This window comes from Catharus ustulatus, chromosome 27, assembly GCF_009819885.2.
Source record: "Catharus ustulatus isolate bCatUst1 chromosome 27, bCatUst1.pri.v2, whole genome shotgun sequence".
NCBI classification, from domain to species: Eukaryota; Metazoa; Chordata; class Aves; order Passeriformes; family Turdidae; genus Catharus; species Catharus ustulatus.
In genome coordinates, this window is record NC_046247.1 from 1,000,602 (window position 1) to 1,143,972 (window position 143,371).

Here is a 143,371-nt window from a genome sequence, read left to right on the forward strand (position 1 = left end):
GAGCAACAAAAAAACCAAAAAAAAATAAAGATGGAGCCTCGATAGGCTGAAGAAAATTCTGGGTGTGTTGTAAACCCAGCCTGAGTTTGCACAGCCCGCTCAGGATGCTTGGAGCTGCCTGGGCAGTTCCTCCCCAGAAATCCTGCTCGTGGTTTAACTGGAGAGGTTTGGGGGTTCTGTCCAACTGGGCAGGATTCCCTCAGGATAGGAAAACATCAGAGGGAAACACACCCCTGAGCTGGAACTGCAGGAAATGTTTGCAGTTCTCGGTTGTAAACCCAAAAAACTGGATGGGCACAGCGGGGAAAAAAAGCAGAGAGTGAAAAACGAAAAAAAATCCTTTCCTAAAGAGTGAGATCCTATAAACTGGGCTGATCCCTGCCCTGGGAGGATGAGGGGAGCAGAAATCCCAGCAGGAATTGGGGACTGAAGCAGAGCAGAGCAGAACTGGGTGAAGCTCTGAGCGCTGGGACTTTGGGGAGCCTCCTGATAGCATAGGGTTAAAATGTTGAAATGTTAAAATGTTAAAATCATGGGAATTGTACACAACGGATTCAGGAAAGAAAGGTTGGAAAGGGAACCAGGCCTGGGAATGAATGCTGAGCTTTGTCTTTATTGGATCATGTGAAACTGCACCTGAGTAATCATCAGATGATAAATAATGTGATTGTTAAATGTAATAATTGTTTGATAATTAAATATAATATTGTGGAGCCAGATTTGGGTTTGTGCCCCTGATTCCAGAGCTCTGCAGTAAAATCCCCTGCACTGGGACAATCCCAATTTTTGGGATATTGGGGCTCAGAGGCCCCCATGCTGTGCCCCACCAGGGCATTGGGAAAATTCCAATTTTTGGGATTTTGGGGCTCAGAGCCCCCCGTGCTGTGCTGTGCCCCCCAGGACATTGGGACAATTTGAATTTTTGGGATATTGGGGCTCAGAGCCCCCCGTGCTGTGCTGTGCATCACCAGGACATTGGGACAATCCAAATTTTTGGGATATTGGGGCTGAGACAATCCAAATTTTTGGGATATTGGGGCTGAGACAATCCAAATTTTTGGGATGTTGGGGCTGGGACAATCCCAATTTTTGGAATATTTGGGCTGGGACAATCCCAATTTTTGGGATATTGGGGCTGAGACAATCCAAATTTTTGGGATGTTGGGGCTGGGACAATCCCAATTTTTGGGATATTGGGGCTGGGACAATCCCAATTTTTGGGATGTTGGGGCTCAGAGCCCCCGTGCTGCCGTCCCACGGGGTCTGTGCCCAGCCCAGGCCCTGCTGTGCCACAGCCCCCTCACCTCTCTGCAGAGCTGTGATTGAGGCTGGCACGTTACCATGGCAACCCCTGCAATTAATTAAAGTGCCTGGGCATGGCAAGTTTATGGATGCAGAAAACATTTTCATATATAAATAGTGCAATCTGTTTGTGCTCCCAGGATTTGCCCCTTCCCTGCTTCTCCTCTAATCTCAGCTCAAAAATTGGGCTTTTAATTTTTTTCCTTTTTTCCCCTTTTTCCTGTTTTTTTTTCCCCTCTGGGGATTGATAAATGACTGAGTTACTGCCCATAAAGTGGTAAATAAAGTCCCTGCAGGTTGTGTCCACCTGCTGAACAACAAGTGGGCAGAACAGGATGGGGGTGAGACCTCCCAGTGCCCATCCCAGTGCCCATCCCCGAATTAAAATTAAAATTAGAATTAAAATTGAAATTAAAATTAGAATTAAAATTAAAATTAAAATTAAAATTAAATATTAAAATTGAAATTTAATTTAAAATTGGAATTTAAATTAGAATTAAAATGTAAATTGAATTTAATACTAGAATTAGAATTAAAATTAGACTTTAAATTAGAATTAAAAATAAAAATAAAATTAGACTTAGAATAAAATTAAAATTAAAATTAAAATTAAAATTAAAATTAAAATTAAAATTAAAATTAAAATTAAAATTAAAATTAAGCTGCTGCCACGCCAGGGACAATTCTGGTGTGACCTCCTGCCCTTCCCTGCATTCCCACCCTGGCAAGGCTCAGATTTCACTCCCCACCTTTATTCCCTTCCTTCCCATTATTCCATCACTTTATCCTCATGTACTCCAACGCCCTGGGGATTTTAAATGGTGTGTAAAGAGAACATCTGCCGCTGGCAGGGTGGCACATCTGGATCCATTAATTTTTCATTATTTCCCCGTGTTGGAGGTCAGATGTTCACTGAGAGATTCCACTGGTGGCGTTAATGTCTCTGAAGCAGATAATTCTATTTACAGGAGTGTTTTAAACCCCAAACCATGAGAGCTAACTGCCAGAAAGGTTCCATTTTCTAATGACGTGTTTTTGAAATCAAGAATGCTGCAGAACCTGTGCAAACACCAACCCATTTCTGACTCACAGCAGTTTGGAAAGTGAATTTTCCCCCTCTCTGGCGTTTCCTGGTGCTCCACACTCGTGTCCTTTTTCCCTCTTTCAAGCAGGAGGAATCCCTCACTGGCACCAGTTTGGGAGCACAATAAATGGAGGTTAAACACATTAAATATATAAAGCTGACAGGCTCGGAGGTAACTCTTTCTAGGCCCATTGTCATTTTTATTTGGTGCCCCCAGGGAGGTCCCAGGGGCTCTGCAGCTCTCCTGGGGATAAATCCTGCTGGTGTGGCAAAAAAAATAAATCAGTGAAACTCAGAGTTCTGCCTGGGCTGGGCTTGGGGTTGGGATTTCTGTCCCCTTTGTCCTGAGCTGGGATTTCTGTCCCCTCCCTGCTCAGAGCTGGGATTTCTGTCCCCTCCTTGTCCTGAGCTGGGATTTCTGTCCCCTCTGTCCAGAGCTGGGATTTCTGTCCCCTCTGTCCTGGGATTTCTGTCCCCTCTGTCCTGGACTGGGATTTCTGTCTCCTCCTTGTCCTGAGCTGGGATTTCTGTCCCCTCTGTCCTGGGCTGGGATTTCTGTCCCCTCTGTCCTGGGCTGGGATTTCTGTCCCCTCTGTCCAGGGCTGGGATTTCTGTCCCCTCTGTCCAGGGCTGGGATTTCTGTCCCCTCCCTGCTCAGAGCTGGGATTTCTGTCCCCTCTGTCCTGGGCTGGGATTTCTGTTCCCTCTGTCCTGGGATTTCTGTCCCCTCTGTCCTGGGATTTCTGTCCCCTCTGTCCTGAGCTGGGATTTCTGTTCCCTCCCTGCTCAGAGCTGGGATTTCTGTCCCCTCTGTCCTGGACTGGGATTTCTGTCCCCTCCCTGCCCAGAGCTGGGATTTCTGTCCCCTCCTTGTCCTGAGCTGGGATTTCTGTCCCCTCCTGGTGCTCCCAGCAAAGCAAATGTCACCCAAAGGTCACCCAGCAGCACAAAGCTCTGCTGGAGTTGTTGCTGAATTTCAATGGGGAGAGAGAAAAAAAAAAATAAATGAAAGAGGAAAGGAAGAAAGTTTTAATTTTCTTGGCATTTGCTGCGTGCGGAGCAGCATCGCCTCGGGCCGGGCTGGGAACAGCAGCACCAAAAAAAAAAAAAAAAAAAAAAAATCTGCAAAGCTCAGGCTCTTCACTCTCACCTGGAAGGACAAACTCAAGGGCAGGGAAGGGACAAAGATGGGAGGGACAAGGATGGGAGGGACAAGGATGGAAGGGACTCTGCAGGGCAAGGTTTTCCCTGGATTCCACCCCAAAATCCTCAGTGTTCACTGCCAGCTGCCTTTGGCCCAATCCACCCGGAATTTCAGAGGCTGAGACAGATTTGTTTCCCCCCAGCTGCTAACCCAGCACTTGACATTTAGCGCCAAGCTTGGTCCTGTGCTGGAAAAATGAATTTATTGCCTCTCCTTGGCAGCTTCCCCCTCTCCTCTGCATCCCCCCTGCCAGATGCCAGCCTGGAGCAGCAGTGGCAGCCCCTGGGGACACGGGGAGTGACAAATGTTTGCAGGAGCAGGAGAGGAGTTTTCCTGAGCTGGGTTAAAGCAGGAGCTGCTCTGGCTTAAAGCAGAGCCTGCTTCTGGCTCCAGGGATTTTCTGTCCCCTGGCACTTGGGACATTACAGGAGCAGCTCTCCCTGCCCCAGCAGTGGGTGATTTTCTGATTTTCTGATTTTCTGATTTTCTGATTTTCTGAGTTTCGAATTTTCAGATTTTCTGAGTTTCTGAGTTTCGGGTTTTCGGATTTTCTGATTTTTGGATTTTTGGATTTTTCGATTTTTGGATTTTTGGATTTTTCGATTTTTCGATTTTCAGATTTTCAGAGTTTCTTATTTTCTGATTTTCTGATTTTCTGAGTTTCAGATTTTGTGAGTTTTAGATTTTCTGATTTTCTGATTTTCTGAGTGACTGTAGGGGCAGAATTTGGGCCAGGAGGCAGCACAGGAGCAGGGCTTGGTCCTGCTGCAGCCACTCAGGAACTCCAGGAGCTCAGGTCTCAGCTCTGAGCTGACTTTGGGCAGTCAGTGACCCAAAGCATTTCCATCTCTGCTGCATTCACTGCTCTGCAAAACGCTGAGCTGGCCCCGGGCTCCCAGCGGCTCCAGGCTGAGGGGATGCTGCTCTGTTTGTCCTTGGGGTGTGCAGAGCTTTTCTGGGCACAGGGAAATGGAAATGTCCTGGCAGGGCAGGGCAGAGCAGATCCCAGCATTCACCCAAGTGCTGTTTGAGGAGATCTGGGCTGTGCTGTCAGGGCTTTGGGCACAGCCTGGCCTGGGACACCCTGGGCTCACAGCAGCCCCTCCTTGCCCCTTTTTTCCTTCCCCTCTTTCTCTCTTCACCTTTTTTCCCTTCCTCTTTTCTCTCCTTGTCCTTTTCCCTTCCCCTCTTTCTCTCCTCACTCTTTTTTCCTTCCCCTCTGTCTCTCCTCACCCTTTTCCCTTCTCCTTTTCTCTCCTTGCCCTTTTCCCTTCCCCTCTTTCTCTCCTCACCCTTTTCCCTTCCCCTCTTTCTCTCCTTGCCCTTTTTCCTTCCCCCTTTTCTCTCCTCACCCTTTTTCCCTTCCCCTTTTCTCTCTTTGCCCTTTTCCCTTCCTCTCTTTCTCTCCTTGCCTTTTTCCTTCCCCTCTGTCTCTCCTCACCCTTTTCCCTTCCCCTCTTTCTCTCTTCACCCTTTTTCCCTTCCCCTTTTCTTTCCCTGCTCCTTTTCCCTTCCCCTCTTTCTCTCCTCACCCTTTTTCCTTTCCCTTTTCTCTCCTCACCCTTTTCCCTTCCCCTCTTTCTCTCCTTGACTTTTTCCTTCCCCTCTGTCTCTCCTTGCCCTTTTTTCCTTCCCCTCTTTCTCTCCTTGCCTTTTTCCTTCCCCTTTTCTCTCCTTGCCCTTTTCCCTTCCCCTCTTTCCCTCTGCAGTCAGTTTATCTCTGGGAAGAGTTTCCCCCTCTCCCAGGCCAGGCTGCAGCTCCAGGAACGCTGCAGGGCCAGGGAAGGGCAGGAGCCGCTGCTGGGAGTCAGACCTGGAGGGGATGGAGGGGATGGAAATGATGAAGAGGATGGGGAGGATGGGGAGGATGGAGGGGATGGGGAGGATGGAGGGGATGGGGAGGATGGGGAGAATTTAGAGGATGGAGGGGATGGAAATGATGGGGAGGATGGGGAGGATGGGGAGAATTTAGAGGATGGGGAGGATGGAGGGGATGAGGAGGATTTAGAGGATGGGGAATGGAAATGATGGAAATGATGGGGAGGATGGGGAGGATGCACCCGCAGTGCCCCAGCTCCTCCCGCAGTGCCCCGGGTGCCCCCGAGGCAGGGATGGATTTATTTTGGCACTGAGGATGCTCTGGCAGAGCCTCAGGCAGGGCTGATGGCTCAGGGGAGCCCAAAGCCCTCCCAAAATCTTCCAAAGCACATTTTGGACAGCCCTCGAGCTGCCTGGTGGGATGAAACGGCCTTAAAGGCACCAAGTGTAGCTCTGGCTGTGAGAATTACTCTGAGTGCATTTAATTCCTGCATGGCCTTTAATTAATTCCTACATTGCATTTAAAAATTTCTGCATGGCCTTTAATTAATTCCTGCATTACCTTTAATTAATTCCTGCATTGCATTTAAAAATTTCTGCATGGCCTTTAATTAATTCCTGCATTGCCTTTAATTCCTGCATTGCCTTTAATTAATTCTTGCATTGCATTTAATAATTCCTGCATTGCTTTTAATTCCTGAACTACCTTTAATTACTGCATTGCTTTTAATTAATTCCTGCATTGCATTTAATTCCTGCATAGCCTTTTATAATTCCTGCATTGCCTTTAATTCCTGAACTACCTTTAATTCCTGCATTGCTTTTAATTAATTCCTGCATTGTTTTTAATTGATTCCTGCATAGCCTTTAATAATTCCTGCATTTCCTCTCACTCCTGCCCTGCTGTCTCTGCCATCCCATGGGTTTGGGATATCCACAATTAATGTTGGGATTTCCAGGGTGGGTTTGGAATATCCACAATTAACTCTGGGATTTCCAGGGTGGGTTTGGGATATCCACAATTAATGTTGGGATTTCCAGGGTGGGTTTGGGATAGCCACAATTAACTCTGGGATTTCCAGGGTGGGTTTGGGATATCCACAATTAATGTTGGGATTTCCAGGGTGGGTTTGGGATATCCACAATTAATGTTGGGATTTCCAGGGTGGGTTTGGGATAGCCACAATTAACTCTGGGATTTCCAGGGTGGGTTTGGGATATCCACAATTAATGTTGGGATTTCCAGGGTGGGTTTGGGATATCCACAATTAATGTTGGGATTTCCAGGGCTCTAAACTGCTCCGTGGAACCTCCCAGAACATTCCCAAGGCTATTAGGAATATTGATGGAGATAATGAGGTGATTTCCCTGGTGGGAAATAACAAAAATTCCCAAAAGTGCTGGGAGGGATGGATGGAGCTGTGAAATTCCTCTCGCCAGGAGCGCAGGGAAGGTTTTTATTCTGCCCAGGTCCCCCCTTCCCCTTTTACTCCTGTCACAGGACGTTTCCAGCCCTGCAGGGCACAGGCAGCATTTCCCAGCCAGGCTCGTTATTAATTCAGCCCCAAAATTTCAATTCCAGGCAGCCCGAGGTGAGGCTGCCCTGATAACAACCTGTGCTCCCTCATTTCCATTTTGTACCTGGAACAGCACCAGGTTCAGGGCTAAAACAGAGGGAAACCAGGCTCTGCTGGCCCGGGATATTTCCTAAAGGAGATGGTTGGGAAAATGAGCCAGGGTGTAACTCATCCTTCAAGGAGAACCAGAGGAAAATGCACTTTTTAAAGAGCAGCATCCTTTTTTTGGTGCAAACATTTCTCTGTAATCTCTGAACTCTTCCATGAGCCCCGTGTTTGCAGAGAGCTCGGGGAATTAAACAGAAATCATCGGAAGGAACCCACAGCACCTTTCCCTGAGCCTGAATTTTAATTGACTCTCCACGAGGCCAAACTGTGAATTTCTCTCCCCACGAAGAGGTTTGAGCCCTGTCACAGCCCCTCACATCGCTCTGATGGTGACAAATCCTTTCAGGAACGCCCGTCACAAGTTTGGAAATGCAGCAGGAGCTTAAGGTGCTTTTCCTCCCTTTGCATTTTAATATTTTCGTGTTTCCACCGCCCAGGATCTGCGCTCCCTGTTCCCTGCTCGGCTCCCCGAGTGTGACAGGAGCCCAAAATAATGAGCAGTAAATAATTGCTGCCCTGGGCAATGTCTGGTTCAGGTAATGAGGGGCAGAATTGATCCCATGGGGTGATGCTCTCGGAGGGTTTGGCACCCACCAGGGGCTGGCATTCCCCACAATCAGGTGCTGATAATCAGCACCTCCAAAAAGCAGAATTTTCAGCCCAAGGAGGGACAGCAGGAGGCTCAGGGGTTTGGGAAGGGCTCTGGGGTCACTTTGTGCTGCAGGTGCAGCTTCAGGAGCTCGAGCATCAAACAAAGGGGAAATGCTTGGGTGGGGAAGGCACAAAATCTATTTTTCTTCTTTTATTTTATTATTTAAAAAAAAAAAAATTTCCTCCCTGGTGTTGATTTAGGGCTCTGCGCTGGGAACTTGCAATCAGCACGGAGCTCTTTGCTCCAGGTTTGATGGGAATATTTGATTTTATTCCACTCAAAGCTGAATTAGCTGCAAAGCTTCTCCTGTCCCCACTCCAGAGCTGAGCTCAGCTTGGAGGGCACAGAGGGATTTTTTATTTATTTATTTTATTTATTTTATTTATTTTTGCTGTGGGAATTTTGTCCCGGCCCTGCTGCTCTCCCCACGTTCCTGGATTTTATAAGTGCACAACAAATTGTTAAACCCTGCAGCTGGCACAACAATTATCAACACTCACCAGCTACAAAAGGCCAGGACCACCACCCAAATTAAAAAATAATAAAAGAAATTAAAACCACAAACCAAAAACCATGCATGCTCTAAAAAAGCAAACCCAAAAAGTAACTATGCTAAATAATTCCCAAAAATTTTTTACAAACCAAAAAACCTATAAATATGCAACAAGTTAATGTATTATAAAATGTATTTTTTAAAAATGTTCCCAAAGCAACTGTGTGCTCTTAACAACTTAGCAAGCACCCAGCTGTTTTAACCCTTTTTGTCTTTTTATTAAACCTTTTAATTTTTTACCAAAACAATCAAACATATATTTTTCCCGCTGTAAAATCCTGAATAACCAAGCAGGTCATTCATGCTCGCTGCTGTGATTTATTGCCCCCCGACCCCAGCTCTGCTGAATGTAAATGAGCTCAAAGCCCATCAGCCTGGCTCTCTTTATGACCTTATTAACTCTCCCACTTTGCTCTCATGTGGTGACAATTACGGCAGGACAGGCCAGGGCTGTGCCACCAGCGCTGGCAGCGCCAGGGCCGCGAGATTTACGGCCCTGAACGGTCCTGAGAGACGTTTTTACACTCCTGACAGGATTATATAACAAGAGGAAAGGCCATTAACAAACACAAAGGAATGAGAGGCAGGCAGAGGGCAGGGGAGCGATGGGGCCCTAAATCTGAGCGCTGGCAGCCCGGGATAAAATCACCTTGCAGGGAGATGGAATGAGATTTAATCCCTGCTCGGGAGGGGCAGCTCAGCCCGGGGCTGGGGGGGTCTGGGCACAGCCTGGGCCTGCCTGGGCGGGGTCGTGCCTTGGGGATGTCCTGGGGTGTTCTGGAATGTCCTGGGATGTTCTGGGGTGTCCTGGAGTGTCCTGGGGTGTCCTGGAATGTCTTGGGATGTTCTGGGATGTCCTGAGATGTCATTGAATGTCATGGAATGTTCTGGAATGTCCTGAGATGTCCTGGGATACACTGGGATGTTCTGGAATGTTCTGGGATGTCCTGGGATGTCCTGGGGTGTCCTGGAATGTCCTGGGATGTTCTGGGATACACTGGGATGTTCTGGAATGTTCTGGAATGTCCTGGGATGTTCTGAAATGTCCTGGGACATCCTAGAATGTCCTGGGATGTCCTTGAATGTTCTGCAATGTTCTGGGATGTCCTGGGATATCCTAGAATGCCCTGGAATGTTCTGGGATGTCCTGGGGTGTCATTGAATGTCATGGAATGTTCTGGAATGTCCTGAAATGTCCTGGGATGTCATGGGATACACTGGGATGTTCTGGAATGTCCTGGGATGTTCTGGAATGTTCTGGAATGTTCTGGAATGTTCTGGAATGTCCTGGGATGTTCTGAAATGTCCTGGGACATCCTAGAATGTTCTGGGATGTCCTGGGATGTTCTGCGATGTTCTGGGATGTCCTGGGGTGTCATTGAATGTCATGGAATGTTCTGGAATGTCCTGAAATGTCCTGGGATGTCATGGGATACACTGGGATGTTCTGCAATGTCCTGGGACATCCTAGAATGTCCTGGGATGTAATGGAATGTTCTGAAATGTTCTGGGATGTCCTGGGATATACTGGGATGTTCGGGGATGTTCTGGAATGTCCTGGGATGTTCTGGGGTGTCCCCAGGTATGGGCTCTCCCTCCCCGCAGGAGTATTTTTATTTTGTAATTTCTCAGCTCTCTCCCTGATTTCAGTGGCTGCTCTTCATCTCCCTTCTCCCAAATTCTGTAAGAAAATCCCCCTTGGAGCAGAGCTGGGCAGAGACCCCAGACAAAACTGGGGATTTTCAGCCCAGCTCTTTGAAGGACCTGCCTTAGAGCTGGCTTTGAACTCTGAATGCATTTCTGAGAGCCTGTGATTTACTTGTGTGCTTTCCTAACAAAGCTTTCCCTAGGACTTTGGGCATTGAGTTAAAGTTTCAATCTGTTGGGATTTAGTGAATTAAGGGGAAAAAAGAGGAAAACAAAACAAGGGAAGACAGCCTTGAAGTGGTAGCAAATATCGGAATAAAATAAATAAAATAATAAATAAATAAATAAAATCCAACCAATATCTCAGGAGCAGAAGAGAGGAGGAAAAAAAAGCAAAAGAGCAAAACTTTCTAGTTTGATGTTCAAAGACTCATTTAAGAGGAGTTTGACTATTGGTGGTGTGTTCAGGCTTGAAGCAGACAAATTTAAATATTTAAATGGATGTTTCCCCTGCTGTGAGAGGGTTAATGACACATTTTGTTGTGAGGGTGAGGCTGGGATCTCGCTGCCACCCCTGGGCTTTGTCCCTCCCTCCTCTGGCATGGCTCAGGAAGGGTTTGGGCGCTGTTTTTGAGCAGGGAAATCATGAAATGAATGATTGAAACCAGAAATCCACCCCCAAAGAGTGCCCCACTCTGAAAGGACAGCGGGCTCAGGGCTCAGTAAAAGACTCTTTATTCATAAATAGCTGATCTCCAGAATTCCCATCTGTACATCTCTGCCCAAAGGCCGGGCCCACACAGCTCTGAAAGTCGACAGAAAACATCCAAAGTGTCACTGGGGCTTCTCCAGGACAATAAACACAGCTGGGAGGCATTACCAAATATATAGATATGTATAGATATTTATATATGTACATGTGCTGAAAAAAAGAAGCCAGTGCAGCCTTTTCCAAGGAGTCTTTCCCAAGTATTTTCACTGTACAACATTCAGAATTTACATCGATAGAACAAGGCACAGAAAGTGTGGTATGAAGCCAAGGCCATGCTTTAGGTTCCGTGTTCTGTCTCCCTTCCCCACTGCTTCAGCTCCATCCTGAAGGGTCAGAGCTCTGCCCTGCTCACCCCAAACACGCCCAGCCCGGGCCAGAGCAGCCAGGAACCGACATTTCCCAACCCATCCACTGCAAAAAGAAAGGAGCAGAAGAGAAAAGAGGTCTCTCCAGAGCAATACTTGTGTTTTGTTTTGTGTTTTTAGGAATTATTTATAATTATTTATATTTTGTGTTGGATTGGGTTGAAGTTCCTCCTCCTGTTTTCACCCAAGAGCTGGTCCAAAGTTCTGGAGGTTGAAAATGCAATAATGGGGATTTTGTGATCTCCTGTGTGACACTGCTCAGCAGCACATTTCACCTGCCCCAAACCCACACAAGGGGCACAATCCACGTTTTTGTAGCCATTTATCAGCTGGGATGGTCCCAGTGCGAGGAACTGGGCTGGGAACTGGGTGGGAGCAGCACCAGGTGAGCTGATGGCAGAGGGCTGTCCCCAAATCTGGGTCTGTGTGTGCCCAGGTGAGCTGATGGCAGAGGGCTGTCCCCAAATCTGGGTCTGTGTGTGCCCAGGTGAGCTGATGGCACACTGCTGTCCCCAAATCTGGGTCTGTGTGTGCCCAGGTGAGCTGATGGCACACTGCTGTCCCCAAATCTGGGTCTGTGTGTGCCCAGATGAGCTGATGGCACACTGCTGTCCCCAGATCTGGGTCTGTGTGTGCCCTGCCTGGCTGATGGCACACTGCTGTCCCCAAATCTGGGTCTGTGTGTGCCCAGGTGAGCTGATGGCACACTGCTGTCCCCAAATCTGGGTCTGTGTGTGCCCTGCCCAGCTGATGGCACACTGCTGTCCCCAGATCTGGGTCTGTGTGTGCCCTGCCTGGCTGATGGCACACTGCTGTCCCCAAATCTGGGTCTGTGTGTGCCCTGCCCAGCTGATGGCACACTGCTGTCCCCAAATCTGGGTCTGTGTGTGCCCTGCCTGGCTGATGGCACACTGCTGTCCCCAAATCTGGGTCTGTGTGTGCCCTGCCTGGCTGATGGCACACTGCTGTCCCCAAATCTGGGTCTGTGTGTGCCCAGGTGAGCTGATGGCACACTGCTGTCCCCAAATCTGGGTCTGTGTGTGCCCTGCCCAGCTGATGGCACACTGCTGTCCCCAAATCTGGGTCTGTGTGTGCCCTGCCTGGCTGATGGCACACTGCTGTCCCCAAATCTGGGTCTGTGTGTGCCCTGCCTGGCTGATGGCACACTGCTGTCCCCAAATCTGGGTCTGTGTGTGCCCTGCCTGGCTGATGGCACACTGCTGTCCCCAGATCTGGGTCTGTGTGGCTGCAGGAGCTGGCTGGGGTCACTCACTGCACTTGCTCAGGAATGCTGTAAATGATTTAATCACCAAGGAAGGACAGATTTGTGTTTCTGTGCTGCCACAGAAATCCCCCAGCCCCTGCTGAAGCAGCAGCAGTGTCCAGGGAGGAATTTCACCAAGGCTCAGGTGGAAAATTCCCCCTTGCCCAGCAGGGTGGCAGGGACAGGCTCAGGTGAGGGATGTGCATCCTCTCCTCCCAAATCAGGCCAGAGAGGCAACCTGGACATCATCCATGCTTGTCAAGGACTTCAAATCTCATTTCCTGTTTTCCACTCAGTTAATTAGCAGCCAAGAACTAACACAGCTCTTTGCTGCAATCTGTGTTTTACAGGCAGAACCAAAAAAAAAAAAGAAGATTGAGGTGGTGCCCAGAGGCTCAGCCCAGTCCCTGCCCTGTTAAACTCACCCTGGACCTGAGCTGCGCCTTCCTTTTGTGGGAAATGTTCTCTGGAATTATTGAATGCTTTAGAACTCACCCAGCTCTGCCTTGCAGGTGGAAAAGAAGAATGGATTGCAGAGTGATGTGAATATCCCCGACCCTGCAAGATCCCTTTTTGGTGATTTGTGCTGAATAAGATTCTCTGAAAGGCAGCAGAGCCCAGGCCAGGCAGGGCAGAGCAGCTGCAGCCAGAGATAAAAACAAGGACAGGAGCAGCTCCCTGGATTTCAAGAGGATCGTGTTGGTATCTTTTCATCTATTACAAAAATCCCAATAAAATTTCTGTGGGAGTGCAGGGCGGTTCGGAATGGAAATGAGCTTGATGGTGCTGGCGGAGCTGGGAGTCATTTTTAAAATGCAGCCATTAGTCTGCAATGACTCATGGCACAGAAATACCTGGGCAAAGTGCTCAGGAAGATGAAAATCTATTAAAGCAGATTCTTTGGTGATGTAAAAGCAGAATGGCTCCTTCCCCACGTGGAATCTACAGGAGGGGAAATCACATTTCTTTTAGTTTCTGCTAAAAGCTGTTTTTCAAATATCATAATTTATACAACAGAAGAGAGGAATGAATTTTTAATTTCTGGCCTCTAATCCTTTCCCAGGTGCTCCTCCACATCTGTGTTTTGGGTCAAATCACAGAAATACATGCACAGATTTCCAAAATGTCTTTTTAAGAGATAGGAAATAAATATTTGGGGTGTTTCTGGTTCATTTGACGAACACAAGAGCATCAAAACAGTCAGGAATGGGAAGGAAAACTGGAGAGTTGTTGATTCAGGTTCTCAAAGTGACATCAGCAAAGGATGGGATGGAGCTCTGGGAATGGCTGCAGGATGGGATGGAGCTCTGGGAATGGCCCTGCAGGACAGGATGGAGCTCTGGGAATGGATGCAGGATGGGATGGAGCTCTGGGAATGGCTCAGGATGGGATGGAGCTCTAGGAATGGATACAGGACAGGATGGAGCTCTGGGAATGGATACAGGATGGGATGGAGCTCTGGGAATGGCTCAGGATGGGATGGAGCTCTGGGAATGGCCCTGCAGGATTGGATGGAGCTCTGGGAATGGATGCAGGATGGGATGGAGCTCTGGGAATGGATACAGGACAGGATGGAGCTCTGGGAATGGATGCAGGATGGGATGGAGCTCTGGGAATGGATGCAGGATGGGATGGAGCTCTGGGAATGGATACAGGACAGGATGGAGCTCTGGGAATGGATACAGGACAGGATGGAGCTCTGGGAATGGATGCAGGATGGGATGGAGCTCTGGGAATGGATACAGGACAGGATGGAGCTCGGGAATGGATGCGGGATGGGATGGAGCTCTGGGAATGGATACAGGACAGGATGGAGCTCTGGGAATGGATGCAGGACAGGATGGAGCTCTGGGAATGGATACAGGACAGGATGGAGCTCTGGGAATGGATACAGGACAGGATGGAGCTCTGGGTATGGATGCAGGATGGGATGGAGCTCTGGGAATGGATGCAGGATGGGATGGAGCTCTGGGAATGGATGCAGGATCGGATGGAGCTCTGGGAATGGATACAGGACAGGATGGAGCTCTGGGAATGGATACAGGACAGGATGGAGCTCTGGGAATGGATACAGGACAGGATGGAGCTCTGGGAATGGCTCAGGATGGGATGGAGCTCTGGGAATGGATACAGAATGGGATGGAGCTCTGGGAATGGATACAGGATGGGATGGAGCTCTGGGAATGGCCCTGCAGCCCTGGGATGGAGCTCTGGGAATGGCCCTGCAGGATGGGATGGAGCTCTGGGAATGGCCCTGCAGGACAGGATGGAGCTCTGGGAATGGATACAGGATGGGATGGAGCTCTGGGAATGGATACAGGACAGGATGGAGCTCTGGGAATGGCCCTGCAGCCCTGGGCAGGCCTGAGGGACACCAGCCCAGGCTGCTGGATCTTTTCAAGGCTCTCAGCACAAATTCCCTGCTGCACACACCGGGCTGGTTTCCCCGACAACGGCAGCTCCGCTTTCCCTGGCTGCCATCCCCTGTTTTGTTTTTTCTGACGCCTGACATTCTGCCCAACGCAGAGCAGGTTTCTGAGGAGGAGGGCTGGCAGCCACTGGAGACACAATGCCAGCCCCACGAGGAGCATGTGCTGCTGGAGGCAGTGACAGCTTGCAGCCGGCGTTTCTGTCTGCCCCAAACCTGCCAGGCTGCAGGAGCTGCTGAGCTGCAGGAAATGTTGGCAGCTCGCAGGATTTCCAAGGCTCAGCCTGCTCCTGAGCTGGGCAGGCGGTGACTTTGGTGATTTCAGAGCAGCAGGAGCAAGGACAGAGCTGTTGCTGCTGTTGTTATTCAGATTTTCACACTGCAGTCCTGGTGAAGGAATAATTCCAGACTGGACCTGCCCTGGGGGTTGTCCTGCTGCTCGCAGCCAAATACGAGGCTGAACCAGCCCCCAAATCCTCGTTCTGCATTTTAAAGCTCCCAAAGCCTCATTTCTGTTCCTGTTTCTCCTGCCTCAGCCAGGACTGAGGAGCACCTCAGCTGTGGTAAGGGATGGGAGTGAAAAGAATGGACAAAATAATGGTGACAAAATAATGGTGACAAAACAATGGTGACAGTGCCAGCCCCACCAGGTCTCACCCACAGTGACAGCTCTTCTTGGTTTGGTTGAGGTCATAAATCATATTTGGATGGAATGGATAAAAAACGAGGCGAATTCTCCAGTTGGATTCTGATTTTGGGGTGAATACAATTTGTAACTAAAGCAAGGGAACACAGCCAGCTCTGGATTCTCTGAAATTCCTCTGAAATTCCCAAATTGTGCAACGAAATCCAGGCCAGTGCTGGCAGTGCCGTGGGGGGTTTGTGGTTCCAGTCTGAAACCAAACCCAAATGAAGCTGTGCTGGTTGCCTCCACCTTCAGCTCAGCCACAGAGCATGAAGTAATAAAAATAAATATCTCAGCTTGCTAAAACAGGGCTGGCAATTTCCCGTGTGTTATTTGGTTATTTAAATCCACCCCCAAAGACAGGTTTTGACTAAGAAAGTTTGCAGACGTAGAAAATTAGAAAATTCCTCTTGCGTGTGCACACCCCCCTGCCTCAGAGAGAAGGGGTTTGTTCTGGAATTTTGGTAACAGAGCAGGCAGCAAAGCTCTGCAGCAAATGTACATTCATTAAGGGGCTGAATTTTTTAAAACAAATTATTTGGAACACGCACGATATGAAATAATGATGAGATCTTCTAATTCCTCCAACATCTGAACAGGATAAGGCCAAATTTTCAGTTTTCCTGCAGCAGACATAAAGTGACAACGTGATGGGGATTTTAAACCACTCTTAACCAGGACCAACCCCCGGTGGCTCGAAATATCCAACACTACTGGTTGATTTTCACTAGGCATCACACGGACACGACTGCTCCTAAACACACGACGACATTTACCTGCCGTGGCTCTGTGTCCGTGTCCCTGCTGCCCAGGGGACTGACACAGTGCAGGCTGGTCTGGGCCACCACCAGCTGGGTTTGAAGTGAGCCAGAAGCTTTTCCTCATCTCCAGAGGGTTTTTAGCAGGGCTGCTTCTGCTCCTCGCTGATGGGGTGAGTTCCATGCCCAAGGGCACAGACCCTCCTGTCCCTGTCCTGTCCTGTCCCTGTGCCCAGCTCGGGGCTGGGCTGGCCGCGTGTCCTGCTGGCACAGAGGCACTAAAGCCCGTTCCTGCTGCAGGGCTCCTCGAGCTCGGGCTCTGCCACGTCGGGGAGCTGGCAGTGTGTCCTTCCAATCTCCTCCAGGGCGCAGGCCAGCGAGTCCAGGTCCCCGTCGTGCTGGTGCCGCGCCTCCCACAGGTCCAGGATGACGGCGGAGGGGCTGCTCTGCGCGGCGAAGAACGACAGGTTCCTGCAGAGGAGGGCAAGGATGAGCAACTGCGGCTGTGCCACGGGCTGGGCAAGAAAAACGATCCAGGAGAGCTGGGGGGGTGAGCTGAGGTGACACAGGGGGTGGTTCCTCATGTGGCACCTGCCCAGGGACAGTGACCATGACCCCAAGGTGTGGCACGTGCCCAGGGACAGTGACCACATATCCAGAATGTCCCCAGGCCCAGCACAGGACAGTGACCACGAGCCCAAGGTGTCCCCAGCCCAGCACAGGACAGTGACCACGAGCCCAAGGTGTCCCCAGCCCAGCACAGGACAGTGACCACGAGCCCAAGGTGTCCCCAGGCCAGCACAGGACAGTGACCACGAGCCCAAGGTGTCCCCAGGCCCAGCACAGGCACAGTGACCACGAGCCCAAGGTGTCCCCAGGACAGTGACCATGACCTCAAGGTGTCCCCAGGCCCATCCCAGCACAGGACAGTGACCACCAGTCTGGAATGTCCCCAGACCAGCACAGGGACAGTGACCACGTGCTCAGGGTGTCCCCAGGCCCAGTACAGGACAGTGACCAAGAGCCCAGGATGTCCCCAGGACAGTGACCATGACCTCAAGGTGTCCCCAGGCCCAGCACAGGACAGGGACAGTGACCACAAGCCCGGGGTTGTCCCCAGGCCCAGCACAGGGACAGTGACCATGACCCCAAGGTGTCCCCAGGCCCAGCACAGGACAGTGGCCATCAGCTCAGGGTGTCCCCAGGCCCAGTTTAGCTCAGGGACAGTGACCACGAGCCCAGGGTTGTCCCCAGACCCAGCACAGGACAGTGACCACGAGCCCAGGGTGTCCCCAGTCCAGCAGTTCTGCTCAAATCCCTTCTGGAAATTCAGCAAGGATTTGCCAGGGAGAGGAACTGACAGCACTTGGTGCTCGTGGTTGTGCAAAGACACAACAGCTTTTATCTGTGATTTTCTATTTGGGGAATGTGCCATTTTTAGGACCCTGCAGGGGTGATTTGCAAAGAATTTGGTGAAACAAAGTGTTTATTCCAAACTCTTTTTCCTTTCAGATGTGGTTTATTGAGATTCCCACGCAAAGCAAGGAGCCAATGGAAAGTTACTTTGCTTGATTTAAGTATTCCTCTGCTCTCCTGGGAACGCATTTATAGAGTTTGTGACAATCAGAAAATATTTTTGTGAGGGAGCTGCCTCCGCCAATTTAATTTAGCCAAGCAGAAAAAGCAAAGTAAGAAGTAAATTGGTTTTTACAGCATCTTTCAGTTTTAATAATCATAATATTATTACTCCCAACAGTAGAGCATGACTGTCTCTTTTAAAGAAGTCTTTCCCTTAAAAAAGAAAAATCTGCAGGATTCATTTTGGAATAGGAAATGCACCCATGAGAGCCAAGGGGATTTGTCTGGGGGAATGTTCCAGCAGCCAGAGCCCCAGGGCACTGCTGGAGAGGTGCCTGGAGCAGGGCCTGGGCAGAGGGAAAGAATAAAATGGGATTTATTAAAAGGTTTTCAAAGGATTCACCTTGGGCAGCACAAGAGCCCAAGATACACCCCAGGATTTTTCACACTTATATAAATTTTGTTCTATTTATATATTAGGGTTCACTGTCCAATTCCAGCTCCAGGTTCTGCAGTCCCACCCTCAATTGCTCAACTCAATTCTCTGTGTTCTGCACTTTTTGGGGCTGGAGCTGCAGCATGTCCTTGGTTGTAGGGCTGGAATTTTTTTCTGTGTGCCTGAGCTGGGAGGAGAACTCACTGAGTTCAGAGTTAAACACCCAAGCAGAACAGAATCTGGAAAACATAAAAGCTCAGACTTAAGCACCATCACCTGCTGATGCTGTTTTTCTGGGCCAGCATCTGCCAGTCCTTGCCCTTGGCGCCGGGCGAGTCGAAGGTGGCGCAGATGCGCTGCCGGATGGAGCGCGGGATCTTGAACGCCTTGGGGCCCAGCTGGGCGGGGAAGGCGCTGTCCTCGTGGGCAAAGAAGGTGATGTTTTCTCTCTCAGCCTGCAGGGAACGGGAAAGCAGAGCAGGTGAAAAGCAGAGCAGGTGAAAAGCAGAGCAGGTGAAGGGAGAATCAAACCTGCCTCAAATCCCTCCCTTCACTTCAACAGACACCAGGAAATGACTGAGCCAAGAGATGCTTTTGTGATTTGTGAGAGAACACTTAGAACATCACAAGGACCTGTGCCTAAAACCCTTTGAAATGTTATTTTCCCTCCACGAGTTTTCTTTCTTGGTTATTTTTGTGTTGCAGAGCAGTGCTGGGTTTCTAAATCTTTGATTGCTCAAACCTGAAACGTGGACGCACAAATTTGTGTTTGTTTCTCTCTTTCTTTGGGTTTTTTTTAAACACCTGAATTCCATAAGCACCTCAGCCTGTCTGGAATCCAGGTCCTTTGTGAATCTAGCCCCTCTTTTCCCATGAAATCCCACCAGCCTTGCATAACCGAGCCAAATTCCAGTGCATTACTCATCGGCGAGTGACACAGCAGCAATATCAACCAGCAGCGGTGGTGCAGCCTCCGTGCAGCATTTGTGACACATCCCTGGGGCCAGGCAGGCTCAGCCCTGGGCCCTGCTCAGGATGCAGAGCAGGAGATGCTCCTGCCCTGCACGTGTGAGATAAGCTCGGCGACCCGGCCGCTCCGGGGATTGTCACGCACGGAGCAGCTCCGGGGGGGACTTGTCACTTATAGATTTATTCTGCAGCCAAATTATCCTCCCTCTTCAATCACTGCTGGAGATAGGCATGAGAAAGCCTTCCACAGCAGGAAATCTGCTTGGAGCAGAACTGGAAGATGCTCTGGGGACTTGTGTACAGACAGGGCCCTCAAAAACACAGCAGAGAGGGAGAACAAGGCAGCAGCAACAGGGGCTGGAGGCACAGAGACAGCGACAGAGGGGTTTTATGAAATAACAATACAGTAGAGAAAACACTCAGAGGAGTTTTTACACAGGATGATGTTCGTGCTGCTCTTGTCCAGCTGCTGCATGCCCTGCTCGGAGCATTTTTGGGTGTAGAGCTCTAATCCAGAAGCATTAATCTGGATTAACCAGCAAAGACGCTCAATAATCTACAAAAATGCAGCTGCTGAAGTTCTCGTGGGACAGATCAGCAGCTTGCCCAGCTGTAGCCATGATTTCTTTTAGCCATGAGCAGTCCCTGGGCACAGTTTGCAGCCCTGTCCCCAACCCTGAGCACTCTGCAAGAGCTTCTTGCCCAACTAAACCAAACTCAACACAACTAAACCCAAACCACCCCAACCCAACTAAACCCAATTCAACCCAACTAAACCCAACTCAACTCAACCCAACACAGCTCAACCCAACCCAACTAAACCCAACCCAACCCAACTAAACCCAACTCAACTCAACCCAACTAAACTCAACCCAATTCAACCCAACTAAACCCAACTCAACTCAACCCAACCCAACCCAACCAACCCAACAAAACACAACTCAACACAACTCAACACAACTCAAACCAACCCAACTAAACCCAACTCAACGCAACCCAACCCAACCAAACTAAACTGAACCAACCCACCCCACCCCAGGGTTCTGTTCCATGGCCAAGGTTTTACCTCTAGGACGGAGGTCTGGACGTGCAGCAGCTGCTCGTGGCCCTGCAGCTGCCGGACACTCACGGTGCAGCACAGCTGGGTGGTGGCCGGGCTGAAGCGCTCCAGGGAGAAGGCGCCGAGCAGGGGCCGGGGGCTGCCGCGCCACACGCGGGAGAACGGCACCTCCTGTGGGACAGGGACACCTCAGGGACAGGGGACAGGCCAGAGGGGGAACAGCCACGTCCTGCTCTGCTGGGGCCAGCTCAGGGACATCCCCTCCAGCTCTGAGCCAAAAAATGGGGATTGCATTGATGAACACTGAGGTGTCGCAGTGACCGAGAGCCTGGGGTTCATCCAGGGGAACAAGGAATGGGAGACTTAAAAAAGGTGCTTAAAGACACTGAAAAATATGCACTGCACTTCCTCCTGCTTGCCAGGATCAGGATTCCTGTCTGGATCTCCTTGGAATCTTGTAACCAGAATCCAAGGAAAGGAAATTCCCACTGGGAGCTGCCCTGGCCCTGCCACCTCTCCCTTTTCCATCCCAAAGGGAATTCCCACAGGGAGCTGCCCTCACCCTGACACCTTTCCCTTTTCCATCCCAAAAGAACCAAGAACTGTCCTGGCCCTGCCACCTTTCCCTTTTCCATCCCAAAGGAAATTCCCACAGGGAGCTGCCCTCACCCTGACACCTTTCCCTTTTCCATCCCAAAGGAAATTCCCACCTGGAGCTGCCCTGGCCCTGCCACCCTCCCCTGGTGTCCCCCAGCCCCCTGCCTGTGCCCAGCCCAGCCTGGATCCTGAGCTGGGAGCCTCAGCAGTTGTGAGATGCTCACAGTGATAAAGGAAACATTAGCAAAATGTTAGAAGTGGAGCAGCTGTAATTAGATTTTTTTCAGGGTGATCATCTCTGCTTTCACTCGGAGTGGAAGAATCACTCAGCTGAAAGGAGCTGAGTGAAACAATGAGCAGGAGGAGTGCTGGCACAGTGAGTGGTTGGAGTATTCCAGAGATGATTTCAGCTCCATTCTGCATTTGTAATTAAGCTCCTCGCAGACAGAGGGGCTGTAAATCATCTCAGGGCCTCGGGCAGAGCTGGATCCTGCAGGAGGTGAGGGATGGGAGCAAACAGCTGCTCTGAGCACCCAGAGGTGCCTGCCCAGCCCCTGCCCTGCCCAGCCGTGCTCTGCCCAGCCCTGCTCTGCTCAGCCCTGCTCTGCTCCGGATCCAGGGATGCTGGCTGGGCTGGGAGCCAAGCCCTGCACAAACACAGCTCTGAGCAGAGTCTGGTGCCACCTGCCCTCAGCTGCCTCCCAGCAGCTCCTCAGCGTGATTTATTCACTGCCCCGGCCCTGCAGCAGCGCTGCTGCTCGTCTGAGACATCATTTCCATAAATCTTGCCTCCCCACACTGCCCGGGGAGGTTCTGGTGCTGGACCAGAGACATTCCTGGAACAGGCTGTGCTCAGTTGTTCCTGCCAGGCAGCACAAGCAGCTGCTCTCACAGGGTGGGACGTAGGAGAGGAACCCAGGGAACACTGGAAGAAACTCCACGTGCAAAAATAGATTCCTTTCTCTATAAAGAGGCTGGAAGCAGACCAGAGCTGTCACCAGACTTTTCACGGCGAGGGAAGCACGGAGCCAGGCGAGGTTCTGCAGCTCTCCCAGGAGCTGTGCTCGTGTTCCCGAGCTGTCCAAGCCATCCCAACCACACTCAGCTAGAAAATGTAAATATTCCTTCGGGGCAGGGCAGCCCTGGCTCAGCAGGGGTTTGGCACAGGTTTTTTTCCAGCTGAGCCCCTGCTCTGGTCAGGCTCGAAGTGGCACTCGGAGTTGAATTCCAGACATTTATTCTCCGTGTTTGGACAAGGGATTAGGAGACAATAAATTAATCAGAGTATGGAGCTCCATAATCTGCTGAGGGCAGAAGTGAATTTGTTGCATTAAGAGGAAACTCCTCTGGTTTGGTTTTCTTTTGGGCACACGCTGGCAGTCTCTGCTGAGAGCTGGGACATCCTAACCCTTGGTTTGGCTCTTAGAACACAGGTGAGTGAGAACAAACAGAACACCGAGAAGCTCTTCTCCCTCAGAAGCTGAAAAGGAATAATTTATTTCATTTCTGAAGCTGCAGCCCAAATTATCCCCACGTTGTTAACGAGGAGAGGCTTCCTCTGGCTCGGGTCTGTGTTTATAACTTCCAGAGCCCATTACCCTCATGTTTTAGGGAATGTGGCAACACATTTAAAACAGAGTTTTTTTGCCAAAATCCTGGAGGATGAATAACTGCATCTCTGCTTCTGGGAGAAGGGAGATTGTACATTCTAATTGAGTGCTGTGTTTTAAAACCAGCCCACTCCATGTGCCAGCACATTCCTTAGGATTTCCAGTCATCAGAATCCTTGGAAATCCTTCTTTTGTTTTGATTTTTCCTTTGCGGTTTTCAACAGCCTCCTTAATTAATGGAGAAGAGAAAAACCAATTTGCTGCTCTTCAGCTCTAATGCCTGGTCTCTGTGTGCTGTGATTTGAACTCATGGTTACATTTAAATGTCATTTGTAGCCACATTTCCATAGTTATATCAAAACTGCAGTGACAGATATTAGAAAACATCTTGAGGAGTGGTTAAGTTTGAGCAGGAATATTTGCCTTCTGTTGGAGGCAACTGAAACGAGGGAAAAGCACAAGCATTTCTGTAAAATGACAAATTCACAGCACCCTGGTATAAACGAAATCTGTGTTTGTCAGAACCAAAAGGCAACATGTTTTTGTTAAATGTTTTTTTTTTTTTTGCTGGGGAGGTTTGAAGCTGTTGGAATGAGAGGAGCTTTGGTTCATTGGGGCAGAGGGAGGTGCAGGTACCTGGCAGGCAGTGAAGGGTTTGATCCTCCACAGGAACGGGGGCACGTCCAGCACTGAGATCTGCAGGCTGCACGTGTTGCCTTTGAAATGCAAAAGTTTGGGTTCCTCCAGCAATTGCCCCCCTTGGAGTCTTTCATCTGAAACCACTTCCTGCAAGGGAGGAGGAGAGAACATTTCAGCATCAGGAAGAGACCCCAGACCCAGAGCAAAGCCCTCTCTGTGCAGGTGCCAGGTGTTATTGGTCATTGCCAAGGCTGGGGTTGGGCACTGCCAGCCCCATTTCTGCTGGCTGGACACGGAATTTTTGGCTGTGTCCCCTCTCCAGCACCCCCAGCACAGCTGGACTCAGGAGCAGCTCGGCTGGAATTTCTCTCAGGGCTGTTCAGAGCCCTCCAACACCTCAGGTGAAATCATTCATTTCCATTTCCCAGCCCTGGGGCGCTTTCAGAGCCACTGGCCACGACCCTGAGCAGTGTGAAGGGCAGGCTCTGGGCAGGGGGTTGCACTACAGCCCTCCAGGGCTCTGTTCCAAGGGAAATTTCTATGTAATTCTGTGAATTTAAAACATAATGGCTAAAAAAAAATCACCCCTGCCTGCACTTAAGCAATGTTTATTCCTGTGCTGTTGCAGTAAAAACACCAGTGGGGGAGGAAAGGTTGCAGAAGTCTTTAAAAATCAGCAGGCAAGCAGTGCTTCCAAATTACCTTTCTTAATCCACATAAATTATATCAAATCTGTGTCATTGGAGGGGTTCAGTGCTTGTCAGCACCAAGGTTGTCATTAGAGGAGCTCCTGGAATCGCTGTGACCTTCTGAAAATTCAATGCTTGAGCTCTCTGAAACTGCACTAATGGATCTGTATTGCAAACCAATTTTTACAGGCATTTAGGCTGGTTTAACCCCTGGTGGCTGGGTTCATGTGGAGGAAGGAATTGGGAAACTTCAGTGTTTGGTTTCCAGCCACAAAGGGAGCAGATTATTTCTTATCCATTCTCAAACTTCCTCAGGCACGTTGGGTGTTTTTGCTGCTCTGCCTTCAGTGACAGACGTGGGACCCATCCAGCAGAATTTGGGCAAAAAATTTGGGCAAAAGGACCTGGGTGTCTTCAATTTTGAGAGCCAGGAGTTTCCCAGCACACTCAGAATTTCACCAAGGCCCAGCTCAGCTGCTGGAGGAGCAAGAAGAGTTTCCACACAGGGGAAAAAATCAAACCCAAGGGAATTGTGTCTCCTACACAAAGCTGCACTGTGCACGATGAACTGTCAAACACAATTGGCAACCCCAGCTCTGACATTTTACCCCAAAACCTCTGGAATTCCCCGTGTTCCCCACTGACTCTGCCCTGCTTTTTGGGGCTGCATCACTCCACAGCTGCTTGTCTCGCTGCCTGCAAAGCCCTGCTCCCGCTCCCGGGAGCGCACAGAACTGCTAATTATTCTTCTGATCATTTCCTCCAGACTCATCAGGAAGACACCGGTACCCACTAATTGTCTAAGTGTTATAAAGAGGATAATTACAAAGCCATTGTGAGCCTCTAACAATCCTTTATTAGAAGCACAGAGCCAGCAGCGTGTGCTTCGCTCAGAGCCGTGTTTCCATTCCGCAGCAAAAGGAAGGGAAAAATTCATCTCACAACTGTTTGCATTTCAGGTCCCCAAAGAACAGCGTTTTGTGAAAGCTCCTGGGTTTACCAAGAGCCAGAGAATGTCATTGTTCTGTCCTGGAACACGGTGCAGGAAAATCATTCTCATCTCAATTGCCACGTGGGGATTGGGCGTTTTTTTTTAGAAAAAAGGAAATGCAGGATAATTGAATTTTTGTAAATCAGGGCTGGGTGAGTTTGGGTAGTTGAGAACGTGGCAAAAAATGAGAGCGCCAACAACAGAGTTTGGAAACCCAGAACTGCAGGTAAATTAAGGGATTTATTCTGATGGAGCAGCTTAAAAAATCCACTATCCTCACTGTGATAAGCTTGGGGCTGCCCAGGGAGTAAAAATCAGCATTTTATGGGAAAACAAAGCAAGCCCAGAGGAGCAAAGCGAAGCCATTTACCTGGAATGCACAAGGGGTGTTATCCACACAATAAACCCTCAGATTGTAATCCAGAGAATTGCAAGACAGGCAGCCAAAAACGGCGACTTTCAGCTGTCGAACGGCGCAGTCAGAGAGGGGTTCCCCAATTAGGGCATAAGTTCCAAAGCTGTTTAAGAGAATGTGACAGGCATAAGGATCCAACAGGCAGTAGCAAGAAGTAGTTTCCTCTTCCACAGACATCACTTCCTGCAAAATGAAATTCAGGTTTAAAAAGAATAAAGCGAAGTCGAATCAATAGGCCTCGACAATAGGAGTCATGGCATTAATTCTTTATTTTTATTCAAATGCAGAGCGTTGCTGGGAGCCAGAGAGGGGAGAGGGGGAACTGCTTCCCTGGGTGAATATTCCCAATTTAGCCCTGAGTCAGCAGGAGGATTTATGGCCATGCCCTGTGCAGAGCTCGCTGTGTACATACAATCATAATGATGATGCCTAAGCAATTTTAGCAGCTTTTTTTTCAAGTGCTCTTGACTTTCTGGCTAATTTTTCCCCCCAATGTCAAGTTAAAAAATTACCTTGGAGGTTAAAGTCAATAAGCAAACCTTGAACAATGGCTGGGGTTTGACTTCCTTCCAGAACACCAATTACAGCCACGTTTGCCTTCCTCAAAATCGGCCTCTGCTCTGCCTCTGCTGCTCAGTCCTGCCCTGTGTCCCCATGAACCTGTGCCCTTATGTCCCTGTGTCCCTGTGTCCCTGTGCCCCTGTGTCCCCATGTCCCTGTGTCCCTGTGTCCCTGTGTCCCTGTGTCCCTGTGTCCCTGTGCCCTTATGTCCCTGTGTCCCTGTGTCCCTGTGTCACTCTGTCCCTCTGTCCCTGTGTCCTTATGTCCCTGTGTCCCTGTGTCCCTGGGCACAGGACAAATTCCATTTCCCTTCTGGGCACAGGGCTAATCCCATTTTTTCTGGGCACAGGATTAATTTCATTTTGCTAGCACAGGGTTAATTCCATTTCTCTGCTGGGCACAGGATTAATTCCATTTTGCTGGGCACAGGGTAAATCCCATTTCTCTGCTGGGCATGGGGTAAATCCCATTTTGCTGGGCACAGGGCTAATTCCATTTCTCTGCTGGGCACAGGGTAAATCCCATTTTGCTAGCACAGGGCTAATTCCATTTCCCTGCTGGGCACAGGGCAAATCCCATTTTGCTGGGCACAGGATTAATTTCATTTTGCTAGCACAGGGTAAATCCCATTTCCTTTCTGGGCATGGGGTAAATTCCATTTTTCTGGGCACAGGGTAAATCCCATTTCCCTGGGGTTGGGCACAGGACAAATTCCATTTCCCTGCTGGGCACAGGGCTGATCCCATTTTTCTGGGCACAGGGTAAATCCCATTTTGCTGGGCATGGGGTAAATTCCATTTCTCTGCTGGGCACAGGGCAAATCGCATTTTTCTGGGCACAGGATTAATTCCATTTTGCTGGACACAGGGCTAATTCCATTTTGCTGGGCACAGGGTAAATCCCATTTCCTTTCTGGGCACAGGGTAAATTCCATTTTTCTGGGCACAGGATTAAATCCATTTTTCTGGGCACAGGGCTAAATTTTGCTGGGCACAGGATTAATTCCATTTTACTGGGCACAGTGCTAACCCCATCTCCCTGGGGCTGGGCTCACCTCCCACTTGCCCTGCTGTGTCCTCCTCTTGAGGTGGATGCTCCAGTGCTGGGGGTCGGCGTGGGCGCAGTGCGGGATGCTCAGGGCGCACGGCGAGCTCGGCGCCAGCTCGGGGGGCCCGCAGCTCACCTCGGGCCCCAGCAGCACCTCGGGGCCCTCGGGCTCCAGGCTTGGGGCAGCAAAGACAAGAGTGGCTGTCAGGAGTGACAATTCCCTGAAAATATTTTCAGCTCAAATCCAAGCACCTCCCTCCTCTGCTCCTTTCTGCTCGTTCCGCGTGGAAGCAGCAGCTGGAGACGAAACAAACCCATCAGACCCCATCTAGCTCCAATCAGCGCCTGGTCAGTTTAGGACTCTGGTATTTAAAATCTATTTCGATTTGTTTAACCCAAATGCAGCCCTGCAATGGCTGTGTGCCAGCCAGCCCTGCTTGGAGCAGCAGCTGCTCCCGTCCCCACCGTGCTCTGCCTTCCAACGCTGCCATCAACAATATTTTCACGGGAGAGAAGATAAAACAAATTATGGTTTAAAAAACACAGGCTCATAAATTTTCCCAGATTGAGTGTGATCTCCCTGCTTTGAAAGCCCATTTGTATTCTGCAGGAGGAAGGAGCTCGGTGACTTTTCCAGGTTTGGGGCTGAGCCAGGTGGAGCCGCGGCTCTGGGACGGGCAGGGGAGATCCCACCAGCACAGCCCAGCTCCAGGGACTCACCTGCCCTCAATTCCTGCTGCTCCCTCTGCCTGCTGACTCCCAGACATGTGTAATCTGCTTTTCTTCTCTCCCACTCCAACAAACTGAACCCACCCCCACATCCACGTGTTTTCTGTCCCTTTTGGGATAAAAATCCCTGGGCTGGAGCAGTGCCAGGGTGGAGGAGACTCCCCTGGACACTGAACCAGCAATGAAACCTCTTGTCCTGCTGCTTTTGTTGCTGTTTGCTCGTGTTTTAATTCATTGGGGTTGTGAGATCCCCATGATTGGCTTCTAAATTACTGGGCAGCAGCTCCCTGTTCAAATGAAAGCAAATGGTGTTTCCAAGATAAAAAATGAGAGGAGGAACCTCAAGGAAGATGGGAATTAGGGAAAGGGCCTCAAACAAGATAAAAATAAAAAAATACAGCAATGAAACCAGGGTATAAAAAGGGGAAAAGCCCAAGCTGGCTTGGACACCCTGTTCCAGTGGCTGTGCTGACACCCTGGCGTGGAGCTGCTGCTGGGGGAGCTCAGAAAATTCATTTTCCAAACCCCATTCCTGCTAAAGAGAGGCTGCAACGTTCCAGCCCTCCCCTCAGTCTGTGTGTGCAAGTCTTGGTGAGAGGGAGACTCCAGGGGAATGAAAAAACACACAACAGGGTAACAAAAAAAGGCCAGCTTCTTTTTTTCCTTCCTCAAGTGCCACAATAATAAATTCTGCTGAAGCCTCGGTGCTCCCAAGTGTCTGTAGGATTCTCAGGTTAGAAAAAATAAATCAAAGCACCCCCAGAGCCCCAGGTGCAGCTGCTGAGCTCCTCCTGAGCAGGGAGAGGAAAAAGGAGCAGCAGGCATGAGAATTCCAAGGGTTTCACAGGAGCAGCACTCCCAGAACATTTCTGTGTCCCTTTCAGGGAAGCAGCTGTGACTCCTGCACCTTCCACCCCAAACCCCTCAGGAGCAGCTCCTGAGCCTGGATCTCTCACCTGGACTCCTTCTGGGTGATGGCCAGGTAGATCTCCCAGGAGCTCTCCTCTGGAATGGCTCCGTGTGGAATCAACAGACTGACCCCTGGAAAAGAGCAGGGGCAGGACTGAGCCTCGGGAAGGGCAGGGATGGCAGGGATGGGACAGGAATGGGACAGGAATGGGATGGGATGGGATGGGATGGGATGGGATGGGATGGGATGGGATGGGATGGGATGGGATGGGATGGGATGGGATGGGATGGGATGGGATGGGATGGGATGGGATGGGATGGGATGGGATGGGATGGGATGGGATGGAAGGACAGGGATGGGATGGGATCCATGGGATGGGATCCATGGGATGGGATGGGATGGGATGGGATGGGTGGGGATGGGATGGGATGGGATGGGATGGGATGGGATGGGATGGGATCAATGGGATGGGATGGGATCAATGGGCTGGGCTGGGATGAAAGGACAGGGATGGGATGGGATGGGATGGGATGAAAGGACAGGGATGGGATGGGATGGCAGGGACAGGGACGGGATAGAAGGACAGGGACAGGATGGCAGGACAGCAGCACACCCCGAGGGAGCAGCCCCAGGGAATGCTCCTCTCAATTCCTGCTTTCATGGCACCGCCATCAGACGAAAGGAACAGAAATTATCAAAGGATTTAAAGCTGTTACTTTTCCACTCTAGGAAAAGGCATTTCCCAAAAAGCTTCCTGAAAGCTCTTTCCTTTTTGAAATCCACAGGGGATGTCCCCAGGAGAGAGAGCTGCAGGGCAGCCACCCCAGCTCCTGGATCCAGCTGATCCCCCTCCTTCCACACCACCAGGGTGGGTCAGAGCTCCCCAAGGGACCTTTCACTGGGAACCACTGGAATTAAACTTGCTCTCACTCTCAGGAGAGGGGGAGTGGGTTTGGCTTTGCATCAGTGGCACGATGCTGAGGCTGACTCGATCACACTGGGATTCACAACTGCTCAGCACAGCTGATCTTACATAAAGGCTGCAAGAATTACATAAATTTCAAGTGGACCAAATACATATTTTAATAATCTAATTGATGGGGCTATCATTACATAAAGTAGCTAAATATACAGCATGAGGGAATTCTTAATTCATGCCTAAACTCAGTGCCTCTGCAATGTTCCTTCCTCAGCACAGAAATGCAAGCACTGCACACGTTGTGCATGCCTGGGATGTCACTGTTATCAGCCTCTCCAAACACAAGCCACGTTTTTGATGGCAACCTTTAAAGCACCCGTTTTGTGGGACATGAAGGATAAAGCTCTAAATCACCCAGTTCAACCAGAGAGCAGCAGATAATCCTGGAGCCACTGGCCAAACGGAAACAGAGCTGAATTTAAAGTGAATAAATACTGCTGGAGCTGAAGGATGATAACCCCTGGCTGGCAATGGGGGATCTGGATTTTGGTGCTGACTTTTGGGGAGAGAAGGTGCCCAGGGCAAGGACTGGGGTTTGGGGTGATGCAAACACAGCCTGATCTCATTTCCCAAACAATCCTGCAGCTCTGAAACACATCCCAGAGCCCCCCGAGGTCACAAAACTCCTGGGGAAAGCAGAGGGAGCAGAGGGAACATCCCAACACCCAACCTGGGCAATCTGGGGAGATTTTGGCCCCCAGAAAGGGGAGGACAGGCAGGTAGGAGGGGGCAGGAGCCTGGAGGGCAGTGGGGCTGTCCCCAGGCCTGGCTGTTGTCCCCCTGTCCCCCCAGATCCCTTCCATAAATCCAGCACCCACCCTCTCCTCTGGAGCAGCATCCAAGCAAGGCACAGCTTTGATTAATGCGACTTTCATGCTGAAGACATCAAGAGAGGCAGTAATTTAGAGCAGTTCAAACAGTAATAATGCCTCTTCAGTGCTCAGCCCAGGCTTCCCTCTGCTCGCTCGTGTCCTGTGTGGGCAACGTGCCCTACTTCCCAAAATTTGCATTAACGGGGCCCTGCTCCTTCTTTCCTGGCATTTTTAAAAAGTTTGGTTATAAAACACTACCCCAGGCAGCTGAATCTCAAAGTCTTTGATGAGAAAGGAGCCCCCACCTGTGGATGACACAATTCCCCCAAAACCATCTGCCCCCTGGCATGTGGATAAGGTTACCTGGATACCAAGGCTGAGCTGAATTCCTTAAGAATTTGGTCACTGTCTAATACCTTGGAAGATAATTGGTTAGAAATTAATTTGTGTAATTGGCCAGTTTGCCTTTAGAACTTTTGACTTAGAGTGGATGCTGTTCTTTGTATAAACTTTGTACAACTTTGTATAACCTTGAACATATAAATGTGACTGTCTCTCCTTTGTCTCTGGGGATCCTACTTCACATAAAATAAAAATTCTTGTGGAATGCATGGTGTAAGGGCCTCTGGTCGTTCTCTGCTGGCTGCTGTGAGCTGCTGAGAGTTTTCTGACACCCCCAGGGTGAAGCTGGGAGCTCACACCCACCTGTGTTTGGGATGACCAGGCGGCCGCCCAGGTGCCCGAACAGCGCCGTGCTCCTCAGCTGGCTGCTGCTGGAGATGGAGGCCAGGCTCTGGATGAACAGGGCTTTGCTCCTGCCCTGCATGCTCCCAAAGGGCCTGGGGGTGCCCTGGGGGAAGCTGCCGGGGGCCTTGCCCTGGAACTCGCCCAGGGACACCATGAAGGAGCTCTGCACCTTGACCTTGATGTCGGCCAGGGGGTTGAACAGGGACGATTCCGTCATCAGCTCCTTGTCCAGCGGGTCCTGCAGGCAGATGGGGCCGCTGTAGGTCCTGCTGACCGTCAGCTCGGGCTGCAGGGACGAGTTCAGCAGCAGCGAGTTACCTGTGGGGACAGCAGCAGGGCCTGCTGGGGGGGGACACGGCTCTGCAACCACAGACCCCAAACCACAAACTCCAAACCCCAAACCCTTCTGGGATGGAGGGGATGTCTCAGCAACCCCAAACCCCAAACCCCAAACCCTTCTGGGATGGAGGGGATGCCTCAGCAACCCCAAACCCCAAACCCTGAACCCTTCTGGGATGGAGGGCACATGTCTGCAACCCCAGACCCCAAACCCCAAAACCTTCTGGGATGGAGGGGATGCCTCAGCAATCCAAACCCCAAACCCCAAACCCTTCTGGGATGGAGGGCACATGTCTGCAACCCCAAACCCCAAACCCCAAACTCTCCCCTGTCCCTTCTGGGATGGAGGGGATGCCTCTGCAACCCCAAACCCCAAACCGCAAAACCTTCTGGGATGGAGGGGATGTCTCAGCAATCCCAAACTCCAAACCTCAAACTTCAAACCCCAAACCCTTCCCTGTCCCCTGTGGGATTTGGTGTGGATGGAGGGGATGCCTCAGTAATTCCTTCCCAAACCCCACACCCTTCCCTGTCCCCTCTGGGATGGAGGGGATGTCTCAGCAATCCCAAACTCCAAACCCCAAATCCTCTCCTGTCTCCTCTGGAGTTTGGTGTGGATGTTGGGGATGCCTCAGCAATCCCAAACCCTAAACCCCAAACCCTTCTGGGATAGAGGGGATGGCTCAGCAACCCCAAACTTCAAACCTCAAAACCTTCCCTTTCCCCTCTGGGATGGAGAGGATGCCTCAGCAATCCCAAACTCCAAACCCCAAACTCCAAACCCCCGAACCCTTCCCTGTCACTTCTGGGATGGAGGTAATGCCTCAGCAACCCCAGACCCCAAACCCTTCCCTGTCCCCTCTGGGACCCTCCCTGAGCTCTGAGAGCCCCAAATCCCACCCAAATCCCACCAGGCCCGTTGGAGATCAGAGGAATGCTGCACATCTCGTGTCTGTCGCTCCTCAGGCAGCTCCTGAGCTCAGGGCCCGAGGAGGAGCCTCCTTTGTTTGGGATTCACGTTTGTGTGTTTGCCCTCTCTCCTCTCCTATTGTTTTCCTTCCTTACATTAAACCCCACTGGGTGACAACATCCTCCTGCAGACCTTTTACACAAACCCACAACTTCATGCCTGAGGGAAGCTGGGCTGAAAGGGAAGTGGGACATGAGCGAGACACGGGAAGGCACCACAGTTATTCATTTTGAGGTGTTTTACCTCAGAAAACACTCTGAAAAATCAGGAGTGGTTGGATTTACAGCCTGGATCCTCTGGCTGTTGGGTTTTGGGGTCTTTTTCTTTGGTTGCTTAGTTGGGCATTTTCACAGCATCCAGAATGAAAGGTTTTAGGCATTGAGCCAAGCAAACAATTCCCCAGAGTCAAAACAAGATTCAAACTGAACCACAAAGGAAAATGTTCCTGTTTGAGACAGTCATTGAGATTTACACAGCCCTAATTAAAGGTTTGGGTTTAGAAATGGATGAATGAACCTCCTTCTAACGTCCTTGCCTGCCAAGCCCTTTTCCCAATTTCTTGCAAGTCATGCCTGGTGAGGAACGTCTCCAGGAAATAAAGAAACTGTAAAAACAACACCACAAAACCCCCCAAACAAACCCTGCAACATATTTCCCTTTTCTGAAGAGAGAACAGAGACATGGGGACGCTTTCACACCCCACCCACGCTCCCACCCACCCACAATCAGGCAGGTCTGAGGTAGAACGGCAGCACGGAATCAATAAACATTCTGCTTTCATCCCTGCTCCTCTGCCTCCCCACCCTCCTGTTCAAAGGCAACAACATTCCTGAAAACCTGAGCGCTGCTCTTAGTAAATGCTTGTCCATATTTTATGGCCCTGGTGTTTTTCCTGGGGCTTCAGGGGTCCAGTCTTGCACACATTTATTTCCCACCTCAGTGCTGCTGTGTTACAGCAGGTTACAAAACACTTCCAGCTGGGGTCTGAGATTATCAGCAGAAGAACAATCCCTTTTATTGGCGTGAGGGAAAGCTCTGCAGCTGTGAACAGGAGGAACTACAGCTGTGGTGCCTGGGCTTGTGCTGATTTGGCTGCTTTGCTTTAAGGAGCTGGGCACAGCATTTCTAAAGCACCTGGAGCATGGCCAAGGAGGATTCTGTGTTTGTGGGACAGAGCAGAGCCAATCCCAGGCTCCCTGTCCCTGTCCCTGTCCCTGTCACCCCAAACCCCCCCACCCCAAAATCCAGGCGTGCGCCTGAGCCGTGGCAGCTCTGCAGAGAAGGAAAGGAAATCGCCGCACTAACCTTGTCTGACTGTTTTAAAATTAAAAGTCTGGAAGCCTCCCGTGAGTGCAGAGGAATCAATGACATCCACGCCGTACTCACTCTGACTGCGCCGGTACAGGGTCACCCCCAGCGCCAGCACGGCCACCGCCAGCACCGCCGCCGCCAGCCCCGAGTACAGCGCGATGTCCCCGCCACGCTCCACGTCTGCCGGGAGAAAGGAAAAAAACACAAACTTTGTGTGGAAATGTCACCGTGGAAACGAGGTTCACGCTCATGGTGTGCTGTTACAATGTAAAGATGTGCCCAAAAGTGTGGATTCTGTCACCAGCTGTTAAAAACCAGGTGGGTCGGTGTTCTTTATCCCTTCCAGGACCCATCCTCTGAGCAGGGAGATCTCTCCTGTTCATGGCCATATTTTATAAACCAGAGGGGCAGTGATCTTTATCTCCTCACAACCCATCCTCACTCCAGGAGATCTCTCCTGTTAATGACCATATTTTATAAACCAGAGGGGCAGTGTTCTTTATCTTTTCACAGCCCATCTTCCCTCCAGGAGATCTCTCCTGTTCATGGGCCATGTGTTAAAAACCAGGTGGGGCAGTGATCCTGATTTCTGTGGGAAATATTTTGTTAATGGGTCATCCATTGAAACCAGGTAGGGCAGTGTTCTTTATCTTTCCACAGCCCATCCTCCCTCCAGATCTCTCCTGTTCATGGGACAATATTTTATAAACCAGCTGTGGCAGTGATCCTGATCTCTGTGGGATATCTCCTGTTCATGGCCAGCTGTTAAACCAGCTGGGGCAGTGTTCTTTATCTTCCCACAGCCCATCCTCCCTCCAGGAGATCTCTCCTGTTCATGGCCACTGAGTCCCAGTGCATGGCTGATAAAATTCCATCATCCCATGGGGAGATGCTCCAGCCAGGGGAGGAGCCAAGCATTTCCTACCCTGATCAAATCTGAGATTTGGAACATCAGAGCAGCCTTTCCCACTGGATCCCAGAGAACAAGAGCTACCAGACCTTTCTACAGGATCACTACAAAAAAACCACTTCAGATTTGACTCCATTTTGGTCTCTTTTAGCTGGTAGTTAGAAATATTACAGAACTCTCTGTACTTTAGACAAGATTTAATAAACAACCAAATCCAAACACGAGAAATTAGTCTCCTTCATGTTTTTAATCCTAAGTAAACACAGAAAAAAAATAAAAACAAGCCACTAATTAAGTGGTACAGTTAACCCATTTACAATCTGCCTTCTGTGGCAGGTCAGGAAACCACACTGAGCAGACTGGTGAGGTGACAAAATCCAACTTCCAAAACAATTCCACTGCCACATGGTTCTACCAAATCAATCACTAAAATATAAGCTTTCTTTTTAGTTTATTTGTTGTTTTCTGAAGCCTTTTTCTTTTTCTTTTTTTTTTTTTTTCCATGAGATCCCCCCTTGAAAAATGCTGTAAAGAGAATTTTAAGGGATTTAGGCTGAGTTAGGGATTGCAGGGAGTGAGATGCTGGCTGACAATATAACAATGGGAGAGGCCAGACAGAAAGAGCAAATGCAAAGCCTTGGGGTCACCAGGGCAAATTGGAAATGTCTCAGACCAGAGCAGAACAACACAAACCCCAGTCCAAACCTCCACTGCCACAGCTCTGGTTTGTTCCCCAGCACCAGGTGCAGAAAGGGAAGCACAGACAATAATTACATTTCTATTTCTTCCAATTTCCTATTCCCAAGTTGCTTTGTTGTTACAGGGAATTAATTATGAAACGCTATTGTTGACTTAATTTCTGTGGGTAATTAGAGCAGTGAACGAGGCAGGAGGAGGGAGGGGATGGATCTCCAGAAACTCAGGAACAATTTGGGGTCTTTCCCTGCCCAGGGAGCCATCGAGAGCTCGTGGTTATTGCACCACAAAGCATCTCCAGCTCTTCCCTTTGCATCATTGCTTTAAAAAAGAAAGGTGCTGGAAATGTGAATTACGCCTCCTGCCTTGCTGGGATGATAAATTATCAAGTCTGAGAGATGCAGAAATATCCTGGCAGGAAAAGCTTCCAGCCCCCAGGACAGCAGTGGGGGAGAATCCCAGAGCTGATCTCCTGCCCTCCAAAGCAGAGCATGAGCCACTCCCCAGGTGCTCACTGGAGCTGAAATTTCTGTCTCTGAATCTCCTCAAGTGCTTCAGCATCTCCTTTTCCATTCATTCCCAGGTCAGGCAATTCCACTTTCCCACTTTTATGTTGTTGTACACGGGTTAAAGATGAGAGGGAGAGCACGGAATCAAAAATAAAAAATGGGAGAGGTTTGACTCAAGCAAAATCTTTCTTTTCATTGACTCTGAAGTACCTCCAGAGTCTGAATTGGACACTGGTCTATAAATCTGATGATTAAAACCTCTCACAGGAATTCTTCCTGAAGTTCCTTCCCTGGAACAAATTGCTCCTTGCTCTGTTCCATGGAACACCTGCCAGAGTCACCCAGGTGACCCCAGAAGTGCCAGGAAAAGCCGCCCCAAACCTCAGGGGAGCCCAGAGCTCGCAGGCAGAGCAGCCTTTCCAGGATTTAGTGGGGTTTTAAACAGCTTTATGCTAAAAGGGCAAACCCAGCGTGATTCAGTTTGAGTGATTCCCATGGAGCACAGCTCCATGAGAAAGAGACTTCTTTTTGGTTTAGGATTTTTGGTGTTTCTTCAGAAACAACCACTGCTTGTTTGTTTGTTTAAAAGTGATTTTTACCTCTTCACCTTCTGATCTTTTCTTTTGGAGAATTCTTTCCAAGGGAGATTAGAAATTAAGGGAAGGAGGAAGGCGTGGGAAATTTGGGGGAGCACGATGAGGTTCTGCTTTGTTCCCAGAAGGGAACAAAGTGGAAACCGAACAAACAAAGTAGAAAAGCAAACATTTATAGTCCACCAATTATTCCTTAATGAGCTGCATCCTCCCAGCCCAGGGGTGGGAGGGACCCTGGCAGGCACCACAATTTTTCTCCCTTTCTGCTCCAGGATCCATGTTTGTGCTAATTGCAGCCCATTTTTCACGCCACCTCCTGCCTCTGCTACACAACATTTATTGAAAGCACATTTGATGGTAATGAAGTTTCTATTAACTATGATTAAGTTTCATAAAGCACCTGAAGATAATTTAAGATGTGCGGGAGCAGAAAATGAAACATTTGGTTTAGTGCATTAGGAGACATAATTGATTAAATTATCTCATTTACAAGGAGTGCTGTGCAGGGGCTGGGCAGGACCCACCTCCCCAGCCCCAGCAGGGAGGGGAGACCTGGGATCTGGGATCTGGGATCAGGATCTGGGATCAGTGACCAGGAATCAGGGACCTGGGATCAGAATCTGGAAACTAGGATCAGGGATCAGGGATCAGGTATTTGGGATCAGGGATCTGGGATCAGAGATTTGGAATATGGGATCTGGGATCAGGATCAGGGATCAGGGATCAGGGATTAGGGATCATGGATCCGGGATCAGGATCTGGGATCTGGGATCAAGTATCTGGAATCAGGGATCAGGGACCTGGGATCAGGGATCTGGGACCTGGGATCTGGGACCTGAGATCAGGGATCTGAGATAAGGGATCGGGGATCTGAGATCAGAGACCTGGGACCTGGGATCTGGGATTTGGGATCTGGGACCTGGGATCTGGGACCTGAGATCAGGGATTTGGGACCGGAGATCAGGGATCAGGATCTGGGATCTGGGACCTGGGATCAGGGATTTGGGAACCTCAGAGGTTCCCCCAGCTCCCCTCCCTGAGCTCCCATCAGTGCCTCAAAGTTCTGCTGGGCTTGGAGAGATCACAAGTCAGGGGCTGGGGGAAGAGATCATTCAGTGAACAGTCTGTCCCTCAATTATCTCCGTAATTGGCTTTGATTTTTGTGATGAGTCAGGAAGTCCTGGAGCAGCTCTGGGGGTGGCAGGAGCTGAGCTCGGTGTCCCTGCCCCAGGGTGGAACTGAGCCCTTTCCAGCCTCTCAGAGCCCAAACCTGCCTCACCTCCACAGAAAATCTCAATTTCTCATGAAATGGAACTGCACAGACAAGGAAGTGAATGGAACTGCACTGCTGAGCCCAGCCTGGCAGAGCTGGGGGAGCCAGCAGGGATATCCTGGGGACCCCCAGACAAACCCAACAGGAGGGTTCAAGGCACCCTCAGCTCCCTGAACTGATTTTGGGTATCCTGAGAAAAAACTAAGAACCAGAAATGTAAGATCACAGAACTAGGAAAGTAAAACCCAGAATCAGAAATGTAAGATCACAGAACCAGGAATGTAAAATACAGAACTAGGAATGTAAAATACAGAACCAGGTATGTAAAATCACAGAACCAGAAATGTAAGATCACAGAACCAGGAATGTAAAATACAGAACTAGGAATGTAAAATACAGAACCAGGCATGTAAACTCACAGAACCAGGAATGTAAAATACTGAACTAGGAATGTAAAATCACAGAATCTGGAATGTAAAATGCAGAACCAGGAATGTAAAATACAGAACCAGGAAAGGAAAATACAGAACCAGGAATGTAAAATACAGAACCAGGCATGTAAACTCACAGAACCAGGAATGTAAAATACTGAACTAGGAATGTAAAAACACAGAACCAGGAATGCAAAATACAGAACCAGGAATGGAAAATACAGAACTAGGAATGTAAAATACAGAACCAGGAAAGTAAAATCACAGAACTAAGAATGTAAAATACAGAACCAGGAATGTAAAATCACAGAACCAGAAATGTAAGATCACAGAACCAGGAAAGTAAAATACAGAACCAGGAATGTAAAATGCAGAACCAGGAATGGAAAATACAAAACCAGGACTGTAAAATCAGAGAACCAGGAATGTAAAATCACAGAACCAGGAATGTAAAATACAGAACCAGGAATTAATTCCTTTTCTCCTAATTCCAGGTGCTCCAGGGGCCCACCCCAAGCCTGGAGCCAGGGCTCCCTGTCAGACAGAAACTGCTGAGCATTCCCACTGAGCCTGGAACCACAGAACTGCTCCCAGGATGCTTCCAGCAGCTGCTAAAGCCTCTCATAAAACCTCAGCTCCTACTTAGCTCCTAAACAAATAACCCAAATGGCAGAGAAGATGAGGAAAATCATATTTACAAGAGAAAAAAAAAAAAGAACTTACTCTGGGATTTTATTTCATGAAGAGGTTTTTTATCTGAGAGGAAGAGAGAGAGAGAGAAAGAGAGAAAGTTGCACTTAATAAATTTACATGGAGCATATCTATTTCCTATATTGCTTCTGTCTCACTCTATAAATGAAACATTTTCTCCTCGTTTGCTGACAATATGAATATTTTATGTTGTCCATGTTTTTCTCTTCATCTTCTTTTTTTTTTCTTTTTTTTTTTTCTCCCTAAATCCCTTTCAGGAAGTTCCTTGGCAGCAATTTCTCACTTGGTTAATTCAGGTTATTTGTTGGCTCTATTGGATGCTGTTGTTTATTTACACCTCAGCAAGAAGGAAGTTCAATACCTCGCAGTGGATCATTGGCAAAGAGACTCAGGTCAGGATTAATGATCCCTTCGTGTGTTTGATATATGGAAAGGCTGGTGATGGGCACTTGAATTAGTTACAAGATTTAAAAATGCCCACTTAATTCACATTTTTGTACCTATACACCTCCAATTACAGCACCTCTCTGATGAACACACATCCAAGTGCCCCCAACAGATGGAAATATGGGATAAATATGGGATAAATATGGGATAAATATGGGATAAATATGGGATAAATATGGGATAAATATGGGATAAATATGGGATAAAAGGGGTTTTCTATGGGACTGCAGCATTCAAAAATGATCCTTCTCTGCCTCCCTCATGCCAGGCACTCAAGTCACCATTTCTACCCAAAACCTGCCAAAGTAATCCCTAAACTGGGAGACTCAGGTGGATTATGAGGCTCCTTTTCTTCATTTTAACATTTGTGATGATGCTCAGTTTAGAAATACTTGACCCAGAAGATTGTTGGGATTTTGGCTTTGCCAAAAACCTGCTGGCATGGATTTTTTTTTTTTTTTTTCCCTGCCCAAGGTTGGTGTTGGTTTTGCAGGAAAACGAGGCACAAAAACAGCCAGAGAGGAGAGCCAGGCTGGAGTCTGGAGCAAACCCTTCCCTGCTGCTGGCAGGGAAAAGCTGCAAAGGAAAAAACATTTCCCCTGAAAATGGAGATTCCTGGTCCAGGAGCCTCCTGGCAACAGCAGCAGTGCTGCTTGGAAGATGGAAAATGAAATGATTTGTGATTGCTCTGTGATTATTCCGGGTGCATTAGTAAAAACATGTTTGCAGGTCAGTCCTTGTGGCCCTGCTTGTTTGTTTTGGTTTTGGGCGCTGGGGGAAGGAATCAATAGGTTTTGAAGTCAGGAAAAATAACTTTAAAGCAAACAGATAAAAGTAAAACAAAAAGCTCTCCAAACCCCCCTCTCTTTTATTGAGCAAAGAGAAAGCTTTCACCTCTGCAGGAGAGAGAGACAAATCCACCCTGGCCAAGCATCCAACTGGGAGCACTGGGAGGAATAAACTCTGGGAAACAAATGTGCAGGAAACCAGTGAGGAACTGGGACTGACTGGGGTCCGAGTGACCTTTGCATCGCTGTGACAGCCCTGGAAACCCTTCCTCTCCCCCAAACCCCACACAAATCCTCCTCCTGCATCTGTTTGCTTCTGCACAAGGGTTACAAGTCTCAGGAGAAACTCCCTGAAGGAAAAGCTCTTCCAATTTCTCTCCAGTAAGGACTGGGCAGTCAGGATCCACCCAGGGAATCCAAAGGGAGCACTGGGATGTTCCTGTGTGGTCCTTGGGGTTATTCCCAAGTCCAGGACTGAGTAAAGAACCTCAGAACTGATCAGTTGTATCCCTGCTTCATTCACCTCCAGATGGGAACGCTCGTCCCAAGGTTCAGGATTTTTCCTCTATTCCCATCCTCCCCTTCAGCTCAGCCCTTATTTGTTAACCAAAGGAATGTTTCTATTTTTGCCTCACAGAAGGAGCAAAGTTAACGAGTTGTGCCTGATAAAAAACCTCCCAGAGATTGGTTTGCTGTGGCTCAGGGCTGCATTTCCTCCCCAATTCCCCACGGGATGAAAAGCGGAGCAGCAAAGGCACAGACTGGAAGACGAGCAGGAGAAAAGAGATTTTTAAAAAATAGGCTAATTGCATCAATTCCTAGCTGGGAAAGCAATTACAGCCCTAAAAACAACGTGGCACAAGGACATGGGGACAGCTGGAGCCACGGGGGAGGGACAGATCACACCTGGAGATGGAAGGAGCTGCAAAATCCCAGTGCAGCTGCACCCAGACGGGGATGGGCAGGGCTTGGAGCCACCTGGGACGGGGCAAGGTGCCCATGGAAGGTGTGTCCATGGAGGAGAGGGGACTGGGGGCTTTTTTTTGTCACCCAAACCACTCCAGGATTCTCCTGCCCAGCCCAAGAGGAGGAGGGAGGGATCCTGTGTGACCCCAAAGCCCTGCAGGGCAGAGCTGGCCCCGCTGTCCCTGTGCCCCAGGCTCCCTGGCACAGTCCTGGGATTAAAACCAGAAAACTCCACATGGAAAACCAGAAAACTCCAAATTCCACACGAAAAACCAGAAAACCCCAAACTCCATGTAGAAAATCAGAAAACTCCAAACTCCACATGGAAAACCAGAAAACTCCACACAGAAAACCCCAAACTCCATATGGAAAACCAGAAAACTCCAAATTCCACACGGAAAACCAGAAAACTCCAAACTCCACTTGGAAACCCAGAAAACTCCACTTGGAAACCCAGAAAACTCCAAACTCCATGCAGAAAGCCGGAAACTTTCAAACTCCACATGGAAAACCAGAAAACCCCACACAGAAAACCCCAAGCTTCACATGGAAAACCAGAAAGCTCCAAACTCCACACAGAAGACCAGAAAACTCCAAATTCCACATGGAAAACCAGAAACTTCCAAATTCCACATGGAAAACCAGAAAACTGCACACAGAAAACCAGAAAACTCCAAATTCCACACGGAAAACTGGAAACCTTCAAACTCCACACGGAAAACCAGAAAACTCCAAACTCCACACGGAAAACCAGAAACTTCCAAACTCCACATGGAAAACCAGAAAACTCCACACAGAAAACCCCAAATTCCACATGGAAAACCAGAAAGCTCCAAACTCCACACAGAAGACCAAAAAACTCCAAATTCCACACGGAAAACCAGAAACTTCCAAACTCCACATGGAAAACCAGAAAACTCCACATGGAAAACCAGAAAACTCCACACAGAAAACCAGAGAACTCCAAATTCCACATGGAAAACCAGAAAACTCCAAACTCCACACAGAAAACCAGAAAACCCCAAACTCCACTTGGAAACCCAGAAAACTCCAAATTCCGTGTGGAAAACCACAAACCTTCAAACTTCACACGGAAAACCAGACAACCCCAACCTCCACGCGGAAAACCAGAAAACCCCAAACCCCGCGCGGAACACCAGCTCCCTCCTGACGGGACCAGCCCAGCTCAGGCCTCCCACCCGCCGTGGTTCCCCAGCCCTGGCGGCTCACCTTGGATGCAGAGCCCCTCGGTGCAGTTCTCGGACTCCTGGCCCAGCCCCTCGCAGTGCTTGCCGCCGTTGCGGGGCGCGGGGGCCGCGCACTGCCGCACGCGCAGGTGCTCGCACTCGGGGCTGCACACTGACCACTCGCTCCACGCCTCCCAGCTGCCGTCCACTGCGGGGACAGGGAACAGTCAGCCCTGCTGGCCCTGCAGCAGCGCTCCTTTTGTGTCTCCCCACTGTAATTCCGCGTCTGGTGCGCTCCAGAGCAGACTTTGGCAGGATAAATGATGCTGTTCTCTTCATGGTGGTGTTAACATCAGCTCCCCCCTCTAAACTAAGCCCAGACCCCCACCCAGGTCTTGATTTCCCCTCCTGAGCCAGTGATGGTCCCCAGTTTCTCTCCCCAAGCCAGTGGCTGTCCCTGATTTCTCCTCTGAGCCAGTGGCTGTCCCTGATTTCTCTCCCCAAGCCAGTGGTTGTCCCTGATTTCTTCCCTGAGCCAGTGGCTGTCCCTGATTTCTCCTCTGAGTCAGTGATGGTCCCCAGTTTCTCTCCCTGAGCCAGTGCCTGTCCTGGCAGGGTTTTGGTGCTGCCTGGCAGGGTTTTGGTGATGCCAGCTAAGCTCCAGCCTGGCCACAAGCGCCTGGCACTGCGCTCACACCCGCACTAGGCTCGGCCTAAACCCGACCGCATTTCCCATTCCCTCCCAGCTCCCTTCCTGCTGCTCCCACCCAAAGCTGTCCCTGCCTGGGGGCACTCACCGGGGCAGAGGGACGTGCAGGTGACTTTCTGCACAGACATGCCCTCGCAGAAGGCTCCCCCGTTGAGGGGCGCGGGGTTGGTGCAGGTGCGCGAGCGTTTCTGCCAGCCCCGCCCGCAGCGCGTGTTGCAGCTCGACCACTCCGTCCACGAGGACCAGCCCCCGTTCACTGCAAAACACCAAAATGTGGGGTCTGGGGGGGTTGTGCCAGAGCCCCCCAGTGCCAAACCCCGACCCAAAGCTGTGCCAGCAGGAAGGGCTTGGCTGGGGGATGCTGTGGGTGCCAGGTTTGAATTGGCACAGCAAGAACAGCACAGATCAAAGCAGGGCAGCGAGGCAGGCACAGCCACCTCTGCCACCAGCCCCTGTCACTGGCCACAGACCACCACAGTGGCCAACAGGCTCCTCTTCTTAGCCCCCAGCCCCTGCCACTCACTACAGCCCATCATGGTGGCTAACAGCTTCCTCCTCTTGGCTCCCAACTCCTCTCACTGACCATAGATCACCACAGTGGCTAACAGCCTCCTTCTCTTGGCCCCCAACCCCTCTCACTGGCCATGGTGGCCAACAGACCCCTCCTCTTAGCCCCCAACTCCTCTCACTGGCCATAGACCACCACAGTGGCCAACAGACCCCTCCTCTTGGCCCCCAGCCCCTCTCACTGGCCACAGACCACCATGGTGGCCGACAGCCTCCTCCTTTTGGCTCCCAACTCTTCTCACTGACCACAGACCATCACAATGGCTAACAGTCTCCTCCTCTTGGCCCCCAGCCCCTCTCACTGGCCATGGTGGCTGACAGCCTCCTCCTCCTCTTAGCCCCCAGCCCCTGTCACTGACCATAGACCACCACAGTGGCAAACAGACCCCTCCTCTTAGCCCCCAACTCCTCTCACTGGCCATAGACCACCACAGTGGCCAACAGACCCCTCCTCTTAGCCCCCAGCCCCTCTCATTGGCCACAGCCCATCACAGTGGCCAACAGCCTCCTCCTCTTGGCTCCCAACTCCTTTCACTGGCCACAGACCACCATGGTGGCCACAGCCCATCACGGTGGCCAACAGACCTCTCCTCTCAGCCCCCAGCCCCTCTCACTGACCATAGACCACCACGGTGGCCGACAGGCTCCTCCTCTTGGCCACGATGTTGGCAGCCATGCAGGTGTAGTTGCCCGAGTCGGACAGGCGCGCCTGGCGGATGATGAGGTTGTGGTCGGCCCTGGTGTCGATGTTCTCATCCAGGTTGGAGTCGATGGGCTCCTCGTTCTTCAGCCACTCCACCTGGCAGGGAGGAGCACAGGAAAACGTGGAGCAGGCCAAAGGCATCTCATAGCCTCCTTAAATGGATGGGGAAATGCTTCCTTTGGCTGGTAACTGAGAAAAGCTGATTTTTCCTCAAGGAACATGGAATAAAATCTCAGCTGAGAGAGAACAGGAAATATTTTTACACATTGCTCCTGCTGCATCATACACTGGATGTTCGAACACCTGGACAACTACCAGCTCTATAAAACAGACAATAAGTGTTATTAATTCCACTTTTTTTGCGAAGGAACAGGAAGATGGAATCTCCTGACACGGCACACGGAGGAAGAGCCGAGTCATCACAGCAGATTCCCAGCTGACACAAACACCCTGAGAACAGAGGCCATTAGTGTTTGCTCCACGCTCCATAAAGCCCCTGAAATGCTGTGTGCCACGAGCTCCAATCCATCTTCCCCAGTTCACAGCCAACGTCTCCAGCACACCCAGCACCACCCGCCAGGCGCCTTTCCACTCCAAACATTAACAGAAAATAGTTAAGGCATGGCAAGCTGCTGTCACAGGAGAGCAAAATTAAAAATAGAAATAAAATCAACGGATTCTATTAAAAGAGCAAAGAACAGGGCGGGGGGCGGTTGTTTTAACAGCTTTTCCAGATCTGGAGGAGCTCTGGCTGTGCCCTGCAGTCAAACTCCCTTCTCCACTCCCTTCAGATGAATAACCTTGTTTAGCAACTTGTGGAAGGACTTGGAACTTTGTGGTAATGAGCTTATGGCTGTGGTAGCTGCAGGCATTCATTAGCACTCAGCTCTGCGCAGATGGGCTGCAATTTGTACATTTTCCAGTTCCTAAACAAATCTGCAAACGCTGACCATCAAAGCCAATTACGTTTGGTGCCAGGCAGCAGATTCCCTCCACAGCAGCACTCCCGGATTTGCTGGGACGGATCCAGCCCTGCACATCCCGGCCAAGGGCTGCAAACTCACCTGGAAAAGGCTCCAGCTCCAGGCACCTCATCCTGCACATGGAATTAAATCGTGGTTTAATGGACACCCTGTGCAGATGGGAGCGACCTGGGGGCGAGGTCCAACATCACTCCTTTCACTCTGAACGTGGGGAAAAGATTCCAGCTCTGGGATCCCTCTGCCACCTCTCTGTGCTCCTGCATCCAACCCTCCTTCCCAGCCAGGGGACACTTCCAGGAGCTTGGGCACGGCTCAGGAGCAGGGACCAGGCAGCCGTGCTAAATCCAGTCAAATATCCCTGGACAGTATCCCTGGGAGTGTGCTCCAACCATGCCAAATATCCCTGGACTCTGTTCCAACCATGCCAAACCTTTCCCTGGACAATATCCCTGGATTTTGTTCCAACCATGCCAAACATTTCCCTGGACAATATCCCTGGACTCTGTTCCAGCCATGCCAGACCCTTCCCTGGACAATATCCCTGGATTTTGTTCTGACCATGCCAGACCCTTCCCGGGACAATATCCTCTGGATTTTATTCCAGCCATGCCAGACCCTTCCCTGGACAATATCCCTGGATTTTGTTCCAACCATGCCAAACATTTCCCTGGACAATATCCCTGGACTCTGTTCCAGCCATGCCAAACCTTTTCCAACCATGCCAGACCCTTCCCTGGACAATATCCCTGGATTTTGTTCCAGCCATGCCAAACCTTTCCCTGGACAATATCCCTGATTTTGTTCCAGCCATGCCAGACTCTTCCCTGGACAATATCCCTGGACTCTGTTCCCTATTCCTGTGGTCTAAGACACACAATAACCAACTAATCCACTATTCAGTTCCCCTTCTGCAGTTAACCTTAACAGTAATTATCCGAGGGGGTTTCAGCAAAGAAATTAGGAATTCAATTTAAATTATGGAGCAGCCTCCCGGGCATAAATCAAGTGACAGGAGTTCGATGGTGAACACACTTTCTGTGCAGTGAAATGGGCAGAGAAATGACAAGCACAGCCAGCATTCCCTGAGTCCATGATTTCACAAATGTGTTTATAAATTTTGGCTCTCCTCAGGCCAGGGGATTTTTGGGGAGGTGAGAGGGGTTCGTGTCACCCTCACCCTTGGAGGGAGCACACACTGATCCTGTGCTTGCTGAGCCTGGGAGAGTGGGCTCTGGTGAGCAGAAAACATTGAAACATTTACATGGAAGCAGAGCTTTTTAAAAAAAAGCATTTAAAAGAATGATGATCCCAGCGAAGGGAGAACATTAAACAGACGGAGCAGAAACACCGAAGTGTTGGGACGTGAAATCAAACCCTGGTGTGTCAGGGAGGGTGGCACTGCCCCTGCTCCCCTCATCCCAGCCCCCTCCCTGAAGAAAACCAGGTTTATCCAAGGCCACCCCCTGCTCTCCCTCAGCAGATGGAGAGCCAAGGGATGGATTTATGGGATAAAAATACATTGAAGGGAGTCGTGATGACAAAAGATGTTTGTCACTGGCAGGGACGCAACCTTTGGGAAACTTCAGCCCCCACAAACATTCACAAAGCAATCAGGGAAAATAAAAGCAGCCAAGAACCTAAAACATCTCCCCCCTGGGATGAGCTGTGGGGTCTGGACTGCAGTGCCTGAAAACAAACTCAAAACTCCTCCGAGTCTCATTTCCCTCACCGTGGAGGTCGCACAATTGCTTGGAACAGAATTAAATCCTTTTCCTTTTAAGCGTTAGTCTGGAACCAGACTTTGAACCTGCTATAAACTGATGCAGGTTTGTAGAAAAAGATCTGTTTTTTCTCCTCTGGAATTCAACCTGCTCAGAATTAACCCCCCCTCCCGCAGTTTCCATCAGCACCTGCAGCTTGGGCAGGCAGGGGTTAACCCAGCCCCTCCCTGGGTGGCAGCAGCACAATTAGCATCATCAGAAACTCGGCCCAATTACAGAAAGCAATTATCACAGACCAGCTTATGGCATTATCAGAGACAAATCAGCTCAACGCCCCAGAGCCTGGGCAGATTATGGGAGCAAGAGAATTCTTCTCCCTGAAAAACAAAGTTTATCCTCTGAGAGCTCCTCACCGGCCACTCCGGGGATATTCAAACATCCCAGGAGCTGGGGCTGGATTTCTGGCTGTTCTTGGTGACCTTGTTTGGGATTCCAAGCAAGTTCAACCCCCCAAGGCAGCTCCCAGCCCTGGTGGGCAGGGTGATGGTTTGGGGTCAGCAGGCAAGGGGCTCCTGTCCCTCCCCATGGTCAGTCCCAGACACATCCACACCTCAGACAGTGCCAGCTGCTCCTCAGGGACACCAGGGCTTCCTAATCCAGATCAGGAACTCCAAATCTAAATCCAGATCCGAGGTCTGAGATGGGGAGGGTGGCTCAGCACAGCACCAGGGTTTGCAGCACAGTCCATGGTTTTACCTCTCAGGTGGAAAAGCAGCAAAAACCTCCTCACCTTCCACCCCCATGGAACTCCTGCTCCTAAAAACCCGAGCTGGAGGAATGTTCTCCCTGTTCCAGCTGGAATTGGGATGGGCAGGGCAGGTGCTCCTGTTCCTTTGTCACTTTTATCTCCCTTCCCACCCTGAGACTCAGAGCACAAACCTCAGGGGGGTTTAACACAAACCCAAGGGCTGCACACACTCCTTCTGCCCTTATTATCACTGTTTTATCAACACCATCACAAACCATTCATCCTGCAGCAGAGCCCTCAGAACCCTGGAGCAGGTCAGCTGTACCTGCTGCGTTTTTGTTTTAAATTAATCCACGGAGGGAACTCTGCTCTGGACTCATTCAATCACAGCACTGTCACACCGGGCTGGTGAGCATCTTTTAAGCATATTTTCCCTTCATTAGATTGAATGGATAATCTCATTGCAGGGACCTGACACGCTGCCTAACCCATAAATCAGCTGGGCAAGCTGCAGGGCTCAGGGATGCTCTGGGTGGCCACAGGGATCAGCTGAGACCTGCAGTGCTGCTCCTGCCCGTTCCTGTGCCTTGGGCTGCTCAAACCTCCACCAGCAAGGGGACAAACCCTGTTCTGGCCACAGCTCTGAGCTCCCCTGAGATCCCAACCAAACCTCCACTGATGGAGGATCCAGAGGAGGGAGTGCAGGCCAGCATGGGAGGGAGGGGGTGAGTCAAAATGCAATTAAAATATGATTTGGAATGGGTGTAAAGGGAGAGGTGACAGCCTGGACGTGTGCATCAATTTATAGAGCTAGAGGTGGGCAAGGAGCTGACTCAGCCAGGCTATTTTGGGTCCCTGGGAGAAGGAGCCATTGCTGAAAATGCCACTGCTAATGGTACCTTGTCTGCTCGGTAAAGACATCATCAGATCCCAAATCAGTTTATCTTTACTCCTATTTTTGTAGTGTCTGCCATTAAGGGGAGCACTGTTTGTTATCTCCACACATGGATGATGAACAAATCAGCATTAATTACCCCAAAGGTCATTAGGGATGGGAGTTTCCCACTGGGACAGGGTGCACACCTCAGTTATTTGGTGGTGAGCAGAGACAAACGATCCTGCAGCTCAAATCCCGTCCCTGCCAACAGCAGAGCAGGTGAGCAGCTCCACTTTTGGTTTGCTGAATAGCTCCCAGCTGAAGGATGCAGAGGAATCCAGGAATGGGGATGGATCTCATCCCAATGCAGATGTTTGGGCAGGAATTGAAGTGCTGCTGACACAGAACCCCTCTGCAGACAAGGCTGCTGCTGGTGATGTTTGCAGGGTTCTGCCAGCCTGGTGTCCTGATAGGCAGGATCCCATTTCTGTAGGAAATGCTTGGAGATAAGGGAATCGTGGCAGGAAGCTGTCAGTAATTGAAACCAAAGCTTTCCAAGGCTGTAATTTCACCGTTCCCTCGGTTCTGGGGGATCATCAATGCCTGATGTTCCTTTCTTCACAGAATAAATTAAAGAATGTGAGATCTCACAGGAGCCACAGAATGACCTGGGCTGGGAGGGACCTGAGAGATCACTGAACACCCTGGGACTGGTTGAAGAATCATTTTTATGCACACACTGAAGCAGCATTTACCCCAAACTCTGCAGAAATACAATTTTTAGTTAAATGTGTGAGTACTAAATGCAACAGGCACCAGAATCAAACTCCCTGCTCCTCTCCTAATGCTGTTTACAACTGAAAAAGGTGCTGACCTCTGTGCCTGCAGGCAGAACATTCCCCCAACCATTAAACATTTCAGTGTCACCACTGCTGGGGTCTCCAGTCCCAACCATTAAACATTTCAGTGTCACCACTGGTGGGGTCTCCAGTCCCCACCTCCATCCCTGTGAGCTCCCCAGATCCCTGCAGGGCTCGCTCACACAATCATCCCATCATTACAAACACAATGCTGAAGTCTCACAACTTATCCTTTCATGTTCAAGCATTCAAAATTAAAAACATTTCTGGCAACAGAGCCCGAGAAAACAGACACCGCTGCAAAGCTGCACATCAAACCCAGCGAGGCCCCAGAGCACATGTCTGCATAAAAAGGAATTATCTATTCAGGGGAACTACAAAGTTATCTCCCTTCTTTTTTCTTTCCAGTTTAGCAATCTAATTCAGAAGTGCTTTGCTCCAGCGTTTCTATTCCATGACCTCGCTACCTCCTGGCTCTATTGATTTATTCACAAACCTCAGAAGGAAAACAAACATTTTTCCTGCTGGAGGAAAAGCACAGCTCCCCTGTCTGCCAGGCAGCACAGCCCCTCATCCCAGGGCTGTGTCCCAGAAAGGGACTGAAGAGCCCCCGGGGGCTGCAAAATGGACAAAATCAGCAGGGGAAGCAGCTGGGGATGCTGCTGGGGCAGGGCTGGGAGTGCCACTGTGCAGGGACAGGGGGACAGGTGGGGATGGGTTTGACAATTGGGGACAAGTGGGAATGGGTTTGACAACTGGGGACAATTGGGGTGATGGATTTGACAATTGGGGACAATTGGGGTGATGGATTTGACAATTGGGGACAAGTGGGGATGGGTTTGAAAATTGGGGACAAGTGGGATGGTGGATTTATAACTGGGGACAAGTGGGGATGGGTTTAAGAGGGGACAAGTGGGGTGATGGATTAAACAAGAGGGGACAAGTGGGGATGGATTTGACAATTGGGGACAAGTGGGGTGATGGATTTATAACTGGGGACAAGTGGGGATGGTTTAACAAGAGGGGACAAGTGGGATGATGGATTTAAGAGGGGACAAGTGGGGTGATGGATTTAACAATTGGGGACAAGTGAGGTGATGGATTTAAGAGGGGACAAGTGGGGTGATGAATTTGACAATGAAGGACAAGTGTGGATGGATTTGACACATTGAGGGCAGTGGAGGAGCCCAGAGTGTCCTGCAGAGCCTCGGAGCAAACCCAGGGCTGGAGAAGCTCCAGGCTGGAGCAGCAGCTCTGCCCTCCAGCCCAGGCAGTCCTGAGCACTCCTGGAGCTCCAACCAGCCCAAACTCCCCCGCTGCCAGAAGAAATCACAGAGTGGGATCGCCTGGAGCAGCGGGGGAGGACGGGAAAAGCGTGGCTGAAGGTGCAACAGCATCAAACAAATGGAATTTGGAGATGGAGCTGCTTTTGTGCTGTCCACAGCAAACACCTCACACCAAACAGCTTCAGCTGAAGTTTGCTAGAACAAGAAGGCTGAAACATCACCAGACCCCTCGTTCTAAAATCAGTCCTGAACGAGCCATGACAGATATCAACTTTTGCTGGGTGGGAAACAATAAAAATTATTAATTTGCTCTTAAAAGCAGCTAAAAACCTCAGTGTAAACATCACCTCAGTCACAAATGAGACACTGCACACACCCTGAGTGAAATACCTGCGGTGACAAACAGAACACGTTTATGGGACTGGTAACTGAAAATCCCCTGAAAGCAAAGCAAACATTGCTGCTGCAAACATTGCTGCTGCAAATATTGGTGATGCAGATATTGCTGCTGCAAACATTGCTGCTGCAGATATTGGTGCTGCAAACATTGCTGCTGCAAATATTGGTGCTGCAAATATTGGTGCTGCAAACATTGCTGCTGCAGATATTGGTGATGCAGATATTGGTGCTGCAAACATTGCTGCTGCAAATATTGCTGCTGCAAATATTGGTGCTGCAAACATTGCTGCTGCAGATATTGCTGCTGCAAATATTGCTGCTTCAAATATTGGTGCTGCAAATATTGGTGCTGCAAATATTGCTGCTGCAGATATTGGTGCTGCAAATATTGCTGCTGCAAATATTGGTGCTGCAGATATTGGTGCTGCAAACATTGCTGCTGCAGATATTGGTGCTGCAGATATTGGTGCTGCAGATATTGCTGCTGCAAATATTGGTGCTGCAAATATTGCTGCTGCAGATATTGGTGCTGCAGGTATTGGTGCTGCAGATATTGGTGCTGCAGATATTGGTGCTGCAGATCCACGAGCAGCTGGACAAATGCAGGAATCCAGGATTCACCCAGGACTCACCAGGCTGCAGCTCTCTGCTGCTCTGCTGGGATGTTTTACTGCAGCCCCATTATCCTCAGCCCCATAAATACCCAAACCTATGGAAAACAGGCTCTGGCTGCTGCTGGAGCCCTCACAGCTTCTGAATTTTATGTGGGTTTCATGTTGTGTTGATGTGCTCGCCGTGCAATGTGTGCTGCCCAGAAGAGAAATGATTTTACATTTCCATTAAAAGCCCTGGCGGTAAATAAACCCTTGGAGCCCAGGCAGATATTCCTGGGAACATCTACAGCACTCCATTAAAATGTCAGAATCTGTGTTAAACGTTTGAAAAAGCAGCAGTGGATACAACACATTTAAATCTTAAATATATGCATATATTATGTGATAAAGATATTTTAAAGCGTTTCAAAAACCTCTGCAGAGCACTCAACAGCAATAGTTCAGTAACAGCAAACTATCAGTAATCGTTTAGCACAACAGCTGCCCTTTTATTACAAAAGAAACCCAAACCCAAAACAGAAGCAAAGCAAACAAAAAGAACCCAAAACTCCCGAGAACTCCTCCACAGGCAGAGCAGGCAGGGAGAGCTCAGATGTTGGGATTGGTCTGAAATCTCAATCCGTAACAAAGGGATTTGGGGGAATTTTAGGGCTCAGGTTTGCACCTTGTGCCTCACTATGGGCTTGGCTGCTGCTCCATCTCCATCCCAAGATTTCCAGGTGGGAATTTCCTGATTCCAAGATTTCCAGGTGGGAATTTCCTGATCCTGTTCTCCTTCCATCCCAAGATTTCCCAGTGGGAATTTCCTGATCCTGTTCTCCTTCCATCCCAAGATTTCCCAGTGGGAATTTCCTGATCCTGCTCCCTCTCCACCCCAAGATTTCCAGGTGGGAATTTCCTGACCTTGCTCCCTCTCCATCTCAAGATTTCCAGGTGGAAATTTCCTGATTCCAAGATTTCCAGGTAGAAATTTTCTGATCCTGCTCCCTCTCCATCCCAAGATTTCCCAGTGGGAACTTCCTGAAATGTTGTATGTATAATGTTAAAATAATATTTCTGTATGAATATAATTTTTTTCCTTTTCTTCTAATAGCAAAAGTCAAACATAAGTTTAATCCTGGGGTGTATCTTGGGCTCTGGCACGGCCCAAGTGAATCCTTTAAAATCCTTTTTAAAATCCCATTTTATCCTTTCCCTGTGCCCAGCCCCTGCTCCAGGCCCCTCCCCAGAGCCCAGAGCTGGCTCCTGCTCCACAGCAGAGGAAGAAAAGCTCAGGTCCCACCGAGCCCCTGCCAGCAGAGACTCTCCAGAGCTGAATCAACATTTGCCTCAGCGGGGGATTTTCAGCTGCTCCATTTAAATGCTGAATTTTCCTTTTCATTTCGATGCTTAACTCACAAAAACTGAATTTATTTGGGTTGGGTGCTGATGCCTGCAAGCACAGCTGCTCACCAGCTCTCTCTGCCTGCTATGTAAATGCATGAGGAGAGGATTTGAAAGCCTTTTCCAGCCTGCCCAGCACTGGGATTTGGGTTTTCTTCCCCTCTCCCTGCTGTGCTGGTGCACCCAGGGTGCCCCAAAGCACCCCCCAAAGCAGAGCTGAGTGAAAAGGAATCGTTCCCTGCTGTGTAGAGAACTGTGGAGATGGAAACCTGCTCCCAAAGAGTGCAGGGGCAGAAATAAATCCAGGGTGGGATCAAGTTCTACACTGGAACAACCAAACTGAGGAAGTTCATGAAGTTCTGCTCTTGGAATAACCAAACTCTGACAACATTCCTGAAGTTCTGCACTTGGAATAACCAAACTAAAAATGATTCTGAAGTTCTGCATGTGGAATAACCAAACTAAAAACGCTCCTGAAGTTCTCTACTCGGAATAACCAAACTAAAAACGCTCCTGAAGTTCTGCAATTGGAACAACCAAATTCTCACAGGATTCCTGAAGTTCTGCACGTTGAATAACCAGATTAACAACATTCCTGAAGTTCTGCAATTGCAACAACCAAATTAACAATGTTCCTGATGTTCTGCTCTTGGAATAACCAAACTCTCACAGCATTCCTGAAGTTCTCTACTTGAAATAACCAAACTAAAAACGTTCCTGAAGTTCTGCATGTGGAATTACCAAACTAAAAACCGTTCTGAAGTTCTCTACTCAGAATAACCAAACTCTGACAACGTTCCTGAAGTTCTGCACTTGGAATTACCAAACTAAAAATGTTCCTGAAGTTCTGCACGTGGAATAACCAAATTAACAATGTTCCTGAAGTTCTGCAATTGGAATAACCAAACTAAAAACATTCCTGACGTTCTGCAATTGGAATAACCAAGTTAACAATGTTCCTGACGTTCTGCAGTGGAATTCCCAAACCTCCTGCTCAGCACCCAGGAGCTCCTGTGGCTCAGGAATGCCCAGCTCACCAGGGCAGGCTGTGCTTTAACTGAAATAAAGCTGAGTTTATCCCCCAGCCCTGCTTTAACAGGTTTAACCCACTTTCTAAAGACCCTGAATTATTTCCAGCAGACTCTTTGTCCTGATGAGCTCAGAATTAGCCCGAGCCTTTATGGGATGTTTTATTGGCCAAAGCAAATCTGACCTGGTGAGATTTGCCAGCTTTATTAGCAGCAATAACAATTTTACTGTCAACAGCAGTAAATCAGGGTTCATTGGGAACTCCACCACTTTTATCTGGAACAGGCAATTAAAATGTCAGGTTTTCATTGGACATAATTCCTGCCTTCCACAGGAGACAGACTCCCTGTTTAAGTGGGGAATGTAAAGCTGCCAGCTCAGAGAAATCCAAAATTCTCAGCAAAAATTCAGCCAGACCAGGGATGTCTGGGGAACCACACCTGTGGAGTTTGTTTTGTCTCCAAACCCTTTTCTAGAGCACACATCCAGCAATTCCCTGCAGTGCATCATTCATTTTCCTGGTGAGGAGTGACAGCAGAGCTGAGGAGGTTGGAGAAGAGTTTGGAATATCCTGGACACAAACCCAGCCTCTCATGAGCCCATCCCTGCCTCGTTTTCCTCTCCTTCAGCACTTCTGCCTCGCTCTGCATCTCTCCTCTTTATTCCCAGGCACCTCTGCTCCAAAAAAACCCAACATCACACACTTCTCTGGGTTTATTTTCCTTTTCTCCCCTCGGGATAAGGAGCAAAACCAACCCCTGATCCAACTGCTCTCATTGCCCAGGAGGAGCTGGAGGGAACTGCAGGGTGCAATTAAAAATTCAACATTTCCCTGGGTTTTTAAAGCCTGGACCCACTTGGAACCTCTCCCTCCAAGAGCAGCCTGGTCATTGCCATCTTAAGGCATCCCCGTGGTTTTCCTGTTAAGATCCAGCTCTCATCACAAAAAGCCTGTTTAGAGCACAGCCAAACCCCACCAAATTATTACTTGCAGCAGATTTTCTCTCCCCAGCAACCATTTATCATAATATTTTTAGGCTGGCTTTTTACTTTGTCTTGTTTTTCGAGGAGAAAAGTAATTCTGGGGAAAATGTGCAACAATCTGCTCTCAGTTCAGGAGCAGAGGGCTCGAAAATTGCCTGAAAGCCAGGATTCCTCAGCAAACAGTGCAGAATTTGGATTAAAAGCCACACTTTTGTAAACCTAGTGAATCAAAAAAGGACATTTGGGGGAGAAGAGCACCGGGAGCAACACTGCAGCACACACAGGAGCTGAGCCCTTGGCTTCCCCCATCCCAAAGCTTTTCCTTGTGCCCTGTGCTCATCCCAAAGCTTCTCCTTGTGCCCATCCAAAGCTTTTCTCTGTGTCCATCCCAAAGCTATTCCCTGTGCCCATCCCAAAGCTTTTCCCTGTGCCCATCCAAAGCTTTTCCCTGTGCCCATCCCGAAGCTTTTCCTTGTGCCCACCCCAAAGCCTTTCCCTGTGCCCATCCCAAAGCTTTTCCCTGTGCCCATCCCAAAACTCTTCCTTGTGCCCCTGTGCCCATTCCAAAGCTTTTCCTTGTGTTCCTGTGCCCATCCCAAAGCTTTTCCTTGTGCCCCTGTGTCCCTGTGCCCACCCCAGGCTTTTCCCTGTGCCCATCCTAAAGCTTTTCCCTGTGCCCTGTGCCCATCCCAAAGCTTTTCCCTGTGCCCTGTGCCCATCCCAAAGCTTTTCCCTGTGCCCCTGTGTCCATCCCAAAGCTTTTCCTTGTGCTCATCCCAAAGCTTTTCCCTGTGCCCATCCCAAAGCTTTTCCTTGTGTCCCTGTGCCCATCCCAAAGCTTTTCCCTGTGTCCCTGTGCCCACCCCAGGCTTTTCCCTGTGCCCACTCCAAAGCCTTTCCCTGTGCCTATCCCAAAGCTTTTCTTTGTACCCCTGTGCCCATCCCAAAGCTTTTCCTTGTGTCCCTGTGCCCATCCCAGACTTTCCCTGTGCCCACCCAAGGATTTCCCTGTGCCCACCCCAAGGATTTCCCCGTGCCCACCCCAGGGATTTCCCTGTGCCCACCCCAAGCTTTTCCCTGTGCCCACCCCAGACTTTCCCTGTGCCCACCCCAAGGATTTCCCTGTGCCCACCCCAGGCTTTCCCTGTGCCCACCCCAGCTCACCTCGGCGGCGGGGACGCCCTCGGGGGGCCGGCAGTGCAGGACAATCATCCCCTCGATGGGAACCTCCTTGCCCTGGGGGTCCTGCTCGAAGTTCTTCCGGAGATCTGCAGGGTTGGGTGCGAGAATTAATCACAACTGGCATTCCTTGGATGTGAGAATTAATTACAACTGGCATTCCTTGGATTGGAGAATTAATTACAACTGGCATTCCTTGGGTGCAAGAATTAATTACAATTGGCATTCCTTGGATTGGAGAATTCATCCCAATTGGTATTCCTGCCCCAAAGGGGGCTGCAGGGTGAGTGACCCTGGCACTCCCAGTGTGACCCTGACACTCCCAGTGTGGTCCTGGCACTCCCAGTGTGACCCTGGCACTCCCAGTGGCACTCCCAGTGTGACCCTGGCACTCCCAGTGTGACCCTGGCACTCCCAGTGACACTCCCAGTGTGACTCTGGCACTCCCAGTGGCACTCCCAGTGTGACCCTGGCACTCCCAGTGTGACTCTGGCACTCCCAGTGACACTCCCAGTGTGACCCTGGCACTCCCAGTGTGACCCTGGCACTCCCAGTGTGACTCTGGCACTCCCAGTGACACTCCCAGTGTGACCCTGGCACTCCCAGTGTGACCCTGGCACTCCCAGTGACACTCCCAGTGTGGCCCTGGCACTCCCAGTGGCACTCCGAGTGTGGCCCTGGCCCTCCCAGTGACACTCCCAGTGTGGCCCTGGCCCTCCCAGTGACACTCCCAGTGTGACTCTGGCACTCCCAGTGGCACTCCCAGTGTGACTCTGGCACTCCCAGTGGCACTCCCAGTGTGACCCTGACACTCCCAGTGTGACCCTGGCACTCCCAGTGTCACTCCCAGTGTGGCCCTGGCACTCCCAGTGTGACCCTGGCACTCCCAGTGACACTCCCAGTGTGACCCTGGCACTCCCAGTGTGACCCTGGCACTCCCAGTGTGACTCTGGCACTCCCAGTGTCACTCCCAGTGTGGCCCTGGCACTCCCAGTGTGACCCTGGCACTCCCAGTGTGACCCTGGCACTCCCAGTGTCACTCCCAGTGTGGCCCTGGCACTCCCAGTGTGACCCTGGCACTCCCAGTGGCACTCCCAGTGTGACCCTGGCACTCCCAGTGTGACCCTGGCACTCCCAGTGACACTCCCAGTGTGACCCTGGCACTCCCAGTGTGACTCCCAGTGTGGCCCTGGCACTCCCAGTGTCACTCCCAGTGTGACCCTTGCACTCCCAGTGGCCCTGGGCACCCAAGGTCCACCACACCCCTGTCCCTGGCTCCCATCCTCTCCAGCTCCTCTCCCATTTCTCCATCCCCAAACCCCTCGTGTTGGACACGAGCAGTGCCAGGATCCCCAGCCCCAGGTTCCATCCCAATTCCAGAACCTTCCACAGCTGCAGAGCTCAGGGCAGGAGCCACGAGGAGCCCCCAGGGTGTCAGAAGTGTGTGACACAGTGTTGGCTTTTCGCAACTATTAATATAAATAATGTTTACAACCAATAGAAAGTTACTCAAAGAACAGCATCCAATCTAAAGCAAAAGTTCTAAAGGTGAACTGACCAATTACACAAACTAATTTCTAGCCAATTATCTTCCAAAGTGACAGGAGAGTGACCAAATTCTTAAGGAATTCGGCTCAGCCTTGGTATCCAGGACACCTTATCTACATGCCAGGGGCAGATGGTTTTGGGGAATTGTGTCATCCACACACCAGCACTGATCTGAGCCAGCTGCTGCTGCAGGGAGATGCTCACAGTGCACCACAGTGCTCGCTCCTTTCCATGATTCTTTGTTAATGTCGGTTTTCCCCTCCAGATAACGAATTTCTTTTCCATTCATTAACAGCCGGGCTGTGCTCGTGCCTACAAATGCCTTTATTAGGGTGAAAAATGGAGCAGGATCCCCTTGCTCTGCCTTCCCCACGAAAAGAAATACTCACCTGCTACTCTGGAGAAATATGAAGTGCTGCAGCACTGTGGGCTTGACTCACAATTCAGAAACTTGGGGATTTTAGTGCAAAAACAAAAAAAAAAGGATGAAATAAAGCTGCTGGTTCTTCAGTGCCACACCAGAGAACGTTCTGGGTTCTGTCTGAGCTGCAGGCTCTCATCCCTGATCCTCCAGGGTGTAAATCCCACCCCAGGGTGTCCCTGAGGAGCCTCTGCACTTCCAAAATTGCTGATTTTTCCCATCAAAACAGCCCAGGAAGGGGCAGAGAGGAGCTCAGCTCTCAGGCAGAACCCCCAGAACCCCCCAGAACCCCCCAGAACCCCCCAGAACACCCCAGAGCCTCTCCAGGGCACGCTGGGGTTAATGGGGAACAGGAGCTGCTCCCACAGGGAGGGTTGGAAAGCCCCAGCTCGAGGCTCCTGTTGCTCCTGCTCACGCTGAGCCTGGCTCCAATTGCCATTTTGTGGGGCTGGGAAATCGCAGCACAGAGAAAAGTCAATAAAAATTCAATTCAGATAAAGGTCCTTTCAGCACGGCAGTGCAGGGGAATTATTGGCTCAGTGTTATGGCAGTTAATGCAGTGAAATAAAAAATTGAATTTACACGTATTTAGACATTCAGACTGAATCAGCCAACAAAAAAAAAATAAAAATCTGCTGTTAATGAAATGAAGGTTTTCTTACACCATCCTTTTACTTCTGACAAATGTTTGTTTTAGCCTGTTAAATGTTTATCCTGGTAAAAGACACCTTTTGTGTTGTCAGGAGCTGCTGGAACACTCCCTGCAGGTTCTCCCTCTGCTGTGCCCTCCTCTCCCAGCTTTTCACAGCCTGCACCTCCTTTCCTGGAGGGGAAAGATCTGAGCTGGGGTTCAAAGGGAAAGGGGTCCCCACAGGCTGGGGGGAGCAATCCCTGAATCCTGAATTCTCCCTGAATCCCTGAATCCTGAATTCTCCCTGAATCATTCCTGAATTCTCCCTGAATCCCTGAATCCTGAATTCTCCCTGAATCCCTGAATCCTGAATTCTCCCTGAATCATTCCTGAATTCTCCCTGAATCCCTGAATCCTGAATTCTCCCTGAATCCCTGAATCCTGAATTCTCCCTGAATTCTCCCTGAATCCTGAATTCTCCCTGAATCCTGAATTCTCGAACCCTCCCTGAATTCTCCCTGAATTCTCCATGTCAGGGGCAGTGTCAGGCTCTGGGTCTGCCAGGAAAACATCCCAGGCCTGAATCCAAGAGTGGGATGAGGCTTGGAGCAGCTCCTGGTGGCAGTTCTGTATTTGGGGCTGTGTCCCTCTGGCTTTGGGGATTTGGAACATTTTCCTTTTTGCATTTCCCAGTGACAGTTCTGGGTTTGGGGTTATGTCCCTGCTGTCCATCTGGGGATTTGGAGCATTTCCCTTCTTGCAGCTAGTGGTGGCAGTTCTGTATTTGGGGTTATGTCCCTCTGGCTTTGGGGATTTAGAACATTTCCCTTTTTGCAGCTCCTGGTGACAGTTCTGTATTTGGGATTATATCCCTGCTGTCCCTCTGGCTGTGAATCTTTAGAACATTCCTGTTTTTGCAGTTCCCGGTGACAGTTCTGTGTTTGGGGCTGTGTCCCTCTGGCTGTGGGGATTTGTAACATTTCCCCTTTTTGCATTTCCCAGTGACAGTTCTGTGTTTGGGGTGTGTCCCTCTGGCTGTGAATCTTTAGAACATTTCCCTTTTTCAGTTCCCAGTAACAATTCTGCGTTTACTCACAGGCGATGCGCACGGACGCCTTCCTGCTCTTGGAGGTGCCCAGGTGGCTCCAGGCCACGCACTGGCACCAGTAATCCTCGGGGCCGTGGAAATCCTCCACCTGCTGCCTCGTCACGTTGATGGAGACCTCACGCACCTTCAGCCCTGGGGGGAGAGCACAGGGTCAGCAGGGGTGGGAGAGGGGAGAGACCCAAACCTGGGGTCAGCAGCGCGGTTTGCAGTCAGGGCAGAGCCCTCATTGCTTGCACGGTGATGTAGTGGCACTAATTAAATCCTGTAATTAAATCCTGTGATTAAATCCTGAGCAGGTCACACTGCACCGAGTTCCAGGAATTGCCCCCAGCATGATCCTTGCAATTCCTCATCTCTGGTGCCTCCTTCACCAGGGTGTTTGGCTGGGATTCAGTCATGGACAATAAAAATGTCGTTCAGTGACATCTCCAAGCCTTGCAAACCTCTCTGGAGCACAGGGGGAGCTGAGCACCCGCAGACCAGGAGATTTTCCCCAGCCAGAGCCTGAAGGAAAATTCCAGAACCCTCCAGAATCCTCCCACACCTTTTGTGTGGCACCCCAGACCTGCAGCCACCTTGGCATGGCAGCCTTGGGAGAGGAAATCCAATCCAGTCCAATCCAATTCAATCCAACTCAACCCAATCCAATCCAACCCAACCCAATCCAATCCAACTCAAACCAACTCAACCCAATCCAATCCAATCCAATCCAGTCCAACCCAACCCAACCCAACCCAATCCAATCCAATCCAATCCAATCCAATCCAATCCAATCCAATCCAATCCAACTCAAACCAACTCAACCCAATCCAGTCCAATCCAACCCAATCCAATCCAACTCAAACCAACTCAACCCAATCCAGTACAATCCAATCCAATCCAATCCAATCCAATCCAATCCAATCCAATCCAATCCAACTCAAACCAACTCAACCCAATCCAGTCCAATCCAATCCAATCCAATCCAATCCAATCCAATCCAATCCAATCCAACTCAAACCAACTCAACCCAATCCAATCCAGTCCAATCCAATCCAATCCAATCCAACCCAACACAATCCAATCCAACTCAAACCAACTCAACCCAATCCAATCCAATCCAATCCAGTCCAACCCAACCCAACCCAATCCAATCCAATCCAATCCAATCCAATCCAATCCAACTCAACCCAACCCAATCCAATCCAATCCAATCCAATCCAATCCAATCCAATCCAATCCAATCCAATCCAATCCAATCTAATCCAATCCAACTCAACCCAATCCAATCCAGTCCAATCCAATCCAATCCAACCCAACCCAACCCAACCCAATCCAATCCATCCCAACCCAACCCAATCCAATCCAATCCAATCCAATCCAATCCAATCCAATCCAATCCAATCCAATCCAATCCAATCCAATCCACTCCAATCCAATCCAATCAAATCCAATCCAGTCCAACCCAATCCAATCCAACCCAACCCAACCCAACTCAATCCAATCCAATCCAACCCAACCCAAACCTGGCACTGGGAAATATTTGAAAGAGTCAGAAAAACATTAAACAAAAATGGAAAACATCCAGGCCTCGTTCTTGCTGCTGTCTCCTCCTGCAGTCCCAGGCTGTTATTTCCCCTCCACTGGAAATGGAGGCAAACCCAATCTCGTCGTATTTCATGCCAGTGGAGTTTATAAAGCAGCAAGAATTCTAAAGCTGAACTCCATAAAAATTGGCTTCCACTTAATCTCAGGCATCATTAACAGCTGGGTTCCTGAAAGGCACGGGGAAGTCGCTGTGCTCCTCTGGCAAAGGAGGGATGGGGTTCACTGGGGATGCTCCAAAAGGGAAGCTCAGACAAGCTCTAAATCCTGCACAAAAATACCGAATATTTCACACTTTCCCAGCAACAGGAAAAGGGGATTTATACTTCTTTTCATTAAGCCTGGCTTACAATGAAACCCAAAGACAGGGACAAACCCTTGACAGCTCCACAAGTTGTCACAAGAATCCCTTCAGCCCCTCAAATATTTATTCCCCCTGCCACAGACGAGCACAGGTTTCCTGGCTGCTTTTATTTGCATTTTGTTTTTCCCCATGTTGATGCTGTTTGGAACAAAACTGTTTACAAAGCCTCCCTTTAGTTCTGACACGGTGACAACAAACCCTGAGGAACAAAGGCTCTGCCAGAGACCCTGCCAGGAAAATGCACCCCTGAGCGGAGCCATCCCTGCTCTGCCAGCCAGAAATCCTCGGCTCCTGGCATTAAAATGTTTTGCAGAGAGATCTGCGCAGGTTTAAGGTAAGAGAAGCTCCAGTGAGCTCCCTCAGAGTGCTGGGACAGAGCAGGGCTGCCCTGGATGAGGGTTTGGGATCCCATTCCCAAAATTCCCAAAATTCCCATTCCCACCAGGAGCAGCTCCCAGGGATAAAAACCATCCTTGGTTTATCCGGGTCCCTTCAGCTGCTTGGGGATTTTGGGAAGCAGCAAGGACAGACAGAGGTGTGGGAGCTGCCCCTGCTCACAACGATGGATTTTGATACCAAACAAAAAAAAAGTCATCACTCAATGATGAATTTTGGAGAAGTTGGAGCCATTTCTTGGCTCCTGGGTGCTGCAAATTTCTGAGCAGGCGTCAGTGAATCCAGGCATTTACAGCTCCAGATTTATTAAGGAGGAATATTCTCCAGCCCAGCTCTTCCTTTCATTGACACGGCGTTTAATTAATCTATAAATCAGCCCGTACTTAATGTGGCAAACAAAGAGCACGGTTTGGGGAAGCTGAGAATGGGCCAGGCAGGACCTCCCAAAGGTCTCCCAGGTCACCCATAGACAAAATAAACGCGTCCAAAAGTGCAGAATTTGGGAATTTGGGGCTGGATGGGACCTGGGGAGGGCACGGCACCTTTTGGGGAATGAGGCTTTGTTTATGGGGAAAGGACAGCTCCTTCCATTTGTTACAGAACAACGCCAGCCAGCAAAGCTGCTGGGAGCAGAGGAACATTCTCCATCCATCACCCCGCTATTCCAGCAGCAAACACACCCAGCACCTCGGGAAACGCCAGGAAAATCCTTCCTGGAAGAAAAACCCATCCCGATCCAAGCAGGCACCTCATAAACCACAGCACATCCTACCTGCACCTCCAGCAACTCCAATCAGCACCGCCAGCCCAGCCCTTTAAATTATTGTGCAAATTAGAACCATCATCTTTTGTTTTACAGTAGAGCCGTGCAGAATATCAAGTGCTGGCTGTGGCACTGAAATGCTAATGGGCTCTGCTGGATGCTGGCAGCAGATGAATAATTGCTCTCCGTGTACTAAACACAACGGAGCTGCAGAGAACTTCGGCATTTGTCAGCTTTATTTGTTTAAATGAGAAAAACACTGACAGCAGTTATTGCTGTAATCCTTCCAGTTATCAGACAAGGAAACTCTGAGAGCAGAGCCGGGCTCTGCTCAGCCCCAACCCCAGACGGGTTCTGGAGTGTGCAGGAAATGCAGCAGAGGGGAATTAATCAGCCCCTAATTACCACACGGTGATCACAGCAGCATCCACCACCAGAACAAAGTCCCTGCTCTGCCACGCTCGGGAACAACCAGGAAAAGCAGAGGGAGAGCAGCAGAACCTCCCCAGGGACATCCCCAGCAAAACCCTCCCTGTGCTGCTGCTGACACTCCTGGGATACTCACAGGTTTTTAATCCTCTCCTGCAGAAGCAAAATCATGGAAAACTGGGCTGGGCGTCCAGCAGGTGACAGAGATCAACCATGGGGGTCCCTTGGGACACCCCGGGTTCAGCCCCAGGCACTTTCCCTGCCTCCAGCACCAAATCCCTCCTGGCTCTGCTCTTCACCTCTTCTCCACCTTCCACTTCTCCACATTCCACCCTTTCTCCACCTTCCTCCACTTTTCCACTTTTCACTTCTCCACTTTTCCACCCCTTCCCCACATCCTCTCAGCCTCTCACCCCAGATGGGTGGAGAGGGTCAGACCCTTTCAGTGCAGAATCCCCTTTAACCAAAATCCCCATTTTTGGCCCAAATCCCAATTTCCCAGCTGGAGCCCCCAGGGCAGCAGAGCCTGGGCTGTGACTCCAGAAATGAGGGCACTGCACATTCTCTGCAAAAAAACCCCAAACCAGCAGCTGCTGCTCCCTGAAGGCTGAGGAAGAGTTCCAAAGGAATTCCTGGCTCTGGACATGGATGGTGGTGACAGAATTCCCTTCAGGGCTGCCCCTCTCTGCAGTTTGGGGCCCTGAGGACAATTCTGGCGCTGTGGGCACTGCCCTGCCTGCACCACCCGGGTTTTGGGTGAGGATTTTTGGGGCATCCCCACCCCTGCAGCGTTTCTGCAGGGGAGCTGGAACCAGACAAATTTTCTCCCAAGTCAAACCATTCCATGATCCCAACCCAAACAATTCCATGATCCCAACCCAAACAATTCCATGATCCCAAACCATTCCATGATCTCAAACCATTCCATGATCCCAAACAATTCCATGATCCCAACCCAAACATTTCCATGATCCCAACCATTCCATGATCCCAAACCATTCCACAATCCCAAACCATTCCATGATCCCAAACCAAACATTTCCATGATCCCAACCTAAACCATTCCATGATCTCAACCCAAACCTTTCCATGATCCCAAACCATTCCATGATCCCAAACCATTCCATGATCCCAACCCATTCCATGATCCCAACCCAAACCTTTCCATGATCCCAAACCATTCCATGATCCCAAACCATTCCATGATCCCAACCCAAACCTTTCCATGATCCCAAACCATTCCATGATCCCAAACCATTCAATGACCTCAACCCAAACCATTCCATGATCCCAGTCCAAACCATTCCATGATCCCAAACCATTCCATGATCCCAAACCATTCTATGATCCCAAACCTTTCCATGATCCCAAACCATTCCATGATCCCAAACCATTCCATGATCCCAAACCATTCTGTGATCCCAAACCTTTCCATGATCCCAACCCTGCTGCTCCGTGTCTCCAACCTCGACGTTTCCGCTGTTGTTCAATCCCCACCTCGTGTTACCCATCTTGGTTTGTTCTGTTATTAACCCAGAGCTTAGAAAACATAATTGCAGCACTCACAGAGAGATTTTCTGCAACCATATGGAAGGAAAGCTTTTAAGGACGACATTTCTCCCATATTGATTCAGCAGTGCCTTTGGAAGTAAAGGTTATGCCTATTAAATTATTTCTGAAAAGGTAACCGCAAAAATTAAAATTCATTCAGATTAGCATTTACCAAAAAAAAATCCCTCTAATACGAAATTTCTTCAGAATGTGTCACTTCAGAAGAATGCCAAGCACTACTTTAGGAGGCGCAACTTCTTTTTAAATGGCATTTTTGCCTCTAAAAAAGGAATTTTTGTGTTGCTGGAGAAGGTGTTGTACACAGAGCGCTGCTGCCAAGGCTGGGGGTTGCCTAGCAATGCTGGGAGGGGAGAGGGGAGAAGGCAAGAGCAGCCAGAGCTGGAGCTCAGTGGGGCTGGGAGCGGCTCCAGGCTCTGCTCGGGGCTCCTCAGATCCCTGAGCGCTCCCACAGCTCTCCCTTCTCCTCTCCCATCCACAGGACGCTGTGGGTTGCTCCTGCTTGGGTTATTGCCAAAAAAAATGGGGCTGGGGGCAAACCCCAGTGTCCAGCTCAACAAAAATCCTATAAAAACTGGGGCAGGGGACAAACCCCAGTGTCCAACCCAACAAAAATCCCATAAAAATGGGCTGGGGACAAACCCCAGTGTCCAACCCAACAAAAATCCTATAAAACCAGGAGTTTCCTTATTTCCAGCCCCTGCTACAAACGTACTCAGAGGAGCCCCAGCTCCCTGCAGAGCTCCCAGGTGGGGTCAGCACTGGAATTCCCAGTGGGATCTGTGCAGGACCAGCTCCTGTGGGGTCAGCACTGGGATTATCACTGAGATCTGCCCAGCACCAGTTCCTCTGGGGTCAGCACTGGAATTCCCAGTGGGATCTGTGCAGAACCAGTTCCTGTGGGGTCAGCACTGGGAATTCCCAGTGGAATCTGTCCAGAACCAGTTCCTGTGGGGTCAGCACTGGAATTATCACTGGGATCTGCCCAGGACCAGTTCCGATGGGATTCCCACCGGGCTCTGCCCAGCACCAGTTCCTATGGGATCAGCACTGGGATTCCCAGTGGGATCTGCGCAGAACCAGTTCCTGATGGGATCAGCACTGGGATTCCCACCGGGATCTGCCCAGGACCAGTTCCGATGGGATTCCCACCGGGCTCTGCCCAGCACCAGTTCCTATGGGATCAGCACTGGGATTCCCAGTGGGATCTGCGCAGAACCAGTTCCTGATGGGATTATCACTGGGATTATCACTGGGATCTGTGCAGAACCAGTTCCTGATGGGATTATCACTGGGATCTGCCCAGGACCAGTTCCTGATGGGATCAGCACTGGGATTATCACTGGGATCTGCCCAGAACCAGTTCCTGATGGGATTATCACTGGGATCTGTGCAGAACCAGTTCCTGTGGGGTCAGCACCGGGATTCCCACTGGGATCTGCGCAGAATCAGTTCCTGATGGGATCAGCACTGGGATTCCCAGTGGAATCTGCCCAGAACCAGTTCCTGATGGGATTCCCACCGGGCTCTGCCCAGCACCAGCCCCTGGCTCACCTGTGGCCTCGTCCAGACTCTCGTGGGACACGTGCTCGTTCTGGTGCACCCACTCCCCGTTGCACTTGAAGAAGATCTGCATGGCGGGCACGGCCCTGCAGCGCAGCACGATGGGGTTGCTCTTGATGATGTAGGAATCGTCCGGCTCCTGCAGGAAATGGGGCAGCGTCCCCGGGGCCGAGGGCATGGACTCGGGCAGGGCCTCGCTGTTCTCATTTCCTGCAAGGCAACCAAAGCACAAAAAGCGTTTTTCACCTTTCTTCTCCCGTCTGCTTTTATTGCTGGAGAGAAAAATCAGCTTTGGGGTTTTGTTTAGGGTGGGTTTTACTCTGGGAGTGCCTGCCAGGTTGGGACACACGCACAGAGAAAAAAAATTCAAATAATTGAAGTGTAAGGACTGTCAAACTGGCACAAAACATCAGAACCAGCAGAAAACTGACCCAGCATGAGGAACTGAGGATGGGAATGGAGAAGTTTCCACCACAGTGGGGACCCCAGCTGCCATGGGGGTCCAAGGACATTCCTGCACCAGAGGATGGCTCAGGAGCCTCCATTCCTGAATTCCAGAGCCCTGGAGCAGAATTTTAGAACAATTCCCACCCAGCCAAGCCATAATTCCTGAATTTCAGAGCCCTGGAGCAGAATTTTAGAACAATTCCCACCCAGCCAAACCATAATTCCTGAATTCCAGAGCCCTGGAGCCGAGCTTTAGAACAATTCCCACCCAGCCAAACCATAATCCTGAATTCCAGAGCCCTGGAGCAGAATTTTAGAATGCAATTCCCACCCAGCCAAAGCCTCATTCCTGAATTCCAGAGCCCTGGAGCAGAACTTTGCCTTTAGAGCAAATCCCACCCAGCCAAACCATAATTCCTGAATTCCAGAGCCCTAGAACTTTGCCTTTAGAACAATTCCCACCCAGCCAAACCATAATTCCTGAATTCCAGAGCCCTGGAGCAGAATTTTTCCCACCCAGCCAAGTCCTCGTGGCCGCTGTCAAACCCAGGAAATTCCCATCGATCTCCAGCAAGGCTGGAATTTATTTCAGTTTATTTCAGTTTATTTCTGGTCGGTTTTTGGCGAAAATTCAGAGGGAGATGACAGATGTGGGTGAGAAGGGATTGATTTGTGCAGGGAGCACCGCCAGGGATGCGAGGATGGAGGGAGCAGGGGGGAGGGGGATGAACCCAAAGCAGAAATTCAGGCAGATGGGAGGGAAGTTGTGATGCTGAGAGGGAAAAGCAAAGCCCTGCAGGGTCTGGGAGGTGACAGAACCACGAGAATTGTTTTATTTCTGTCAAAATTGTTTTATTTCTGTGTGTGCTGGGAAATCACAACCACCTTCAGCCCCTTCTCAGGGTGCTTTGTGAAATATTATCACAACTTTTACTCCTGAGCGCTGCTGCCAGTTCCCACCCTGTCAATCCTCAGCAGCGCTGCATCCCTGTGGGCTTGGTTAAATCCCAGTTTTATAGAAAATAACCAAAAAAATGTCACAAGATTTTGGAGAGGCTGGGAAATGCCAGGCTCCCACCAAGGAGCAGCAGCTGAGCCCGTGGGGATCACCCAGCTGGAGAAGTCCCAGAGTTATTCCAATGAATTTGTTATTTAGGGCAGGGCACAGAGGAGGAAGTGCCAGCCCTGCCAAAATCCAGGCAGGATTTCTCCTGGCACTGCCTGCATTGTGAGCTCTGGATTTTTTTGGGGTGTCAGGGCGGTTTTGGGGCTGGGAGGGATGAAAACCTCTCCCATGACCCGGTAAACCTGTGTGAAATTTTACCATGTTTTGGTAAAACGTAAAAGGTTTAATAAAAGGATAATAGGAGATAAATATAAAGGGTTAAAACGGTGCTTAGTAAGTTGTTAAGAGTATGTGGTTGTTTTGGGAACTTTTTTAAAAATACACTTTATAATACATTAGCTTGTTGTATATTTATAGTTTTTGTATGTATAGTTAAAAGTTTTTGGGAACTGTTTACATGGTTACTCCTTGGGTTTGCTTTTTTAGAGCATGCGTGTTTTTTGGCTTGTGGTTTTAATTTTTTTATTATCATTTTTTAATTTGGGTGGTGGTTTTGGTTTTTTGCAGCTGGTGAGTGTTGATAATTGTTGTGTGAGCTGCAGGGTTTTTATTACACGTTTATGGGTTGTTATTTTAACTAAGTGGGTATTTTAAGCATATTATTTTAAAAAATTAACTCCAATTCCCATTGCCCCAGGAGCTGCTGGAACTTTCCCAGGGGCTGACTGCAAATCCCTGAGGTTTTCCACATCAGTTTTTGGGATTCTGGCCCTTCAGAGCTACACTAAAAAAAAAAAAAAAAAAAAAAAAAAAAAACACGAGGGTTTTATTTTCCCCCCTCAGTTTTTGGGATTCTGGCCCTTCAGAGCTACACACAAAAATCTGTTTTGTAGCAGCAGCAAATGACAGAAGAGCAAAGCCTGACACACAATTCTTGTGCTTTTCATTCCTGGAAAATTACCTTTCAGGAAGGGTTTTGTGTTTTACGCTCTGCACGCGAGGCCAAAAGGGACTTTAAATCTTTTTATGACAAAAACAGAAATGAAAAAGAAAGGATGGAGGGGGGAAAAAAAAAAAAGTTAGGAACAAACATTTCACCCAGGCTGAGGGAGAAACCAGGCTCCAAAAACGGAGCTGAGAGCTGGAGACCACAGCAATAATAAATGATGAAATTACAATTTAGGGACGCTCAGTGAGACATCACAGAGCAACTCTCAACAGCAGAGCCAAAAATCCCTGATGAGCTCATTAAAACCGAGGAGCTGCAGCTCCTTCTCTCCTTCAGGTGACTCAACTGCTGAGAAAATTGGGCCCTTTAAGTATTAATAGACGTAATTCCAACACGCAGTGCCCAATTTCAACAGGAGTTTAGAGGAGAAAAGTTGGAACCCAGATTTCCCAGCTCCTGTAAAATCCTGTACTTGGCTGCATTTGCAGGAATTTCCAGTCCTCGTTGCACTTTGCACAAATTGAATTTAATGATGGAGCTCTGTATTTTGAATTTTTTATTTCATTCTAGATGGGGAAACAAACTTTGTGTGCAGTTAAACAATAAAGTTTGGGATGTAAAATTTTAGAATGCTTTTTCCTTACAAAACAGATTTGGGATTTCTGTCCAGTTTTTGAAGTGTCCAAAACCATCCCCCAGGCAATTGGATGGAGTTTTTTTTCCCCATTCCCATTCCCATTATTCCCCATTCCCATTATTCCCCATTCCCATTCCCATTATTTCCCATTCCCATTCCCATTATTTCCCATTCCCATTATTTCCCATTCCCATTATTTCCCATTCCCATTATTTCCCATCATTTCCCATTCCCCATTCCCATTTCCCATTCCCAATTTCCCATTCCCATTCCCATTTCCCATTCCCATTCCCATTCCCATTCCCATTTCCCATTCCCATTTCCCATTCCCATTCCCATTCCCATTATTCCCCATTATTCCCCACTATTTCCCATTCCCAATTTCCCATTCCTAATTTCCCATTCCCATTCCCGTTCCCATTCCCATTATTCCCCATGCCCATCATTTCCCATTCTCATTATTCCCCATTATTCCCCATTATTTCCCATTCCCATTATTCCCCATTCCCATTCCCATTATTTCCCATGCCCATCATTTCCCATTCCCATTCCCATTATTCCCCATTCCCATTATTCCCCATTCCCATTCCCATTCCCATTATTTCCCATTCCCATTCCCATTTCCCATTCCCATTATTCCCCATTATTCCCCATTCCCATTCATTATTTCCCATTCCCATTATTTCCCATGCCCATCATTTCCCATTCCCATTCCCATTATTCCCCATTCCCATTCCCATTCCCATTATTCCCCATTCCCAATTTCCCATTCCCATTATTCCCCATTCCCATCCCCATCTCCCCTGCAGTCACTCACATCCCGTGCCGTTCACGCTCCCGTCTCTGCTGTCACCACCTCCCCTCCCCTCCCTGTCCCCACCAGCAGCTCCAGCTCCTGTTTACTCAGCCCCGTGTGGGGGCAGGAACAAAAGAATCCCCCCAAAAAAACAAAGGGAGAGAGAAAAACAACCCCAAAAAAATCCCCGTTTGGAAACGCTCCCGCAGGAACCGCCCACGCCCGCCGCCCCTGCAGCTGACGGTTTTGTGCGGCACAAGGATTAATAATTCCCAAAACCTGACATTTTCCATCTGAATCACAAGCCACTTTGTGAGAAATCTTTTCCACATCCTGCTCCGTGCTGCTTCTCACGCAGAACGGGAATTTCAGGCTTTTGTCATGGTAAAGACCCGGCGGGTTTCCAGCTGGAGGAGCCGACGCCAGAGGAGTCCAGAGGAGTCCAGAGGGTTCCAGAGGAGTCCAGAGGATTCCAGAGGATTACAAAAGTATTCCAGAGGATTCCAAAGGGTTCCAGAGGATTCCAGAGGGTTCCAGAGGATTCCAAAAGTATTCCAGAGGATGCCACAGGATTCCAAAGGATTCCAAAAGGATTCCAGAGGATTCCAAAAGGATTCCAGAGGATTCCAAAGGATTCCAGAAGATTCCAGAGGATGTCAAAAGGATTCAAAGGATTCCAAAGGATTCCAGATGATTCCAGAGCATGCCAAAAGTATTCCAGAGGATTCCAGAGGATTCCAGAGGATTCCAAAGGATTCCAGATGATTCCAGAGCATTCCAAGAGTATTCCAGAGGATTCCAAAGGATTCCAGATGATTCCAGAGCATGCCAAAAGTATTCCAGAGGATTCCAGAGGATTCCAAAGGATTCCAGAGGATTCCAGAGGATGCAAAAAGGATTCCAGTGGATTCCAGAGGATTCCAGAGGATCCTCATTCTCTCTGAAACCCTCAGGCTGCCCCACTCACACCTTGGAGACCCCAATCCCCCCCTCCCCTCCAAGCTGTCCCCACTCCCCCTCCCCATTTGCAGTCTGCTTTCCAGCAATATTGCACTTCCTGATCCTTTACTGAATCTCTACAAGACTTTTGCAATAAAGTTTTTTACAGATTTTACAGAATTCTACGGAATTTTCCAGATCTCCACAAAGGGGCCTGCAGGTGACACCAGCTCTGGGATCTCCAGCATTTGCTGGTGGGATCAGGAATTTTTCCCACCCCTTTTGCTTCAGCATTCCAGGAAGGCCCAGAACGCCTCCTTTATCCCCTCAGACTGGAGGAAACTCAGATTTTTGAGTTGATTTCTAAAGGAATTTTTTTTCTTTTTCCTTTTTTTTTTTTTTGACCTCCATGAAATCAGAATTTCCCCTGCCATTGCTCAGTTAACAACCCCAATTCCTTTTTCTGCGTGGGAGAGGGAACACCACGAGCCCAGCAGCTTTTCCAGCAGATGAAAGGCTCTGGGGAGGGAGGGGCAGATTTTCCTCAGGTCCTGCTCAGGACTGAACTCCTGGCAGAGAACAAAGCCGATCCCAATTCACACTTCAATTTCCCTGAACCTTGTAATACAAGTCATTACATCCTCCATGGCTTATCCTCAAATTGCTGGTAATTTTTATGTTGAACAAGCCCCCATTTGCAGCGTTTGGTGCCATTAGGAGGGGGAATATTCCAATTTGGAAGTGGAGGCTGATGGTCGCTCCCAGCAATGCAACCCACGGGCTCAGAAATGCAGACACAGACCTTGGGACTCAGTGCTGGGGTTTTTATAACACCCAGAGCTGGAAACCTGATGAAAATCTGCTTTTTTTTTGCCCCTAACAGGGCAGGGCACCTCTGCACTCAGCAGCCACTCTCAGAACAAAAAGCAGCAATAACATCTCACAGCACTCACTTTATTTTTTTCTTTTTTTTCCCCCCAGCTTGTCAAAAATTATGGAGTATGACATTAAAATCTGTCTCCTTCCAGCTCCCTGAACATGATATTTGAGTTGCTCGGTGTTGGGCCACGTGGGGTTTATTAGGTGCAATAAATGTCAGCCCTGTGATGGGTGAGGATCCAGCTCCTGCAGCCCAGCTCTGGCTCTCAGGATGGAGAGCAGGATGTTGTTACAAGTGCATGACATATTGTTGGCTTTTTGCAACTATTGAAATCAATAAAATATATACAAGATGTAAAAATAACTTTTCTGTATAAATATAAGGAGGTTTTTTCTTTTCTTCTAATAACAAAAATTAAACATAAGTTTTTAAAAAATGATCTACTTAAACTACCCACCTAGTTAAAATAACAACTTGCAAACATATAATAAAAACCCTGCAGCTAACACAATTATCAACACTCACCAACTACAAAAAGCCAAAACTACCATCCAATTTAAAAAGTAATAAAAAAATTAAAACCACAAGCCAAAAAACACACATACTCTAAAAAAACAAACCCAAAAAGTAACCACACTAAATAATTCCCAAAAATTTTAACTATACATAAAAAACTATAAATATACAAAAAAATTAATATATTATAAAATATATTTAAAGGAACATTCCCAAAACAACCATATACTCTTAACAACTTACCCAACACCCAACCATTTTAACCCTTTACCTTATGTGTATCTCCTATTATCTTTTTATTAAGCCTTTAAAATTTTACAAAAAAAATAAAACGTGTTTTTCACCATCCCTCCCCACGTGGATGTTTGGGGTGTCTGAGCCCCAGCCCTGGCAGGATCCTGAGCTGCTCCTGCTGCTGTCTGTGGAGCTGAGAGAGCAAGGCAGAGAAATTCCTCTTCATTACAATAAAAATCCTCTCTGCAAACCGGATCAAATCATTCAGGAATCCTTCCCCGAAATCATTCCCAGAAATCATTCCTAGGAATCATTAACAGGAATCATTCCCAGGAATCAATTCCAGGAACCATTCCCAGGAACCATTCCCAGGAACCATTCCCAGGAATCCTTCCCAAGAATCAATCCCAGGAATCAATCCCAGGAATCCTTAACAGGAATCCCCTGAGCCCAGCACTCCCTGGAACTCTCCAGGAATCATTCCCAGGAACCAATCCCGGGAATCAATCTCAGAAATCAATCCAGAAGTCATTCCCAGCAATCAATCCTAGCAATCAATTCCAGGAATCAATCCCAGGAATCATTCCCAGGAATCATTCCCAGGAATCAATTCCAGGAACCATTCCCAGGAACCATTCCCAGGAATCCTTCCCAAGAATCAATCCCAGGAATCAATCCCAGGAATCCTTAACAGGAATCCCCTGAGCCCTGCACTCCCTGGAACTCTCCAGGAATCAATCCCAGGAACCATTCCCAGGAATCAATCCCAGGAATCAATCCCATTAATCAATCTCAGGAATCATTCCCATGAACCATTCCCAGGAATCAATCCCAGAAATCAAGCTCTGGAATACCCAGCACCCAAGGGAGAGCTGGCACCTCACCCTCCCTGTGCCTGCCCTGGGAGCAGCTCTGGTGGAACAGGCTCCTTCCCTGTGTCCCTGCTGGAAAACTCCTGGCAGGAGCAGAGGGGGAACAGCAAAGCTCAGAGCTGGGAGCTGCAGCGAGGGCAGGACACCAACAGCTCCAGCCAAGGGGGCAGATCTGCTCTGGCTGCAGGATTGTCACTCTGCTCTGGACTGCAGGATTGTCACTGCTCTGGCTGCAGGATTGTCACTCTCTGCTCTGGCTGCAGGATTGTCACTCTGCTCTGGGCTGCAGGATTGTCACTCTGCTCTGGGCTGCAGGTTTGTCACTCTGCTCTGGGCTGCAGGTTTGTCACTCTGCTCTGGGCTGCAGGTTTGTCACTCTGCTCTGGGCTGCAGGTTTGTCACTCTGCTCTGGGCTGCAGGTTTGTCACTCTGCTCTGGGCTGCAGGATTGTCACTCTGCTCTGGGCTGCAGGTTTGTCACTCTTTGGGTGAGCAGCCCTGCCAGAGCAGCACACGCTCCCCGTTTGATGTTGGGAGAGGAGAACAGAACGGAGCGAGGCTGTGACAATTTGTTATTAATAATGAACAAAGCTCTCCCTCGTCAGCCCAGACGGCTGCCACAGACAAAGGCAGCTCTGCTGCGAGCAGAACAAAGTGGAGAGGGTTTCATCTCACTCTAAATTATCCAAGTGATCCTAAAGAGCCTTGGGAATGCTGCTGGGGACAGGGACAGAGCTGAGCAGGAACCAGCCCAGAGACACCCCCTGAGTGTCCCAGGAGCCAACACCAGGAATCCATCGAGGTGTTCCCGTCCATCCATCCATCCATCATCCATCATCCATCCATCCATCATCCATCATTGACCCCATCCCAGAAACTGCCCCCAGATGGAAACTGATCCTAAAGAGCCTTGGGAATGCTGCTGAGCAGGAACCAGTCCAGAGACACCCCCTGAGTGTCCCAGGAGCCAACTCTGAGAACTCATCCCAATGAACTGTTCCCATTGATCCATCATCCATCCATCCATCCATCCATCCATCATTTACCCCATCCCAGAAACTGCCCCCAGATGGAAACTGATCCTAAAGAGCCTTGGGAATGCTGCTGAGCAGGAATCCTCACCAGACACCCCCTGAGCTCAGTCCCAGGAGCCAACACCAAGAACTTGTCCGAATCCATCCCAACAAGCTGCTCCCATCCATCCATCCATCCATCCATCCATCCATCCGTCCATCCATCCATCCATCCATCCATCCATCCATCCATCATCCATCCATCCATCCATCCATCCATCATCCATCCATCATCCATCATCCATCCATCATCCATCATCCATCCATCCATCCATCCATCCATCCATCCATCCATCATCCATCCCTCATCCATCCCTCATTCTCCCATCCCAGAACTGCCCCCAGATGGAAACCTGCCCCCTCCACCTCACTCTGCTCCTCTGAGCCGATTCCAGCTCTGGGGGGGGAGCAGCAGCGCCTCAGGGATGTGCTCAGACCCTGGCTGGGCTCTGCCCCTGCACTCTGCTCAGCACAGGAGAAGCTCTGGGAAGAAGTTGGAATTATTCACGAGCTGCTCCAGTGCCCTGTGAACAATATCCTCTCCATATCTGCGGTGATAAAATCACTGTTACCTCCCTGCCACTGAGTCATCTCTCGCAGCGTTATTAACCCCGTGCTCACAGCCTGCTCGGGGACTCGGAGCCCTTTTGTTCCAGGACCTGGAGATTTATTTGTCAAGTCTGACAGCTCTGATCTCCTCTTGCGGTGCCTGAACAGGAATTTATGAAATCATGAGCTGCAGGAAATAGCTGAAATCACCGCAAGGGTTGGTTTGGAAACGAGGAGGAGATAAACAACATGGGGATAAAAATCTGCATTTCCATAAAAGCCAGCTCTGCCTGGGTCTGGGTCCAAAGCTCTGCCTGGGTCTGGATCCAAAGCTCTGCCTGGTTCTGGGTCTAAAGCCAGCTCTGCCTGGGTCTGGGTCCAAAGCTGTGCCTGGTTCTGGGTCCAAAGCTGTGCCTGGTTCTGGGTCTAAAGCTGTGCCTGGTTCTGGGTCTAAAGCTGTGCCTGGTTCTGGGTCTAAAGCTGTGCCTGGTTCTGGGTCTAAAGCTGTGCCTGGTTCTGGGTCTAAAGCTTTGCCTGGTTCTGGGTCCAAAGCTGTGCCTGGTTCTGGTTCCAAAGCTCTGCCTGGTTCTGGGTCTAAAGCTCTGCCTGGTTCTGGGTCTAAAGCTCTACCCGGTTCTGGGTCTAAAGCTCTGCCTGGTTCTGGGTCTAAAGCTCTGCCTGGTTCTGGTCCAAAGCTGTGCCTGGTTCTGGGTCTAAAGCTGTGCCTGGTTCTGGGTCCAAAGCTCTACCTGGTTCTGGTCCAAAGCACTGCCTGGTTCTGGTCTAAAGCTCTGCCTGGTTCTGGTTCCAAAGCTCTGCCTGGTTCTGGGTCTAAAGCTCTGCCTGGTTCTGGTCCAAAGCTCTGCCTGGTTCTGGTCCAAAGCACTGCCTGGTTCTGGGCTGCTGGCAGAGCCCAGCCATAAACTGAAGTTTGTGGAGGCTTCAGGGGCACTTTCCATCCCCTGGTGCTCCCCTGCCACGCTCAGCAGAGCACGGCACCGGGGAAGGGATGAAAGGAGCAGCGGGGAAGTGGCCAAATGAGGGAAAAACCTGTTCAGCAACCCTTAATGAGGCCCTGCTGATGTCTGTGGAGCTGAGAGAGCAAGGCAGAGAAATTCCTCTTCATTACAATAAAAATCCCCTATGCAAACCGGATCACATCTGGGTTTCAAGGTAACAATGCTTTTTTCTTTATTATTTTTAAAGGTAGCTGCTCCTTCTGTGAGTGGCTGTGATGTCAAAGAGTGGCTGAGTAACAAATCTCCTCTTTCTCATTTTCATCCTGTTTCAATTCCAAACTCTGGATTTAAAATCAGTTTTGTTTGGAATGGATGTGGTTTTACTCTTGTCCGCTCTTTCTCTGGCTCAAGAAAGGGAATTTCCACCTGAGCACGGTGCTCTGACTTGTCTGGGGAGTGAGAAAAATGCTTTTTGAAGGGGAAAAAACACAAAAAAGAGGCTAAAGAGGAGCCTGGTGATGGCTCCTGCTGTGCCTGGATAACCCTAAAGCTCTGCCATTTCCCTAAAATTCTGTAATTCCCCTAAAACTCTGTAATTCCCCCAAAACTCTGTAATTCCCCCAAAACTCTGCCATTCCCCAAAACTCTGCCATTCCCCTAAAATTCTGCATTCCCCAAAAACTCTGTAATTTCCCCCAAACTGCCATTCCCCTTTTCCCAGTCCCTGCACAGCACTCACACCCCCAGCACTTTTTATCTTCTGTTAAAAACAAAATAAAAATTTTATCTCTTTCTCTGTAGCGACACAAACAGGAAAGGCAAACACGGCCGCCCTGGGGAGGATTTGGATGGCCTGGCCCTGACTGTTCCTAAAACTCCTCTTTTATGGCCCCTGCACTGTCCCTGTGAAATAAATAAATACCTGAGCTGCTGCAGTAAATCCCTGCTGCTCTGGGACAGGGCAGGATGACACCTGAATTAAATATTCTACAAGAAAGCTCTCTAATAAAAAATAGCACCTGAGTAAAATATCTTGCAATTATTTTCTCTAATGCAAAAATGGCACCTGAATTAAATATTTTGCAAGAATTTTATCTAATGCAAAAGTGGCACCTGAATTAAATATCTTACAATTGTTTTCTCTAATGCAAAAGTGGCACCTGAATTTTACAATTAATTTCTCTAATGCAAAAGTGGCACTTGAATTAAATACCTTACAAGAATTTTCTATAATCAAAAATGGCACCTGAATTAAATATCTTGCAATTATTTTCTCTTAATGCAAAAATGGCACTGAATTAAATATCTTACAAGAAATTTCTCTAATGCAAAAGTGACACTGAATTAAATATCTTACAATTATTATCTCTATTGCAAAAATGGCACCTGAATTTTACAAGAAATTTCTCTAATGCAAAAGTGGCACCTGAATTAAATATCTTGCAATTATTTTCTCTAATCCAAAAAGGCACCTGAATTTTACAAGAAATTTCTCTAATGAAAAAATGGCATCTGAGTTAAATATCTTGCAAATATTTTCTCTAATGCAAAAGTGGCACCTGAATTAAATATCTTACAAGAAAATTCTCTAATCAAAAATGGCACCTGAATTTTACAAGAAATTTCTCTAATCAAAAATGGCACCTGAGTTAAATATCTTACAAGAATTTTCTCTAATGCAGAAGTGTTTGTTCTTGTCTTCATGGCTTCATTTATTTCAGTGAGAAAACTTTCAGCTTTTCAGTGCCAATTGCCAAACGAGCTGGGAGAAAATTCCTGGATTTGGCACCACAGTCGAAGATGAAATTTAGCTTACAGTGAAATGATGTGAAAAATGCAGACAAAAAGTGAAATAAAACCATCAGGAAAACAACAAGCACGGGATTTTTTAGTTTATAATATCACAGGCATGGTGAACTTCACAGCTGTCAAGATTAAAACCCTTCCTTTGTGAAGAAATAGAAATGGAAATCAGTGAACTCGGGGAATTGAGCTGCATTTTGCTGCCTTCAATATTCATTAGTGCCAAAGGGAGGCACATCAAGGTGGGTTTGGGTGGAAAAATCCAAATTGTTCCTGGGAAATCCCAAATCTGGCTGCAGAGGGCTTGGGGTGGGGCAAAGGCTGCAGGTCCAGCACGGGAGAATCCCAGGAAAATGAGCAGCAAAGGTGGGGCTGGCAGGGGAGTGCAGAAATGATAAATACGGGAATAAAAAATCCTGTAAAAAATGGGGGATGCAGGGACAGGGAGCTGCTGAGCCTGCTCAAACCAGTACAGCTCCAGTTTAACCAGTACAGCAGCTCCAGTTTAACCAGTACAGCTCCATTTTGGGGGTCCAAAGGGACAAAATTTCCATTTTGGGGGATCCAAAGGGACACAATACCCAATTTGGGGGATCCAAAGGGACACAATTCCCATTTTGGGTTCCCAGCAGGGACACAATTCCCATTTTGGGGACCCAAAGGGACAAAATTCCCATTTTGGGAGATCCAAAAGGACACAATTCCCATTTTAGGAGATCCAAAAGGACAAAAATCCCAATTTGGGGATCCCTGCAGGGACACAATTCCCATTTTGGAGATCCAAAGGGACACATTTCCCATTTGGGGGATCCAAAGGGACAAAAATCCCATTTTTGGAGAGCCAAAAGGACAAAAATCCCAATTTGGGGAATCCTGCAGGGACAGGTTTTTTGGGGGGGTTTATTTTGGTTTTTGGGGGTTTTTTGGGGCTTCGTTTTTTTCTTTTTTGGTGGAGGGGCCTTACAAGGGAGCTGCTCTCCTGGCCCAATTTATTTCAATTCCCAGGAATCATTCAGGAATCAATCCCAGGAATCCTCTGAGCCCTGCACTCCCTGGAACTCTCCAGGAATCCTTCCCAGGAATCAATCCTAGCAATCAATCCCAGGAATCCTTCCAAGGAATCATTCACTAATTCTTCCCAGTAATCCTTCCCAGAAATCAATCCCTGGAACCATTCCCAGAAATCATTCCCAGGAATCCTTCCCAGGAACCCCCTGAGCCCTAGAACTCCCTGGAATTCTCCAGAAATCATTCCCAGGAATCAATCCCAGGGATCAATCCCAGCAATCAATCCCATGAACCATTCCCAGTAATCAATCCCAGGAATCAATCCATGGAGTCCCCAAATCCCTGGAACCCCCAAATCCATAATATTGCTGCTAATTTCCATGAATCCACAACAATTAAAGTTCATTTTGAGTCCCTGAAGTTTCTGTGACACCCTCCAATGAACCTGTGCTGGATTCCCTGTGCTGAGATGTCATAAATAAAAATAACAAATAATGAATAAAGATGCAATAAATAAAAAATAATAAGTAATAAAGATGCCATCGATAGAAATAAATTGGGTGGGGAGCCCCTTGCTTTGCTGGGGTTCTCTGTTATTTATTGCTAATAATTTCCATAAATCCACAAAATTAAAGTTAATTTGGAGTCCCTGAAGTTTCTGTGACACCCTCCAATGAAACTGTGCTGCATTCCCTGTGATTTACCCTCAAAATGTGAAATTTCCCATCCTTTAACACCAAAAAATCTCCTGTTCCCAGCCAGTATTTACCCCCAAATTGTGAATTTTCCAGCACTAACAACGCTCCCAGGAAATTCCTGCTTGTCCAGCAGGGTCCAGGCAGGAAATGCAGCCCTGGAAGGGAATTTCAGGAATTTCAGGAATTTCAGGAAGAATTCTTGTTGTCCACCCTCAGTGTCACCTCCACCACAGAAATCATCAGCTCCGTGATTTTTTGGAAACATTTTACTATTAAAGCCTGAAATAGATCCCGAGCACCAAACGACACCTCCACTAAATGTGCTTTTCCAGCCTCCAGCCAAGTTTAAAAATAAACTTTGCATCTGTTAGCGTTCTATTTCCGAATAAAAGGAGAGCAGAACAAATCCTGGTAATTTTAAAGATAAAATACTCCACTGAAGATAATGCCACTGCTGGAGAACTTCAGAGCAGCCTCAGACTCCGAGTTGTAAACCCTTTTATGAGGCTTTGGTGCTTGGAAATGGAATTGGAAATGGGGAAGCGCAGATTGCTTTGATTTAGGAAATTGTTGCCGTTAAAGAGTTTACAAAGAACCCGGTGCTGTCCCCGAGGTGCTGCGGGAAGAGCTCCCAACTCCTCAGAAAAATCATTGATATTCCAAGGCTGCTGCAGGAAAAAATCCTGGTGACCCAGGAGAGGTAGGCAGAGAGGTTTCAGTTCCAGTCCAATTAAAGAGAAATAAAATGGAATAAAGCTTTGGTTGGGGTGCTGGGTGAAGCAGTGGGTGAAGCAGGCTCACCACAGCCCCCTGTACATGGAATTTTCCTTCTCAGTTTGGAATTTGGGCAGCTGGCAGAGGGACAAGGCAGGGACAGGCACTCAGAAATGTGTGAGAATTCATAAAAGATTTGTGTTAATCATAAAAGTATAAAAACCAGAATACAAAGGTCTGAAGTGACACTTGATGGAGGAAAAATGTGATTAAATCATTCTGTTTAAATCCCCTGTTATGAATATTGTGTTCCTAAACAATTTGTATCTACTAATAATGTGTAAAATCAGACTTTCCAATAATCCCATAAATTTTGCAAACTCAGACTTCCTGCCTTTCCTCTACCAAAAGAGCAGAACTTCCCAATTTCTGCCGGTTTTATCTGCCCAGACCAGGTGGTGTCTGTGGCACTGACTCCTTCACTGATGTTTGTTCACCCCCACTGCTTGCCTGGCAAAATTCTGACACCAAAAAACCAAAAATGATTGATTAGCACGAGGAACCACAGTGTCAAAAAACAATGGGATGGATTTCACTGATTGATGAATGGAAAAAATAAAAAATATATATTGGCTTTGCTAACAAAGTGTGGGTTTGCTGAGAAACGAAATTGGGTATTGAAAGATGAAAGAAATATAAAAATTTCATGGGAAATCATGAATTCTGTAAGAATCAAAAATGAAAAGGGAAGGTTGGACATTGGAGGGAATCTCAGGGATCAGGGTTTGGGAAGTCTGAGCCTCTCCAGCACCTCAGCAATGGGGACAGAGAGAGGGAAATTGGGATAAAAAGGAAGCTGAGCCTCCAAAAATCTTAGAGATCCCAGGAAAACACCCCCAGGCCTCTCCCTTTATTCCCATAAAGTTCCAGGGCTCCTCTGGCTCATTTTTGGGCACAAATCTCTGATTTTTTGGGTTCATTTCCCTGACAGTCTTTACAAAACACTGTGGGTCTGCTGAGAAATCAAATTGGATATTGGGAGATGAAAGAAGCAAAGGGAGGAACCAAAAACCTGAGAGAGCCCAGGGGATGCCCCAGGGCCTCTGCCTTTATTCCAATAAAATTCTGGGATCCTCTGGCTCCTTTCTGGACACCAAGCTCTGATTTTTGGGTTCATTTCCCTGACACACCTGAGCCCACCCTGGGCTGCACCAGGGAGAATCTCCAGCGAAATCCTGGCTGAGAAACACAAACCCTCCCTTTTTATCAGCAAATTCCTTCCCACCCACTCTGCCATCCCTGCCTCTCTTGATCCTTCACTATCAAAGCTCCTTTTGTGCCTCAAAGGTGGGAAATCAAGGACTTTGTTCCTTCTGGCAAAGCCTCCCTGCCAGAGCTGTGTCCCAGGAGGGAATTTCAGCGCTTCAGGAGGTTGTTATTTTATTTTTTTTTAATATCACCATCCATTAGCAGAGCTCTGAGACTTAAATATTGATTGACTTTTGACACATTATTGATGAAACCGCTGCTTCATGCCATTCATTCCCACGGGCATTATTCAACTTTAAATTAAGGTCAATGATCATTTCAATGATTTAAAATGGAATTATTAGTTAAATTACCGGCAGCGGCGATTTCAATTGTTATGAATAAATAACAATTTCAGGGGTCAACAAGTGTTTTAATTGGTTTTAATTTGAGAGTGCCAAATATCCTCTCAGAGTAATGAGAAGAAAATGGATCCAGATGCAGAGGGGAATTTTCAGAGTTACCAGGGCAGCTTTTCATTGTTCTGATGCTGCCCAGACCCAATTTCATCAGGAATTCAATAATTAAATTCTGGGATTCAATGATTGGCTCCTGGTGCAGATAACAGGGGCCTGCACAGGCACTCGAGTTCCCTTTTTATCTCCTGCAAGGACAAGAATGAGCTCTGCATTCAGAGCTGGGTGCATCCCCCTCGATCCTCCCACAGCATCCCTGCTCTGGGTGGGGAGAGAAAAAACCACAACAGCACCAGGAGTTCATGGCCAGAGCAGAGGCAGGAAATCTGAATTATTTCTGAGCTCCAGGGCTTTATTTTGGATAATTCTGAATTATTCCTGAGTTCCAGAGCTTTATTTTTCATAATTCTGAATGATTTCTGAGCTCCAGAGCTTTATTTTTCATAATTCTGAATGATTTCTGAGCTCCAGAGCTTTATTTTTAATAATTCTGGATGATTTCTGAGATCCAGACCTTTATTTTGGATAATTCTGGATTATTTATGAGCTCCAGACCTTTATTTTGGATAATTCTGGATTATTTCTGAGCTCCAGAGCTTTGTTTTCAATAATTCTGAATTATTTCTGAGCTCCAGAGATTTATTTTGAATATTCTGGATTATTTATTAGTTCCAGAACTTTATTTTGGATAATCCCAGATGATTGCTGAGTTCCAGAGCTTTATTTAGGATAATTCTGAATTATTTCTGAGCTCCAGAGCTTTGAGTAATTCTGAATGATTTCTGAGCTCCAGATCTTAATTTTGAATATTCTGGATTGTTTCTGAGCTCCAGAGCTTTATTTTGGATAATCCTGGATTAATTCTGAGTTCCAGAGTTTTATTTTGGATAACCCTGGATGATTTCTGAGCTCCAGAGTTTTATTTTGAATATTCTGGATGATTTCTGAGCTCCATAGTTTTATTTTGGATAACCCTGGATGGTTTCTGAGCTCCAGAGTTTTATTTTGAATATTCTGGATGATTTCTGAGCTCCAGAGTTTTATTTTGGATAACCCTGGATGGTTTCTGACAGACCCTGACTCTGGAGCTGTCTCACAGGGTTCAGGCTGTGCTGGCTCCAGGGGTTTTTTCACTGAGGGATTTTTCCAGCGCGGGATCCAGGGACAGTGCCGAGCCCGTGGTGGCACTTGGTGACATTTCCAAGTGGCAGCAGCGCCGGGGGCAGGCACAGCACGGGGACAGTGACAGTTGTGTCACAGTTCAACACTTTGGGGTCTGTGCACTGACAGCAGCAACCCAGCGGAAAAAACCTCGGCTCAGATGCGATTAAATCACTCTTTAAAGGGAAAAATAAAACAAAACCCAGCAGGATGATGCTGTGGGATCCTCTGGAATTCTCTGCTGGTTCCTCTTCCCTCCCTGCCTGTTACAAGTGTGTGACATATTGCTGGCTTTTCACAACTATTGAAATAAATAATATATATAGATAATGCAAAAATAACTTTCCTGTATAAATATAAGGTGGTTTTTTTCTTTTTTTCTAAAAACAAAAATTAAACATGTTTTTTAAAAAATAATATACTAAACTACGCACCTAGTTAAAATAACAGCCTGTAAATATGCAATAAAAACCCTGCAGCTAACACAGCTTTTCCTGTTCCAAATTCCTGGCAGGTTTTCCTGTTCCAAATTCCTGCCAAATTTTCCCATTCGAGATTCCTGCCAGATTTTCCCTGCAGGTTTTCCCATTCCAGAGTCCTGCCAGGTTTTCCCATTCCACATTTTCCCATTCCACATTTTCCCATTCCAGATTCCTGACAGATTTCCCTATTCCAGATTTTTGCATTCCAGAGTCATGTGAGGTTTTCCTGTTCCAGAGTCCTCAGGTTTTCCTTGCAGGTTTTTCCTACTCCAGAGTGAGTCCTGCCAGATTTTCCCATTCCAGATTCCCTGCAGCTTTTCTGTTCCAGAGTCCTGCCAGGTTTTCCCATTCAAGATTCCTGCCAGGTTTTCCTGTTCCAGAGTGAGTCCTGCCAGGTTATCCCATTCCAGAGTCTTGTGAGGTTTTCCTGTTCCAGATTCCTGCCAGGTTTTCCCTGTGGGTTTTCCTGTTCCAAAGAGAGTCCTGCCAGATTTTCCAATTCCAGGTTCTCCCATTCCAGATTCCTGCCAGGTTCTCCCATTCCAGATTCCTGCCAGATTTTTCCATTCCAGATTCCTGCCAGGTTCTCCCATTCCAGTCCCTGCAGGATTTTTCCATTCCAGATTCCTGCCAGATTCTCCAATTCCAGGTTCTCCCATTCCACATTCCTGCCAGGTTCTCCCATTCCAGTCCCTGGTTCCAAACCCCAGCCACACTTCTCCAGCTCCCCCAAATCCCTCAATCCCCTCCCAGCCTGGGGTGGGTGCTGCACACACACAGCCTGGATGGGAAATCTGATTTTAGGGGTTCCAGAAGGACTCTGGGAACAGCCAGATCCTCCAGGAACATCTGGAATAGCCCAGATGTGATATTTGAGGATTCCTGATGCTTTCCCCCACATCCCCAGAGCTCCTGCAGCAAATCAGTGCTGGCTGAATTCAGAGCCCAGCCCCGAGGTGCTGGGTGGGGAAGGAAGGGCTCTGCTCACCCCAAAGCTTTTGGGGTTTCTGTAAAGCACAGCATTAAATTTCTGGGGCTAATTAAACAGAAGGTGATGGGGTTTGGGCAATCCCTGCCAGCCCTGAGCGTGTTAATCCACCCTGCAGACAGCCAGCTGCTGCTGGAAGGGGCCTGCAGCAGATCTGATTTATTTATTTATTATAAAATAAATGATATTTTAGGGCTTGTGAACAAAGAAAACCCCGAGCTCCACCAGCTCCAGGTGAAGCAGCACTCTTGTGCCAATTATCCCAAGCCTAATTAACCACAGAGGATTGCTGTCTGTGCAGCATTCTGTAAATGAAAATCTGCTTTTCATCTGGCAAAGCCTCCTGGGGATAACCAAACTTCCACTGCCCAGGGCTGAGCTGTGCCTGCAGGGAAGGGAGGAAAAGGAAAACAGGGATGGAAATCTGGGATGGAAATCCCTGGGAAGGGAGGAAAACAGGGATGGAAATCCCTGGGAAGTGAGGAAAAGGGAAAACAGGGATGGAAATCCCTGGGAAGTGAGGAAAACAGGGATGGAAATCCCTGGGAAGTGAGGAAAACAGGGATGGAAATCCCTGGGAAGTGAGGAAAAGGGAAAACAGGGATGGAAATCCCTGGGAAGTGAGGAAAACAGGATGGAAATCCCTGGGAAGTGAGGAAAAGGGAAAACAGGGATGGAAATCCCTGGGAAGTGAGGAAAAAGGAAAACAGGGATGGAAATCCCTGGGAAGTGAGGAAAATAGAAAACAGGGATGGAAAACTGGGATGGAAATCCCTGGGAAGGGAGGAAAACAGGATGGAAATCCCTGGGAAGTGAGGAAAAGGGAAAACAGGGATGGAAACAGGGATGAAAATCTCTGGGAAACAGGAAATCAGGAATGGAAATCCCTGAGAAGAAGGAAAACAGGGATGACAATCTCTGGGAAGGAAGGAAAATCAAGAGGGATGGAAATCTCTAGGAAAGGAGGAAAAAAGGGATGGAAATCCCTGGGAAGGAGGAAAACAGGGATGGAAACAGGGATGAAAGTTCCTGGGAAGGGAGGAAAAGGGAAAAAACAGGGATGGAAATCCCTGGGTTGGAAATCTGGGAAGTGAGGAAAACAAGGATGGAAATAAATTCCAATAATCACTTTTTGGGATGTTAGAAACTCTTCTTTTTCTCCCTCATCTCCCAAAACCCTTTCCCAAAATTGGGGTGAGGAGAGCAGAGGTGTGGTGAGAGCAGAAAATGGGGATTGGGAGTGGAGCTGGAGCTTCTGGATGGGGAATTTCCTTTCCCAGGAAAATTTCCCGATTTCCCACCCTCAGCACCCTTTTATTCCACCCCCTCCTCAGCCCCAGGGTGTCTCCCAGAGGAGCTCAGCCCCAAATCCAGCTGTTGGATGTTGGACATTTCCCAGAGCTCAGCCTCTTCCTTCAGAACATTTTTGGGTGGCTCAAAAGCCCAGAGCAGGATGGGTGGGGAGGGGAAGGTGATGGAACCTTCATCACCTCTGTGCAGGTGAACTCCAGGTGCTCAGGCTCCTCTGCCTGCTCCAAAATTCCATTCATTGATCCCCTGGGAGCTGAGGGACACAAACCCTGCTGCCCAGGAGTATAAATAGCATTTTTGTGTGCGAGGCAGAGGAATGTGACCATCTGCTCCAGCAGCATCCCAAAGGCTCTGGAACAGCAGCCTCTGGTGTCAGCATCCTGCTCCTTCCTCAGCCTCCACCTCCAGCCAGAAGCAGCGCTAAAAATACAGCAAAGACACAGCCCCGAGGCCTCCTCTGCTCTGTGATTTTCCATCCCAGCACAAATCACGTTATTTGTGTTTGGAACACGCCCCAGCAAATTAAAACACCAGGATCAGTGCTCTAAGCCAGCCTAAACTGGAGCATATTCCTGCCCAAAGCCAGGCTTTGCCACTTTCTCTCTGAATTCCCTCCCAAATTCTGGTACAGCACAGCACAGACACAGCAAGAAAGGCAGAAACAACACAGGAGTGAAGAGAATCCTCAAATAAATAACTCCAAACTCCTGCATGGCCAGGGCTGTCTGCAGAGCCCCCAAATTCCCTGTGGTTCTGAGAAAACAATCCTTGTCCCAAACCCTGAAATCCCAAAACCTGAATGTCCCAAAACCTGAATGTCCCAAACCCTGAAATCCCAAACCCTGAATGTCCCAAACCCTGAAATCCCAAACCCTGAGTGTCCCAAACCCTGAGTGTCCCAAACCCTGAATGTCCCAAACCCTGAAATCCCAAACCCTGAATGTCCCAAACCCTGAATGTCCTAAACCCTGAAATCCCAAACCCTGAATGTCCCAAACCCTGAGTGTCCCAAACCCTGAATGTCCCAAACCCTGAAATCCCAAACCCTGAATGTCCCAAACTCTGAATGTCCCAAACCCTGAAATCCCAAACCCTGAATGTCCCAAACTCTGAATGTCCCAAAACCTGAATGTCCCAAACCCTGAGTGTCCCAAAACCTGAATGTCCTAAACCCTGAAATCCCAAACCCTGAAATCCCAAAACCTGAATGTCCCAAAACCTGAGTGTCCCAAACCCTGAGTGTCCCAAACCCTGAAATCCCAAACCCTGAAATCCCAAAACCTGAATGTCCCAAACCCTGTGTCCCAAAACCTGAATGTCCTAAACCCTGAAATCCCAAACCCTGAAATCCCAAAACCTGAATGTCCCAAAACCTGAGTGTCCCAAACCCTGAGTGTCCCAAACCCTGAAATCCCAAACCCTGAATGTCCCACACCCTGAATGTCCCAAACCCTGAATGTCCCAAACCCTGAATGTCCCACACCCTGAATGTCCCACACCCTGAATGTCCCAAACCCTGAATGTCCCAAACCCTGAGTGTCCCAAACCCTGAAATCCCAAACCCTGAATGTCCTAAACCCTGAAATCCCAAACCCTGAATGTCCCAAACCCTGAGTGTCCCAAAACCTGAATGTCCCAAACCCTGAATGTCCAAACCCTGAATGTCCCAAACCCTGAATGTCCCAAACCCTGAGTGTCCCAAAACCTGAATGTCCCAAACCCTGAATGTCCAAACCCTGAATGTCCCACACCCTGAGTGTCCCAAACCCTGAGTGTCCCAAACCCTGAATGTCCTAAACCCTGAAATCCCAAAACCTGAAATCCCAAACCCTGAATGTCCCACCCCCTGTAAGGGACAGCAGAACTCCACCAGGCACAACACACCTGGAAAAACGGGAATGACTCCTGAAAATGGAAAAATGGCTCCTAAAGCAACCAGGGAAGGGAATTCATTCATTTCCTGGGAAGTCACAAATTAAATAACACAAATATTGTCAGAGCCCACACAGCCACTGCAGGAGTGGGAGCAGAGTGTGGTTGCTATTTTTAATCAACTCTTGGTCCTAACGAGACCAAAACATGAAATTGTCTGCATGGAGAGACTCGAGCAGAGCCAGGAGAGGCCCCAGCAGCACCCAGGTCCTGCCTGGGTTTGAGTTTATCCCGTGCCAAGCCCGGGGCTGGGGACTGGAGGGAGATAAATCAATGCAGGGACAAATAAATGAATCAATACAGGGATCAATCAATCAATCAATCCAGAGCCATCTGTGCCTGGCCCAGTCCCACCCAGAGCTGCTGGTTGTCCCCAAAACTGCCCCTGGAGCAGAGATGGGCACAGCCAGAGTGGCCCTGGTGGCTCCTGCCCTGCCAGGACCTGATGAGACCCCAGCCCCTGCAGGGGATTCATTGGGGCTCATCTAATTTCCATAATTAAACAAGGCAGAAGGGTCAGTCTGGGCACAGCTGGGCACAGCTGGGCACAGCTGGCAGCCCGGCCCTGCCCTCAGTGCCAGCTCATGCCCACATCAGCAGAAATCGCTGGTTTTTTACCCAAACCCAGCGCTCCTCCTGCGGACAGCACCGCTGCTCACACTCAGACCACGGCAAAAAAAACCGATTTAAAACTCCCCAAAGCACAGCAATGCCCCGAGATCTTTGTCCAGCAGCCCCACAGAGCCGCCCCATCCTTCAGGCAGCTTCGTTTCATCACCACAAACCCGAGCGGAGCAGGAAAATCCCCAAATAATGCTCGTTTAGCACCAAATCCACTCGGATCTGAGCACTCAGCTCCGGGCTTGGGGACCAAGACGGCCGAGAATTAAAGCTCATTTTCACGTCTTCATTCAGAGATGTGCAACTCAGAATCAGTTTGGAGGCGTCAGATAACAAATATTAGCGGCTCTCTCCTCCAATTACCAGCCTGTGTGCGCAATTTTTTCCCTGTGAAAACAAAAGCCCGGAGCTATCCGTGTGTTTTCGTTCCAGCAGATTTCAAATGCCATGCCAGGGGTTTCTACAACCCTTCCATTTGTCTTTAATCCCCGCTCAGAACAGAAATCTGAGCACAATCTGTCTCTGAGGCAGCTTTGGGACAACTTCATAAACTAAAACCTCACAGCTCCGGGGTTTAGCTGAGCTTTAACTGCTTCAGCCAGAGCTGCCAGTGAACAGCAGGCACCCCACCAAAAAATCCTGTTCTGTTCTGCTCAAAAATCCCTGTTCTGCCCAGAAATCCCTGTTCTGTTCCGCCCCAAAATCCCTGTTCTGCCCAAAACTCTGCCCCAGCCCAGAACCTGAAACGCGCAACCCGGTGAGTTTTAAATTCAGAGCTGGAATTTGTCACTTGGCAGCAGCAGGAGCTTCCTCCAGCTCCGTGGTCTGAAATTCCAGATCCTGGCCACGCTTCCCCCTGGAGCAAGAGCTGCCAGAGGTTCCCAGGTGGGAGGCACAGGAGGCACCGAGCACCTCCATCAATGATTTGGGCACCCCCAGCACAGATTTGGGCACCCCCAGCACTGATTCAGGCACCTCCAGCACAGATTTGGGCACCTCCATCAAATATTTGGGCACCTCCATCAATTATTTGGGCACCCCCCGTGCTTGTTCGGGCACCCCTCCATCAGTGATTTAGGCACTGATGCTTCTCGATCAAAGTATGATTTAAAAAAGGAAATATTCTTTTCCATGCTCCTCTCTTCATTTATTTCCATGCCCTATGAGCTGCTGGGGTTCTGTTGGGGTTGGTTGGGGTTTTTTCCAAAAAAGCACATTTTATTCTGAGACACAGAACCCTCCCGGCTTTGCCCCTGCTGGAGCCGGAATTCCGGGCAGGGTGAGGTGGCCAGGGAGGATTCGGACCTGTGGCGAGCTGGCACAAGCCCGTGGCTACAGAGAGCAGAGCCCGTCAGCTCCGTGCAGAGGAAAATGGAAGCGCAGGCACGGCGGGCGAGAGAAGGGAGAGGAGCCGTGAGGAGCCGCGAAGTCTCGGGATGGGCACGGCAGAGCCTGGGAGCGGAGCGGGAGGTGCCGGTTCCTCCGGGAGGGGAACAGAGCCCGCACATCATCCCGCACATCATCCCGCACATCATACCCTGCACATCCCGCACATCACACCCTGCACATCACACCCTGCACATCACATCCAGCACATCACACCCTGCACATCACATCCCGCACATCACATCCCATCCCGCACATGATCCTGCACATCCCATCCCATCCCGCACATCACATCCCTCACATCATCCCGCACATCATCCCGCATATCCCGCATATCACACCCTGCACACCCCGTACATCCTGCACATCCCATCCCCGCACATCATCCCGCACATCCCGCACACCCCAGTCTGCACATCCCGCACATCCTGCCAATCCCATCCCCGCACATCATCCCGCACATCACATCCCATCCCGCACATGATCCTGCACATCCCACACATCCCATCCCGCACATCCTGCACATCCCATCCCGCACATCACATCCCATCCCTTACATCATCCTGCACATCATCCCGCACATCACACCCCACACACCCCACACATCACACCTCACACATTACACCCCGCGCATCCCATCCCGCACATCCCATCCCGCAGACCCCACACATCCCATCCCGCACATCACACCCCGCACACCCCGCACATCCCGCACACCCCGCACTCCCGGCCCCGCCGAGCCTGCGGGACACCGGGCGCTGCGGGCTGTGACATCCCCGGGCTAGGTGCCCTGAGGAGGTGGCTGCCCCCCGGTGATTTACCGAGGAAAAGTTCCATGAAATTACCCAAAAAAAGGACTCGGAGCATCCCCAGTGCGTGCCTTGCACATGAACAGATCCACCCAGGGATGAGACCGCGCTGCCCGCGGGGTCCCTGAGCCTCCCGAACGCCGTCCCGGGACAGCCCGAGCGGTGCCCGGGCCCAGAACCGGAGCCAGCCCCGGTTCCGAGCCCCGCGGGATGCCCGGGGCTGCTGCGGCTGCTGCACCGCACAGCGCGGAGCGCTCCGTGCCCGGAGCCCGCGGGGGATGCGCTGGGGACAGGGACCTGAACGGCCGCGAACAGCCCGGGATGAGCCGGGACCAGCCCAGAATGAGTCGGGACCAACCCGGGATGAGCCGGGACCAGCCCGGGATGAGCCGGGACCAGCCCGGGACCAGCCCAGGATGAGCCGGGACCAGTGCGGGATGAGCCGGGACCAACCCGGGATGAGCCGGGACCGGCCCGGGATGAGCCGGGACCAGCTCGGGATGAGCCGGGACCAGCCCGGGATGAGCCGGGACCAGCCCGGGACCAGCCCGGGACCCCGCAGCTCAGCCCGGCGCTGTCGCCTCCGGTCCCCGAGGCGGGGTGGCCGCTTCTCCGGGAGATGGGGTGCGGGTGTTTCTCACAGAAAGAGGATGCGGCTGTTTCTCCCGGCGCCGGGGGATGTTTTTCCCGGCGCTGGGATAGCGGAGATTTTTCCCGGCGCTGGGATGCGGGGTGTTTCTCCCGGCGCTGGGATAGCGCGGATTTTTCGCGGAGGTGGGATAGCAGATGTTTCTCCCTGCGCTGGGGGATGTTTTTCCCGGCGCTGGGATGCGGGTGTTTTTCCGGGAGATGGGATGCGAGTGTTTCTATATGGGATGTGATGTGAGTGTCTCTCCGGGAGATGCGGGTGTCTCTCCGGGAGATGGGATGCGAGTGTTTCTATATGGGATGTGATGCGAGTGTCTCTCCGGGAGATGGGATGCGAGTGTTTCTCTGGGAGATGGGGTGCGGGTGTCTCTCCCCGCCATCCCCTCTCTCCGCGCTGCTCCCTCTCCCCCATCCCCGCTCCCCCATCCCCGGAGCAACCGGTGGGACCCCCACGCCGCGCAGTGGCCCCGGGGAGCGCAGAACGAGCCCCGCTTACCTCGCAGCGCGCCCGTCCAGCTGCACAGCCCCAGCAGCAGCAGCAGCAGCCAACGGTGCAGGCGCGGGGCTCCTCCGCCCATGCTGAGCCCGCAGCGCCGGGGATGGAGCCGGGGATGGAGCCCCGGGGTAAAACCGGGGATGGAGCCGGGGATGGAGCCCCGGGATAAAACCGGGGATGGAGCCCCGGGATAAAACCGGGGATGGAGCCGGGGATGGAGCCCCGGGGTAAAACCGGGGATGGAGCCGGGGATGTAGACCCGGGATAAAACCGGGGATGTAGACCCGGGATGCGGAGCCGGGGATGCGGAGCTGGGCTCAAGCCAGACAATTCGCCGGGGTTCGGGGCGGTTCCGGGGCGGTTTCCCCGCCGCTCTCCCCCGCCCGGTGTCGCTGCCGATGCGGTTCCCGGGGATGCGGTGCGGGCTCCGCTCCCCGCTCCGGCCGCCGCCGACTCCGGGGCCGCGGCGCGCGCCCGCATCGCTAATGAGCCGCCCCTCCCCCCGCAGCCAATTAGCGCCGCGCGGGGCGGGTCCTGCCGGCGGCGCGCGCACAGGTGGGGGGGGGGGTTGGGGACACGCGAGAGACCCCCCCCCCCATCATATCCCCCCAAAGTGCGGCGAGGGGGGGACAGCCAGGTGCGAGGGGACAACGCCCAGGTGAGCTGGGACACGCCCAGGTGTGCGGGATGGGGACACGGCCAGATGTGCGGGATGGGGACACGGCCAGGTGTGCGGGATGGGGACACGCCCAGGTGTGCGGGATGGGGGCACATCCAGGTGAGCAGGGACACGCCCAGGTGAGCTGGGACACGCCCAGATGTGCGGGATGGGGACACGGCCAGATGTGCGGGATGGGGACACATCCAGGTGTGCGGGATGGGGACACATCCAGATGTGTGGGATGGGGGCACCTCCAGATGTGCGGGATGCCCGCCCAGGTGAGCTGGGACACGCCCACGTGAGCTGGGACACATCCAGATGTGCGGGATCGGGACATATCCAGATGTGCGGGATGGGGACACATCCAGATGTGCAGGGTGGGAACACATCCAGGTGAGCTGGGACACGCCCAGCTGTGCCGGGAGAGCCGCCGGGAGCGGCCCCGCACCTTTCCCGAGCCCAGGAGGTGCCCCCCGGCTGTGGCCCCGCGCCCTCCCTGCCCCTCTGTGCTCTCCCCACATTGCTGTACCCTTTAAACTCTCACATTTGTGCCCAAACCCCTAAAAACCTCCTTCCTGTGGGGATGGAAAACCCCCCAAGCCCACCCTGGACTGTTGTTATCCACACTGCAGCGGGCTGTGATTTAAAATTCTGTTTCTTGCCGGCAGCAGCAGCAGCAGTTTCCCTTCCCCTGCTAATTGCACATCAATATTTCCATCACACACCTGATCAGGACACACCACGAGGGTCCAAGGCCAAGAACTCCTGGCTCTGCCCGAGTGGGACCAGGGCTGCTCTGGATCAATCAAACGTGAGAGGTGGAAGCAAAGGCAGCACCTGAAGGGGAGGCCAAGGCTGGAGGAGGAGTTGTGCTCACAAAGAACAGCAGCTCTGTCCTTGGATCCAGCCCAGGCACAGGATTTGGGGGATTTGTGGGGTTTTCTTTGCAGTGGGCAGAGGAAAGGGGCAGAGTCTGGTGTGTGGGACACAAACCCCGCAGGAACGGGGCAGGAGGAGGCACAGAAGGAGATTTGGTGCTCAGGAGATTCCCAGGGCTCAGGGCAGGGACAGCTGGGCTGTGTTTGCATCCTGCTGCCTCAGAGGAATCCTGGATGTGGAATTCTGGGCCAAGACGCTGCAATTTTTGTGTCCATTCCCTTTTCATTTTGGAAATCAGCTCCATTTCCACCAGGTGTTGGGGAGAGCTCAGGACTCATCCCCTTTTTGTGGAAATCAACTCCATTTCCTTCCCCTGTTTGGAAATAAACTCCATTTCCATTTGTGCCAAGAGCAGAGCTCAGGGCTCATCCCCTTTCTTTAGGAAATCAGCTCCATTTCCACCCATTTTTTTGAAATAAACTTCATTTCCATTGGTGCCAAGAGCAGAGCTCAGGGCTCATCCCCTTTCTTTAGGAAACCAACTCCATTTTCACCCCTCTTTAGGAAATCAGCTCCATTTCCTTCCCCTTTTTGGAAATCTATTCCATTTCCACCAGGTGTTGAGGACATCTCAGGACTCATCCCCTTCTTGGAAATCAACTCAGTCTCCTTCCCCCTTTTTGTGGAAATAAACTCCATTTCCACCCCCTCTTGAGGAAATCAACTCCATTTCCATTGGTGCCAAGGTCAGAACTCAGGACACATCCCCTTTCTTTAGGAAATCAACTCCATTTCCTTCCCCTTTAGGAGCCAAACTCCATTTCCACCCCCTTTAGGGAACGCACCCCGTTTCCATCAGGGCTGGGGCAGATCCTCCTCCGTGCCCTGAGCTCTCCCAGCTCCAATCCCCGCTGGTTTCCAGGTTCAGGAGGGCTCAGAACGAGCGTTTTGGGGTCCCTGCTGGGACAGGGACAGGGACAGTGCAGCAGGAGCAGCTCCACGTCCTGCACGCTGCAGGAGGAAACAAATAATTACAGCAAAAGGAATTTGTAAACAGGGTTTTAAGAGAGAGGAGGGGGGGAAAAAAACCAATATCTGAGCAGATCACATCAGAAGATTCCTTATTCCCTTTGCCAGGCTCGAGCTCAGGATGAGGAGCGGAGCAAAGATATGAAAAATGCATTTCCTTCAAGAGGGTTTTGGGTCACTTCTGTGTGCCACGCTGCCAAGAAAAATAAAAATAAAAATAAAAATAAAAATAAAAATAAAAACAAAAATAAAAATAAAAATAAAAATAAAAATAAAAATAAAAATAATAAATAATAATAATAATAAAAAATTCAAAGCAAACCAAAACGCCAGGCTGGGGCAGAGCTGGGCAGCTCCCCAGGGAGGTTTTCACGTGGCAGAGCCTCCCGAGCCCGCCCACGTCAGCACACGGAGCCACTTGTGCCTCGAGCCCCACTAATTCTGGATTTTTGCCTACGCCACCAAGTCTGTGTTTGGTGCTTCAGATAAAAATACCGAGTTTAAAACGCTCTGATGGGGAAGGAGAGAGCAAAAGTAGAAATAAGGGCAGCAGCTGTGGCTTCAATCAGCGCACTTGGAAATGGAAATAAGCAGAATATTCCACAAAAATAAAATCTGAGGGTGAGGCAGCTCCTGGGGAGCGGGTGGAGTGCAGCTCAAGCTGAAGCTGTCCGGCCTTTAAGGGCTGCTGCAGGATAAATAAAAATGCAGGAGAAGAGCAGAAATGAAGCTCTGTGCACTCCAGGGCCCTTCAGTGATTCCAGGAATGGAGGCCCTGTCCCTTTTCCACATCTGGAGCCTGCATTTCCTGGAAACTCCGAGGCAGCTGCATCAGAACCTCACGAAAAAATAAAAACCAAAGAGGAGAGAGTTGCTTGGTTTGGCCTTTCCTGAACATCCTGACCCAGCAGCCACATCCCAGTGGGAAAACGCTCCTGGGAGGGGCAGGGAGGATCCAGAACCCGAAATCTGCACCCCACAGGAACCTCTGGGCTCCTTTTCCCATCTCAGATTGTTCTGGTGGTGCTCAGTGGGCGCTGGAGAGATCCCTGCAATCACCACGGACTCACTGAACAGCTCCAGCTGAGGGGACACCAACACTGCTGTCATCTGCAGCACAGGGAGTGCAGGAGGGGGAAATAAAAAACCCTGGAGGCTCAGCAGAACGTTCCAGCTGAGCTTGCAGAGCCGGGGCTCTGCTCAGAGCTGTGCGGCCAGGTGAGCACGGGGGGTGATGGAAACCCTTGGAGCTCTCTGCCCGTGCCAGGGCCTCAGTCAGGATTTCCAGCACCAGGATTTCCATCAGCAGGATTTCCATCAAAAGGATTTCCATCAAAAGGATTTCCATCAAAAGGATTTCCATTGCCAGGATTCCCAACACCAGGATTCCCAACGCCAGGATTCCCAACACCAGGATTTCCATCAGCAGGATTCCCAACACCAGGATTTCCATCAAAAGGATTTCCATTGCCAGGATTCCCAACACCAGGATTCCCAACACCAGGATTCCCATTGCCAGGATTCCCAACACCAGGATTCCCAGCACCAGGATTTCCGTCAAAAGGATTCCCATTGCCAGGATTCCCAACACCAGGATTCCCAACACCAGGATTTCCATTGCCAGGATTCCCAACACCAGGATTTCCATTGCCAGGATTCCCAACACCAGGATTTCCATCAAAAGGATTCCCATTGCCAGGATTCCCAACACCAGGATTTCCATCACCAGGATTTCCAGCACCAGGGTTTCCATTGCCAGGATTTCCATTACCAGGATTTCCATCAAAAGGATTTCCATTGCCAGGATTCCCAACCCCAGGATTTCCATCAGCAGGATTTCCTTTGCCAGGATTTCCATCAAAAGGATTTCCGGCACCAGGATTTCCATCAACACGATTCCCAACACCAAGATTTCCATTGCCAGGATTTCCTTTGCCAGGATTTCCATCAACACGATTTCCATCAACGCAATTTCCAACACCAGAATTTCCACCATCTGGGGGCACAGATGAGAGGCAGCTGCCTCCCCCCTGTGCTGCTCTCACAAATGTGAGAGAATAAACGCACCTGAACCACCACATGAACAGAAATAAAAGAGAATAAATGCACCTGAACTGCCACAGAGAGCGCCAGGCTGGGAGCAGCTGCGAGTGTTCACACCTGAGCCACAGGTGAAGAGTTCAGAGAGAGCGGGAATCCCCAGCAAGGATGAACATCAGGAATTCAGGAATTCGTGAATTCAGGAATTTGGGAATTCAGGATTTCAGGAATTCAGGATTTCAGGAATTCAGGAATTCAGGAATTCGGGATTTATGAGAATAAAAATATAGATTGGAGATCAGTTCTGAACACATTCCTTCATCCTTGGCCTGTCCAGGATCCTGCTCTGCCAGGCTGGCAGTAAAAATATAGATTGGACATTTGGATATTCTGATGTTCTGATATTCTGGTATTCTGATACTCTGATATTCTGATATTTTGGTATTCTGATGTTCTGATAGTCTGATATTCTCATATTCGGATATTCTCATATTCTGATATTGTGATGTTCTGATATTCTGATATTCTGACATTCTTTCTCCATTCCTGCCTCTGGAATTCCCTCCTCAGCACAGATGCCCGTGTCCCTCAGCTCCCAGAGCAGAAATTCAGAATTCACAACACAGAATTTTCAAGATTCACGGCACCCAAGAGAAGTTTTATCATTTTTTTCCCTCCCTCCTCTCCACTCATCCTTTCCAGGAGCGTCCCTGTGGCTCTGGGTCTTTGTAAAACTTTACAAATCCCACAAAATATCCAATTACTGCCCCGAGCAGGACACGAGGTGGATCCAGCCCCAGAGGGGCCCTGGCAGAGAGAATTGCCAGAGAATTTAACCAGAATTTAATTCTGCTGGCTGAGCCCCATCTGCATTTTCTGTCCCCTCAAGTTTTGTGTTGTTCCCATATCAATAATAGAAAAAAAAAAATTAGAAACTCTTTTATTTCAAAGGATAAACTTCATCCTCCTCAGAGATGAGGAAAAAACTCTTTACAAACCCTCCTGATGTTTCTCTAAACAATTCCCAGCCTCTTGCTTTCAACTGAAGTCCCCATTTGATCTGACACAAGCCAGCAGCTCTGATGAGCTGAAAATCGATATTATTTTTAATTCATTAATCCAAGATGAAATACAACGCAGTTATTTGCATTTCCCCGTGTTTGCTCATCCCAAAGAGCGCAGAGAGAAGTGGATAAAAAATGAAATGCTGGAGTGGCTCAGGGTGGGGAGCTGAGCATTGACATGCCAGGGGGAGAGACAACATCTGAATTTCACTCATGGAGTGTGGGAATCATGACACAGGCACTCAGAAAATGTCAAATCTTCATAGCTAATTTGCTCTCTGATTTGGAAATTGGGGGAATCAGCCACACTTGGAATTCCACCTGCAGCATTTCCTCCAAGTGGGCGAGGAGAAATTCCAACTCCAGCATCCATTATTATTTAATTATTATTTAGTTATTATTTAATTAATATTTAAGTATTATTTATTTATTATTTAAGCATTATTTAATTATTATTTTATTATCATTATTATTTTAATTGATCATTTCAAAGAGAAGTTTGGGACTCCTGTCCCGTCCCCATCCCAGCTCAGCCCTGCTCCCCTCCCATCCCAAATTAATCAGTAAAAAACTATTTCAAAGCTAATAAACTTAGTTATTTTCTGTACATTTTCAGTGTGAAAAAAAAAAAAGTGTAAGGGGAGAGGGGAAGTAATCTACAATTTTATTCTAAATATTTTTTCTTATCGTTTCTAGTAATAAAGTTCTCTGTATCACTTGAAGTTCAGCCTGTTTTGCCTTCCTCCTAATCCTATCTCACAGCAAAAAAAATTCAAATTAGCCAACCAAAATCTCCCAGACCCGGCCGGGATTTCGGCATTCCCGACACTTCTGGCTGCGGGCAGCAGAGGGAAGCAGCCGGCGCCGGAACGTGATGAGAAATGATGGAATTGTGCTGGGATGCACAATAAAAAATTCATCACATTCCTTTTCCCTTCCCTTCCCTTCCCTTCCCTTCCCTTCCCTTCCCTTCCCTTCCCTTCCCTTCCCTTCCCTTCCCTTCCCTTCCCTTCCCTTCCCTTCCCTTCCCTTCCCTTCCCTTCCCTTCCCTTCCCTTCCCTTCCCTTCCCTTCCCTTCCCTTCCCTTCCCTTCCCTTCCCTTCCCTTCCCTTCCCTTCCCTTCCCTTCCCCCTGAATTCCCAAATTCCACCCACAAAAGCTGATTAATGTGTCCAACGCTTCTCTCCCTTCTCCCTGCTCCAGATAAAATCCATTTATTCCCCTGTCCAGGCCCTGCTGAGATTCCAGCTGGGCAATCTCGCCCCGTTGTGATTTTAATTAAAGCCACATCGGCTGTCCCACGTTGTGATTTTAACTCAAGCCCCATCCTGGGAGGGTCGGAGCTGCTGATAAGGATCCCGTTATCAGAAGTGCTGATCCCGTTATCAGAAGTGCTGATGCTCTGGCTGGGCTGTGATTACCTGCCAGAACAGAGGGATGTTATTAAAGCAGTAACAGATCCCCTGTCAGATTTGGGATGAGAACCATTCCCTGGAGGGAGAATCATTCCCTGTGGGATGAGAACCATTCCCTGTAGGATGAGAACCATTCCCTGAGGATGAGAACCATTCCCTGTAGGATGAGAACCATTCCCTGTAGGATGAGAACCATTCCCTGGAGGGAGAATCACTCCCTGTAGGATGAGAACCATTCCCTGTAGGATGAGAACCATTCCCTGGAGGACAAGAATCACTCCCTGAGGATGAGATCCCCTCCCTGGAGGATGAGAACCATTCCCTGTAGGATGAGAACCATTCCCTGTAGGATGAGGATCACTCCCTGAGGATGAGAACCATTCCCTGTAGGATGAGAACCATTCCCTGTAGGATGAGAATCAATCCCTGTAGGATGAGAATCAATCCCTGAGGATGAGAACCATTCCCTGAGGATGAGAACCATTCCCTGTAGGATGAGAACCATTCCCTGAGGATGAGAACCATTCCCTGAGGATGAGAGCCGTTCCCTGAGGATGAGAACCATTCCCTGGAGGATGAGAGCCATTCCCTGAGGATGAGAACCATTCCCTGTAGGATGAGAGCCATTCCCTGTAGGATGAGAACCATTCCCTGAGGATGAGAACCATTCCCTGTAGGATGAGAACCATTCCCTGAGGATGAGAACCATTCCCTGAGGATGAGAATCATTCCCTGTAGGATGAGAACCATTCCCTGAGGATGAGAACCATTCCCTGGAGGGAGAATCAATCCCTGTAGGATGAGAATCAATCCCTGTAGGATAAGAATCCCTCCCTGTAGGATCCTTCCTGTCCCCAGGTCACACCAGCACACGGAGAAAAGGAGGGGCTGCTGCTCCTGCCTCACCAAGGGAAGTTCTGCTGCAATTTATTAGAGGAGAAACATCAATATCAATTAACTCCTGGGAGTGATGGGTGCTGAGTGCCTGCATGGGTGGTTCGTTAATTCACAGAGTCACAGAATTCACTGAATTCACAGAATTCTCTGAATTCACAGAATTCACAGAATTACAGAATCACAGAATTCTCCTAATTCACAGAATCTCAGAATCTCAGAATTCACAAAATCACAGAATCACAGAAGTCAGAGAATTCACAGAATCTCAGAATCACCAGGTTGGAAGAGACTTTTAAGATCATCCAGTCCAACCCAGCCCCAACATCTCAACCAACCCATAGCACCCAGTGCCAAATCCAGAATTTTTAAACACATCCAGGGATGGTGACTCCACCGGATCCCCGGGCAGACAATTCCAGGCCTTTATCACTCTTTCCAAAAATTAAAAACCTGTCCCAAACAAGGCCAGGACAGCAGGAGCAAAGGGCTCATCCTCTCCTGGTTTTGGGTCAATGATCTCCCATTTTTGGGTTCATGATCTCCCATTTTTGGGTTAATTATCTTTCATTTTTAGGTTAATTATCTTTCATTTTTGGGTTAATTATCTCCCATTTTTGGGTCAATGATCTCCCATTTTTGGGTCAATGATCTCCCATTTTTGGGTTAATTATCTTTCATTTTTGGGCCAATGATCTCCCATTTTTGGGTTAATTATCTTTCATTTTTGGACCAATGATCTCCCATTTTTGGGTTCATGATCTCCCATTTTTGGGTCAATGATCTCCCATTTTTGGGTTGATGATCTCTCGTTTTTGGACCAATGATCTCCCATTTTTGGGTTCATGATCTCCCATTTTTGGGTTCATATTCTCCTGTTTTTTGGTTGATGATCTCCCATTTTTGGGTCAATGATCTCCCACAAACAGAATCCAGGTAGGGAATTTCCACAGCAAATTTTTCTGCCTGGATCCATCCTCCCACCCCTGCTCACCCCAACCCAACATTTCTGACAATTCAGCTCTTCCAAACAAATTTACAACATTTCACACCATTAATAGCAGCTAAATCAGTGATAAAAGGTGAAACTGTACAAGGAGAAATTAATTCAGACCCCAAAGAAGTTTCAAACTGCAGCTGTAAGAGAGAAGAAATTCTGGGCAAATGTCACAGCCATCAGTAGCTTCTCCAAAATGCATTGTTTTATCTCAAAACCAAAAAAAATCATGAAAGAAAAGCCACCAAAGGGAGCTGGCAGCTGATAAAAACATTATTCCCAATAAACTCAAGCACTGGAGCAGGTATGGGATGGAAATTTGTCAGAATTTAATGAACTGGTCCTTAAAAAATTCCCTTATCTTCCTCATGCATATGGATGTGGATGGGATAGCAATCACAGATGGGATTTGAAAGGGGTTTGATGTTGGTGATGTTCGGTTTTGTGATTTGTGTGGGGCCAGATCCATTATTGATGGAGGGCAGGGACGTGGAGAGGGGCTGAGGGGCCAAAAACCAAATCCTGAGGGGACTGGGGAGCGCTGGGGGTGTTTTACACAGGAATTTAGGAGCTCTGGGTTTTTATTTTTGTTTGTTTGGGGTTTTTTTGAGGTAATTGAGGAGCTGTGGGTTTGTTGAGGTGCTCTGGGTTTGTTTTAAACAGGAATTGAGGTGCTGTGGTTTTGGTTTTTTTATGAAATTGAGGCCCTGTGGGTTTTTGTTGTGTTTTGTTTTGTTTTGTTTTGTTTTTTTGAGGCAATTGAAGCCCTGTGGGTTTGTTTTATATTTTTTTATTATTATATATATTATATAATTCTGAGTTCCAGCTCAATCCCAGCTCAGTCCCTGCTCAAATCCCAGCTCAATCCCAGTTCAATCCCAGCTCAATCCCAGCTCAATCCCGGCTCTGATCCCAGCTCAATCCCAGCTCAATCCCAGCTCAGTCCCAGCTCAATCCCAGCTCAGTCCCTGCTCAAATCCCAGCTCAATCCCAGCTCAATCCCAGCTCAGTCCCAGCTCAGTCCCAGCTCAATCCCAACTCAAATCCCAGCTCAATCCCAGCTCAATCCCAGCTCAATCCCGGCTCTGATCCCAGCTCAATCCCAGCTCAGTCCCAGCTCAGTCCCAGCTCAGTCCCAGCTCAATCCCAGCTCAATCCCAGCTCAATCCCAGCTCAATCCCGGCTCTGATCCCAGCTCAATCCCAGCTCAGTCCCAGCTCAGTCCCAGCTCAATCCCAGCTCAGTCCCAGCTCAATCCCAACTCAAATCCCAGCTCAATCCCAGCTCAATCCCAAAAATCCCAAGATCTGGAGAGGTTGATTCCCTGCTGATCCCACCTCCAGGCTCCAGGAATCCTCCCAGCCTCAGCTCAAGGGCAGCACAAAGTCAAGCACTGCAAAGTCACTGAGGAGAGGGACAGGAAATGAGTCCAGAGCTGCAGGAATTTCAGTTTTGGGATCTGCGTCTATATTGGATGTGTGATGTAATGTATATAAATATATATATAAAAATATATAATTTTATATATTGCAAAATCTTCTGTTTGATGCCTCAGCACTCAGGGCTTTGCTCATCCAGCGCTGCCCTCAGCGCCAGAAAAAAACAATTTTGTGTTTGAATTTTCCACAGAGTGCAGATGTGAGGCTGCAAAAGGAGCAAACCCAAAGGGGCCAGAGCAGCCCCCGTGCCCTCCAAAAAAAAAAAAAAAGATTTGATTTCTGTCTGTTCCATTTTATTGCAACGAAAACAAAAGAATTACAAATGACTCCAGGAATCAGCGCTGTAATAATTCAGTTAAAGCTGGTAATTTTATTGAGCAGTTTATTGCCAGGGCTCTGTGGTGCACTCGGGGATTTGGGGTCATTCCTGCTGCAGCAAGGAAGGGATTTTTCATTTTTCCCTTTTCCACACCAATGCCTGAATTCCCCCTGGGGAATGTTCAGTCCTGTCAAACAAAGTTGATTTTTAAGGAGCAGTTGTGTGAACAAACAGGACAAAACCCAGGAAGAGCGAGCAGGAGAGAGGGAAATGGTGTTTGGGTTCAGAAATTGAGCCAGAGGAGCTCCGGATTGGAGAATTTGGAGTGATGGATGCACATCCTGATTTCCCTGTGTGCACAGGGAGCAGCCCCTGCTGGAATTCCCACTCTGGTCCTGTCCTTCCCTTCCCACTGCTCCCTCTGGAATTCCCACTCTGGTCCTTCCCTTCTGCTCCCACTCACCCAGGATTTTCTGGATGTGCTGATTCCCCCATCCAAAAAAAACCAGGAGTGAATAAACACCCCCCAAAACATCCCCAAAACAACTCAAAACAACCCAAAAAGCCAGCACAGCTATTAAAATAAATGCTATCTGTATAATGTTAAAATAGCTTTTCTGTATAAATATAAGTTTTTTCTAATAGCAAAAGTTAGACATAAGTTTTTTAGAAATAATATGTTTGAACTATCCACCTAATTAAAATAACAGCCCATAAACGTGTAATAAAAACCCTGCAATTAACACAATTATCAACACTCATCAACTACAAAAAGTCAAAACCATCAGCCAAATAAAAAAGTAATAATAATAAAAAAAATTAAAACCACAAGCTAAAAAACACACATGCTCTAAAAAACAGCAAACCCAAAAGGTAACCATGCTAAACAGTTCCCAAAAACTTTTTACTATGCCAAAAAAAAAAAAAAAAAATACAAATATATAAATATACAAATATATAAATATATGTATATATAAAGATATAAATATATTTATATATAAATATATAAATATAAATATGCAACAAGTTAATGTATTGTAAAATATATTTTTAAAAAGCTTTGCCAAAGCAGCTGTGTGCTCCCAACAGTTTTAACCCTTTATATGTTTTTTTTTCTTTATTTCTCTATTTATCTTTTTTGTTTTTCCTGGAATTCCAGCTGTGGGCGGGTGTTAAATGCTTTTATTTTGTAAATTAATCCTGAAAGGTTCGGGGGCATTCCTGTGTCATTTGTAGGTGGGGATGGGCCAAGAAGTTCCTCAGCAATTTATTTTACCAAATCCTCCTGAGAAAGCAGAAAATTTATCTCTTTTTTTGGAGACCATAACAGAGCAGAAATCTGGTAGTTAAATTCCTCTTGGCTCGTTCTGCTTCGCCTCTATAACTTTTAAAGAACATAAAGTTAAAATTTTAATGGCATTTCAGCAGAACCTCTTTGAATTTTGTATTAGAGCTCAATTTAGCCTCGGGTAAAGCCTTTAGAAAAGAAAAAAAAAAATCCGATGTTTAAAAATGTAATAATCATACGAGAGCCTTCCAAAGGTGGCATCAAATAGAATAAAATGTATTTTATTAATGATACAATTCACAAAATTATCAGCCCTGCCACTCTGTGCCCTGGGCTCACATCCAGGGGTTGCTGGCTTTGTTCGGGATGGGAATCGCTCGTTTTTGGGATGTTTGTTTAGCCCAGGGGAATTCCCCATTTTTGGGATGTTTATTTATCCCAGGGGAAAAAAAAGAAAAGAAAACAGAAAAAAATAGAAAAAATAAGGAAAAATAAAAAAGAAAAACGAAAAGAAAAAGGAAAAAGAAGGAAAAAAAGAAAAAAGAAAAAAAGAAAATAAAAGGAAAAAAAGAAAAAAGAAAAAAGAAAAGCAAAAAGGAGGAAAAAAGAAAAGAGAAAAAAGAAATGAGAAAAAAGAAAAGAAGAAAAAAAAAGAAAAAAAAGAAAAAAGAAAAGAAAAAAGAAAAAAAGGAAAAAAGAAGGAAAAAAAGAAAAAAGAAAAAATAAAAGCAAAGAAAAAAGAAAAAAGAAAAAAAGAAAAAAGAAAAAAAGGAAAAAAGAAGGAAAAAAGAAAAAAAGAACAAAAGAAAAAATAAAAGCAAAAAAGGAAAAAAAAGAAAAAAGAAAAAGGGGGAAAAAAGAGGAGGCAGTTACTAGGGAGTGCCGTAAACCACAGAAAGTGTCGTAAACGCCGTTCCCAGAGAGCGCCGTAAAGCATAGAAAGTGTCGTAAAAGCCGCTGCTAGGGAGACCCGTAAAGCATGGAAAGTGTCGTAAAAGCCGTTGCTAGGGAGCGCCGTAAAGCATAAAAAGTGTCGTAAAAGCCGTTGCTAGGGAGCGCCGTAAAGCACAGAAGTGTCGTAAAAGCCGTTGCTAGGGACCGCCGTAAAGCACAGAAGTGTCGTAAAAGCCGTTGCTAGGGAGAGCCGTAAAGCGTGGAAAGTGTCGTAAAAGCCGTTGCTAGGGAGCGCCGTAAAGCACAGAAGTGTCGCAAAAAGGCCGTTGCTAGGGAGCGCCGTAAAGCACTGAAGTGTCGTAAAAGCCGTTACTAGGGAGCGCCGTAAAGCACTGAAGTGTCGTGGAAACCGTTGCCATTGAGCGCCGTAAAGCGCTGAAGTGTCGTAAAAGCCGCGCGATCGGTGTCCACTCTGAACACTGCTGCTTTTTTTTTTTTTTTTTTGGAGGCGGGTTTTTTGCGGTTTTTGGTCGTTTTTTGGGTTTTTTTGTGGTTTTGTGGGGGTTTTTGTGCTTTTTTGTGGTTTTTTGGCTGGGTTTTTTTGGGGGGGAGAGGAGTTTTGGGCTTTTTGTTTGGATTTTTTGGGTTTTTTCGTGGTTTTTTGGTGGCTTTTTGGTAGTTCTTTGGTCGGTTTTTGTGGGTTTTTTGTGGCTTTGGGGGTTTTTGGGTTTTTGGGTTCTTTGGTGTTTTTTTGGTGGTTTTTTTGCTTTTTTTGCCTGTTTTTTAGTGTTTGGGGGGGTTGGTGGGTTTTTGATGGGGTTTTTTTGGCGTTTTTCTGGGTTTTTTTTGGCAGGGTTTGGTTGGTTTTTTGGGGGGGTTTTTTGTTTGTTTGTTTAGGTTTTTTGGCGGTTTTTTGGTGCTTTTTTGGTGGTTTTTTTTTTGGTTGTTCTATATCACGATGCTCAGCAAACAACACAAAGCACTGTCACCAAAACTGGAGTGACTGCAGACACAACCGTGACAGCTTTGGACCAGGCTCTGAATTCCCGAATCACCTGCACACACCAAACAGCACCTCAGGGAGCAGCCGCAATCCCCATCCCTCTCAAACATTCCAATCCCACTCGGAATTCCCAGGAAATATCAAATTGTGCCTCCCAAACACAGCCCCGAGGATTTCTGAGCTGGCACAAGGCACCTCGAGCTTTAATTGAGTTATTGATGCTCTCCCTTTAAACGAGGTTTTACTGCTTTGGTAAAATTGAAAAGGTTTAATAAAAAGAGTATAGGAGACACAGATAAAGGGTTAAAATGTTTGGGTGCTTGGCAATGTGAAAAACACGTTTTACTGGTTTGGTAAAATTGAAAAGGTTTAACAAAAAGACAATGGGAGACACAGATAAAGCAAAGGGTGCTTGGCAAGGTGCTAAGAGCACACAGCTGCTTTGGGAACCCTTTTCAAAATATATTTCACAATACATTAACTTGTTGCATATTCATAGATTTTTTTTTTTGGCATAGTAAAAATTTTTGGGAACTGTTTAGCATGGTTACTGCTTGGGTTTGCTTTTTTAGAGTATGTGTGTTTTTTGGTTTGTGGTTTTAATTTTTTTTCTATTTTTTTAAATTTGGGTGGTGGTGTTGGCTTTTTGCAGTCGGTGAGTGTTGATAATTGTTGTGTCAGCTGCAGGGTTTTTATTACACATTTACAGGCGTTTATTTCAATTAAGTGGGTAGTTTAATCATACTACCTCTAAAAAACTTATGTCTAACTCTTGCTATTAAAAGAAAATAACCTATATTCACACAGAAAAAGTATTTTAAAATTACACATACAGCATTTTTCCCAACAGTTGTGAAAAGCCAAGTGTCATGCACTTACAACAAATGGAGATCTCACATAATTTCCCCTCCCTCCCCAAAGTCTCTCTGGGTAATTAACACTCTGAATTCGCTGTTTTTTCTGTCCAGAAATGTCCCAGCCTGGAGCTGGAACACCTTGGAGCTGGAATTAAGTTCAAACCTCCAAATAATGTAAGGCCAGTTCAGGCTGACAGATCTTAGATCCCAACTCGTGTTCCTTTTTTTGATTTGAATCCTCAGCACATCCCTTTGAAAAGCTGCTGAATTCAGCTCCTGTGGCAGACCTGGAGAGCTGAGCTCTTGCAGGGCCTCTCCCATCACGGATTGATTATCAGAGAATATTTCACATTATCATTCTGCAGCTTCCGTGGGGCTGAGCCTCAAATTCCCCCATCGATCCCTGGGATGATGAAATCAGAGCCTGGGCCTGGGGCAGAGCTCGGGGGGAGCAGCAGAGGGGCTTTAATTAGTCCTGATTGGGGCTGGAGCTCAGTCAGGCACAGAGCAAGGAGCAAACACAGCTTTGGTTCAAACCGCTGCTCCCTGAGGGGGCAGGAAAGGCTTAAAGGCACCAAATCCATTTTTTGGGCTCTCCAGGGAATCCAGCAGCTCCCAGGACATCCCAGGGCACTGCAGATGTCCCCAGGTGTCCTGCTGGGCTCTCCCTCTGCATTCCCATCCTTTCTCACCTTTCCTGGCAATGATTTGAGCCCGGGGGGCCCAGCTTTGCAAAGCCAGGCTTAGCAGCCGCCCTTTGTCTCAGTGAAGGGCAGAGCTTTGCTCCCATTCTTCTCCTTCCCCAGACACGAAATGAAGTCTCCTTTCTGCCCAGCTAATCCTTCCTCTGTCTTGGAGAAGAGATATGCTTTTGTCACTTCCTCCTGCTGATAAGACTTGTATCAAAGTTTGGGGGAGGATGAATTGCAATTTTTCAATTTAAAAGCCTGCTGGTATCAGCCCGAGCCTTGCTTGAACAAATCCCCTGCGAGCCCAGAGATAAGCCAACATATTTGTGTATTAAACTGGAGATGTTTCCTGTCCTGCAGGCAGCAAATAAATACCTGAAATTCCTTCTGGTGCTGATTGATGATGACTGATTAAACAGTGCAATTAATGAGGTCCCAGCCAATCAGGCTGTGCCCTTTGCCTGGCTGGTGGGGAGTCTGGAGCACAATTCCCCTGATTTCCCACTCAGCTGCCAGGGCCTGGCAGGTCCTGCAGGGGTGGAGACACAGAGGCAGTGCCAGCATCCCCAGGGGAGCTGGAATTCCTGCGTTATCCCTGTCTGGAATCCCAGAGCTCTGTGTCTCTGCTGGGTTTGTCCCCCTGCAGGGGCTGGGTGCTCACAGCCACAGGGGCTCGGGCAGAACCTGCACAAAAACAGAGCCAGGAGCTGGGAATGGCATCCCAGGGGTGCCAGCAGGAGCTGGGGTCTCCCTCTGGGGCTGGGATCTCCCTCTGGGGGCTGGGATCTCCCTCTGGGGGCTGGGATCTCCCTCTGGGGCTGGGATCTCCCTCTGGGGCTGGGATCTCCCTCTGGGGGCTGGGATCTCCCTCTGGGGCTGGGATCTCCCTCTGGGGCTGGGGTCTCCCTCTGGGGGCTGGGATCTCCCTCTGGGGGCTGGGATCTCCCTCTCGGGCTGGGATCTCCTCTGGGCGCTGGGAGCAGTGAGGGACATCAGGAATGACCAGGGGATGTCAGGAATGACCCAGGGGATGTCAGGGATCACCCAGGGAGATGGAGCAGGTCAGGAATGACCAAAGGGACATCAGGAATGACCAGGGGATGTCAGGAATCACCAGGGGATGGAGCAGGGAGGGATGTCAGGAATCACCAGGGGATGTCAGGAACGATCCAAGGGATGTCAGGAATGACCAGGGGGATGGAGGAGGGTCAGGAATGACCCAGGGGATGTCAGGAATGACCCAGGGGATGTCAGGAATCACCCAGGGGATGTCAGGAATCACCCAGGGGATGTCAGGAATGACCAGAGGATGGAGCAGGGTCAGGAATCACCAGGAGATGGAGCAGGGTCAGGAATGACCAAAGGTGAAGTCAGGAATGACCAGGGGATGTCAGGAATGACCCAAGGGATGTCAGGAATCACCCAGGGGATGTCAGGAATCACCCAAGGGATGTCAAGAATCACCCAGGGGGGTGTCAGGAATGTCATGAGGGATGGAGCAGGGTCAGGAATGACCAGGGGATGGAGCAGGGAGGGATGTCAGGAATCACCCAGGGGATGTCAGGAATCACCCAGGGGATGGAGCAGCAGTGCAGGTGAGAGAAATGTTGGATTTATCTTTCCAAACAAGCTGTGGGGCTGCTGGTGGATAAAACCAGTGCTGAGAGATAAAAACCAATGGGATGGATTCCACTGATTGATGAATGGGAGAAGATCTTTGCCTTCACAGACAAACTGTGGGTTTGCTGAAAAATGAAGTTGGGTATTGGAAGATGAAAGAAGCAATGGGGGAAATCATGAATTCTGTAAGAATTAAAAATTCCAAGGGGAGGTTGTGCATTAGAGGGAAATCTCAGGTATCAGGGTTTGGGAAGTCTGAGCCTCTCCAGCACCTCAGCAATGGAAAGAGAGAGGGAAATTGGGATAAAAAGGAGGCTGAGCCTCCAAAAATCTGAGAGAGCCCAGGGCATGCCCCAGGGCCTCTCCCTTTATTGGAATAAACCAAAAGGGCTCCTCTGGCTCCTTTTTGGACACAAACCTCTGCTGTTTGTGGATTCATTTCCCTGACACAGGCACCTTCCCACATCCCCCATTCCCTGATCATCCCTGGGAATTCCTGGATTCCAATTCCACTGTGAGCCCCTGCAGGGTCCCTGCACAGCCAGGGTTTGTGGGATCCCAGCTGTGAGCCCACACCTGGCACCTCTGGCTGCCCCTGCCCAACAACCAAAGCAGCAAATCCTTAGGAATTGGGAGCTCAGAGGGTTTGCCTCTCACCACTCAGAAATCCAGGAAAATCTCGGGTTGGGATCTCCCCCCAGTGCCTTTCCAAGCGAGAATTTCACCATTTTCATCCCTGTTCTCACCGTTTTCATCCCTATTCTCACCCTGCTCCCATTCCCTCTCCAGCTGTGCAATTCTGGGAATGTTCCCAGCCCGGAGCTGCCCCACTCCCTCCTGTGCCATAAACCTGGAGCAGGTTGTTGTTATTTTTATGGAGTTATTCTGCTGTGCCCGGATTTATTCCTTTCAATGGCTGCTGGCTCCTTGAAGGGCCGGATTATTTTCGTGGAGACTTCCACTTTATGTTCTCCACAAATGAAATCTTTCACAGTTACACGGTGTTATTTTTATTTATATTTTATTCTCTCTTCCTGGCTATTTAGAATAAACTGCTTGCCACAGCCCCAGGAGAAAAATCCTTCAAAGCTAATGACCTTGTTAAAGGTTCACTCATCACAGTAAAATGTCAAACAAGGTACTTTAAGGTAGCAGAACTGGATGGCAAATGTAGCTTTACATTATTATTTAGGGGGGGAAAAGCTCCAGCAAACCCACACCTAGAGGTAGGGCTGTCGATTCCATGCATTTAAATGTCATTCTTGGCCATTTCTTGGCATTTTGTGTCAGGTTGAATATAGCAGGGACTCCACCAACATAACTTAAGAGAGCTGCTTCTGCCACTAAGTATTGCTGTGCCCTAGAAAAAGGCACAAATGAGGGTTTTGCAGGGAAAAAGGTCTGCAGGATTAAGGGTTTAATTTATTTTTGTGTAAGCACTGCTGTCTCAGGGGAGGGAGCTGCTGCAGTCTCCTCCTGAGCCAGCCCCAAAAACCTGGATCCCAAAATCTCCATGAGAACTTTGGGGTGCTCAGATCCCCCTGGGATGGGAAATGGGCTGGAAAAATGGGATGGAAAAATGGGATGGAAAATGGGATGGGAAAATGGGCTGGGAAAATGGGTTGGAAAAATGGGTTGGGAAAATGGGCTGGCACACAGAATTTTCCAGTTCTCACATTTCCATCCTGATGGCACACAGAATTTCCCAGACTTCACATTTCTGTGCTGATAAACTGAGAAATTTCCAGATTTCACACAGGCATGTCTGTGCACCCAGAAATTTTCCAGATTTCACATTTCCATGGTGATACACTGAGAAATTTCCAGATTTCACACAGAGATATCCGTGGTGGTGCACTCAGAAATTTCCAGATTTCACAGAGGAATTTCTCTGCTGCTGGCACACAGAATTTCCCAGATTTCCCATTTCTCTGCTGATACACTCAGAATTTCCCAGATTTCACACAAGGATTTCCATGCTGCTGGCACACAGAAATTTCCAGATTTCCCATTTCTCTGCTGCTGGCACACAGAAATTTCCAGATTTCCCATTTCTCTGCTGATACACTCAGAATTTCCCAGATTTCCCATTTCTCTGCTGATACACTCAGAATTTCCCAGATTTCCCATTTCTCTGCTGATGCAATCAGAATTTCCCAGATTTCCAATTTCTCTGCTGATACCCTCAGAATTTCCCAGATTTCACACCAATTTCCACGCTCACTCCACGAGGGCAACCTTGGACCACCAGTGTTTTATTCCCAACCTCATTCCCAACTTCTATTCCCAGTTCTTGGGCTCCCAGAGCTGCTCTCCCAGAGATCCCAACCCTTCTCTGGGCAGTAATTAAATTGCACACCAGTGTAATGTGTTAATAAAAAAGCAATTGCAGCTCATTGTTCTGCAGGTTTGGGTAATTCCGTGCTCACTCCCAGCAAGGGCTCTCCTCACCATCTGCTGAGATTTAATTAATATATGCTAAATGTCCTGCTAGATTATTAAATCTCATTTAGAAGTGTCCTCAGCTCGGTGCAGGGCTGCCCATGCTGCAGCAGTCTGAGCTGGGATTTCAATAATTCAGATAAAAGGAGGCTCATTAATGACACTGAGGTGTTATCTGTCCCCCTAGAAAGCAGAGAAAGGGGAGGACAATTATTGCAGAGATGGAATGAAATACCTGCAGATTTCCCAGAGGTCACATTCATCTGGAGATCCTCCAGCAGCACCAGCCTGACAGTCCTGACTGGGTTTGCAGAGTTTGAGGTGCTCTGCACCAGGGAAATGAACCTAAAAAATCAGAGCTTGGTGTCCAGAAAGGAGCCAGAGGATCCCAGAATTTTGCTGGAATAAAGGCAGAGGCCATGGGGCATCCCCTGGGCTCTCTCAGGTTTTTGGTTCCTCCCTTTGTTTCTTTCATCTCCCAATATCCAATTTGATTTCTCAGCAGACCCACAGTGTTTTGTAAAGACTGTCAGGAAAATGAATCCAAAAAATCAGAGGTTTGTGCCCAAAAATGAGCCAGAGGAGCCCTGGAACTTTATTGGAATAAAGGGAGAGGCCTGGGGGTGTTTCCCTGGGATCTCTAAGATTTTGGAGGCTCAGCCTCCTTTTTATCTCAATTTCCCTCTTCCCAATTATTTCAGAGTTATATCAGAATTATTTCAGGGTTATATCAGAATTATTTCATTATTATTTTAACATTATATTAATTATTTCAGCATTATTTTGGCATTTTTTCAGAATTATTTCAGGGTTATATCAGAATTGTTTCAGGGTTATATCACAATTATTTCAGGGTTATATCAGAATTATTTCATTATTATTTTAACATTATATTAATTATTTCAGCATTATTTTGGCATTTTTTCAGAATTGTTTCAGGGTTATATCAGAATCATTTCAGCATTATTCTGGCATTTTTTCAGAATTATTTCAGAGTTATATCAGAATTATTTCAGGGTTATATCAGAATTATTTCATTATTATTTTAACATTATATTAATTATTTCAGCATTATTTTGGCATTTTTTCAGAATTATTTCAGGGTTATATCAGAATTGTTTCAGGGTTATATCACAATTATTTCAGGGTTATATCAGAATTATTTCATTATTATTTTAGCATTATATTAATTATTTCAGCATTATTTTGGCATTTTTTCAGAATTGTTTCAGGGTTATACCAGAATCATTTCAGCATTATTCTGGCATTTTTTCAGAATTATTTCAGAGTTATATCAGAATCATTTCAGGGTTATATCAGAATTATTTCAGAATTATTTTAGCATTGTTTAAGCATTTTTTTAGAATTATTTCAGCATGATATCAGAATTATTTCAGGGTTATAACTGAATTATTTCAGCATTATTTTGGCATTGTTTCAGCATTGTTTCAGCATTGTTCCAGCATTATCTCAGCATAAACTCTTTGATCAATTTTGGAATAGAACTGATTGAATTCAGGGCGCTGACTGAACCCAAATTTCTCTCCTGAGCGAAATCCCTGCTGAGAGAATTTCCTCTCCCTGTTTGGCTGCTGCAGAGCCCCTCTCCCACTTTTATTGGCAGAACGCCTCCAAATGTGAATCCATTTCATTATTTCTCCCTTCCAGCCCCATGACTCCGTGTCCTCACAGCTGATTTTTCTTTGTCATTCACTTATTTTTAATTGCTGAGCTGCAGCAGCTCTGCAGAAATGAAACATCTGAGAGCTGCTGAACTGTGGCTCTTCACGCCTCTGGAGTTTCTCTCACTTCAGGAGGGAAAAAAAAATGAAAAGAAAACAAAAAAAACCCCAAAACCAACCAGTGCTGGATGCCAGGGAGAGGTGGAACCTCGGAATTGCTGGGAAAAAACCTCAGGCAAGGGGTTCAAACCCAATTTAAAGTCTGGAAATTTGGGAAGAGAGGGTTTAATTCTCATTTAAAGTCCAGAAATTTGGGAGGAGAGGGTTCAATCCCAATTTACACTCTGGAAATTTGGAAAGAACGGGTTCAATCCTCATTTAGAGACTGGAAATTTGGGAAGAGAGGGTTCAATCCTCATTTACAGTCTGGAAATTTGGGCAGAGAGGGCTCAATCCTCATTTACAGCATGGAAATTTGGGAGGGAGCAGTTTAATCCTCATTTCCACTCTGGAAATTTGGGAAGAGAGGATTCAATCCTCATTTAGAGTCTGGAAATTTGGGCAGAGAGGGCTCAATCCTCATTTCCACCCTGGAAATTTGGGAAGAGAGGGTTCAATCCTCATTTAGAATCTGGAAATTTGGAAAGAACAGGTTCAATCCTCATTTCTACTCTGGAAATTTGGAAAGAGAGGGCTCAATCCTCATTTAGAATCTGGAAATTTGTGAGGAGAGGGTTCAATCCTCATTTACACTCTGGAAATTTGGGAAGAGAGGGTTTAATTCTCATTTAAAGTCCAGAAATTTGGGAGGAGAGGGTTCAATCCCAATTTACACCCTGGAAATTTGGAAAGAATGGGTTCAATCCTCATTTCCACCCTGGAAATTTGGGAGGAGAGGGTTCAATCCCAATTTCCACCCTGCAAATTTGGAAGAGGGCAGTTCCATCCCCTGGCTGCCGAGTTCCCAACCCTGCAGGACTCATTTGAGAAACCCAGTTTGTGCCGAGTGAGGCAGAAAAGCTTTTTAAACACCCACAAAAATCCCTTTTTCTATTCAAGGCCAGGAGCTGCTCTGAATTTGCTGCTCCTGGAGGACGTGGGGGTCACTCCTGGCTCCAGGCATCGATCCCAGCACGGGCAGCAGGGAGAGCAGCCACAGAAATTTGATTTTTAGGTGCTGAATCATGGCTTCTTGCACACCCAGAAACGGGCAGGGAGGTGGGGGCAGCGAAATCAAATCACACCCGTGCCTGCAGCAGACACTGAAGGGTCATCACAAACCCCTGGAATGAAATTAAAAACCAGGGGGAGCAGCAGAAAGGGATGAAATCCTGGAAATGAAAGGGTAATTTTTAATTAAAGTTTCAGAGAGCTCTCGTGGAGGTAGAAATGCGTATGCAAATGAGATTATCTGGAGATGTGATTACCTGGTGTTTACACCGCTGAATTTCAGTTATTTTAAATCTCATCCTGGAAAAGCTCTCAAAGACTTGGAGGTGTTGGGAGCTCTGCAAACAGAGAATGATTGTGGCAAAAATTTGGCACAAAAAGCTCAGGGCTGGCAGAGTGGAACCCCCAGCAGCTCAAAGCTTGGCTTTCCCTTTAAAAAACTCCAAATTCACACGTCTTGAAAATGGAAAAGCACAAATCTGATTCTTCATTATTTACTCATTGCTTTTGTTTTCTTCCCAGAGCTGGCTCAGGCTGTATAAATACTTCATGAGAATCTTATTTATATAGTCTCAAATAAAGTGAGGCTTCAAACCCAAAAATATTAACTCTGGGCTCCTCTGGTGCAGTAATTGCTTGCCTGTAAGTATCAAAGTTAGTTTAAAACTATATAAATACATCATAAACCACAATCGGAGTTAAAATGAAAAATTCAGATTTTAAAAGGGGGAGACAGGCACGGTGAGAAAAGCAATAAAGAGAAAAAGGAGCTGGGAATGGGAATGGGATCACTGGGATGGGGCTGGGGGTGCTCATGGGTCCCCTTAATGCAGCACTCATTGAATTCCAAAGGGAAAATTCAAATAAAATCAGGATTTCTGACCCAGGGTTCAGAGCTAGCAGTGGGAGCAGCCAGGACCTGCCAGCACAGCCCAGTTTGTGTTTTTGGGGATGTTTATGGCAGGATGGGCAGCTCTGAACATCCCAGGATTGCTGTTCCCTCCAACATCCCAGGATTGCAGCTCTCACTGAATTACAAAAGGAAAATCCAAATAAAATCAGGATTTCTGTCCCAGGGCTCTCCCAGCATTAGGGGCAGCCAGGACCTGCCAGCACAGCCTAGTTTGTGTTTTATTTCTCAGCCTGAACATCCCAGGATTTCTGTTCCCTCCAACATCCCATGGGCACAGCTCTCACTGAATTCCAAAGGGAAAATCCAAATAAAATCAGGATTTCTGCCCCGGGGCTCTCCCATCTCTGAAGGCATTTGCCAGAATTGGAATATTTGGGGTGCAGGGAGGGTCTGGGGTGCAGGAAGGGTTTGGGGTGCAGGGAGGGTTTGGGGAGCACAGGGAATCAAATCAGGGCTGTGCTCCCTTTGCCCCCTGCCCAGCCTCACCCAGGCAGGCGCGGATGGGAAAGGCTGGGCTGGACCCACAGCCTGAAAATCCATGGAAAAATCGATGGAGAAAGGCAGAGGGCCCGGCCAGGATGGATTCCCACATCCCTGAGCTCCCATCTCCTCTCCTTTCCCTTTGGTGCCCCCAGAGTGGGGTGCAGGGCAGAGCTCAGGGCACGGTTCTGCATCTCCCCCCTGCCCTGCCCTGATCCATTCCCGAGGTGTTTTCTCCCCTTTCCCAGCTTTTTATGGATTTCTGTGTCCATGTGGGAGCCCCTTTGGCCAAACCCCTGCCCTGCAGAGCGCAGAAAATCAAACCAAGCCAGAGCAAACCTTCCCTCCCATCCCAACCCTGCCCAGATTTTCTCCCCCAGCTCTTTGATCCCAAACTCTGCAGTGTGACTCCAGCAGCTCTGAAACAATTCCTGGCATTGGTGCAACATGTTGGACATGCAAATCCGCCTTTCAAAGCTTCCCTTTTTGCTTTAATCACCAGCATTAAAAGGACCTCGTGTTTCCCTTTCATCTGGCAGCAAATTAATTATAAAAGCTATATGGTAATATTAATATTGTCTTACTGCAGATCAATGGGTTTGTTACCTTTGATTCCAGCATTGCTCACTCGCTGACAAAACCTATATTTGTACCTCCCCAAACTTCAGGTAAAGGTTTAAATAGAAATGTTTTAACTTTTTAAAATGTTGACTCAGTTTAAAGTTGGCAAAGACAATTGGCTTTGGTTCAGTGTTTGGGGAGGAAGGTCAGACAATCCTAAATTCCCATTTGTGGGTTTTTTTTCCTTTGCTTTCAGCACCAAGGGAAGGAGAAGGTTCTGGGGAGTGGAACTGCCCAGGGGAGAACTGGGATTTCAAAATTTCATTTTGCAGGGAAAAGGCAAACTCGAGGTCAGGCTGTCCCACAGACCCCAGACCCGAATTTTCCTGGGATTTTGGGATCCAGGATTCCCTGGGATTTTGGGATTCAGGTTTCTCTATGATTTTGGGATCTAGCTGGATGCTGGGATTACTGGGATTGCTGGGATTGCTGGGATTACTGGGATATTGCTGGGGCTTCTGGGATTGCTGGGATTGCTGGGATTGCTGGGATTGCTGGGATTACTGGGATTGCTGGGATTGCTGGGATTACTGGGATTGCTGGGATTGCTGGGATTGCTGGGATATTGCTGGGATTGCTGGGATTACTGGGATATTGCTGGGACTACTGGGATTGCTGGGATTGCAAACATCTCCCTGCTGCTCACCAGAAATCCCAAAGCACTTCGAAGCTGGGACACAAAGGCAGCAAAGATGGGCAGGAGATCACTCTGGAGAAAAATAAAAGTTAAAAGACCCATGAGAAACACGAAAAAAAACACCAGGGTTTTGCAACAAATGAAAGCAGAACTCAAGATGAGAGAGGCGATGGAATTTGATTTCATTTCTGGTTTTTAGAGTGGTTTTTTTTCTGGTTTGATTTTGGTTTTTTGTTTTGTTTTTTGTTTTTGTTTTTTTTCATCTCCTCTTGAAACTGCTTCCTCCTCAAGTTTTATTTCTGGATCCTGCTGCCCTGAGCCCTCCATGATAAACAAGACACTGCTGCTAAAGCTTCTCAGGAGGAGAGTGGGAGACAATTTTCTGTTCTCCTTTCCTTGTTATGTTGTGCCATAAGAACAATAATATCCCTCCCTTTGTGGCGTAATTAAAATAAACTGCTGTGCTGCGGCGTTTAGTCAATTGGATCAGTCGTTTATTGCCTCGTATGCAACAAATCCTGCGAGATTCCAGCTCAGAGCACTCCTGAATTTTGTCTTTTGTGGCTCAGGAGCAGCTGATCCGTGAGCTGCACATCCCAGGGATGCAGCAATCCAGGGGGGTCCAGAGGGCAGGAGAAAGTTCCAGATCCCGAAGGGCCAGGGCAGATCCTGCCTGCTGGAACTGGGGGGAGGTCAGGTGTGGGTGTGTGTGACGGGAATGGCAGCGGGGATGGAGCAGGGATGGCAGCAGGGATGGCAGCAATAATGGTACCAAAAATGACAGCAGGGATGGCAGTAGGGATGGCAGCAATTATGGCACTAAGAATGGCAGCAGGGATGGCACCAGGAATGACAGGGATGGCAGCAGGGATGGCACCAGGGATGGCAGTGGGAATGGCAGCAGGGATGGCAGCAATAATGGCAGCAATAATGGCACCAGGAATGGCAGCAATAATGGCAGCAGGGATGGAGCAGGGATGGCAGCAATAATGGCACCAATAATGGCACCAATAATGACAGCAGGGATGGCAGGGATGGTACCAGGGATGGCAACAATAATGGCAGCAGGGATGGAGCAGGAATGGCAGGGATGGCTGCAGGGATGGCTGCAGGGATGGCACCAATAATGGCACCAATAATGGCACCAGGAATGGCAGCAATAATGGCAGCAGGGATGGCAGGGAGGCTGCAGGGATGGCATCAGGGATGGCAGCAGGGATGACAACAGGGATGGTAGGGATGGCACCAGGGATGGCACCAGGAATGACAGGGATGGCACCAGGGATGGCATCAATAGTGGCACCAATAATGGCAGCACTAATGGCATCAGGAATGGCAGCAGGGATGACACCAGGAATGGCAGGGATGGAGCAGGGATGGAGCAGGGATGGAGCAGGAATGGCAGCAGGAATGGCACCAATAATGGCAGCAGGGATGGCAGCAGGGATGGCTGCAGGGTTGGCAGCAGGGATGAAAGCAATAATGACATCAATAATGGCACCAATAATGGCACCAGTAATGGCAGCAGGTGAAGCACTGGCACTGGGAGCTGAGTGGGGAGATCCAATCCCGCAGGTTCTGGGGACAAATGGATCCTCACAGACTCCTCACGCTTGCTCAGGTTGTAATTCCATGTGGAATTGTCATTATTATTATTATTGTTATTATTATTATCATCCCAGACCTTCCTTGGGAACTGAATTCCTAATCCTGGTCACAGGACACGAGCTACAAACATTCTTTACTTAAAAATCCCGGGATCCCTGAGGCTGGAAAAGACATCCAACGGCGAGTCCAAGCCTGATCCCCAGAACTCTGAGTGCCAGGCTCAGGAAATTCCTTGGACCCCAAATTTGGGGACTCAACCCCCGCTGGGCACCCTTTCCAGGAGGAAATTCCAAGAAGAAAACATCCCCTGAAGTGCCACTGGTATTTCCAGTTAACCTGAGCAGGTTCAGTCAGGGAGTTTGAGAATTCCATTTCTGCTCTCCAGCACCTGAAACCCTCCTGAGAACCTGAGCTCATGAGAGATCCCATTTTTGGGGCAGAAAAAGGTGGATTTAATAAAAACACCTGGGAAATCCTAATTTTGGGGGGAAGAATAAAGTGAATTCAAGGAACCTTTCACCGTGGGACATCCCATTTTTTGGGGCAGAAGAAGGTAAATTCAGTAAGTCTTTTCCAACAGGAGATCCCGTTTTTGGGGGGCAGAATAAAGTGAATTTAATAAACCTTTTCTCCTGAGAGATCCCAATTTTTGGGGCAGAATGAAGTGAATTCAATAAAAACACCTGGGAAATCCCAATTTTTGGGGGAAGAATAAAGTGAATTCAATAAATCTTTTGCCCTGGGACATCTCATTTTTGGGGAATAATAAAGTGAATTCAACAAAAACACCTGGGAGATACCAATTTTTGGGGAAGAAGAAGGTGAATTCAACAAACACACCTGGGAGATCCCACACTGCAACCCCAGATTTTCCAATTCTCTCTCACCAGAGCACCTCGCATATAGAATATGAAAAGCAGGTCACTAACAACAACAACAAAAAATAGAAAAAAAATAGAAGAAAAAGGACACTAAACCTGCAAATTTATAGTGTAATTTTGCCCTCGTTACAGCAGTGCACAACTCTGACAAGCAACGCTGCTCTCCACAAACAAATTTATCACCACTGGTTGCTCCTCTATTGCTTTCAATAAGAAATGCCAAAATAAGTGTGATTTAACAGCACCATCAGCTGCCTGCAATCCTCCCTAGCTTTGGTGCATTGCAATCAAATTGGTCTCTAAGTGTGGTATTTAAAAAAAAAAAACAAATAAAAAAGGAATGATGATAAAAAAAAAATAATAAAAAAAGGAATGAACCCGGATCTAAATCTGCCACTTAATGCTGCACAGCTCTGCCTCAATATTTACTGGGAGCCAGTAGGAAATTGTCTTTGCATTCTGATTTACATATTCATGGGGTTGTCATAGAGCTTGGAAGAGGAGGTTTGGTTTGATTTTTTCTACTTTGTTATAACATTTTAAATATCAGAGGTTTTTAGTGCTCGGTTTGTGTAAATCCCACTCGGAGCAGAGTGAGTCTGGCTGGGGCTGGGCTTGGGATTCTGCTGCGGATTGATGGGGAAAAGATTGAGGGGGAAAAGAAATGGATTTAGCAGGGAAAGATTTAGGGGAGAAAGGAATTTAGGGAGAGAAAGGGATTTAGGGAAGAAATTTATTCAGGGGGTGAACGTGATTTAGGGGGTAAAACAGATTTAGGGGGAGAAAGTGATTTATGGGAGAAAGGGATTTAGGGGAGGAAGGGATTTAGCGAGTGAAACAGATTTAGGGGCTAAAAGTGATTTATGGGAAGGAAGGGATTTAGGGGAAAAATTTATTCAGGGGTGAAAGTGATTTTGGGATTGAAAGTGATTTTGGGATTGAAAGTGATTTAGGGGGAGAAAGGGATTTAGGGGGGAAAAGTGATTTAGGGGAGAAAGTGATTTAGGGGGAAAAAGGGATTTAGGGGAGAAATTTATTCAGGGGGTGAACATGATTTAGGGGAGAAATTGATTTATGCGGGAAAAAGGATTTAGGGGAGAAAGTGATTTAGGGGGAAAAAGGGATTTAGGGAAGAAATTTATTCAAGGGGTGAATGTGATTTAGGGGGTAAAAGTGATTTAGGGAGTAAAACAGATTTAGGGGGAGAAACTGATTTCAGAGGAGAAAGTGATTTAGGGGAGAAAGGGATTTAGGAGCTAAAAGTGATTTATGGGAAGGAAGGGATTTAGGGAAGAAATTTATTCAGGGGGTGAAAGAAATTTTGGGATTGAAAGTAATTCAGGGGAGAAAGGGATTTAGGGGGTAAAAGTGATTTAGGGGGTGAAAGGGAATCGGGGGCAAAGGTGATTTAGGGGCAAAGTTCTAAACAGCCACCAATCACCACACCTAAAAAACTCATAAACAGTAGAAAAACACCAATCAAAAAAAGAGTCATGGCAAAAACAACAGTCTTAAAATGTGCAATTAAAACTAAAAGTAAACAATAAATCAACTGATTTTACACACTGGTAGTAGATACAAATTGTTTAGGAACACAATATTCATAACAGGGGATTTAAACATAATTATTTAATCACATTAATTTTTTATTTTAATTTATTTTTCCTCCATCAAGGCCCATGCTTCACCTCAGACCTTTGTATTTTGGTTTATACAGCCCCCAATCCTTCTATGATTATTTTTTATCAATTATCCCAGGGGCTGCCCAGGCTCACAGCACAACTCAATTTCCCATTTCCCACTCAAGAGCAGACATCAGGCAGTGGCTTTGCTCCAGATCCACGAGGAACCAGATGGCTCCAAAAGATCCCCCAGCCTCCGAGGCAGCATGTGGAATATTAATTAATGATAGATTAATAATTGATTCATTGAGCTCTCCCTGGTTAAAAATGTCATCTGTTCGTGCCAGAGCTGCAGAGCAAGGGCTGGGTCAGGGAACTGCTCTGGAGATGTCCCTGAGTGAGCTCAGGGAACCCAGAGGGACAGGGATGGGACAGGGATGGGACAGGGATGGGACAGGGACAGGGACAGGGACAGGGATGGGACAGGGATGGGGATGGGGACAGGGACAGGGACAGGGACAGGGATGGGGACAGGGACAGGGACAGGGACAGGGACAGGGATGGGACAGGGACAGGGATGGGACAGGGACAGGGACAGGGACAGGGACAGGGATGGGACAGGGACTGGGATGGGACAGGGATGGGACAGGGACTGGGATGGGGATGGGGATGGGGATGGGACAGGGACAGGGACAGGGATGGGGATGGGGATGGGACAGGGATGGGACAGGGATGGGACAGGGACAGGGACAGGGACAGGGACAGGGACAGGGACAGGGACAGGGATGGGACAGGGATGGGGATGGGGATGGGACAGGGACAGGGATGGGACAGGGACAGGGACAGGGACAGGGCAGGAACAGAGACAATGACAGGGACAGGGACAGGGACAGGGACAGGGACAGGGCAGGGACCCCACTGACCCGTGGGTTTCAGCTTTTCTATTTTCCAGAATATAAATTATATATTTGAAATCAATTCTATATTCTGAAATCAGTGATATATTCTGAAATAAATTCTGTATTGTGAAATAATTTCTATATTCTGAAATAAATTCTATACTCTGAAATCAATTCTCTATTCTGAAATAAATTCTCTATTCTGAAATCAATTCTCTATTCTGAAATCAATTCTGTGTTCTGAAATAAATTCTGTATTCTGACATCAGTGATGTATTCTGAGCTCTTTGACCTTTCCCTAATTACGCAATTAACGCTCTTGAGTCTTGATTGTGTTTGAGAACCAAGAGTGGGGTACAAATCAGGCACCAGCCTGATGAATGCGGACCTTTGCTGGGGTTTGGGTTCATTAGTGCCTCTAATTGCTGGAAATAAAGCGACTTTCACATCCCCAAGCTGCAGAAACTCGAGGAGAAGTCGCTGCAGAGAGATCCTGGCTCCTCATTAACCTCTCTGCTGCTCTGCATGAAAGCAAAATAAATCCCAAAATAAATTTTGGTGCGAGCAGCCCCGGTTTGTGGCGACACCCAAGAGGTGAACCTTGCAAATGCTGCTGGATTTCCACCGAAGTTGTGCAGGGAAATTGGGTTTTGGGCAGCAGAAATCAGCGTGGGCTGTGTCCCCCAGCGTTTGGCCCCTTCCATTTACAGCTCCCAACGGGTCCCCGAGCTGAAATGGGCTCAAATCAGTGCCAGGAATTCTCTCTGCAATTTAATTCTTAACAGGGTAAAAGCACAAATTGGGAAAAAAAATTAAAAAAGGCCAGAAAAGGGTTTTTATACAGATAAAAACACGGATCTGAAGCGTCCTCTTGGCGATTTCCAGCCAGGATTGATGAAATCATCGCCCCTTCCCCTGAGCTCATCCTCCAGTGATTCACTCAGCCCCTATTTGACTTGAAGGAGAGTTATTGTCAAATTAATTCACCCCTCAGACGTTACTTGGAATGAATTTATGTTCTCCAGGAGCCAGGCCCTGAGCAGCTCCTGAGATTTGTGCCTCAAAGCGTCCGAGAGCGGCCCTGCAAGGGCAGGGTTGGTTATTTTGTTTATTTAACCCCAAATGGGCGCTCTCAAACGGGTTGGGTTCCGTTTTTGCAGTGTCCAAATGGAATAATTGAGGTTTTTTCCCTTTTCCTGAGCAGTGTGGTCCCAGCCAGGTAATTCCTTTTACCAAAAACGGAGCAGCTGAGTTTTGAGGGACCCTGCTGGAATTTCATTCACCCAAAACTCTCCTGGGATCTCCCAAGTTTCCTGGGCTCAGAGAAGATTCCATTTCTTCCTCTTCCCCCACCCTCTCATTACATTTTGTTGTCTGAATTTTTCTTTTCTTTCTCTGACCAGCCCATCTGCTCTGCCACCAGAGCTCAGGGAACGTCAGCTCTGGGTTTCGCTCGCACAAAATTCATTAATTTTGTGTTAGAAAATTTAATTCATTAATTTTTGATTCATTAATTTTTAATTCATTCATTTTGGGGGGGGTAAATTCATTAATTCCTTGGGGTTTTTTTCCCTTTCTCCAAGAGTGTCAGTATCCAATATTTCCATTTTTGTGGAGTTTGCAGCAATTTTGGGTGTTTGAGCTGGGCCCTGGCGCAGAGGGAGGGAGCTCAGAGGCCTTGGGGGGCACAGATATTTCAATATTTGGAGTCCCCAAGTCCCCATAAATCCTGCCAGGCTCCAGTGAGGTCACCCAGGAATTTGAATCACTCGATTGAATCATCCCCTTTTAACTGAAACTGCCCCTGAGCCACCCCAGGGAGAGTTCAAACTGATAAAAGCTTTGTTGTCACCGTGCCAAAGTTCTTCCCGCTTTTATTTCCACACCAAATCTATTTTTTATTTTAGATTTTTATTGGAATGTGGTATGTGGGGTGAAAGGAAAGGGAATCCTGCAGAGGGATAAATTTGGGATAAATTTGATTTGTGAATTCTGCTGGTTGGGGCAGGGGGCTGCAGCACCCAGGGCTGGGAATTTGGGAATTCCTGGGATTCAGCTCCTGCTGCTGAGCCCTGGAGGGCTCCAGGGAGTTGGAGTCGCTCTGGTTTTTTGGGGTTTGATTTAGGGCACAACCAAACCCCAATTTTGGGGATTGTGCCCTTGGAGGGCTGTGACCCTGAACCTCAGCCCGGTTTTCCCTCTTCAGGACATTCACTAAACTGAATTATTCCTGCAACATTCACCTCCATGGACAGGAAAGGCTCATCATTCCTAATAAACTGATATTTCCCTCTGGCTGCCCTCCTTTAACATGCTAATCAGCAAAGACAAAGGCTGGGAATTAACATTTCCATCAACACTTATTTTCAAAACAACCAGCTGCTTTTGTGTGGCTCTGACGGCAGAATAATGAAAAGAGAAATCCGGGTGGACAAAGCCGGGACTGGGAGGAGGCAGAGCTGCTCTGTGACAGGCAGGAAAAAATCTCCCAAATCGATTTTCCCTGCTGGCTCCAGAGAGGAGTTCCACCTGCTCGGGAATCGATCCCTGGCTCCAGAGAAACACAGAAATATCGGGAATGAACAGGGAGGGAGCAGCTCTGGGAACAGGCTCTGGCTCTAGAGGGAATGGAGTAATAATAATTATTATTATTGTAGTAATAATAGTAATAATAATAAGAATAATATGGTCTAGAGGGAATGGAGTAATAATATAATAATAATAGTAATAATAGTAATAATAGTAATAATAATAGTAATAATAATAATATGGTCTAGAGGGAATGGAGGAATAAGAATAAGAATAAGAATAAGAATAAGAATAAGAATAAGGAGTAAGAATGAGAATGAGAATAAGAATAAGAATAAGAATAAGAATAAGAATAAGAATAAGAATAAGAATAAGAATAAGAATAAGAATAATTTGGTCTAGAGGTAATTAAGAAAAAATAACAACAATAATAATAATAGTAATAATAATAATAATCATAAAGCAATAGTAATAATAAAAGGGGAGGGGCCTGTCCTCCCTGTGATTCCCAGTTTATCCCTCATGATTCCCAGTTTATCCCTCATGAATCCCAGTTTATCCCTTGATTCCCAGTTTATCCCACGTGAATCCCAGTTTATCCCCTGTGATTTCCAGTTTATCCCTCATGATTCCCAGTTTATCCCTTGTAATTCCCAGTTTATCCCTCGTGATTCCCAGTTTATCCCCTGTGATTCCCAGTTTATCCCTCATGATTCCCAGTTTATCCCCTGTGATTCCCAGTTTATCCCCGTGAATCCCAGTTTATCCCTCATGAATCCCAGTTTATCCCTTGATTCCCAGTTTATCCCTTGATTCCCAGTTTATCTCTCATGATTCCCAGTTAATCTCCAGTGATTCCCAGTTTATCTCTTGATTTCCAGTTTATCCCCAGTGATTCCCAGTTTATCCCTTGATTCCCAGTTTATCCCCAGTGATTCCCAGTTCACCCCTCGTGTCCCAGCACCAGGCACGTTCCTGTGCCCGTTCCCAGGTGAATTCTGAGGGAATCCCCACATCAAGCTGATCCAGGCCTAACAAAGCCCCGCTTTCCCCGTGGCCCTGCTCATTTTTCTGATTTCTGCAATTAGCAGAGCAGGATTGATCACTCATCAAGGACCCAAATCAGGATTTGTGGATCCTGTGGAAGGGCTGCAATAACTCCAGGGAAGGAGGAGAATCGGTGCCAATAACTGAGAGGCAGAACCACCACGAGGAATTCCCTCCAAGGCTCCACCAGCCCAGTAAAGGAACTGGGAAATACTGGGAGCACTGGTTGGGACGCTCAGAGCTCATTCCTGGTGTCATTTCTGATTTCTCCATTCTGAGCTGGTTTCCAGAATTTTATTTCACCAGGTTTTGGGAGATCATTTCCCTTCAGGCAGGTAAGGCTCTGCTTTAGTGCTGAGCTTTGGGTTAGACCACGCTCAAGGGTCTAATGAACATTTTAATCAGCTGGAAGTTGTTGGGAGGGCACAGCTGGGCAGGGTGATCAGTGTTTATTCCAAAACTCCCCATTTAGCTGCAATTCCAGTCTTTAAACACCTCTCAGGATGGAAATGAGGGGTCTAAAAATAACAGCAGCAAAGCTGAGAAATTCCTCATCTGTTTTACTGGGCTGCTCTAATTGGTCTGGGATTCTGTGGCTGCTGATGGACGGAGCAGGACGGAGCCAGACCCGTTCTCACCTCAAAAAAAATCCCAAAAAATTGGGATTTCACTGCTGGCCATGGCTGGGCAGGGTGGGCTGGGGGATGGAGCAGCTGCTGGGGAAGAGCTGGGAGCTGGGATGCCAACAAAAAGTCAGTAAAAAGTCAATTAAAAGTCAATAAAAAGTCAATTAAAAGCCAATAGAAAGCCAATAAAAAGCCAATAAAAAGAGGCCACTTTGCTTGGGCTGGGTCTGGGCTTGGTCCTGCTCCCAGGTTTTGCTGCTAATGTCAGGTTTAAGGACCAGCAGATGCTGGGAGGACAGAGCTCAGGATTTGGGGCAGTAATGAGATTTTTTTCAGCCTTTGGAAACCATTCCCGAGCTGCTGTGCCCCAGCAGGGTGGGGTGTGGGGGTCCCTGGGGGTTTCCCAGGGGAGTTTGGGGCTCCTGGGAGGGGAAACCTGAACCTGGGTTCAGAAATTTGGCCCCCTCAGCTCTCAGAGAAATCACAGTGAGGTGTCCTCCAGCACTCAGGGAAGGCAATCCATGGGATCAGCACCTTCCAGCCTGTGGAATTCCTGGGGTTTATAAAATTCCTGACGTTTCCAGAGCCTGAACCTGCCCTTGGGAATCCCTCAGGGAATTCCCTTGGCATTCCCATCCTCCTGCTGGGGTCCAATCCATAAAAGCTGCGAGGGAAACGTGCAGAGCTGCATTTTACACGCACGGTGAGAGCAAATCCCTCACCCATTTATCTATTGACACACAGACCTATTAAAAACTGGAGGGAAGTTCTGCAGCCTTTAAATCCTGTCACAGCCCTTTGTGTTCCTGCTGTTAAGCTTTTTTTCTTTTTTTTTCTTTTCTGGTGTCATCCAGGGTTGGGGATATTTACAGCACCTAAATCAATGCTGAGGACGTGCAGAATATTGAGGGATCAACTCCACTTATTTCAAATGCACTTTCATATTTTGACTGCCCGGGCAGAGTTGGGGAAATCGCTGTGCTGGAATGATAATGAGGAGTTTAACAGTTTTTATGATGGTTGGAGAGAACTTTATGGAAGTTGATAAATCTCATCTTGTAGCTTTCAATTTCTCATTCCCTACAGAGAGATGGGCAGAGTGCATTGATACTGCATTTCAAATTGGCCAGATCAGGAGGAGCAGCAGCTAAAATCCATTACAACCCAATTACATCCATCAGCTGGAGCTGTGTGCACTCACTCGTGAACATCAGCATTTAATCCATAAAGGGGAACTAATGAGAAATTTGAAAATGGAATCCATGCATCAGTGGCTTTGGAGAGATTTTGCCGGGATTAATGAACTGCCAGCGCATTGTCAACACGCCGAGCCCGCTCTGTGCAGCTTTGTTTACTGAGATCGCTCTGCCTTGTCCTGCCCATCCCTCAGCCCAGCTTTTCTCCTGCCCTTGTTGCTTTTTCTGGGCTCTTTTATCCACTTGAAGCATCAAACACTTGTTCCTTTCCCATCCTTCTCTCGTGGACATCTGGCAGCTTGGCGGAAATCTCGGCAGAAATCTCTCACCCTGCGAGCCGAGGATCAAACCGCGCTTGGCAGCGGAGCAGGGAGGCCAGGAGGCCACAAATATTTTTATTTTTATTTTTATTTCTTTCTCTTTTTATTTTTCTTTTTTTTTAATTATTTTTTTTTTTATTTTTTTATGGTTCTGTGCTGCAGGAGGCTCTTTGGAAAATTGTCCCAGCACCAAGACTCTCGATTCTTCACCCAGAAAATCCAATCTTTACTGTTACAACCCATTTTTACTTTTTCAGGACCTCGTGTTTAACTCTAATTGGTTCAGAATTTTCTTGCCACTCAGTTGACTGGTTGGTAAACGGCATTTTTGGTGTCCAGGAATCTCTCTGTTCCTGGATAATTCACACATTTTCTTCACTGATTCTCATGGGATCCGTTTCTTGGTTTTGCAGAACTTGTTTTCCTGACAGAACAGATTGTCATGTAAACTGAATTTCATTCTTATAATTTTTTTCACATGGGAATTTAAATCTCCTTGCTGGCTTGGCCACAGCAGCCACCCCTAAACCAGATTTTTACAAATGTGGTTTGGGAAACCACAGAATATTTTGTTTGGTTTGTAAAACCATAAAATTGTTTTGTTTTGTGAGGTATTTCCTCTGTGCAGGGGTTGGTTTGTGGGTTCCCCTCCCCAACGCTCTAACTGTGGGGAAATGCACATTAATTAATTAATTAACCAATCAATCAATCAATCAATCAATTCCCACATTCATTTTACCTGCAGGTGCCTTCAGAACATGTTGGTGTTCTTAAGAATTTTGTCCAAAAGAATTTTGTAAGAAAATCCCTCTGAGCTGTTGTTTTATTATTATTATTTTTAAATTTTTTTGTTTCTGTCTGTTCAAAAATAATTCTCCTTTTTTCATCTCTCAGTATCCAATTTTATTTCTCATTATGTAAAGACTGTCAGGGAAATGAATCCACAAACAGCAGAGGTTGGTGTCCAAAAAAGGAGCCAGAGGAGCCCTGGAACTTTATTGGAATAAAGGGAGAGGCCTTGGGGTGTTTCCCATGGGGGGACCCCAGTTTTTGGAGGACATAGCCTCCTTTTTATCCTAAATAAAATAAATAAAAAATTAAAAATTAAAAATTAAAAATTAAAAAAAAATTTTAAAACAAATAATAAAAAAAGAATGAATAATAAATAATGAGAGCCCTCTCATCAGCAGCCACCCTCAGAGTGCCCAAACACATTTTTATTTTTATTTTTTTTAATTTTTTTATTTCTATTTTTATTTTTACTTTTATTTTATTTCTATTTTAAATTTAATTTTAATTTTTTCTTGTTTTTATTTTTATTTTCTATTTCTATTTCTATTATTTCTATTTCTATTTTATTTATTTTTAAATATAAAAACACATTTATTTTCCTTGGAAATCCAGCCCAAGGAGCCCCAGGGCACACAAAAATACCCATAAATAAATAAATCCCAGGTCAATGTTTGCTCTCTGAGCCCGACCCTGGCAGGAGTTTGGAGAGGAATTCCCTGCTCAGCTCTGCAAACACCGGGGCTTTATTGGTGCAAATAAATGAATTCTGGATTCTGTGCTGGGGACTTGAGGGGACTTCCAGGAGCATTTTTGGGATTGATTTGAGGACAGAACATCCCCATCCCTCCTAGAGCACAAATTTCCAACAACCTTTGTCATTCTGGGTTTTTTTGTTGTTTTTTTAACACAGAATCTCACAGGAATTGCAGCACCACAAACAAAAATCATGAATATTTTCATTTCCCTCCCTTGTTGGAGCGTTTCTGAACACCTGAAAAATAAAAAAAAAAATTAAAAAAAAGAGTTTGCAGCCTGGGCCGCGGTGCAGGGGAGGTTTGAACATCTGCTCTCCTCACACAACTTTGGATTTCTCACGTCTTTGATGCTCCTGAATGACTCTGAACTGAAAGGTGTGAATTGCTGGAGAATTCTGCAGCTCCCCAGGGCTTTATTTCAATTTTAACAGCCTGGTGTCCTGTTTGGAGGACAGGAGAAAGGCAGGAGAAATGGAGAATGGAAACCCCTCCCTCCAAATTATTATCATTTTGAAATCAAGGGGCTCTCAGGCAAAAATATGGGAATAGGAATAACAGTTCTTTACTAGGGAAATTAAAATAGAAATACAGAATTACAAAGAACAACCCCAAGCCCTGGCAGAGTCAGAATCCAAGCTGACACCCAGACAGGGTTGGGAATTTGGGGTTGGGAATTTGGGGTTGGAATTTGGGGTTGGGAATTTGGGGTTGGGAATTTGGGGTTGGGAATTGGCATTGGGATTTTGGGTTGGAAATTGGGGTTGAAAATTTGGGGTTGAAAATTTGGGGTTGGGAATTTGAGGTTGGGAATTTGGGGTTGGGAATTTGGGATTGGGAATTCAGGGTTGGGAATTGGGATTGGGAATTTGAGCTTGGGAATTTGGGGTTGGGAGTTTGGGGTTGGCAATTTGAGCTTGGGAATTTGGGGTTGGAATTGGGGTTGGAAATTTCGGTTGGGAAATTTGGGGTTGGGAATTTGGGGTTGGGAATTTGGGGTTGGGAATCTGGATTGGGAAATTTGGGGTTGGGAATTTGGGGTTGGGAATTTGGGTTGGGAATTGAGGTTGGCAGTTTGGGGTTGGCACTTTGGGGTTGGCAGTGACCTCCTCCACGTCCCTGACGGATTCCTGCACACAGCTGGAGGATTTAATAGGTGGGAAAAGTTCATGGAATTCATCAAAGGCGCTAAAGACAGATTTCCTTCTGTTTATCCAAAAAAAAAAAAAAAAGAAGAAGAAATGTGGCTTTTCCAACACCAACCCACCAGGTGCAAATTGCAACATCTGCCTTGGCTGGGCAGGAGCCAGCATGGATCAAACGAGGAGCTCTGGTGGGAGAAGTCCATTTAAACAGGATTTAAATAAATAAATTTAAACTAATACATTTAAATAAATAAATTTAAACAAATAAATTTAAATAAATAAATTTAAACAAATAAATTTAAATAAATAAATTTAAACAAATAAATTTAAATAAATAAATTTAAATAAATAAATTTAGATAAATAATTTTTTAAAAATAAATTTAAATAAATAAATTCCGACTTTGCCCAGTGTGGGGAAAACCAAGCCCTGGAAAAGCTGCTCTGAGCCCCAGCCCCCCTTCCCCAAACCAGTTCAGTTCCTTTCCCAGTGAGGATTCCCCTATGGGACTGGGAGAAGACAAATCCCATAAATCCCAATTTCCCCACACCCCTCAGCGCTGTGCTGAGCCTTCCTTTGCTCCACAATAATCTGCTCAGTGCCCCTGGCCCTGCATTATTTGTCTCACATCTGGAGCACCTCTGGAAATGCAGATTGGCACCAGCTGGAGGTGTTTGATTTCCCTCTTTCTGCTCTGCTGGGTTCTGTGAATATTCTCCATTTCCAGCAGCCTTGACTCACCCAGTGTTGGAGTTTTTGGGGGGCTCCAGCTGGTTCAAGCTTTAAACCTCCCCTGTTATTCAGAAATATCATCTCAGGTCAGCTTTGCTATAAATTAATAAATTAATAATGTAAATTAATGCCATTCCAAGGGCCTGCATAAAGAATTCTGGACAATTTCTGGCCTATTTTTAAATCTCAGAGAGGGCTGCAGCAGCACATAAAATCTGCAATGTGCCCAGGGCTTTGTGTTTTTAACTCCAGCTGCCTGCATTTCCCAGGCAGAAGCAGCATTTTCATTTACAGGCAAAACTCCTGCAGGAAAAAAAAAATAAAGGGGTTTTTAGAAATTAAAACAAAAGAATAATAAACATTGGTGTTCACTTCTTGCTTCCTAACAACCCAGTAACCAGGATTTTAGGGTAAATATCATTTTCTTGTGGGGATTAAATGGGGCTTTGACAGAATTTTGGGAGGAGAGGAGAACCAAGGGAGAAAAGGATTGTCCTGGTCCCTCACTGGAAGTTCTGGAGGTTTTTCCCTACAAGTGAAACCCTCATTTTCACTCCCAGATTCTGGGGGAAAAGGTGAATTCCCTGGGAGTTCAGAGGGAATGGAGCTTGGTCCTGCACTGGGAGTTTTGGAGGCTTTTCCCTAAAACTGAAAACATCATTTCCATCTCCAGTTCTGGGGGAAGGAGAATTCCCTGGGAACTCAGAGGGAATTCAGCTGAGGATTGTCCTGGTCCTCACTGGAAGTTCTGCAGGTTTTTCCTTAAAACCAAAACCCTCATTTTCACTCCCAAATTCTGGGAGGAAAGTTAAATTCCTGGGAATTCGGAGGGAATGGAGCTGAGGGCTGTCTTGGTCCTGCCCTGGAAGTTCTGGAGGTTTTCCCTTAAAACCAAAACCCTCATTTTCTCTCCCAAATTCTGGGAGGAAAGTTCAATTCCTGGGAATTCAGAAGGGATTGAGCTGAGGATTTTCCTGATCCCACACTAGAAGTTCTGGAGGTTTTCCCTGAAACCAAACCCCTCATTTTCTCTCCCTAATTCCAGGGAAAAATTAAATTCCTGGGAATTTGGAGGGAGTGGAGCTGAGGGTTGTCTTAGTCCTGCCCTGGAAGTTCTGGAGGTTTTTCCTTAAAACCAAAACCCTCATTTTCACTCCCAAATTCCAGAGAAAAGTTAAATTCCTGAGAATGGAGCTGAGGGCTGTCCTGCAGGGAGCAGAAGGCTCCAGCTGCAGCTCCCAGTCCTGCCCAGGACTCTCTGGGATTCTGTCTCGTTAAGCCAGACCTTGCCAGGAGCTCTGCTGCTCACTTATGTAACACCGAGCTGGCAGCCAGAGAGCCCATTAAATATTTAAACCCCGTCCTTTCCTCAAAAGCAGAACAGCAAAGACGATTTTCCGTGGAATTTAACATTAAACTCGGGCAATTTGTACAGCTGTGCATATAAATAGCTTGCACATCATCTCCGGAGGCAAAGGTCACCCTGCCTCATCCATTCCAACGCTGTTCCATAGCAACAACCTCCCCTCCCTGCCTCCTGGATTTATCCACAGGGGCTTCCAAACCTGGGAGAAAGCGCTGGGGAGATGAATGAATGGAGGTTCATTGTAATATTTTGCTTTAATCCTGGTTTTTCCGTGGGGACAGGGTGGCACAGAGCTTTTTGTGAGGGAAGAAATGCGAACAGACAAGAGCCTGATTCCCCCTTAATGCAATTTGTTCCAGGGCTGATCTTCAGCCCCTGCTTCATTACCTTGGACAAACTCAGAGCTGGCTCCTGAGGAGAGAAAGGTTCTTATTTGCAATTAGAGTCCCCCAATTACACAGCACATCCTGAGCTGCCGCTGACGGGAGGTGACTTTTGAAACGCTGAGATTTCCTCAAATAATCAACGTGGGGAAGGATGGGGCAAACAAAACACGAGCAGCCCTCAAGCCTGAGCCCTGGAAGATCTTTCATTTTTAAATTAAATTTAAAATCCCCAGATTTTAATGCAGATTCCCCAGGCAGGGCTTGGTGTGGTGGAAAATGGGCTGGGGTGGATTGAGGAGATTCTGGCTTGAGCCAGAATCCCAGAGTGGAAAGATCCCTAAAGATGATCCCAACCCCAGCAAGGAGCAGGAATTTCAGTCCCTGCCTCACCCTGACCTCCATGGATGCTGGATTTTTAGGGAATAATCCCTTTTTTCTCCATTTGCTTCCCATAGAAATTGTGCACTACACATTTCTGCCCCACCATTCAATCCCACGCTCCTTTTCCGTCTTTGCCCGTTCCCATCCCGTGCATTTGATGTCCTCATTCATCATTTGGGTGGAAGGATGTTAATTGACTCGCTGCTGATTCCAGGGCCTCCTGCTGAGGGTGAATCAGAGGGAATTGGCTGTTTCTGCTGCCTCTCCAAGGAGTTAATTGAGAAGTTATTCAATTACAGGGAATATCCTTTTATTGCTAATAAGATATTCTGATACAAACAACATCCCCCACTCTGAAATGAAATTATGAGAGGCTTGGCAAGGAGGCTTCAAAAAGGAGCCTGAGCTGGAGATGCTGGAATCAATTCCAGCTTCAGAGGAGCGAAAGGAGATCGATAAAATCCTTATCAGGGTTTCCTCACTGTTTCTTCCCTCTCACTCGGGGTTGTTTGGACGTTGGTAAGAGCTGGTGCAGATGGATCGGGCTGAAAAGCCGTCCTTAATGCAGATTATCAGCCAGGATATCCAACCCACAGCTAATCGTGCTCTCTATTATCTAATTTGCCAAGATTAGATTTCTCTTTATGCACCGCTTCACAAGCTCATCTCCACTCTGCTGCCGGCTCCTCGAGTCGGGGGGAGCATCTCCAGTAAATAAATATCAATTCTCTCGTTATTAATTTGCAAAACAACAGCACCTGGCAGTCCAAACAGAGCAGGGCTGGGCCTGTGGGGACGTGCAGTGAAGGACAAACCTTCACTTGCTTCCCCTAAATCCGACCTGGGGATCTTTCTGGAATGAAAATAAGGAATTGCCCATGGATCCCATCCCAAATCCCATCCCAAATCCCATCACATCCCAAATCCCATGGATCCCATCCCATCCTAAATGCCATCCCATCCCAAATCCCATCCCAAATCCCATCCCATCCCATCACAAATCCCATCACAAATCCCATCACAAATCCCATGGATCCCATCCCATCCTAACCCATCCTATCCCATCCCAAATCCCATCCCATCCCAAATCCCATCGTATTATCCCATCACAAATCCCACCACAAATCCCATGGATCCCATCCCATCCCATCCCATGGATCCCATCCCTTCCCAAATCCCAAATCCCAAATCCCATGGATCCCATCCCAAATCCCATTCCATCCCAAATCCCATCCCATCCCAAATCCCATCCCATCCCATCCCAAATCCCATCCCATCCCGTCCCAAATCCCATCCCAAATCCCATCCCATCCCATCACAAATCCCATCACAAATCCCATGGATCCCATCCCATCCTAACCCATCCTATCCCATCCCAAACCCCATCCCAAACCCCATCCCAAATCCCATCCCATCCCACCCCCTAAATCCCACAATCCCCATCCCATCCCCACTGGAACATTGACTTTCCCACTTTCAAAGACAAACATTCCCCAGAGTATCCCAGGGATGGCACAGCCCCGGGGGATTTCTCCTTTGGCTCAGCAGAACCAGCAGGAATTCTCATTTGAGAAGGGGAACTCAGGAACCAGGAGGTGATTGGGGCAGATTTGGTTTCCCCTCCCTGCAGCCCTGCCCTGGTCCGTGGGGAACGTTCCCAGCACATTGAGCAGCAAAAATTTGGTTTCCTTCAGCAATGAAATCAAAGTTCTGAACGGCCTGGCCTAAAAAAAACGCGACAAACAACAGCAGCGAGCGCGGAGAGCTCTGTGAGACCCCGGGGCAGAGACCAGAAATGGGCAAAGAATGAGGGTGGAAATTGGAAATTTGGGTTGTTTTGTGGGATTGGAGAGGAGGAAGAGGAGGGGGAGGAAGAGGAGGAAGAGGAGGAAGAGGAAGAGGAAGAGGAAGAGGAAGAGGAAGAGGAAGAGGAAGAGGAAGAGGAAGAGGAAGAGGAAGAGGAAGAGGAAGAGGAAGAGGAAGAGGAGGAGGAAGAGGAGGAGGAAGAGGAGGAGGAGAAGAGGAGGGGAAGAGAAAGAGGAGGAGGAGGAAGAGGAAGGGGAAGGGGAAGGGGAAGAGGAAGAGGAAGAGGAAGATGCAGTTCCCTTAGGGTGGAGCTGGACAAAAAGGGAAAAACCAGAGGTTTTCAAGGAGCCTTTTGCTCGTTGTTCCCAACAATCCAGTGTGGGATAATATTCCAGGGGCTGCTCTGCAAACCTGGAGGGGTTTTGGAGACAGGAGCAGCTTTGGGATATTCCAGGACTTCCTGGGCTTTCCAGAACTTTCTGGGCTTTCCAGAACATTTTGTGCTCCCAAAACTATGAGGTTCAGATCCCACCAGTGTCTGTGGGCTCTGGAATGAGGGATTTGCACCCAAAGAACCCCAAATAAAACAACCCCAGGTGTCTGAACACAGCCCTGAGCTCAGGCCATGGAGGACTTGGCACAGTGAACATCATTTTTAACGAGCTTCCAGCAGGTTTTAATTAATGAGCACTTCCAGGCACGGATTGCAGTTTTAGGGAGGTGGAAGCTGCGGCTCAGGTTCCAAATTTGAAGTGAGGAGCAAGCCCAGAGTCCCTGGAGGGTTTTTATTGCTGCCCTGGCTGAAGGAGCAGCTCCTCTTTAGCACTTTTTGTTTACCCTGCAGAGCTCAGCAGTGTAATTGAAATTAATATTGGCCTTAAAGAGGAGCCTGTTCCTCCCTGCTGTTCTGAGCCAGCATTAAATGACATTTTAAAGCTGCTGTTGCGTGGGGATGAAGCTTTTTTCCACCCAGTTATAAGGAATGGCTGGGATTCCCCTGACAGCTCCTGTTAGGCTGCAGAGCACTCAGGCAAAAAGTGCTTTGTAATAAGGTCAGGAGGGCTGGAAATTCCCGGGGTCTCAGAGGGCTCCACTTCATTAAACGTGGGAAGGCACAGGTTGCAGTAAATCACATTAAACCAGCCTGGGAGGGCAGGGCAGAGCTGCTCTGCCCTGGGGAGCCCTGCAGCACCATCCTGGGGCTGGCACAGGGAATTCAGCTCCTCTCCAAGCCCCCTGAGCTGCAAAAATCAACTGCTGTGGTTTTTAATTGCCCATCACCGTGGCCGTGAGCAGAGCAGAGTCCCCATCCTGTGCAATCCTCGTTCCTGGGGTTATTCTGGATGTGGTGGGAGGAACAAGAGCAGAATTCCCAGGGTTTTAATGCCAGGAGTAACTAAAAACCCACAGGACTCCCTGAGATAGATCTGTATTATTATATTTATAATATATTTGTTCAATCTGGGCTACTTGGTTAAGAGTTGGACTCCTTGATCCTCGTGGGCCCTTTCTAACTCAGAATATTCTGTGGATATTTATCCTGTGGAGAGTACCTGGGCTCCAATATCTCCCAGATAATCTGGGCTCAGATTCCCAAAGCACTAAAGGCACAGGATTAAATATCTCCATTATAAAAAAAAAAATACACTAACAAAAAAGGGAGGCAAGTTCTATTTTTGATCAGATTTTATCTAACTTCACTATTCAGTTCTTCCTGCTCCTAGTGGCTTTTTCAGCTGCTATCACATTTCTGTGCTTCAAGAGTGTTATCAAGCCATCCCTTAACTGCTTTGTGAGGAGCCAAATCTGCTCTTTGATGAGCTGAGACTTGAAAGGGAAGGGAGCAGCAGATTTGGGGAATGGCTCCCATCCCTTAATTGTCGCGGCTTTAATAATCAGAGCAATTCTGATCAGTTATTTTGGGGTTTGTTTGGAAATGGGAAGCGCTCTGAGCAATCCAAGCCGTGATTTTGGCTCATAAATCACGGGAGCTGGGAGCAGAGGGAGCAGGTAATGGGATTGCTCAGGTTTTGCTGACTTCAATAATAAAAGCTGCCACCCCAAAGGAAGGAGAAGCATTCCGTGTGCAGAGGGAATAAAAAATATGAACTCATCCTGCCTAATGGCTCTGAGAAGTAATAGAAAGATATGCATAGATTATTTGGAGTCTTAAAGAAAAGAGGGATGCATCCAATTTGCATTAAATGCTCCTGGTAATCTTGGGGGGAAGAGATTTCCTTGGAAACACAGGGATCGTTACTGGAGGGGAGGGGAGGTTTTGTCCTTGGCTCAAGTTTCCTTTGGATCCCACTAAAGCTCGGCTCTGCTGGGCTTGGCTGGTGATCCAGAGCTGCTCCCAGTGTGGAGGAAAGGGGAGCTGAGGGTGGGAGCAGCTCCTGGAGCCGGGGATGGAGCAGGCTCACAAACCAGGAGCCCCCTCCTCCCTGCTCAGCTCTGCTCTCTGAGCCTGGCCCTGCCTGGCCCAACAACCCTCAGGGCCAGCTAAAACCGGGACTGCACCCCTGGGGCTGAGACTAGAACTGAGATTTCACCCAGATCCTGAATCCCCGCTGATTTCCTGGGACAGGGCAGTTCCAGGTGTGGAATTAGAGATGCTGAAGGGCAGGAGCCTGTGCAGGGTGTGCAGCCCATTGTTCCAAAAAACCAGACCCAGCCTTGCTAAACCCTGCATTCCATCGTTCAAAGAGCCAGACCCAGCCTTGCTAAACCCTGCATCCCATCCTTCTAAAAATCCAGACCCAGCCTTGCTAAACCCTGCATCCCATCCTTCCAAAATCCAAACCCAGCCTTGTTAAACCCTGCATCCCATCCCTCCCAAAGATCCAAATCCTGACCCAATCCTGCATCCCCATCGTTCCCAAAATCCAGACCCAGCCTTGTTAAACCCTGCATCCCATCCTTCCAAAGATCCAAATCCAAACCTATCCCTGCATCCCATCCTTCCCAAAATCCAGACCCAGCCCTGCATCCCCAAATTCCCCTCCCAGCCCCTTTTCCACCTCCTGTCCCTCCTGGTTCCCCCCTCCCCGCAGCCTCCCTGAGCTGGGGGTTCATTTGTTCATTTGCTAATTGCCCTTTCCATGTTGGTTGTTTTATTCCATTATTATTATTATTATTATTATTATTATTATTATTATTATTATTGTCAGTGTTATTATTACTATTCCTCCTGCAGTCATTTAGCAGAGAAGTTTCCTCCCTCCTCCTCCCTGCCCAAACACAAACACATTTTTATCAACACGGCCGACATGATTGCACTTGTGCTGTTATGTTTTATTTATTCCCATATAGGTTTGATTCTGTTGCAGTTTCTCATTTCTGCCTGATGCATTATTCATGATTTATACAATATTGGAGCTCGTGTAGGACACCCTCAGTTTATTGGCTCTGCTCTCCTTTCCTGGGTGTATAAAAATAAAACATGGCAAGCTCTTCCTGCCTCCACGTCCTGCTGCTTGCAGGGAAACAATAGCAAGAATATCAGCTTAAAATCATTGTTAATTCTGCTTTTAACACCCTGGGAGCTGAAACAGATTTGAAATCAGGGATTATTTTAGTTATTGCTGTGTATTAAATTCTCCTCAAGGCTTCAAGGCCAAATTCTGATATCTGGAAAGTCAAGGAGGTTTGAGTTTCTCTGAGGTTGGTTGGGAATTTTTTCCTCATTGGATTTGTTTGGCCCCAAAGGGTCCAGATGAGCAGAGAATGCAGAAGTGTGGATGATTTCCTCCCCATCTCCAGTTAAACAGAGCTGTCTGAGAGCTCTCAGTGCTGGAATCATCAATCCCAGCAGAGGAGGGGCAGGATGGCTTTGGTTTGTGTTCTGCACCTCAAACCCAATCTGGGCACCCCAAACCTCAGCCCAGAGCTCAGGACTGGGAGCAGAGGGCTGGATCCAGATTTACCAGAACAGGGGGGGGCAGGAGCCTGAAACCCCAAAAACAGGATTATTATTGATCATTAATTAATATCACATCCATTATTGCTGTGTGTAATGCAGAGCTGGAGAATTTGTGACACTGCTGAACGTCCATTCTGCCTTTCCAAATTCAAAAATTAAATTTTTTATTTAAATAATTTCAATTTTGCCCAACCCAGTGCTTGGGCTTTGGGAAGATTAAATCCTTCTGGTTTTATTGGAGCTCCTGGCCCTCTCTGTCCTGCTCCATCACTAATTCTGGTTTTATTGGAGCTCCTGCCCCTCTCTGTCCTGCTCCATCACTAATTCCAGTTTTACTGGAGCTCCTGCCCCTCTCTGTCCTGCTCCATCACTAATTCTGGTTTTATTGGAGCTCCTGCCCCTCTCTGTCCTGCTCCATCACTAATTCCAGTTTTACTGGAGCTCCTGCCCCTCTCTGTCCTGCTCCATCACTAATTCTGGTTTTACTGGAGCTCCTGCCCTTCTCTGTCCTGCTCCATCACTAATTCCAGTTTTACTGGAGCTCCTGCCCCTCTCTGTCCTGCTCCATCACTAATTTCAGTTTTATTGGAGCTCCTGGCCCCTCTCTGTCCTGCTCCATCACTAATTCCAGTTTTACTGGAACTCCTACCCCTCTCTGTCCTGCTCCATCACTAATTCCAGTTTTACTGGAGCTCCTGGCCCCTCTCTGTCCTGCTCCATCACTAATTCTGGTTTTATTGGAGCTCCTGGCCCTCTCTGTCCTGCTCCATCACTAATTCCAGTTTTACTGGAGCTCCTGGCCCTTCTCTGTCCTGCTCCATCACTAATTCTGGTTTTACTGGAGCTCCTGCCCCTCTCTGTCCTGCTCCATCACTAATTCCAGTTTTACTGGAGTTCCTGTCCCTCTCTGTCCTGCTCCATCACTAATTTCAGTTTTATTGGAGCTCCTGCCCATCTCTGTCCTGCTCCATCACTAATTTCAGTTTTATTGGAGCTCCTGTCCCTCTCTGTCCTGCTCCATCACTAATTCCAGTTTTACTGGAGCTCCTGGCCCCTCTCTGCCCTGCTCCATCACTAATTCTGGTTTTATTGGAGCTCCTGGCCCTCCAAGGTTTTTCTGGCACAAACTCCTGGGGATGAGCACAGCCCCATAAATCAGCTCTGATAAAACCAGGAGAACTCAGGGAAGTCAAAGCCAGACCTATTCCCCCTCTGCCTCTCGAGTCTGCTCCTCTCCTCGAGCTGTGGCAGGCTGTGAAAACACCAACAGAAATATCAAATAAAGATGCAAACGTCAGCCAGGGTGGTGAGAGCTGCGAGTGGCCTGGAGGGATTCAGGATCCACCCCAGGAGGATTCCTGACATTCCTCTTGAAGAGACTGTTTTAACTTCTACACAAGTAACTGATAATTTTATTTGTGTGACTAATTAACAATAGTAAAAATAACCCAGATAATGAACTCGTGGAGCGTCTCATCCATAGGATAACATTAAAAAACCATGAGAAAATAAACATTAAAAAAAAATACAAAAAAAATTTACCACTCACCCCTGGGTTATCAAAAACTGCCTTATGAAGACATAAAAGATATAAACTTAATCCACAGGGTGACATTTAAAGGGATAAATCAAAAGTGGTGTCTCTGGGTCAGCAGCGCCAGAGCTGGAAATGCAAATTCCTGAATAAAGAGCTGAGCTCCAGTTTAGGCACATCTCAGCCATTATTTGGCCATTAACTTCAGTAAACACAAGAATGTGAAGAGAAAAGAAAGGAGATCTGTAATTTCTCCATTATTGAGCTTTGTTTTAAACGAAACCCTCAGAAAGATGTATATCATTTCAATTTTCCTTCCAGAGGCTTTCATGTAAATTAATTGCGTTAGAGAATTGGCAGGAACATTTATTCAATTTCCAACAGCCGTGATTATGAGCTTTACATTAATATCACAACAATTTAACAGTGCCTGATAGATGGGACGCAGCCGTGTAATTATCAGAAGGGAGCCACTTTCTCCAGCGTTAATTAGCTCCGGCAGCAAACACGGCTGGGCTGGGGCTAATTGTGGGCTGGCAGCCGGGGCGAGGTGAGGCCGGGGCTGATTTGGGGTGGGTTTGGGCGGTTTGAGGTGGGTTTGGGGTGGTTTTAGGTTGGTTTTGCTGATTTTGGGTGGGTTTTGGTGATTTGGGGTGGGTTTTGGTGGTCTTGGGTGGGTTTGGGTGGTTTTGGTGGTTTTTGGGTGGGTTTTGGTGGGTTTGGGGTGGTTTTAGGTGGGTTTTGCTGATTTGGGGTGGGTTTTGGTGGTCTTGGGTGGTTTTGGATGGTTTGGGGTGGTTTTGGGTCGGTTTCGGTGGGTTTGGGTGGGTTTTGGTATTTTTTGGGTGAGTTTTGGTGCTTTTGGGTGGGTTTTGGTGGTGTTGGGTGGTTCTTGGTGGGTTTGGGTGATTTTTAGTGGGTTTTGGTGATTTTGGATGGGATTTGGTGATTTTTGGTGGGTTTTGGTGGGTTTGGGTGGTTTTTTGGGTGGTTTTGGGTGATTTGGGGTGGTTTTCGTGGTTTTGTGTGGGTTTTGGTATTTTTTGGGTGGGTTTTGATGCTTTGGGGTGGGTTTTGGTGGTTTTGGTGGTTTTAGGTGGTTTTTGGTGGTTTTTGGTGGGTTTAAGGTAGTTTTGGTGGGTTTGGGTGGGTTTTGGTTGTTTGGGATGGTTTTGGGTTGATTTTGGTGGGTTGTGGTGGGTTGTGGTGGGTTTGGGTGGTTTTTGGTGTTTTTTGGGTGGGTTTCGGTGGTGTTGGATGGTTTTTGGGTCGGTTTGGGTGGGTTTTGGTTGTTTGGGTGGTTTTTGGTGGGTTTGGGTGGGTTGTGGTGGTTTTGGGTAGGTTTTGGTGATTTTTGGTGGTTTTTGGTGGGTTTGGGTGGGTTTTTGGGTGGTTTTGGGTGATTTGGGGTGGTTTTCGTGGTTTTGTGTGGGTTTTGGTATTTTTTGGGTGGGTTTTGATGCTTTGGGGTGGGTTTTGGTGGTTTTGGTGGGTTTTGGGTGGTTTTGGTGGTTTGAGTGGGTTTGGGGTGGGTTTTGCTGATTTTGGGATGGGTTTTGGCGGTTTGGGGTGGGTTTGGGTGGTTTTAGGTGGGTTTTGGTGGTTTTTTGGGTGGTTTTGGGTGATTTGGGGTGGTTTTGGTGGGTTTGGGTGGGTTTTGGCGGTCTTGGGTGGTTTTTGGTGGGTTTGGGTGGGTTTTGGTTGTTTGGGGTGGTTTTGGGTGTTTTTTGGTGGTTTTTGTTGGTTTTAGGGTGGTTTTGGTGGTTTGGGGTGGATTTTGGAGATTTTTTGGTAGTTTCTGCTCTAATCAGGTGCAAAATTTCATCCCTTGTGCTGAGCAGTGGCAGGGACTCAGTGCTCGAGCTGGGGACACGGGGACAGGGGGACAGGGACAGAGGTACAGGGACAGGAGGACACTGGGACAGGGGCTGGCACCACTCAGGGGCCATCCCAGGCTGGGCTCTCCCAGTGCAGATAAGCCCAGTTCTGCACAGGGGCTGGTTTTTTTGTTTTGTTTTGTTTTTGTTTTTTGGTTTCTGTGACCCAGATGAAGTTCCAGCTCCATCCCTGCCCATCTGCAGCGCTGGAAAACTCCTAGCACCACCTGGGGAGGGGATGGCACAGCCCCAGTGGCCTCTCCACCTCAGCTTTGGCTCCTTGAAGGTTCTTCACTGAGCTCAGTCTGTCCTGGGCACTTTTAATCCTAGTTTCCTGCAGTTCTGGGGCAGGGGAGAAACCCCCTGGTTCTTTCTGCAGAAGGAGAAGGTGATGAGGGATGCTGTCCTGGTTTAAAGATGCTCAGGTGCTCCTCTGTGGGACTCACTTCAGGGACACTCAGGGTCCTTCCCAGTGCAGAATCCCCTCCATCCTCACTTCATCCACACAAAAACGAGCTGGGACTGGAGATGGCTCTGCCAGGGCTGCCAGGATTAATTAATCCCAGGAATAACGAGCTGCAGGGCCCTGCTCTCATCCCCACCGTGCCCTCCTCAGGACTCCCAGAACCACCCCAAGCGCCTTGTTGAAGGTCTGTTTACTTTTGTAAATTGTGTTTTGCAGCTT

At 48.1% G+C, this 143,371-nt stretch overlaps 1 protein-coding gene across 4 annotated transcripts; it reads right to left on the minus strand.

Moving 5' to 3' along the window:
• Positions 1 to 14,681: 14,681 nt before the first annotated feature.
• Positions 14,682 to 92,685, minus strand: UNC5D (unc-5 netrin receptor D). 4 transcript variants are annotated; one of them, XM_033081360.1, is made up of 18 exons: positions 92,492 to 92,685; positions 92,233 to 92,392; positions 66,527 to 66,745; positions 59,856 to 59,999; positions 56,145 to 56,248; positions 44,012 to 44,192; positions 42,915 to 43,082; positions 42,161 to 42,325; positions 38,742 to 38,774; positions 33,601 to 33,786; positions 30,945 to 31,304; positions 28,495 to 28,579; positions 26,817 to 26,985; positions 25,157 to 25,384; positions 23,104 to 23,253; positions 20,267 to 20,431; positions 18,508 to 18,686; positions 14,682 to 16,688 (listed from the first exon to the last, which is right to left on the minus strand). In XM_033081360.1, exons 2-18 carry the CDS (start codon positions 92,312 to 92,314, stop codon positions 16,496 to 16,498), a joined length of 2,811 nt encoding a protein of 936 aa, XP_032937251.1. In that variant the 5' UTR covers positions 92,315 to 92,392; positions 92,492 to 92,685; the 3' UTR covers positions 14,682 to 16,495. The 4 variants fall into 4 exon arrangements, with proteins under 4 accessions (XP_032937251.1, XP_032937250.1, XP_032937248.1 ...); XM_033081359.1 differs by having other exon boundaries at positions 33,682 to 33,786; positions 92,233 to 92,685; XM_033081357.1 differs by having other exon boundaries at positions 92,233 to 92,685.
• Between the last annotated feature and the right edge of the window lie 50,686 nt (positions 92,686 to 143,371).

Coding starts and splice junctions, on each gene's coding strand:
- UNC5D (XM_033081360.1), bottom strand. CDS start 92,314: ATGGGCGGAGGAGCCCCGCGCCTGCACCGTTGGCTGCTGCTGCTGCTG. Junction 44,193..56,144: donor AGGGCGTCCCCGCCGCCGAG/GTGAGCTGGGGT, acceptor CCTCCCTGCCAG/GTGGAGTGGCTGAAGAACGA. Junction 43,083..44,011: donor GGCCACCGTGGTGGTCTATG/GTCAGTGAGAGG, acceptor GGTGTTTTGCAG/TGAACGGGGGCTGGTCCTCG.